The sequence below is a fragment of the Bos grunniens genome, chromosome 2 (genome assembly GCF_055505025.1).
Source record: "Bos grunniens cultivar Pamir isolate PY7600 chromosome 2, Bosgru_T2T1.0, whole genome shotgun sequence".
NCBI lineage: Eukaryota > Metazoa > Chordata > Mammalia > Artiodactyla > Bovidae > Bos > Bos grunniens.
This window is the reverse complement of record NC_141166.1, coordinates 11,125,513-11,241,723: the sequence shown is the minus strand read 5'-3', so window position 1 is coordinate 11,241,723 and position 116,211 is coordinate 11,125,513. Positions and strand designations below refer to the sequence as shown.

The window sequence follows — 116,211 nt, the reverse complement described above, 5'->3', positions numbered from 1 at the left end:
CCCTTTTATCCCCCAAGTCCTAGGTTTCCTCTCCCTGAGGAACCCCCATTATAAATCAGGTCTTGGGTCCCCCTGTGCTTCTCGACCCCCTCACTCCATCCTCAGCCCTGGGTCTCTGACTCTAGCCCCTTCATTTGTCCTGTGTCCCCCCAGCCTTTGGGCCCCCCAGTTATATTCCGGTTCAGGATACTTGTCTTTGAGATACTCAGTCCATCCTAAGGGCAAGCACCCTTGTGGTTCACCCGCTTTTCCCACAAGGACTGGAGTATCTGTTCATGTGTCTCCTGCTCACCCCAGGGCCTGGGTCTTCTTTGTCTCCAGCACCCCTCTTCCCCACTTTTTTGCCCCAACACACCTTCACCTGCCTATGCAAACTGCAGGGTTTGACTAGGCCAATGACCCCAATATTTCTGCCTTCCCCTGTCTTTCCACCCTGAACCCCAAATGCCAGGTTTGAATTTCCTCCCAGCTTCTGTAAACTTTGGAAAAAGAAAACTCCTAATCCTGAGCCTGTTTCTGGTGGACCTGGCAGGGCGAGCTGTGTCCCACTCCCTGACCTTGACGAGCTCTTGGCTGCCCTTGACCAAATAATGCCCACATTGGGCTGCCTGGTCCTGAGCAGGCAACTTTTCCCATAGCCCCAGTTTATGTCTGTGGCCCTCCCTGCTGAGGCTCAAGGTGACCCCCAAGGGACAGCTCCGTACTACCTGCCCCTGCTCCTCACCCAAGCAGCATGGCCCAGGCATTGGGAGAGTCAGAGGAACCCTCGATCTGAGAGAAGATAAACCCCCCAACTTTGGGCATCCCTATCTGAAAGAAGACGCCGGAGGGTTCAGACAGGGGCAAGTAACAGCCCCTAAAACCTCAGTCTCTGTGGTGGATGTGAAGGTTCATTTCTCCCACGAAGCCTCCCTCCTTTGCAGTCCCAAGACTCCCCCTCCTGCAGTGAGGGCCCAGGCATCAGGCTGCAGTGGGGTGGGACTGGCAGGGGTGGTGAGACCTGGCGAGGGTTTCCTGGAGGCCGAGACCAGGTGCGAGGCAGAAGAAGCCAGGGAGTTCCCAAAGGAGAGAGAGCCAGGGGATGGAAGCCACGTGTGGCTAGATCCAGGTGGAGTAGACACTTGTCTGTTTGGGGAGGAAAGAAGGCTTTCATGAAGTCACCCCAGGGCTGGGGGCCGGGGAGCGGGGGCAGGCTGGTTGGAAGGGGTGGGTGGCCTCAAAGCGACCAGACCAGCGGGGGAGGCCTTGAGATGTTTGTTTTCAGCCCCAAGAGTCTCCTGCAGGGAGAAAATGAGTACGTTCATCGGCTGCTGAGGAAGCAGAGGAGACCTAGGGAGGCTGTCCAGGTGGGGCAGGCTGGGTAGAGGGTGGGGCCCCGGTGACGGGGGCTGAGGGCCGGGGGTCGGTGGGGGTGCCATGGGGGAAGGGGGTAACAGAATTATTCTGTGGAAGGCATTGTTAGGGCTCAGGGAGAGAGGAAGAAGGACACAGAACCGTGGTGTGCCCAGGAATTGGGGTGGGGGTGGGGAGGGGTGACCCAGGAAGGAAATGGGAGTTGAGGGAGGTAATTATAGCCCAGCAAGGGGGCTCTGTAACTCGAAGAGGGCTCTGTAGGAAGGGTGAGGTTTCACTGAAAAGAGAGGGGCGCCCAGAGAGGGATGGAACCCAGAGAAGGCCTTGTGGTTTCCGGGATGGGCGGGAGGCTGGGTGAGGAGGACAGGGGCTCCTTGAAAGGTGAAAAGGAGGCTCCTGGAGCCCAGGAAGGGGAGGGGTCTCAGTCTAGGGTCTGTGGCTTAGTCCGGGCTGAGGAGGGCGGGGCCGGAGGTGTATTTGGAGAGCAGACTCAGGGGGAGCTGCCAGGGCCAAGGGCACAGCCCTTGGGATGGAAGGTTCTCTTGGCCCTCGGGCCCTCGGGCTTCTGAAGGAAGGGGAGCAGAGACCCTGCTCAGAAGTTTGGCCCTTCACAGCCAACGTCCCACACCTGATCCCACAGTACATTAAGGCAACTTGGCTCCTAGGTATTTGGATTTTGCCACTGTTTATTAAGCCCCTCCCTGAGGTTTTTTACTCCTCAGGACAATCTTTGAGGTAGAAAAAAATACTCAGCTCATTTACAGATGGGAAGACAAGTTCAGAGAAACAAAGTAACCTGTCCCAAGATCCCACAGGAGGTGGCAGAAGTAGGTTGACCCAGAGTCTGACTCTGAACCATTGCTTTTTCATAACAAAGGGAAAAGGTCTTGCTTATAAAATTAATCCCCAAATTCATCCATTCTATGATTAAAATTTTAAATGATAGAAGATCAAGAAATAATTACATAACATTATGTACTAGTTACTGTTCTAAACTAGATCTATAAACTCATTTTGTCCCCATGACAATCCCATGAGGCTTTATTGTAGATCATCCCCATTTTACAGACAGGAAACTCAGGTACAGAGAGGTCATTTACAAAGACATCTCAATGAGGACACCAGGGTTGAAACCCAAGCAATCTCCTTCAGGAGTCTGTTTCACTATACTGTTCAAAGTGAAAACCCACACTACCGCCATTCTTGGTAATAACCCTTACGTCAACATTTTCGAGTCCATTCATCTAGATCAGTGGTTCTCACCCCAGAGAGATTTTATCTGTTGGCCTGGGTGGGGCCTGGGCATGGGGATTTTTAAAAGCTCCCCAGGTGGTTCTAATGTGCAGCCAAAGTTGAGAACCTTGAATCTAGCTGTTGTGCTGAATGTTTGCACACAAGCAGCCACTTGTGTGCACACACCTGTATTTAACGTGTTGTCCTAGGTGTGCATAAAACGCTTTGTGTGTACACTAGGGTACCCGTCAGTGTTTTTCACTGAATGACTGGTTGTAAATTACCATGGGTTCTCTCAGTGACTGTTAGAGACACTATGTGAACACATTCATTCAACCAATATTTCTTAAGCATCTACAAGATTCCAGGCACTGTCCCAGGCACCCGGGGATACAACAGTGAACAAGACAGATGGGGTTCCTGTCTGTGTGTGTATGGTCTGATGGAATTGACAGATTTGTTCTTATGTCTTTCCCTGTGGGTGACAGGGGTTGGGAACCCCTCAGGGGTTGCTGAAGGGTGAATGGCAGCCTGGGGGAACTTAAGAAGGTGACACTTGCTGTATGCATGGTGGATCACCTGGCCCTGTGTATAGATGTGTAGAGAGAGAGAGACTGAGGGCATGTTTCCGGGTGTGAATGAGTGTGGCTGACTGTGTGACATGTGTATAAAGGTGTACATGATCTGGGCCAGTGAAAATGCAGACAACAGTGTGTGTGTATGAGGGGGGAGGTGTGTGTGTGCCTGTGCCTTTGTGTATCTGTGTTTCAGCATGTGGTTGTATCTGCCCTCTTTGTGCCTGTGCTCCTGTATGTTCCTTAAGAGATGTGTGTGTGTGTGTGTGTGTGTTTATGTCAGTTGTATGCCCATGGCCCTGGGAGGGCTGAGTGCCATTGTAGGCACTGGCCAAGAATAGCACACAGATGGTAGCACATGCACACTGGAGCACTTGCGTGCATGTGCACACGCACACATGTACGCACACACACACAGCCAGCTGCAGCGAGGAGGAGGCTGGGTTCCAGTCCTAGGGCACAAACTCCCAGGGCCAAGAGAATTCTGCTTTGGGTGTGTGGAGGAGGCACAGCTGGGGCTGGAAACTCTAGAGTGGGAGGAAGGGAGGGAGAGAGGGAGGGAGGCTGGGGAGCCACATCCTTGATCTCTGGTCTGTTTCAGCAGTTCCGGACTTGGTGCTCTGGGTCTCTGTGTGACTCTGGGTCTCTCTAATGTCTGAATCTTGGATCTCTGTTTCTCTCTTCTGGGTTTTGGGCTCTGAGGCTGATCACATGACTCTGGGTCACCACCTCTGCAGCCTGCTTGGCTCTCTGTGTCCTCTTCCAAGTCTCTCTGTCTCTGCCTCTATGTCTGCCTCTGTCTCCGTGTCCTTCCTTGTCCTTGCCAGGTGGGAGGAGGGGGTCCAGTGCTCAGGGAGCAGGTGTCGGCTCACTCAGGCAGCAGGGAGTGAAGTTGAGGAGGGCACAGAGCCAGGAGCTCCTGGACACAGCCACACTCCAGGACACAAACTCAGGGTGCTTACAGGAACACACGACAACATACATGGAGAAGTAGGTTCTGGAGGACATATACACAGGTACACAATTCAACACACAGCTGCGCCCCACCACACACAAGGATGCCAAACACCGAGGGTCACGTGCAAAGAAATCACACGTACACAATGACAAATACTCATCTAGGCATACCCGGATATACAGTCACAGGCATATGGCATTCTTCCACAGGAAAACCCAGGGCCATGGGCATACACACAGACACACACACACACACACCTTAAGGAACATACAGGCGCACAGGCACAAAGAGGGCAGACACAACCACACGCTGAAACACAGATACACAAAGGCACAGGCACACAGTTACGCTGGGGCAGTCACACTCAGAGCCACAATCAGGAGTAAGAAGGCAAATGAGCACAGACAGGCAAATACCCTCAAGGACAACCAGACACAGGCACAACAGGCGCGCTGAGGGACACACCCAGGCACAAGCAGATCATCCTCAGGTACACTACCCCCCCACCCCGGGCTCACTCTGGAGCACCTGGGGACACGCCCACGGACGGCGGGCGCGGGGACCCGGCGGCCCAGCGCACCCGGCGCCCATGGCTCGCCCCCGGGCGCCCCCAGGCGCCCCGCCTGTGCGTGCCCGCGCGAGCGTGCCCGGCCCGCGCGCGCCGCCACCTGTGGGAGGAGAGGTGCGCGCTGCGCCCGGGGCGGCCTGGCCGGCGCGGCGCGGGGGGAGCGGTTGCCATGGAGCACAGAGCGCGACCGCATACTAATGGGGCGGCCACGGGCGCTGCCCCCTGCCCGGCCCGCTCCCTCCGCCCATCCTTCCTCCCGCTCAGCCAGAGTAGCCTTGGCCCCGCGGCTGGGCCCGCGCACCCTACTCCGAGAGCCAACACACCCCGCCGGCCTGGGGCCTGGGGCGGTCTGGAGGCCCGGGGATGGGAGGGGGGGCGCTGCGGGACCCCCAGAGGAGGCCCAGGCCAGGTGAAAGGCGGCGCAGGGCGAGGGCCTGGGGCGCTGCGGGGGCTGCCTGGCCTGGGCACGGGCACCAAACGGGCATTGGCAGCTGGGACCGCAGGTGCTGTCTTGGAAACGGGGGTGGGGAGGGTAGCTAGGAGGGGGTGGCTATCCTGGGAGAGGGTGGAAATAAAGGGGGAATTTAACCCTTTCGTTGCCAGAGGGTCCTCCAGCCAGTCTTCCCCAGGCTTGACGGGGAGGGGGAAGAGACTTGACCAATCGCTAATGCGGTCTGCACCCCTCACTTTCCATCTGCTTCCAGCATCTCTCCAGTTCTGGCAGGGGGCATCAGTTACCTTCCCTCCAGTCCTGCCCTTGTCTGACGGGTGAGGAGGAGGGGAGAGTGGAAGAGTGGGCTGAGGACTGGGGGCCAGAGGACAGCGGCACCAGAAGGGTTACACCTCCCTACACCTTAATCCCAGTCCCAGAGCCCCCCTTTCACTCAGCCTTGACCCCCTACCCTCTCAACCCCGCTGTTTTAATTGGCATGGAGGGGGCGTGGCAGTATCCCGGGGTGGGGGGAGCCGGCAGAGGGTTTGCAGGTAGAGGCAGTGGGAGGTGGGGGCTTAATAGAGGGGGGAGCCAGGCGGTTGCCTAGCAACCCCACAGCTGTCTGTTGACCTAGAAGAAGCTGCGCTGTCTTGACACAGCTGGTGTTTACATGTAACCGAGGCTCTGGCTTACCGCTTGCTCGGAGGAAAGCTGAGGCAGTGCCCTGGTGGCAGCTTGGCCTCGGCTCCCGGCTGTGGTGGGCTCCATGCCTGGTTCCTGCCTGCCCTCTACTTCAGCTCCCACCTCAAGTCCAACGGGAGAGAGGGTGGGAGGGCAGATCTCAGAGCTGGAGGCACTGGGGCTGGGGACAACTGATAGACACACACACACACACACACACACACATATACATGGCACAAAACCCAAGGCCTTCAACACAGAAATGGTGGAAGACTGAAAAAGGACTGAGGGACAGGGGTGCTCAGTTTGTGCACAGATTTCAACCCCCACAGACAACTCCAGCATTTGCAGCAACACATGGCCACAACAGACCCACGAAATCAAGCTGACAACAGGCACACACACTGGCACAGAGGTGCCCATGGACAAAATGACATCCAGGCAGACACACACAGACACACGGAAACAGAGTCATCAGGTGGCGGACATCCCAACATACAGACACACTCGCGGACCTCTTGGTACAGAGGACAAACAGGCACTGACCATTTGATAGAGACACACACTCCAACACACCGCCACGCCGAATTCTCCATGTGGTAACACCGGCAGCTAACACACCACCACAGTTCATTCCAGCCTAGGGTGTGCGGGTCTGCATTATGAAAGAAACCCAGCCTCACATACAGAGGAACATTCACATGGGGGAACACCCAACTCCCCAAACTTTCATTGATTGCCCACAAGGTTTAAGGCAGGCAGTTGCTGACAGCACAGACATAAGCGAAGACACACCCAGGAGCCTAACATGTGATGGGACACAGGTCCCTGAAGAACCACGGGCCCTGACATGTCCCACCCACACCCACACAAAACATGCCGGCCTAGGGTGTGAGCTGAGCTGAGACTCCTCCCTGCCCACAAGCCCTGAGTAGCAGCAGATGTGCCTTGGGGTCAGAGGGCCCTAGTGGCTCCAGGACCAGCTCCAGATGAACCCACACAGCCTGGGCTGTACCCTTGACCCTCAGCGCTAGGGAGGAAACAGCACCAGTTTCTTCCCCAGGAGCCCCCTACCCAGGCTAAGGGGGAAAGATATAGCCCATCCCCAGAACGCCCGGTTGGCAGCTCTGCCCTCCCAAGTCCCTGCCTGGACTGACAGAGGAGACATGGTCCTGCCCACAGGAGCCCTGGTCAGATGGAGCCCGTATCTCCCTCCCAGGCAGCTCTGGACACTACAGATACAGACACACACACAGCCCAGCATGTGGCAGCTCCCGGGAGGTTCTGGAGGGCTTCCTGACAGAGGTAAGCCTGGGGCCTGGTTTGGGAGCCCAAGAGGGAAGGAGGAGGGGGTGTGCTGAGGAGGGCCTCCTTATCTCACCCCACACCCGCCCCTCACCCAGCGGTTCCTCCTCCCCCCAGGGCCCGAGGGGCCTGCTGGGGCCCCACAGCTCCATCAGCCCAAGCAGTGAGCAGGAGGAGGAGAGCGGATATTTTTAGCTTCTCTGCCACTGACATTTCGCAGCAGGCGACCTGGGGTGAAGCTGAGTGAGTGCTGAAGGCTGGGAGAAGCCGCCAGCGTCTTCCCGCCCCCGTGCACATGCACACACAACTGTGCACACACACAGACACATCCCCCAACACTCCCAATGCTCACCGAAGGGGCACAGCTTCAGGTACACAAGTTACGTGCAGATCTAGACACACACAGGCACACCTGTACACACTCGGTTCACAAGCCACTTTAGCCTAAAACTACACACGCCTGGACAACACCAAAATGTACCTGTTCACACACCCAGATACACGCACACACAGTTCAGACATACAACACACTTCCCGCACATAGCCCAGCACGCGCCCATTCGCTCATCATTTAGTGGAGAAATAGGATTCAATGCCTACTGTGTGTTAGGCACTATTCTAAACACAAAAGATACCATGAAGAAAACAAACCAAAATTCCAGCCTCACAGAGTTTACATTCTGGTGGGGGAATGTTTGACCATAAATAAAAAATAGACAAAGTACCGTTTCAAGAACCACACATTTAACCCAATCCCCCAAAATGTACAACCACATATGTGAACAGCTCCCTCACATTCATTGTCCCACAAATACACAACTGCACACGCCACTCTTAGTCAAGACACACACACCACTCCACCTTGTATCTCAAAACAATCACAGACATGTACACAGCTGCACTCATATCCAATTATACACTTCACATATAAATACGCAAACACGATCCACACACACAAATCCAGCCACGCACACACTGTGCATAGCCATATAATTTACTTAGTGTACACAGAATACAGCCTCCACAACAGCATGTAAATGCAAGGTCATACAGCCTCCTCCACATACCTGAATGCACGCACACACACAGGCACACAACCTCAGGGTAAATAAAATTCCTCTTCCTGCCTATAGCACACACACATGTACACATTCCCACAATCCTTCCCCTACCCAGGGAAGTCCAAGCCTGTGTTCACAGGTGTACATGCAGTGTCTTATCACACTTACAAGGTCACATACACACCTAACTCCCAAGCTCCAAAGATGCCACACACCCAAGTTCACACCCACCCCATTTTCTCTTAAGGTGTGTCTAGTCACTGCACACCACACGTGTGTGGTGCCCCCAAGATTCCAACCCTACGGACCCCAGGGTTTGGGGGGTTGAGTCCAGGCCTTAGAGAAACCCAGCAAGGGGCAAGACTCCCTTGGAGCTCAGAGTCTGCCCTTGGTGCCCAGGCTGGAGGTGGAGCCAGGAGAGTTTAAGCTTCTCAGATCTGCCACCAGGCCCCTCCCCGATTTGCTCTCCTCCCCGCCTCCCTCTCTTCCTCCTTTTTTTCAAAAAAATATTTATTTGGTTGCACCAGCTCTTAGGGCATGTGGGATCTAGTTCCCTAACCAGGGATGGAACCCAGGACCCCTGCATTGAAAGCACAGAGTGTTAGCCAGTGGACCAGCAGGGAAGTCCCTTCCATCTCTTCTTGAGTTCCTTTCCTTCTCTTTCTCCATCTCCCCATCCCAGTAGCCCTTGGCCCAGAACCAAACTCTCCTTTTCTCTTCCAGGTTCTGCTGCCCCAGAGGGTATTGGCGCCCTTGTGATAAACAGACGGACTAACAAGCAGACAGACACATCACTTGGGACAAAAAAACCAAAGCAAAAGCCAGAGGTCATTATCGTATCCTGAAGAACTAGGAGGGAGAAACAGCTCAGTGGGTCACGGGAAGGCTAGGATAGGATGGACTGGCCCCTGGGCCAGCGCGCACAGCAGACATACTAGGCAGAGCGGCAGCCCTGGGTTCCAGTTCTAACTCTGCTGTGTTACCCTGGAGCAGTTGCTGCCCCTCTCTGGGTCACTCTTCTGCTTCTAACAAAGAGAGAGCTGCAGTTGGTGATTTCTGAGGCAACCAAAATTCTCAGAGACTCTGCAGCAGTTGTATAATATAACAGGGAGGGGGCCCGGGAGCCTTGGGAGTCTGATTAGAGTAATAAGAGGCCCCTCCTCAGGGGCTGCCCCAGCCCTGCAGCCTCCTCCCGCTTCTAGGCTGGGCTCTCCCCTGGGTTGAAGCACCTGAAGCCAACAGCACCCCCTGCCCCGTGGTACCTATAAACACATGTGCTCCTCTAAGCCTGAGCCATGTGTTTCGCCCTCTCTGGACCTTAGGCTTTCCAGGCTTGTGTATTTAGGGGCTCACATTCGGGCTCTGTGCCGGTGAGCCAGTCTCTGTGTGCGCTGTCTGTCTGTCTGTCCAGCTGCCAGCAGCCTTAAGGCGCCAGGAGGAGAGGTGGGGGCGGGGAGGGAGGTAGCGTTGACAAGTTCCAATGTCTGGCTTTCCCTCCTGGAAACCCCGAGCTGGGGCTAGCCCCCCTTTCCCTTCCTGTCTCTCTCGCTCAAGCACGTCCCTTCTAAGAGCCCCTCACTGCAGACACCCCCAGTGGAACCAAGCCCAGATTTGCTGCCAAGAAGGCCGACATTTCTTCGACTTGCCACGTTAAAGGGGCCTGCACAGGCACGCACTCAAACCATCCCCGCCATGTCCTCCTCCTGTGCACATTCAGACGACCCGAAACACACAAAGACACGGTTGGACACAGCGGCCACCTGTGCACACAGGAGGTAGCACATGGAGTGCATCTGACCCCGGGCTCACAGACAAGTACAAACACAGCCATGTGCTCCCCCCTTCCTACACTCAGCTTCCCACAGACCCCGAAGCACGCCGTTTCCAGCACGCGGTGCTCACAAACACGCATAAACACAGTCACACACAGGGCCTTGCCGAGCAGAGAAACAAGTGCAAACCCGTAGCGTATTGTCTCCCTGCACCACACAGCCGCCACACCACCACGGCTGCTGCGGCCCCTGCGGATGCAACCCCAGGAACACAACACCCGGGCCGCCTCTTCTCTGCACACACAGCCCAGCAATCGACAGTCACACACGGTCATCCTCTGCGTGACCAGAGATAACCACGCTTACAAAGCCTGCCGGGCACAGAAAGACACTCCGTGCCCATGCCCTGGACATTTGGGCCAGCCTTCTCTGTTCCACAGTGTCTTCCTGGGACCTGCCTCAAATCCCAGCTGCAAGCATCCCTCTGGTGTACACACACAGACACTGTCCCCTGGGCAAACACAGAGGAGCTCAGACTCACAGTATCATCGTTATCCTCTTGGACACAATAACAAATTCACAGGGGGCCAACACACCCAGACACGAGGTGAGTACACAGACTCAGACACGCATGCTGAGCCTTTTATGCACACACCAATTCCTTTTCACTGACAGTTGTCGTCTTGTTGTCTTTCCTCGTGCTTACACAAACAACGCAGTGGTACCCCCCCACACCCCGTGTCTCACAAACCAGCACAAACTCACCCCACACAGCATCACCTGCACACACTGAGGCAAACAGACTCACACCAATCACCCCCACATGCCCCCCACCGCTTGCACACACAAGCATGCACGCAGCCACGGAGAGACCCAGCTAAAAGCTCACACACAGACACAGCAGCCCCAGGCCCGCAGCCCCAGTCGCCTGGCCTCCCTTTCTTGGCTGGTGAGGGTGGGGAAGGACTGGGAAGGTTGGAGGCTGGCTCAGCCCTTGTTCCCTCCCTCCGCCGGCTGGCTCGCTCCTTCCTGTCTGGCAGAGTAAGCCAGCCGAGCCCCAGCTCCGGCAGCCCTGGCTGTTCTGGGCAAACTCTCTCGGCGGGCTGGTCTCGGCTGATGCCGTAGCAGCAGCAACAGCAGCAGGGGCGAGAAGGCTGCGGGCGGCTGCCAACGTGGCAGACGGCGGGCAGGGCGGCAGGAAGGAAGCTGGGCCCGTTCTGCGCCCACTCACTGGGGGAGACAAAAGCCAAGGGGGCTGGATGAGTAGGCAAGGCAGCTGGGCAGGGGGACTTCGTGCCCAGCCCGGGCTCTGGGCCTACATTGGCCCCAGACTCACTGGGTGACCTTGGAGAACTTGCTCCCCCTCTCTGATCCCGTTTCCTCCTCCTTCAGTGAGTGAACAGTCTGCTCTGTATGCTTCTTCCAGCTCCCAAACCTTGTATCCAATGCAGGGCAGAGAACTCAGGGGAGGGAGAGGTGGCTTCACTCCTTGGCCTCGGGCTAGTCCCTTCCCCTTTCAGACACTTAGCTTTTCAGTCCAGCAGTTAAACATCCCTCCCCTCTGTACTGCTGTCACCGTTGACAGGACGTTTTCATTCTACAAAGGTAGCAGCATTTTCCAGATAAGAAAACTAAGGTTCAGGGAGGTCAAATGATGCACCCTGAATATGGCAGGGCTGGGACAGCAGCTCAAGGCTTCTGATTTAGTCTCTAAAATCGATGTTGCCTCCTTTATCTTCCAGACATCCCACACCCTCCCTGGTATCCTGGCTGCTCCTCTAAGGCCCTCCCACCCATCGTCTTACCCTCCCACCCATCGTCTTACCCTCCCAACGGAGCCCTGAGCACCCCCCACCCCCACCTCCCAAAGCCACCTGGTTCTGCCCTGGGGAGTCAGGGTGCAAAGGCCAGACAGGCCTCCCACCAGCATTCCAGCTGCCACTGGGAACACAGCTGTCAGCAGGGCCAAGAGAGCCAAAAGTCACCTCCCAAACAGGCCCACATAATTGGTACATTGTCAGCTCAGAAACAGAGCTTCTCTGGGCTCTTGGGCAAGCCCCAGTCCTCTCTGGGCCTTGGTTTCTTCATCTGGCTGCAGTGCATTGGACTAGATGATTTCCAAGGGCCCTCTCAGCTTGGAATGTTGCCTGGGGAGTGACGGAGGAGAAAAGTAGCTGGGGGCGGCAGCTGTGGCAAGGTCCAGGCAGCTGTGGGTGGGCCTCAGGTATCTGACCTGAGGAATCTGGCCTCTGCCTCACCTGCTTGCTGGGGTCACAGCTGGGCCCTCTCCCACATCTTTGCAGGATGGCTGGGTGGACAGACAGATGGACAAACAAAGGTATGAAGGAGAGCGGCGGGGGAGGAAGGGGGAAGGAGACTCTCAAGCAGTGCTCCAGGGGCTGAGCACCCCCTGTGGAGGGAGGAGGACAAAAGGTGGAGGGAGCCCCCCACCAACTCCCCCCCCCCGCCCGGCCGCCTTTATTTACTGGACAAACTCCTGCTGCTTACTCTGCCCAACAGCACAATCTGTGGGGAGGACAAAGGTGGGACACATGGTTACCTGAGTGGGGTGAATGCTGTGGTATTAGTCCTGGGGGCCAGGGAGGAGACACCCAGCTCAGCTGTGGGAGTGAAGAAAGGCCTCTAGGAGTTGGAGGGTTCACAGGTATCGTGCTCAGCCTTCCAGGTTACATCAGGGTAAGCCCGGAGACGTGTGCGCCTTTCAATGTGAGTCTGTGTGGGGTGCAATTACTATCCCATTTTACAGATGGGGAGGTCAGTGCTCAGAGGTGGCAAGACGGAGCCAGGCCTTACATCCTGGCCTGCCTGACTGCAAAGCCAGAGTTGTTTTTGTTTGTGTGTGTGTGTGTGTGTGTGTGTGTGCGCTATGCCACACAGCCTCCTGAAGGAGTGAATTGCTAATGGTGGCATTTCAGATTTCAGATGTAGTGACAGCAAACCAGAGAAGAGGTTCTGGACAGATGGCTCCCAATCGGGTCCCTGCCTCAGGCTAGCAGAGCAGAGGTTTGTCAGGGCAAGCGAAGCGCCCTGTCCGTTCCTCTCCTGTGTGGGATGTAGGCCGGTCCCCCCCACATACTCCCTTCACCATCCCCCTGCAGCCCTTTGGCCCTGCCTGGGTGACCTGCATGAGCTCAGCTTCCCAGCAGCTTGGCGGAGGAGGCAGCCAGGGCAGAAGGCTGCCTCTGCCCTCTCCCTGCTTGGCAGTGCCAAGGGAGGTGGGGCCGTGGAGGGGCGGGGGGCCTCCCAGCCACCAGACCTCCAGTCTTGTCCCCCAACTCGGGCGCCCCTGGGGTGTGCTGCGGCAGACCAGTCTGGGACAGGTGGTGCCGGGCTGGGGCACGCTGGTCAGGCCCGTCCCCGTTGCTGCAGCCTTGTTGAGCTGCCATTAACAAGTGGCCGGAGGTTGCCTTGTCTCCATGGAGACCAGACAGTCAGTGCGGCTCTGGGGTGAGGGCCGTGATTAGTGAGTGTCAGCTTTGCCAGCCCTGCTCTTCCCACCACCCGCCTGCCGCTGGGCTCAGAGACAACAGGCCTGGCCGGGGGTGGGGAAGGACGGGGAGGGTCTCCAGGGCCCCCACAGGCATGGGGGCTTCCAAGCCTGGGCCTGGGTACTGTCTTTGTCTCAGTTCGTCCCCCTCCCTCCCCAGTCCGTCTTCCACACTGCCCCCAGGGCAAGCTTCCTAAAACACAAGCTGAATCCTGACACTGCCTCCCTTAAGAACTTTCCACGGCTCCCCATTTCTTGGAGGCCAAGAGTCAAATTCCTTATCATGGCATTCAAGGCCTGCCTTCCTTCTTTCCTTCACTTATTCGTACCAAAAAAAAACATCTTGTTTTGAGCACCTACCGTGTTTCAGGAAGCCTGCCAGATGCAACGTGGTCCATGCAACAAGGTGACAGAGGAACTTCCCATCTATTGAGAAAAACGCACTACAAACAAAATACAAATCAGTAGATAGCCGATGACAGCTCTGCGGAGGGCTAGAAGGGCATGGAGCGGGTATGCTGGTAGAGAGTAATCTACAGGGGGGGCCACCCTCCCTAGAGGGGCTCACAGTGGCCTCTCTGAGGAGGCAACGTTTCGCCCAAGTCACAGACATTGATGGGGACCCAGCAGTGGGGAGGGCATTCCGGGGAGCAGCCAGCACTGGGGGCCCATCTTCCGCCCTGGCCTGCCCCTCCTCCCCTACTTCTAACCCCACCCATGTTTCCTCTCTTGGTGAAAGGCAGCAGGCTATCAGAGGGAGAAACCTCTGAGTTATCGCCAACTCTTTCTTTTTCACCCTGTGCTCACTTCTCATCAGTCGTGCGTCTTGTCAATGCTTCTCGCTCCTCACTGCACCGCAGGCCCCATCATTTTCACTTGACTCTCACACCTGCCCCCTAACGGGCTTGTCCCTTCACTCACAGATTCCGTCTTTCCTCTGCTCAGGGTTGAGCGCCCCCTATGTGCTGGGCCTGGTGGTCCCTGAGCAGGTGGTCGCTCAGCCAGAGTTTAGTCACGAGTCCCCAAGAGGAGAAGACCTAATCTAGGCCTGGCTGGGGTGTGCCCAGGAGGGCTTCCAGGAGGAAGCATGGCTAGACGGAGACCAGAGGGAGGACAAGGAATTAGCCCACGAAGGGAGGGGGAAAGACATTCCACGCAGAGGAAGGGGCCTGGGGGCAGTCAGGAAGGAAGAGGTCAGGGCCTGATCTGCAGGCTGCTGGGGGAGCCCCTGGGGGACTTTAACCTCCGGGGCACACGCTCAGATTCGCTCCCCGACATCCAGTCTCTCCCCTTCCGGTTCATGCTCCATCCACACTACAGTTAGAATCATCTTCCTAAAATAGGCACAATCATGTCCCTTCCCAGCTCTTAAAGGCCTGCTCTGTCCCCGGCCCTTTAAAGTCCAAACTCGGGCAGCAAGGCACTGGAGGCCCTTGAAACCGCCTTTCCAGCCTCATTTCCAATCACTCCTCCCAGCTGACTCTGCCCAGCCACACCCAAACAGGTCATATCCTCCTGGTCTCTGGGGCCTTATCCCTGGCGTGTCTTCCCCCACTTCTCCAGGTGAAGTCATCCTTCAGAGCCCAACTCAGATGTCCCCACCTCCAAGAAGCCTCTCCTGATTCCTGTTGCCCAACAAAAACAGATTTCTCCTCTCCACCCCCATTCCACTTAATTACAGACAGCTAATAGTCATCAGATGCTTTTTTCTATATGCTAAAGTGAAAGTCACTCACTGGTGTCCGACTCTTTGTGACCCCAGGGACTACACAATCCATGAATTTCTCCAGGTCAGAATACTGGAGTGGGGAGCCATTCCCTTCTCCAGGGGATCTTCCCAACCTCGGGATCGAACCCAGGTCTCCCACACGCAGGCAGATTCTTTACCAGCTGAGCCATCAGGGAAGTCCTTCTATACGCTAGACTTTATATATGTAAGCATTTCATGTTCATGATATTATTTCATCCTCATGGATATCTTAAAAGAAAATATCGTCATCTCTATTTTACACACATGAAACTGAGGCTTGGAAAAGTTAGGTGACTTGCCCCATTTCTAAAGGTAATAAGAGAGAGAGCTGAGGCTCAAACCCAGGAAGCTGGGGGCCACAGTTCAGTGCTTACTCCTTAGTCCACCTTGCCCTAGTAAGGTTTCTAGCCATGCCTCTGTCTTTCCTGGCAGACTAGCAGCACTTAGCCGGCAATCTCCAAGTCTGATTCATCCAGGGTCCCCAGGGCCGAGCATATGGCTCTATGTATGGAAGAGGTGTGCAAATGTCTGTAGACAGAATAAATAACTTTAGTACGACAGCTACTACTGGCTCTTTCCTGGTGGTCCAGTGGTTAAGAACCACCTTGCAATGCAGTGGACCTGGGTTTGATCCCTAGTCGGGGAACTGAGATACCACATGCTGCGGGATGTGCCACATCTAGAGATTGGCCACAACTATAGAGTATCCCGTGTGGCAACAAAAGATCCCACGTGCTGCAACTAAGACCCAACATGGCCAAGAAAAAAAGAATGCTACTAGAGGGTGGTGAGTGGGCTCACAGACAGGTTTCTGAGGGTAAATCAAACAGTTTTATCCTGAGTGGATCTGGTCATCATCCTGGGGCCACACCATGCCCATTCTAAATCTGGCCCCTGGTCCAGCCCCAGTTGGTCACCAAGGTGCTGGTGACCTTGGGATTCCTATCCTTTGGCTGGCAGCCCCTTTGGGATCAGACAGATCCAGCTTTGAATCTCAGCTGTGCCCCTAGATATAGTTCTGTGACCCCCAGGTGACTTTATCTCTCTCTAAGCCTCAGTTTCTTCATCTTCAAAATGGGCTCAATAGTGCCTGCTTTGCAGGGCTGTTGTGAAGATAATGGATAGCAGCGAGTCTTACTATTTCCCAAGGGACCACTATAGGCTTTGTCATTTCTTCTTAATTAGTTTGATCTTTAGGCCCAGGCAACCAGGGAAGTAGGAACCCCCACATTTCAGAGGGTCTACTTTCAGCCTCCTCTACTGGCTCCTTCCCTCACCGAATGAGGAGTCAGAGAGAGGTCAAGAGGCCATGCCCACCTGAAGCCCACCTCCACCCCCTCTAGACCACCTCTGGGTACCCAGATCCCCAAAGCCCTTGAACTAGGTCCCAGAGCCTGAATGGCCCTAGCCTAAACCAAACCCCACTGCAAGGGTAGATTCCTAAGCCTTTGAGCTGGCCACGGAGCAGCTGTTTGCTGCTGGGGACCGATGAACAGAGCTTGAACAGGCTGATGGTGAGGCAGGGAGGGGATGTGAGAGAGAGGCTTCCAGTATACTCTTCTTAGGGGTCGGCTCATCCTGACTAATATTCACATATGACCTGAAAGGCAGGCATTATTAACACCATTTTAGAGATAAAAAAACTGAGGCTTGGACCAGAGGAGCAACTCCAAAGTCTGTTCGTTTTGCTGCCTCGGAGGTGGCAGTGATTTATATCTAAATGCTTTATACCCACTGCCTCATTTAATCCTCACAACAACCCTATGCTTTAAGTAGTATGATCATTCCACTTTACAGATGAGGAAGCAGAGGCACGGAAGGGTTAAGGGATTTGCCTCAGGTCACACAGCCCACAAGCGGCAGAGCTGGGAGCTGAACCCTGGCAATCAAGCTCTTAACTCTAGGCTCTGCTGCCTATTACCATTTGCAGAGGCAGAACTCAGTGCCTTAACTTGGCTCCCAATCACTCTGCCTCAGTCATCTATCTGAGGAATGGGCTTCAGGGAAGATGCTCTGAGTGCCCCCTGGTTGTAAAGCCAGGAAGAGGCAGAAATGAGATCCAAGCTGAAGGGAGGGCCCTGTGGAAGGAGCTGGACTCTGCTTTTTATGCAGCTCTAGGATAGCTGGGCAGGGCCCTGGGGGATAGCTCCAAAAGACACCCCTCTAGCCTGAGCTCACAGCCATGCTCTCCTTTGCAGCCTGTGGCCTGAGAAGATGGCGCTTTCCCAGGGCCGAGGCAGAGGCAACAGCCCCCCGCCCCCGCCCCCCCCTTCCCCTTCAAGACTCAGCTGTGGGGTGGCTGCCCAAGCTCCCGCCTCTCCCACTCCCTGGCCAAGTTGCTGCTCTGTGGTCACCTGGACCCAATTTCCTCCTTCCTGCCTCCTCCCATCTCTGGGAAGCACCCTGGGCTGCCCTGCCAATTTCCAAAGGCTTCTCCCCCAAGAAGCCATCTCTGTCTTCCCTTACCGCCACTCCCAGGTCTCCTACCCCTACTGGGAACACTCCAACTCCTCCCCTCCAGCCCCACAAGTAGAGAGAATCATTTGGACCATCAGCCCATTTTCCATTTGGTTCCTGGCTGAACACTGGGTCCCCCGGCCAGATTGTGCGTTCCCTTTGCTAGGGTGGTTATCACATTGTGTGCTTTCCTCTCCCCCCATGGTGCCTGGCAAGGGAGGAGCCCGGAGCCAGTTTCCTGTGCTCCAGGAACTGAAACTTGGTGCTCAGAGGCCTGGAGCCAGCATCACCATTTGTCAAGCTTTGGAGGCCAACCGACTCTTCATTTTAAGTGAAGAAACCAAGGAGACCCAGGGACGGGAAGGAATTGCCGAGGGTCACCCAGAGGCCAGACCTAGCTCTTCTGACTCTTAGGCCCAGGCTCCTGATGCTCCATCTGGATCAAGTTTCTAATCCTTCCAGGCCCTCATTTTCAGGCATGAAACCAAAATCATCCCTGACGATATATTGTCAGAACCTGAGGGGTTAATTCTGCCTCAAATGCCATATCTGGAAAAGTCCCAAAGGGATTATTATCCAACCTCCTTCCATCCCCCCAACCCACCCATTTTATAAACAAGCAAACTGAGACCCAGAAAGCAGAAGGACCTCCTCAAGGTCACAATGAACTGGAGCTAGAGCTGAGATCAGGTTCCATGTCTAATTCTTCGCAGGAGAATTAAGCATCACCAACTAATTCATTCAAAAATTTTGAGAGCTTAATGATGCCAAGCTCTGTGCTGAGTACTAAGAATATAGGGGTGAAAAAAGACAGCCATAGCTGGATGAGACATGCGGGGACTCCTGGGTACAGAAAATGTTTAGTGTCATGATGGTCTGGGTACCGGTTACATGCTGTGTTCCTTTTGTGAAAATTTATCAAGCTGCATATTTCTATATGCGCAGTTTTCGGAATGTCTATTTCAATACAAAGATTTTAAAGAAGACCTTCACAGGCACTGAGTTCAGAGAGCTACAGCATGCAAGAGGAGATGAGATGTTAAACAACTAATTACACAAATAATTGCTTAATTACAATTGTGACAAGTGCTGCAATAAAATAGAGGGTGCTTTGGGCTATGGAGTGGGAGGAACTGATCTAGTCTTGGAGCAGTCAAGGAAGTCTTCTCAGAGGAGGTGAGGGATAAGCTCAACTGTCAGGAATAAGCAGGAGAAACTTCCCTGGTGTTCCAGAAGTTAAGAATTTGCCTTCCAATGCAGGGTATATGGGTTCAATCTCTGGTCAGGGAACTAAAATCCCGCATGCCATGAAGTAATCAAGCCCACTGCTGCTACTGCTAAGTCGATTCAGTCATGTCCGACTCTGTGTGACCCCATAGACGGCAGCCCACCAGGCTCCCCCGTCCCTGGGATTCTCCAGGCAAGAACACTGGAGTGGGTTGCCATTTCCTTCTCCAATGCATGAAAGTGAAAAGTGAAAGTGAAGTCGCTCAGTCGTGTCCGACTCTTAGCGACCCCATGGACTGCAGCGCACCAGGCTCCTCCGTCCATGGGATTTCCTAGGCAAGAGTACCAGAGTGGGGTGCCATTGCCTTCTCCGAATTAAGCCCACACCCCACAACAAGAAAAGCCCAGGCACTGCAGTGAGAAGCCCTTGTAGCACAACTAGAGAAAGCCAGCATGCCACAACGAAAGACCCCGCCTACCACAGTAAAGACCCAGGGCAGCCAAAAAATTAAAAATAATAAAAAAATGAAAAAATGAGTAGGAATTAGAGCAGGAATGAGTCTCAGCCCCTACCTGACAACACACCGCGATGAATCAGGGACCTATATGAGAAAGCTAACACTATAAACTCCTAGAAGAAAATAAATGGGCGTACCTTCAGGATCTTGGGATAGGCAAAGATTTCTTAGGCATCAAAAGTACTCAACATGAAACAGAATTATCAGGGCATGGGGAAAAGCATTCAAGACAGAGAAACAGTGTGTGTGAAGGCCCAGAGGAAGGAAGGGGGCAAGGTGTGTTGGAAAAAACTGAGAAAAGGCCAGAAGACATGGAGGCAGAAAAAGTGCAAGAGGAGGCAGAAGCCAGACTACCCAGGACTTTATGGGTTGGGTTTGGAGTTGGGACTTTATCCTGAGGGTGCTAGGCCCTGAAAGGAAGGTTCTGAATAGGGGGAGTGGCAGGAGAAGCAACTGAAGCAACAGTTGGGGGATAACTTGACCTTAACCTGGGTTTGCAGAGTGCTACCTCTTTTGATGTGTCTGGGATTGCAAGGGGTTGCCCACACAAAAAAGAGAATAAAAGGGAACACTCGCCTTCTTCCCTGCTCAGCAACTAGACAAGGCCAGGCTTGGATTCTGCTTCCTTGCAGATCAAGATGTAGTTTTACAACCTGAAAAGTCACTTCATGCAGGTGCCAGGATGAGGCGGGGCATGGCAGGTGGGGACTTGGGCTGTGAGGCTCTGTCCTGCCGGGCCCAGCCCTGGTCTTGGAGCAGCTGGAGTCTGCCAGCTCCCACTCACGCCCCAGCTCTGGCTATAGCCCCACCTCACCCCTGCTCAGCACCTGTGCCTCCTCCCCTCCTCCTCCCATCTCGTCCTCCCTCAGAGGACTGCAGAGGCCCGGCAGGAGGAAAGAGCACAGAGGTAAGGGGTTTCTTCTGCCTACTTCCACTCCCACCCGCATACCAACATACCTGCGCCAGAGCTGGAGTGGGACTCAGGCAGCCAGGTCCCAGCATCACTCAGGCCTCCTGCCTGCAAGGCGCTCAAGAAGGGCACCGAGGATCTTCCCTGGTGGCGCAGTGTGTAAGAATCCGCCTGCCAGTGTAGGGGACGCAGGTTCAAATCCTGGTCTGGGCAGATTCCATGCGCTGCAGAGCAACTAAACACAGGCTCTATGGTCCTAGAGGCGCAACTCCTGAGACCCCCGTGTGCCTAGAGCCTGTGCTCTGCAACAAGAGAGTAGTGGGTGTGAGGAGAAGCCTGCGTACCCCAAAGAAGAGTAGCACCCACTCTCTGCAAATAGAGAAAGCCCACACAAAAGCAACGAAGACCCAGCGCAACCAAAAAAAAAAAGAGAAAGGCGCTGAAAGTGGTGCCTCCATTCAATATTACCTACACTTTCTGAGCTGCACTCCAGGCAGGGGCTAGAGTTAAGAAGGTGTTGTTCCTGCTCTCCCGGAACTCCAGGGGTAATGGGGGAAAGGGTGCAACCATATTACAAGTGCTTTACAGAGGTGCAAAGTGCAAGTGAGCCTGGAAAGTCAGGCTGATTTCACTTGGGGAACAGAGTGTGAATATCAAGCAAGATCTCCTCCAAGAGGTGACATTTGAGCTGGGTCATAAAGAATAGTAAGACTGACTGTAGGAAATGCTCTTTATAGCAGAGGAAAGGGTAAGAATTAAGGGAACTACTGGGAGTGTTGGGTGCTGTGCTCAGCACCCTATTTATTCATTTAATCCTTATGATGAATCTATGAAGAAGTATTATAATTATGCCCATTTTCCCAGATGTGGTAACTGAGGCTTAGAGAAGGGAACTGATTTATTTACAAACTTCCACATCTGGTAAATGGCAAAATTCAGACTTGAACCTAGGTCTTCCATGCTCTTAACTTCTACGTAGAGTGGTTTGGGCAAAGGACATGTGGAGAAGGGTAGCCGGTGAGACTGGGGGGTGGGGAGACTGCTGGGGGAGGCAGAGGTTTGGGTGGTAGAAGCCTTGGTGAGAAGTGCAGCCTTTATCCAGAGAGCAGCGGGGAGCCATGCAAGGTTCATTAGTGAGGGAGGGAGTAAAGAGGGATGGGACACACAATTAGCTTTCTGTTTTTATTTATTACCACTTTTAAGTGACTTCCCTGGTGGCTCAGATGGTAAAGCGTCTGCCTACAATGCCAGAGACCCAGGTTCGATTCCTGGGTTGGGAAGATCCTCTGGAGAAGGAAATGGCAATTCATTCCAGTACTCTCGCCTGGAAAATCCCGTGGATGGAGGAGTGTGGTAGGCTATACAGTCCATGGGGTCGCAAAGAGTCCTAAATGACTGAGTTCATTTTCACCACTTTTAAACTTTATTTATTTATTTTTGGCTACACTGGGTCTTCACTGCGGTTCACGGGCTTCTCACTGAGGTGCCATCTCTTGTCGCAAAGCACAGGCTCCAGGGTGTGAGGGCTTCAGTAGCTGTGGCGCATGGGCTTGGTTACTGCATGGCATGTGAGATCTTCCTGGACCAAGGATGGAACCCGTGTCCCCTGTATTGGCAGGTAGATTCCTAACCACTGGACCACTAGGGAAGTCCCCAGCTCAAAGGAGGAGAAATTAGAGACAGAGAACCCTGTGTAAGAGTTGCTACAAAAATCCAAGGAAAAGATGGGGGTTGAAGGATGGAGAAGACGGGGTGCACTGGGAGATGGCAAGCAGAACCTGGGGGCTAAATGGCTCCGGCAGATGAAGTGGAAGGAGAAATCACAGATGATGTCCCAGGTTTGGGGCCTGTTATGTTCCAGAAAGAAGCTTAATAACAGGTCTTTAACAATATATTGGGTACCGCCTCCCTTAATCGGGGCTTTGCTCCACACATGTCACCTGCAAAACTCACCCCTGGATGGTGCTCTTGCTGGTGTTCAGTCGCTCAGTCTTGTCTGACTCTTTGCGACCCCATGGACTGCAGCATGCCAGGCTCCCCTGTCCTTAACCATCTCCGGGAGCTTGCTCAAACTTGACCATTGAGTCAGTGATACCAACCAACCATCTCATTCTCTGTCGTCCCCTTTTCCTCCTGCCTTCAATCTTTCCCAGCATCAGGGTCTTTTCTAACGAGTCAGCTCTTCACATCAGGTGGCCAATGTATTGGAGCTTCAGCTTCAGCATCAGTCCTTCCAATGAGTATTCAGGACTGATTTTCTTTTAGGATCAACTGGTTTGATCTTCTTGGAGTCCAAGGGATTCTCAAGAGTCTTCTCCAATACCACTTAGTCTTTTCCAAATACCTGAATGCATTCATCACTTACTTTTGTCCTTGCTCACCCGATACATACGGAGCACTTACTGTATGCCAGGTATTCTGGAGCTAGGATGGACAAGGGACAAACTGAACTAGCCTCATTAGTGGCTTAATGATTCCAACCTGGGGTCTGCATCTGAATCCTGGTTCTGCTACTTCTTGGACCGAGTCCTGGCTCAGCTTCCAGTTTGTTTGTGACTTCAGGTACATTACTCTATCTTTCCTTTTCTCAGTCTCCTCATCTGTAAAATGGGAAAACTAACCGTACCCAGCACGGGGATTAAATGGGTTAATACATGCAAAGTCGCTGGCACTGGGTAAGCATTTTGTGTCAGCTATTATTATTACAGAGTTCACCTTTTAATGGGGAGACAGATCCAATTACACAATTAATTATTTAATTACAACAGGGATAAATACCTTGAAGGAGCAGCACAGTCTGGAGGTGAGAGAGGGCTCCCCAAAGTGAGGGATGGTCCCCGCTGAGCACTGGGGCTGGCCAGTTTAAGGGTAAGGGAGAGGGGTCTCAGAGGTGGCCTACCCTTAGGCAGAAGGAGGTGCTGAGAGGTTTGTATTTCTGTTAACTTTCCCTCTTTGAAACCTCAAAATGGTGCTGAGAAATAGGTCAGGCAGATACTCTGCCCCCATTTCCTGAAAGGGCACTAAGACCTAGAGAGAAACAGGGACTTAGCTGGTCAGTGACAGAGCCTCCTGGTTGTTGCTCTGATCCAGGGGGCTGGAGGGGACAGGCTGAGAAGAGGCCTTTGTCCCTCTGTCTGCTGGGGCGGGAGCAGCAGGAACTGAGGCTGCAGCTGGCCACCATTCCTTCCCCTGCCAGCAGAGCAAGTCCAGGCTCATGGCAGGGGCTGGGAATGTTCCTTTCGTCTTTTTTTTTTTTTTTTTTTTAAGGCACTTTAATCAACATTAAGCTGTGACTTCAAACAGACACAGCTCCCAACTGTCCTCCCTAACCCTGGGTCTCTCCAACTCCCCAGGGTAAGCCCCCCCAGGCAGCCAAGTTTCCAGGAAAGGGAATGAGGCCTGGCCTTGGAATCTAAAGACTTTGTGGTGAGTCCTGGCTCAGCCTCCAACTTGCTGTGTGACCTCGGGCAGGTCACCAGCCCTCTCTGGGCTCCGAGTGTCCTCTGCAAAACAGGGAAGGGAGGGTTGAAGGACATCAGGTGGTGGGGGAGGGTGGTGGTGGTGGTAGTGGTGGTGGGGGGAGCCCAGTAACCGGGTTCAGCCAGCTGCAGCCGCTTTGCTGCCCTTCAAGCTGGAGGCACTGTGGCCCCGGGGGTCCGGAAGCCGGGGACAGGCAGCCTTTCATCTCTGCTGGCCCAGGGTCGCTGCAGGTTGGCAGGCCCCACATCCCGAGATCGCGTTTCAGGCTGGAAGGGGCCTTCCTGTGACCTCAGTGGGCCAGCCTGGCCCCTGCCCCCTCCTCCCCATTCTCACCAGAGGGAAGCAGGCAGCATCCCGCCCAAGGTCACTGGCCAGCAAGTGGCTGTCCTTCGGCCTGCCCTTCCCTCCCACCCGAGCCAGCCCCCACTGGCCTCCCACTGTAAAGCCTCAGGTCTCCTGGGCCATTAGGAATCTGCCAAGCGAGGCGTGGTCTTTTTCCTCTCTCTTGTTTCTTGGCTTGTTTTCCCAGTTCTCCAACAGCCGCCTCCTGCAAAAGCCTCCGGGTGCGTGTACAGGAACATTTTTCTTTAAAAAAAAAAAAAGAGAGAAATGCAGCCACAATTTGGGTAAAAAAGCAACCAACTCCTTAATCCTTCCCTGTAACCTCTGGCTCCTCAGCAGGGTTGGCTCCAGCCGCTGGGAAGGAAGGCCCTGCTGGGGTGAGAGGCCTGGGCTTGTTTCCCGCCCACCCCCTCCTCACCCGCCTCTGCTCTCCTTCAGGGTTTCGTCTGACTTCTGGAGCCAGGAGGAGACGAGCTGCAGGGCTCAGCAGAGCTCAGGAAGCATGGGGGGCTGATGGGGTTGGCCAGGGCCTCTGCCCTCTGCCCACTTGGCCACTTTCTAGGGAGGTTACACGGAGCAGGAGTTTTCACCCCTAACCCACTGCCTCTACTCCCGCTTTCATTCCTTTATTCTCCTCTCCTAGACATTGTAGTCTCTCCACTACAAGTCCCCTGCAAGTTCCCTGAGCGCCATCTCCCATCTCACTGCTTCGTCATCTAGCACCAGGGCTTGGCTTTCTTTTTGTGAAAGCCATACACTTCCACACTCCAAGCCTCTATCCACTCAGACTCCTCCGTAGCGGGGCACTCAATGTGCCCGCCAGGTCTTGCTCTGCCTGCGGAACCCTTAATTAATTATCTGTTGCAGCCCCAGGACCTGGGTCAGTGCTTGAAACATCCTGGGTACTTGGTGTCTCTTGCATGAATGATTTCAAACCATCAAAAGGTCTCTAGCAATATTCAGGGTGATCCTGCAAAAGGAACATTTGATCACCTCACATCCCAGTTAAAACCCTTCCGTGCCTCCCCAGCACCCTTAGAATCCAGTCCAATTCTCCATCCCCCACCTCTTTCCATTTGCCGGATCGCATCAAAGGATTTCCTTTTTCCCCCAACACGCCATCTTTCTCTTGCCTCTGGGCCTTTGTACTTACAAGAAATTCCCCCCTGCCTGCCACACCCTTCCCCAGCTCTTCACCTGGCTGACTCCCTCTGGCCAATTACCTTGTCCGATTACCCAACTAGCAGGGCAACGTGTATTCAGGACACCAACAAAGCAGGGACACTAAAAACATTTAAAAAAAATGATTTGATGTTTGATAATTTAAAAAACATTTAAATAGTATTCATGGCAAACATCTGAAGTTTATTGGAGTTCCTTACTCTTATAGTTACCTTCGTTTTTTATGTTGAATTTACATATGGGCTGGGTGGTGGTAGGTTGACATAATCTGGCTCTGATCTTTCCTTTTTTTATTTTTAAAAATATTTATTGGAAACTTACATTACCATATGTAAAATAGATAGCCAAGGGGGAATTTGCTGTATGGCTAAGAAACTCAAACTGGGGCTCTGTAACAACCTAGAGGGGGGATGGGGAGGGAGATGGGAGGGAAGTTCAAAAGGGAGGGGATATATGTATACCTATGGCTGATTCAGGTTGAACTTGAACAGAAAACAACAAAATTCTGTAAAGCGATTATCCTTCAATAAAAAAATAAATTTAAAAAGTTATTTATTTGGTTGTGTTGGGTCTTGGTTGTGGCACATAGGATCTTCTTCTATCTTCTTTGCGGCATGCGGAATTTTAGTTGTGGCATGTGAATTCTTAGTTGTGGCTTCTGGGATTAAATTCCCTGACCAGGGATCAAACCCGAGCTCCCTGCATTGGGAGTACCAAGTCTCAGCCACTGGATCGCCAAGGAAGTCCTTGGCCCTGACCTTTAAATCTCAGCCTAGATATCAACTGGCTTCCCAGGTAGTCGTAGTGACAGAAAACCCACGTGCCAGTGCAGGAGACATAAGAGACACAGGTTTGATCCCTGTTTGGGAAGATCCCCTGGAGGAGGGCATGGCAACCCACTCCAGTACTGCTTGGAGAATCCCATGGACAGATGAGCCTGATGGGCTACAGTCCACAGGGTCACAAAGAGTCGGACACCATTGACGTGACTTAGCACAGGCATCAACTACTCCTCCAGGAAGCCTTCACTGACCCCTTGACAGGTTTAGGTTTCTTTTTTGGTAGTCCCAAAGCCTCTCTGGATTCTTCTTTAATACTGCTGTTTTTGCTTTACTTATTGCTTTCTATTCCCTGATTCTAAGTCTGTAAACTCCCTGGGGGCATTTCTTTCCACCTCTGTATCTGCGGTGCCCAGAAGACCTAGCATAGAACTTACCCCAGCATGTTAGTATCTAGCCTTTATAGATTCAATCTCCTTTGCAGGGTTTGCACTATACATCATATTCTATGTCTCTCTATTTTTTTTTTTTATGTCTCTATATTATAACTTTGTTTGAGGAACTCCTATCCACCCTTCAAGACCCCACTCAAATGATTCCTCTTCTGGTAAGCCTGCCCCAATCCTCCAGTTAAGTTCTATGCTTCTGTGGGCTCCCAGCTCCTGCTGCAATTGGTGTTCCTCTCTTTTTTTCAAATAATGTATTTTTTTTAATACTTTACTTTTCTTTTTGCTGTTAGAGAGTTTTATTTATATTTTTAAAAATATTTATTTACATATTTATTCGGCTTCACCAGGTCTTAGTTGTGGCACTTGGCCTCTTTCAGATCTTTAGTTGTGGTCTGTGGGATCCAGTTCCCTGACCAGGGATAGAACCCAGGCCCTGTGTTGGGAGCTCAAAGTCTTAGCCACTGGACTACCAGGGAAGTCCTATGTATGTGTAGCTTTTATGTATGTGTTTTTCTCCCTCACTAGATTGGGAGTCACTCTAGGGCAGAGACTGGGTGGATGGATCCCTGGATTGCCAGGTCTGTCTGGCAAGAGCCATCAGCAGTAGAGGCTCATTAAATGAATAGACTAGAAGGCGTTACAAAGGAGAGAAACTTAAGGCAGGATTTTGAAGGTGGGAGGGAAAGAAAAGAATAACATGTACTTACCGAGGGCATAGAGTCGGTACAGATAACAGCAAATAAAACCACCACCACTGAGAGCACCGGAGTGCAAAGGGTAAGAACAGAGCTAAGCTCTGCCTCTCGTGGGCTGTGTGGCCTTGCGCAGATTATAGAACCTCTCTGTGCCTCAGTGTCCTCATCTGTAAAATGAGAGAGAGTAATGTTGCAGGAAGAGGGACTCCTTCCAGGGCCCAAAACTGGGCTCTCGTTTAACTCTCAGAAATGACTTGTCCAAGGAGACACATATGCTGACAAAGCGAGAGATTTTATTGGGAAAGGGCACCCGGGTGGAGAGCAGTAAGGTAAGGGAAGCCAGGACAACTGCTCTGCCATGTGGCTCTCAGTCTTGGGTTTTATGGTGATGGGATTAGTTTCCGGGTTGTCTTTAGGCAATCATTCTGAGTCAGAGTCCTTCCTGGTGGTACACGCCTTGTTCAGCCAAATGGATGCCAGACAGAAGGATTCTGGGAGGTGGTCAGACATGTGGTGTCTCCTTTTGACCTTTCCTGAACTCTTCCGGTTGGTTGGTGGTGGCTTATTAGGTCTGTGTTCCTTACCAGGACCTCCTGTCATAAAACAACTCATGCAAATGGTTACTATGGTGCCTGGCCAGGGTGGACGTTTCAGTCAGTGTGCTTCCCCTAACAGTAATGGGATCCACCTCACCAGGAATCAAATAGACTAATATTTGCCAGGTGCTGAGAGCTGTGCCAGGCACACGTGGGCACTGGGTGTGTTGCCATCACTGTTACCAACTCCATTGCTGAGCGCTTTGGTTGTGCTGGGCACTTTCATCTGGCTTCCCTGTTTAGTCCTCACAGCGGCCTGAGAAGGGATTGTTGTCTCCTTTTACCAAGAAATGAGGTGTAAACAGGCCAAACAGCTTGCGGAGGCCACTCCCTGGGTAAGCGGCAGGAATGGGACTTGAACTCAAGGCTTTCTGGCCTGCCTGCCCACCCATGTTCCTTGACTGTGTGGCACCTGCCTGCAGGAGGAGGGGGGAGGGAGAGAAGATGGCACAGTGGGAAGGCAGGGAGGCTTTGCCGAGCTGGGGCCTCGGGAGCAGAGCGGCAGGCATTTTTCTAGAGCTTTCATTTCCGTCTGCCTCTTCTGAGCAGGTGAAAAACCCCACAGAGGGCCCTTCACTTGAGTCCTCCCCCTCCTCCTCCCCCTCCCAGCGCTGTCTCATCCCCCATGCTGGGAGGGGGGGAGGTCAGGCTTGCCGTGTGGGGGTTGCAGGCAAGGGGAGTGAGGTGGTGGGGGAGCATCATTCCAGATCCTTCCCTTCCAGCACCGCCCCCCCTTCCCCTCCCCCCACCTTCCCCCATCAAAGTCGCTCCGGGGAGGAGAGAGCATTCCAGGTGGAAGGAATGGCAAATGCAAAGGCTGTGGATTCAGGATGTGGAGGCGGGGAAAGCCTGCAAGCTTGGCTGGAACCGAGGTTCGGGGGCCCCCTGGGATTGCTCAGTGGAGAAGAACTTGTTTGACGAGAGGGAGGGAGGGCGGGAGACAGACAGAGATGCAGTGGACCCAGCCTGAGCTAAGGATGCCACAGGCAGGGCAGTGGCTTGGAGACCATTCTGCCTCTGAGCACAGTCCTCTCCACCCTCTCGCCCTCAGGCAGGGGTTGTGTGGAGGGGTCAGGGTGATTCTCCGTGGTCCCTCTGCCCTGAATTCCTGTGCTCTGGCAGTTCTGTACCAGGCACGGGTTCATGGCGTTTGGTGCCTTCTTTCGCTGTGCTTGCCCTCCCTCCAGCCCTACAAGATCAGTACGATTCACTCCATTTTATAGATGAGAAAACTGAGGTTAAGACTGCCCCAAGGTCACACAGGCGTAAGAGGCAGATCTGGGACTCGAATCCAGGACTGTTTCCAGAGATGGCAATCTGCCTGCTATGCACTATACTGGCTGTGACTGCTTTTCTGGAGTGCTCACCATCCCCATAGCAACAAGGAGAGGAAGCCTTGTGCTGAAGAGTACTTTATAGTTCATACAGGACTTGTTTTTTCTGCTCCTCACAACAGCCCTGGAGGCGGAGCTATTATCATCCCTATTTCATAGACAAGGAAACTGAGGCTCAAAGACAGGGTGTGACTTGGCTAGGACAGAACCATTAAGTGGCACAGTTGGGACTCAAATCCAGTTCTGGTGACTCGATGTGTCTTCCTGCTTCCCCTTGCAGAGGGAGAAGTTAGGTTCCCTGATCTTATCAGCCTCCGAGGACAGGGAACAGGCACGGGTTATTTTTTAGAACTGGTGGGAAAGGAACAGGGTTTGGTCTTCAGAACCTGGGACTAACTCTTTCATCATTCCAGGTGAGAACTCCTCGGGTACTAGAGACAGGGCTTGCCTCTCAAAAGCACCAAGCCCTCTCAAATTCCAAGGTTGGGTTTAAATTGCAGTCATATTGTTTCTTTTTTAAAATTAATTTATTTAATTGGAGGCTAATTACAATATTGTAGTGGTTTTTGCCATATATTGACATGAATCAGTCGTGGGTGTACCTGTGTCCCCTATCCTGAACCCCGCTCCCACCTCCCTCCCCCAAAACACCAATACAGTCATACTGTTTCTTGACTGTTTGGCCTTGGGTAAGTCACTTGACCTCTCTGTGCTTCCTTTATCTCATTTGGAAAATGATAACAGGACCTAAATTACAGGCCTGCTGTAAGAATGTATGAGTAAAGCACTTACCCCATGGCTGACACATAGCAAATGCTCAATGTTAGTGCTTATTATTAGTAACAGTAATGTTTTTTTTTTTTTTGGCAGCACCATGTGGCTTGTGGATCTTAGGTCCCCAACCAGGGATCGAACCCATGCCCTTGGCAGTACCTTGACTGTCAGGTAAGTCCCAAGATTAGTATTAAGATGCATAGCACCTCCCCTTCTGAAAGTAACCTATCTCCATTGCCTGAAAGGAGAAACGAAGTCTCCTGTTGCCAGACAACCTTCAAGCAAAGCACCAGAATCTTACCTAGTACAGACAGTAACTCCTGACATCAATAATAATATTATTAAGGCGAACATTCAACAACTGCAGCTATGTGCCAATCACTATGCTAATTACTACACATTTTAAATATTTATTTACGGCTGCCTCAGGTCTTAGTTGCAGCATGCAGGATCTATTGTTGTGATGTGAAGGTGCCAGAGCATGTGGGCTCTGTAGTTGTGCCTCAGTTGCCCCACAGCATGTGGGATCTTGGTTCCCTGACCAGGGATTGAACCCATGTCCTCTGAAATGGCAGGTGAATTCTTAACCACTGGACCACCAGGGAAGTCCCCGCATTTGAGATAAATAAAGCTGTGATAATCTTCACATCTCTGAGAATCAGGAGCAATTATCATCCTCATTTTACAGACAAGGAAACCACCAAGGTTCAGAGAGGTGGAGTCACCTGCCCAAGGTCACACTGCCAGGAAATGGTACAGATGTGATTTGAACACAGGCTTGCCTGGCTCCAAAGTCTTTTATGACAATTAAGGTCAGATGACAACTTGCCTGGTGCCTAGGTGCTTGCATCAGCTCTCTCCCAATATCAGTATTAATCAGTTAATACTAATTGCTAATTAGTATTAGCATGATTTATCTACTGGATATGCTGCCTTAGGCTCACCTCCCTCCATGCTGTGAAGGCTAAACATCATTTGTGAAGTGCCTTCTATTGCCAGAGTGTTTTATACACATTTCTACACTGAATCCTCACTCCCTCACCTTAAGCCCTTCTACCACTATCCCCACTGACTGGAAGAGGAGCTGAGGTACAGAGAGGTGTGGTGACTGCTTAAGGTCACATGGTTCAAGGTGAGATGGCAGAGCCAAGATTCAAGCCCGGGAGGTTGATGTCAACACTCAGGCACTACCAGAAAAGAACAGAGACCCTTGGAGAATGGCCTCACTTTCAAAGCCAGTTGCCTTACCCTGTAACACCTTATTTGTTTAGGCCCACAGCAAGAGTTCTGTCCCCAATGCTGCAATTCACACGCATGGGCCTGGGCCTAGATACTTTCAGCACGCTTTCTCTTGGCCTCCAACACTTCTTCCAACCATCTGCGGCTTAGTTAATCCCCATTCATCGACTCACCTCTTCAGGAAGCTTCCTGAGACCCCATCTCAATTCCTGACATTCACTCTCATAAACACATTGTACTTTGCCTCCTTATTCCTTATCATAAGTTTTGATTTGTCTGATCATTTAACAACTTGCTTCCTCATCAAACTGTAAGCCCCATGAAGGTATGAGTCTGGTTTGCTTACCACTGTAGCTACACCGCTGGCAGGCTGCCCTACACATGGTTGATGTGTAATAATTTTTTTACTGAATGGATTAATCCATGAATGAATAAATAGCTATCAGGCACTTTACACACATGACTCATTAATTCCACAATTAACTTATTGAATCCTCACAACTGCTATGTTGTCCCCATTTTAGAGAAGACCTGGGTGAGGCTGAGAGTTAGTTACAAAGTAGTGGAGCTTGGATTCAATCTTAGGTTGCTCCTGCTGCTGAGTCACTTCAGTCGTGTTCGACTTGGTGCAACCCCATAGACGGCAGCCCACCAGGCTCTGCCGTCCCTGGGATTCTCCAGGCAAGAACACTGGAGTGGGTTGCCATCTCCTACTCCAATGCATGAAAGTGAAAAGTGAAAGTGAAGTCGCTCAGTCCTATCCAACTCTTAGCAACACCATGGCCTGCAGCCTACCAGGCTCCTCCGTCCTTGGGATTTTCCAGGCAAGAGTACTGGAGTGGGGTGCCATTGCCTTCTCCTAATCTTAGGTTAGTCTGCCCTAAAGTCATTGACCTCTGCATAGCACCTGCTGCCTCCCAGCACCCAGTGGCCACAGTCAGGATTTAAATAGTCATCGGTCGTCAGACCACATGGCCCAATTTGAGCCTGGAGGTCACTGACTCAGCGGGCACTGGGGCCTTATGGGCACCACCCACTTGGTGGTTTCTGTCCTTCTAATGTCTTAGGCTGCTCCCCCCTCACACTCCCTTTTTGGCTTCCTTCCTTTCCAGAGAGGGAAAAGGACTAGGAATTATAGCCAAGGCAGTCGTTCCGAGAAAAACAATCCTGCGGTGAAAAGAGCCCTGTTCGGAGAGCAGAGAGACCTGGACCTAAGTCCTGGAATGGAGACTGCCCCTCTTGGAGCTTCTGTGTCCTTACTCAGGATTCTACCTGGGTTTTTGACCCACCTGTCATCTTTTACCCACCTCCTGATTCCTAGGCCCCCAGAAACAGTTCGGGTACATCCCTTGGCTTATTTTTCCCAGGAACCTCGGAGCTTGGGAGTGGCTTATTTTTCCCAGGAACCTCGGAGCTGGGGAGTGGTCACCTAAGTCTATGGTGACCAGAGACATGAGGGATTGGCTGAGGGCACCCTCAAGAATCTCCCTGGAATGCTAACAAGTTGGGGGAGAGGTCTTTCTCAGGGGACACCAGACCTGGAAGGGAGAAATACAGAAATGGAAGCCAAAATATACAGGTTTGAGTCCCAGGGTCATTTCAAATTCCCTGGGCGACTCATGGCCAGGCGTTAAGTCATGGCGTTTTTAGTTTTATCTTTTGCAAAATAAGGACAGTATCTGCCTTTAAGAGTTGCTCTAGAGAACTAACTGAGGTACAATGTGAATCCGGCCTGCAACCTTTTATGATCAGCAAGACGCGCATATACCCACTCAAGCATGAATCCTTAACAAACACTACAGGACAAGAGGCAGACGTGACTGCTCCTACTTTGCAGGACAGACTGAGACCCAGGTAAGTTGAGAGAGTTGCCTGAGGTCGCAGAGTGCGGTGGCGGCTGAACCAGGGTCCAACTCACCTGACCCTGGCCTTTCACACCCAGCACCCAATCCCAGGACCCCGGGCCTCACCCCAGAAGGACCCTTAGCGGCAGGCGAGAGCCTGTGACTCACTCTCCCCACCCTACTTTCGGCCGGCCTAAGACCGGCCGGGAAGGAACAAAACTATCAGTAACTTTAGGGGTGTCCACAGAAACTTTATAGGTTTGGCCCATTCATTCTACCAAAGATCCTGGTTATTTGAACTCTAACAAGAAGAATTCGCCTCTCGATACACTTTGTACGAGTTTTTAGGTGGGATTTTCCTACTTTGAATATAAGAGTTGGTTTAGTTTCAAAGCCACCCCCACTTCACTTGGTTTGCCCCTTGCTGTTTACTCCGATTGCGGAAGTAGCTCGGGTGGAGCTCCCGGGACAGTACCCTTGAGTACGTCGTTTGCGTAGCTTTTAACTGACATTGCACTCAGGCCAATGGAAAGCCCGGAAGTCCCAGGCGGGTGGGGCAGAGAGCCAATCAGGGCTGTTGGCGGGGTGTGGCTGCGTCCCAGGGCGGGGAATCGCGTAATGGCGGACGCGGGCCGGGCGAGCGCGGCTGGGGGCGTATCGCGCTGAGGCGGGGGGGGGGGGGGGTCCGGCTGTGTGGCAACCCGAGAGGTGGCCGGAGAGAGCAGACCCTGTGCGGAGAAGGGCGGCTGGCCAGCCCTTCTGACGCTAAGGGAGACCGCGCGAGACCAGGTGAGCAACAAGTCCCCGCGGGCGGGCCCAGCCGTGAGGCGCCGGGCCCGGTCGGGTCGCCTCTCCCGAGCCGCTCAGGGTTCCGGACGAGTGGGTGCCGCGCCTCCAGCCACATACCGACTGAGAGCTGGTGAGCGGTCAGCGCGGGGTGATGTCTCACAGTACACTCCCCTCCCCAGAGAGGAGGTATCCCGGAGATCCCCTCGGAGGCTTGGAAGGGCCCGCGAGGCTGCGAAAGTACCCCAGCCTGATTTATCTGTGCTTTCAACTCGCTGTGTGACCTTGGGCAAGTCACTTCCCTTTCTGGGCCTCGTTTTACCCAGTTGTAAAACGAAGGCTTTGCGGGCAGACGTTGTCAGAGATCTTCTCTCGGCGGAGCCTCAGTTTCCATTTCTCGGCCATGAAGGCATTAAAGCGCTCTTTGAGACTTCTGGCCTCAGTTGCAGAGTGGCGGAGAGGAATGTGTGTGTACGTGAGTGTAGGTGTGTGTCCAGGATGGTCTGCAAAGTAATAAGGAAAGTTGGCTAAAGGGGCCCATCGAGGAAGACTCTGGATGGACCCCAGACTATAATGGGATGGGGTCTGGTTGTCTTGGTCTTCCAGGACCCTAGAGTCTCTGAGATGGGGAAGTTTTGTACAGTTCTTCATAGAATCGGAGAAGAGGAAGGGATCCTTGGAGCCTCTTGGGGCTGTGATTGAAATTTAGGCCCCAAAGAACTCGCTTTTCTTTTGGGTGGTTTAGAAGGAACATTTATGGTGCTCCTACTGTATGTCAAACAGGTTCTTGTTTAATTTTTACAGCCACACTTGAGAATTTATAGGTAAACTAAGTTTCAGAGGACTTAAGTAACTTGCCCAAGGTCACACAGTAAGGTTCAGAGCTTACCAACATTAGGGTGTTTCCTTTGAGAATCACTGGTCTAGGGGCAATTGACTGTCTACTTAAAGGAAGTTTGCTTTGTCATGGATGGGGGAGGGGTTGGGTCCCAGACACTTGAATTGACTTCTGACAAGGAGACAGGCTGGGTCTTAATCTCTGGTTGGTTAATCATAAGTGCATCCCCTTTGTTCAGTTTGTGAGTTGGAAAGGACCGTTACCGAATTGTAAAAGTCACTCGGAAGTGTGTCAGGATCTCAAGAGAACTCAGTTTGAATCCTGATTGCATGGCCAGTAGAAGTTCACTAACTATTGGTGCATAGACTCGACTCTTGGTTTGGAATGGTGCCAGCCTAGTAACTTTTTCTCTTCCCTAAGAAGGCCAAGCTTTCTTGGGATGGAAGGAATTTCCCATTTGTTAGTGCAAATTTCTTTGGATTCTTGGGGTGAAAGTTTCAATAGCCCGCTTCTTGATTAAGTGAAATACTCCTTTCTTTTTGCTTCCTGTTATTTGACTTCTAGATTAGTGAAGATTGTGGACCTAGAGTGGGTACTACAAATAAATTGCAACCCTTAATTTTTCCAAGTCTCAGAGCTTTTGGTTAATCAAAATGGTAGGTCGGCAGTGTGCATTGTTCTCATATGTCAACCGTAGGGAAGAAAATTGGAAGAGGAAGTTGCTGAGAAGGAGGGCGTTTCTTAGCATTGGAGCCAATATGTATTTCTTTGTTTGAAATTCTAAAACCAGAAAAGCTGCAACTGAAGGAGGAAGCAAGGAAAGAACTGTGAAACTCTTCTTCCCATTGAAATGTTTTTAAGGACTGTTCCTGTTGTTGTCCCCTGTCCAAGGCTCTGCTTTCACAGAAAAAGTCACTTGTAATATGTTCTACGTTCAGAGATTATGTTCTAGAATGAAAGAATTTTAAATCTTAAACCTTCTGAGATAATTTTTAAAAAGTCAGAACTGAATATGTTATTTGTCAGTGAATAATTGTTTTTCTCAACATAATTACCAATTGTCATCTTTGGGATTCTTTTTTTAAAACTGTCATTTAAATTAGTGGATTTCAGCCTGAGAGGACTTGATCTAGATATTGGATGATGCAAATGTCCCCATCAATTGAAAAACAAAAAATGGTGTGTTTTTTGACATTTGTTAAGTCTTTATAATGCTTTATTTTGCAGGATTATATAGGTGTGAATAGTTAAGACATTAAATTTATTATCTATTGCATGTAAAGATTTGCATTTACTCTTAATATCAGTTATATTTTCTGTAAAAGATTTAGTCTTAATTATATATAGTTTATCAGTCTGCAGTACTGTGGGCGGGGGGAGGTTCTTGGGACTAGTTGTGCTTCTGAATTTAGAATTTTGGAAAAGAAATGTACATATATTGTAAGTTATGTAACATCCCTGAGAGGTGTGGGGCAGCACCTTGTAATCGAACACAATTCTATTTCTGCAGTAAAATGTCAGAATGTTCACACCAACTGGGATAAATAAATGTTATGAATAGCCTCATGTCATTTCATTTATAGTCATTTCATGTCAGGATTTGCCACCAAATGAATAATGAAAACTTGTTTTTTATAGCCTTTTGGATTTTGGAAATAAGGAATTGTGGAATTTTATGGATATAATTTATATGATGAACAATTACAAGGACAAATATTGTCAACCAAGCAAATTTTAAAGTCATAGGTCCTAAAAACAGTATTACATAGAAGACACTTTTTTCTTTCATATGATATTCTTATTTTAATATACATCAATATGCATTTTTCCTCAAGTACAAAATTTTACCTTTTAATACCATTATTGGTCTCTATCTTAGATGTTTGAATGACATCCCTGCCCTCTATTTTTTTTCCCTGCCCTCTTTTTTTAAAAAGTAATTTATAGGTCTTGTGATCATCAATTTTTATGTAGCAATTAAGAGAATTGTATCTTTTCCCATATAATTCAGAGAAAGACTAATCAGGTGAGGATCTGTAGAATCATGTTTGCAGAATTTAAAGTTTCAAGGTGGTCTTTAGTATGAGGTTATTGCTGCTGGATGAGATTTAGATCAAAATTTTTATGTTTTTAACTTTTAAAGCTTCTTCAATTTGTACATCAAGGAGTTTACTAAAATATATTGGATTTAGATAGTTTTGATTTATATTTTTACTTTTTAAAAAATTTCAATTATTTACCATGTGAAAAACTGAAGTTTACCAGCCTTATGAATTTGGGTGATTCCTTTAAACGGCCAAGGACCTCTAGGAGCGCATTTACAAAAATTCAGTCTGCTCTTTACTATTCTTGAACAATTCAACTAGGAGTGAGGTAGACTGGTATTGTTAGAGGTTAAATAATTATTTTTCCTATTTAAAAGAAGGCCTTCGACAGCATGAATTTGAGAGATTCTGGGCTTCAGGACAAACTGCCACCTGATTTGAGGGCCTCAATTCATTCTCCTAATTGGAGTGTCTTCATAGTTTCTGAGAGTGGCACTTTGACTGTCTGGGAGATAGAAAGGGTGTGGAACAGTGTATCAGTGTAACTGTGTATTAGGTGTAGTTGGTGTTTGATTGGACTAGGGAATAGAAGTAGTTCTTATCCAGACTACCTCAGTTTCTTCTGTTTGGTAAGGATTGATAATATTGCAAAAGGGTTACAAATTAGTGAACAAACATACTATTACAATTTACTCTGTTATGACTGTGGTTAAGCTCTTCAAGACAAGCACTGTGTATTACACTTCTTGTATATTCTGTAAAGCCTAAAGGCCAAGGCATCACACTTTTGTTGCATCAGAATTTACCATCAAAAAGGAAATTATATCTGAGAATTCTGATGTCAGTAAACAACCAGGGTTGACAACCATTGAGGTAAGCACCTGGAAGGTGTTCAGTAAATACATGTTGATTAATTTGATATTGGACTTCCCTGGTGGCTCAGACAGTAAAGTGTCTGTCTACAATGTGGGAGACCTGGGTTCGATACCTGAGTCGGGAAGATCCCCTGGAGAAGGAAATGGCAGCCCACTCCAGTGCTATTGCCTGGAAAATCCCATGGACGGAAGAGCCTGGTAGGCTACAGTCCATGGAGTCACAAAGAGTCGGACACGACTGAGCAACTCCATGTTGGTTCTGGCATGAATTGGGTAGGGTGGAAGAGGATTTTTTCATAAAGTTAAATAGCTTTCCAAGATACCAGCACACATCCAACAGTTGGCAGATCTGGACGCATAGTCAGTTCATTGCAGGTTACTCTGCCAGCATCATCATCCTGATTTTGTGATCTAGGCAAGATTAGATACAGTCTTGTCGACAGGCAACTGGAAGTTCTACTAAATCTGTAGATAGTGGCCTTACTGACTACTGTGATAGGTTGGTGACAATTGCTAAATGAAAGAATTGTTGGGATTTGGGTTGTGGAGGTGGGCTGCTGGGTACCGGCAATGCCAAGGGAAAAAGTGGAAAGTTGTAATTTGTGTCTCCAAAACATAACAGAATGCGTGGAACATAATTGGTATTCCACAGTTTTTTTTGAATGGCTTTTTGTCTAGAAAGAGGCATTGTAAGCTGTGAAGTAAGATGCTTCCTACTCATCCTTCAGAACTGAGCTAAGATGTCTTCTAAGATGTGAATCATTCCTAGGAAAAGTTGAGTGACTCCCTTGTTTGTCTTCTCCTTCATTAAAGCATTTATCGGATATTGTCAAATCAGATAACAGACAAATTATAAAACTCTTTCCTTTACCTGGCGATGAGCTTCTTATGGGCTGGGCTCTGTTGTTCATTTCTGTATGACCGATTGTGAAACACACAATAAAGCCTTTTTTTTTTGCCATGCGACGTGTAATGTCCGATCTTGGTTCCCCCGCCAGGGATCTAATCCACATCACCTGTGGTGGAAGTGAAGCGTCTTAACCACTGGACCTCCAGAAAGTCTCAATAAAGGCTTGATAGATGCTGCTGCTGCTGCTGCTGCTAAGTCGCTTCAGTCGTGTCCGACTCTGTGCGACCCCATAGACGGCAGCCCACAAGGCTCCCCTGTCCCTGGGATTCTCCAGGCAAGAACACTGGAGTGGGTTACCATTTCCCTCTCCAACGCGTGAAAGTGAAAAGTGAAGTGAAGTCGCTCAGTTGCGTCGGACCCTCAGCGACCCCATCCATGGGATTTTCCAGGCAAGAGTACTGGAGTGGGGTGCCATTGCCTTCTCCGTGATAGATGCTAGTAATGTTTAATTTAGGCCTCTGTCTTCTGTTTCATTCTTGTAGGCTTCTCTTTTTCCAGTTTATGGTCTTTCCTTTTCAGTTCATTCCAACAAACATTTATTGAGAGATAGGTCTTTATTGAGCCTTGGGTTCAGGTTTCTCATCCTTAGTGCTATTGACATTTTGGGTTGAATAATATGCTGTATAGTGGTAGACTGTCGTGGGAATTGTAGTATCTTTAGCGGTATCCCTGGTCTTTACCCACTACCTATTAATGGTAACTACACCTCTGTCCCTTCTCAGCTGTGCCAACCAGAAGTGTTTCCAGATATTGTCAAATGTCTTTTGGGGGGAAAATTGCCCTCTGTTGAAAACTCTGTCAAGGATAGGGTCATACAGCGGAAATGAATGTAGGTGTCCTCACATATGCACTGTCCTTCCATTCCTCTTTTCTGGTTATATAGTCTCTTGTCTCTGACTTTTGGATAAGAAAGAAAAATGAGGGAAATCAGGAGGTGACAAACTTAAAATAGCACCATCATTTTTATTCTGCTCAAATTTTATTTTATTTGGTTTAAATTTATTAGAGCAGTACAGTTGAATTATTTATGCAGATTTTGTGAATTCAGTTTCTGCCACTGATTAGGTAAAGAACTACTAGAATATTACTACTTTGAATAAAAGACTCAGCTTTTCTCAGAAAAGCTGTTTTAACACTTAGAGAATAACCAGCATTGGTCTTATAGAGAACTTGCCAGGACTTGTCAGGATTCTTCTCAGCTAATTTTTGAGCTTCTTGGCTAAGATACCTCTTTTAATGTTTCTACATAGATACTTCATAACTCTAAAAAACATGTTTAGCTAATGAGCATGTTTTTCTGAGCTCAGTATTTTTTTGTGGTAGGTGGATTGGTCAAGGCAGTGATCCTCTTGGTTCCTTTGGACGCTCATAAAATGATGACAAGTTAGCAGTAGCACTGGGGACTTGAGTCCTTTGGCCAGCCCTCTACAGGATAGCATAACCATTCATGTCTTAGTCACCATTAAAGTGAAGTTGAATGAGGGTTTTTTTTCCCCTGTTCCATTTAAAGTTATGAATAGTACTCTAGAGAATTCAAATGTATAGTTATGAATGGTATCTCAGAATAGTTACCATTTATGCAAATGAAACACACTTCTTAACTTAGAAACCAAACAGAATTGAATTAGAAAAGAGAAGAATAGAAACAAGAATTGTTGAATGCTTACAGAAGAAATAACATTCAGATATAGAATTACCGCAGAAAAATTTGGTTGTCTTCATGATTTCTATACACTAATAAAGACAAACAGTTTGAGATTGATGGGAGAGGCTATTAGACTTTGCCTATGATATTATTTTTCAAGCTGCTTTTCTTTTTGGGTAAATATGGGAAAGCCTGAGACATACTCTCAGTTATAAGATGAATTCTGAATTCTAGTTGAACAGAATTAAGTTTCTTATTTTTAGAATGTAGAAGCCCTTTTTGGAAGAAGCAGTGGTTTAACTCTGTTCCAATTTGAGTAAATATGTGTATGTATGTGCACAGATACACATTTACACACACTTATGATATGACTTACGGAGACATTTAAACTTTGTAATTGACATAGTAAAGTAGTGAGCAACTCTTTTACTCTCACATATTTAGAATTGAGACCTTTTCCTCCTGTGATTATGCCATTGTTCTGGCAAGTACTCAGTCTAGCAAGCTTTCTCTCAAGTCGTATCTTGAGTAATTGTTTTTAACTGTGTAGAAGGAGGTCTTAGATCATGTCCATGATGTTCCTTTCCCTTCACAATGGAGAACTATAAGTAAATTTCCCTTTGTAGAATACTGATAGTCTTTAAAGAATAGTGTTCCTGATAACAAAGCCATTTGTGGTATTATGAGAAATATAAGATCCACTTTGCCCCCATTTTACCTTTAAAGTTCTTTGAACATTCATAGGGTGATAGTTTGCAAAGCACAGTCTCTGACTTTGATACATGTTACAGTCAGTTCCCAGCATTGAGATAAATTATGTTAGCTACATTTTATACCCATAAATGGGCTTCCCCATGGCTCAGTGGTAAAGAATCCGCCTGCCAATTCAGGAGACACAGGAGACGGGGGTTCAATTCCTGGGTCAGAAAGATCCCCTGGAGGAGGAAATGGCAATCCGTTCCAGTATTCTTGACAGGAAAATCCCATGGACAAACGAGCCTGGTGGGCTACAGCCCTTGGGGTAGCAGAGAGTCAGATGTGACTGAGCATACATACAGATAAGCAGCCTCAGAGAGGTTAAGTAACTTCCTTAAAGTCATTCAACTAATAAATAACAGATTTGAGATTGAACCCTGTCTTTTGAGATTGAACCCTGTCTTTTTTTTAAAAATGAGATTTCTTTAAAGGTAAAATTTACATATAGTGGAATACATAGAAATACAAGTATGTAATTATTGATAGATGAGTTTTGACACATGTAAATACGTGGATGGCTAACACCCAGTCAAGAGATAGAATGTCTCCATAACCCTCCTCAGTTCCCTGCTGTCTTATAGGCAACCACTGTTGTGATTTCTATCCTTGCATATTAATTTTTCCTGTTCTTGGCTCATGCAGTATGTACTCTTGTGTCTGAATTCTACTGTTCAAAATAGTTTTTGATGTCCGTGTTAGTGTGTATATCAGTGTGAATCTTTTTTTTTTTTTCATTTTTTCAGTGTGAATCTTAAGTCTTGTGGTGTATGTATAGAGTTCTTTCCAACAAACTGTAACTCCTTATTTGCTAATTCTTATATCCATTTTTTTGGCTTTGGTATTTGCATGTAATTTACTTCATTTTTCTAATATATTAGATTTATTTGTTTTTAAAATGTCTTTGGAATTACAAAAGTAATACATGCTCATTGCAACAAATTATAGAATTAGAAGTGAGTAAAGAGTGAAAGTTTCCTCAGATTTATTTTTATTTCTTCATTTTTCCAGTTATGAAAATAATATGAGCTCTTTTTTGTTTTTAAAGCCAAATTAAAAAAATATGAAACAGAGAATGAGTTACCCGTAATCCCATTGGGCTTCCCTGATAGCTCAGTTGGTAAAGAATCCTCCTGCAGTGCAGGAGATCCCAGTTTGATTCCTGGGTTATTCTTGGGCTTCCCTGTGGCTCATATGGTAAAGAATCTGCGTGCAATGTGGGAGACCTAGGTTCCATCCCTGGGTTGGGAAGATCCCATGGAGAAGGGAAAGGCTACCCGCTCATGGACTGTATAGTCCACAGGGTCAACAGGAGTTGGACACACTGAGCGACTTTCACTTTCACATAATCCCACTAGTTAGCATTTTGATATATTTTCCTCTTTTTCTGCAGTTTGTTTACCATATCTGAGACCACAGTTTAGGGATTTTTAGGCTTCCCTTCTTTTATTAGGTTTGTTACATCCTCATTAATCAGTTATTATTTCAGTGTTTGTGCTTGTGGTCACCCTAAATCTGAGTATCTAACTGGTGGTGACCTTGGCTGGGCTGGACTCATCAAGCAGCCTTTTTGAATACTTACTGTATACTCCTTAATCACTCATCTCATTCTTGCATACCCAGCATCCAACATTTCTTGCAGAGTAGGAGGCAGTTAGTTGTGGTTATGAGTATAGATTCCAGAGTCAGCCCATCTGGTTTCAAATGTAGGCTCCTCCATGTATTAGCTTTGTGTGTAGCCTTGGGCATTGACTCTCTTAGGTTCAGTTTTCTCATCTGTAAGAGAGGGACCTGTCTAGTTAAATTAAGACAATGAATGGCGTATTTGGTTGGATATATCATCTCGTCCAGAATTCTGCTGCTAATGGTAAAGGGGTGAAAGTGTCAGCCTCAAAGTTTAAGGCTCTGTTCTAAAGTTTGTAATTTTTCTTAGGAAGAAGGTTCTTATGGAAAAGCTGCCTATGAATTTTTCTAGACTATCTTTGATTGTTTTTTCCCTTACATTCTGTACTCATCATCTGAGTAATGAGTTTTATTACTTTATATATTGGATTGGGTAGTAAACTATTACTTTTTATTAGTCCTAATAAAAGTAGTAAATGTAGACTATATACTAGGTAGTGTGCATATCTCCATTCTCATGGCAGCCCTTCAAATTAGATATTTAAAGATGAGAAAATCGAGGCTCAAAGTTAAGTATCATGCCCACTGTCACACAGCTAAGCCTACTGGGATTAAAGCTCAATTCCTTCCTGCCTTCATTTTTTTCCCCTTCTTCCCTTTCCCCCTTCCCTTCCCTTTTTTGACATAAAACTTCTGTCTGTCTTATTCTAAAACCTGGGCTTAAAATTAAAAAAATATATACTTTATTTTTGTTTGTTTATTTACACTTCTAACTGGATTGTAACTTTTAAGATTTGATGTAGTCTACCATTTCACACCCTCTTCGTTTCATACTAATGTGTCCTTTATATATCTATATTAAAAATATATATATATACTTACATAAGCTCCTCTGTCCTTTGGCCTTTTTGGGTATCTTTTTAGGCCTTCTCTATTTTACCTTTTTGTGTTATGGTGACCACAACTGCACATTCTATTCTAATACAGATACACTTTGCTTGGTACAAGGGCAGGATGATGTGTTCCCTGTTTCCAAAGCTTTCGTAATAATGACCAGCATTTTGTTGCCTTTTTGTAGCTGTATTCAGCATAAATCCAGGCATGACCTTATTTTTGTCTACATGGATGCTATTTTCCACCTTTCTTAACACACGACTTTGTATCATCGTACTTCTAGCTACTACTTTAGAGTCGTATGCAAGCTGAGAAGATTCACTAGACAGTTTTTTTTCTAGATAATTTCTAAAAATGTTATTTCTGATAGGTTTCAGCATTAATCACTGGGGGATCCCCTTGTTTATAGGTCTGCCTTGAGAAGAAGGTAAATACTATATCAGAACGCTCTTTATTTCTGTTTCTAAATGACTTCTCCAGAGAAAAAAAATAAGTCTTAAATAGTATTTATTTACTGTTTTCACTAGCCTTTGGAGGAATTTAAAAAAATTTTCATTCTATTCATGTTACATCACGTATCCTTTCACTTCAGATATGCATATGTGTTACCTGAAGCTTTGCAAACAATAGGTTCTCTGTAGGACCTTAATGTATTAAATGTTCGACAATAATACCCAGTATTGGGTTACTAGTTTAACATTCAACAAAAAATTATTGAATATCTGTTATGTGCCAGGCATGAAGAACACAGCTCAGTGATTGTAAGAGGCAAGGTCGCTGCTCTCATGCAGTTTAAGGAGGCTCGGGTAGGCAATAAGTAAACACATAAATCAAGATTAAATTAATCACATAGACAAATAAATCAAGATAGCCTGGAGAAATATCAGCAACTTCAGATATGTAGATGATATCACTCTAATGGCAGAGAGTGAAGAGGAACTAAAGAGTGTTTTGTTGAGGGTGAAAGAGGAGAGTGAAAAAGCTGACTTGAAACTCAGCATTCAAAAAAGTAGATGATGGCTCAGGTCCCATCACTTCATGGCAAATAGATGGGGAAAAAGTGGAAATAGTGACAGATTTTATTTTCTTGGGCTCCAAAATCACTGAGGACAGTGACTGAAGCCATGAATTAAAAGACGCTTACTCCTTATAAGAAAAGTTATGACAAACATAGACAGCATATTAAAAAGCAGAGACATCACTTTGCCAACAAAGGTTGTCTAGTCAAAGCTCTGGTTTTCCCAGTGGTCGTGTACAGATGTCAGAGGTGGACCGTAAAGGCGACCGAGTGAGGAAGAATCAGTGCTTTGAACTGTGGTGTGGAGGAGACTTGAGAGTCCCTCGGATGGCAGGGAGATCCAACCAGGCAACCCTAAAGGAGATCAGCCCTGAACATTCACTGGAAGGACTGATGCTGAAGCTGAAACTCCAGTACAGTGGCCACCTGGTGCGAAGAACTGACTTACTGGAAAAGACCCTGATGCTGGGAAAGATTGAAGGCAGGAGAAGTGAGTGACAGTGGATGCGATGGTTGGATGATGCCATGGACTCAATGGACAGGAGTTTGAGCAAACTCTGGGAGATAGTGAAGGACAGGGAAGCCTGGTGTGCTATAGTCCGTGGGGTCGCAAAGAATTGGACACAACTTAGTGACTGAACAACAAAAACAAACTCATAAAATATTGAAAGATTGTGATATGTTAGTAAGAGAATAAAATAAGGTATTATAACAGAAATAATGGAGGAACTTAGAGATGGTTGGGCTTCCCTGGTGGCTCAGTTGGTAAAGAATCTGCCTGCAATGTGGGAGACCTGGGTTCGATCCCTGGGTTGTGAAGAATCCCTGGAGGAAAGCATGGCAACCCACTCCAGTATTCTTGTGTGGAGAATCCCCATGGACAGAGGAGCCCGGTAATCTATGGTCCCTGGGGTCACAAAGAGTCAGACATGACTGAGTGTCTAAGCACAGCACAGAGATGGTCAGAAAAGGCTTCTGTGAGACGGTGACAAACCAAAACTGAAGAGTGAAAATGAATGAACCAAATTAAGAGGTGAGGAAAAGACAGTTCCGAGGTAGAAGGAGAAGGAACGAAGGGCAAAGGTATTTCAAAGCTTAGTAGGCTTGCTAAGTTTTATTTTTAAGTAAAATGGGAAGTCTTGATGAGATTTTATTTTTTTAATTCAGATGCTTGAACAGTTTTTTAAAAAACTGTTGTTTTTCTTTCTTTTTGGCCCCACTGTGTGGCTTGCGAGCGAGATCTTAGTTCCCCAGCTAGGGATTGAACCTGTGCCTGGCAGTGAAAGTCCAGTGAAACCACTGGACTGCCAGGGTATTCCCTTTAAAAAGTTGTTAATGCAAAATTTCAAGCATATATAAAAGTAAAAAATGGTATAATGAACCCCTGTGTATCTGTTTCCTGACTAGAGTTACTAATTCATGGCTAATTTTTTCCTCTAATACTCTGTCTCTTCCCCTAATGTTATTTTTTTCAACAGTTAATGTAACTTTTATTTATTTTTATTTTTTAAGCTTTATCAAGATATTTTGACAAACAAAAATCTTATATTAAGGTATACAACATGAAAATTTGGTGTATGTGTATACATTGTGAAATGATTAACCACAATCAAGCCAATTAACACATACATCACGTCACATAGTAACTATTAATCATGTAACTTTTGTTTTAAATTACTATCTAGCCTATATAGACAGCAGCAGTTTAAATACTTGAATTAACAGACCTTTTTTTTTTTTCATTTTTATAACAGCTTTTTTGAGATGTTATTGGCATAAACCACATATTGAAATGTAAAATTTGGTAATTTTTGACATATGTATATACCATTAAAGACACTACCATAATTAAGATAATGAACATCTTCATCACCCATAAATCTTTCCTCCTGCCTCTTTGTAATCACTCCCTTCTGCTCTGTTGCTCACCTTCACACTCCCAGCCACAGGCAACAACTGATACATTATCACTATAAATTATTTTGAATCTTCTAACCAGTGTGCATGCTCAGTTGTGTCCGGCTCTTTGTATTCCTTTGGACAATAGTCTGCCAGGCTCCTCTGTCCGTGGGATTTTTCAGGCAAGAATAACTGGAGAGGTTTGCCATTTCCTCCTCCAGGGGATTTTCCCAACCCAGGGATCTAACTCTTGTCTCCTTGTCTCCTGAGTTGCAGGCAGATTCTTTACCTGCTGAGCCATCAGGAAATCTAAAATTTTATATAAATGGAATCATACAGTACATGCTGATTGACAGAGGTCTGGTGTCTTTCATTTGGGATGATTATTTTGAGATTCATCCATGTTGTTGCAAGTTTCACTGGTTGTCAAGTAATAATCCATTACATGAATATAGTAGTTTGTTTATCCATTCACCTGTTGATGGATATTTGGATGTTTCTAGTTTGGGGCTATTACAAATTAAGCTGCTATGAACATTTGTGTGCAAGTTTTTATGTGGACATTTCTTTTTGATTTTTAAAAGTGAGATGCAGGGCTTCCCTGGTGGCTAAGTGATGAAGAATCGCCTGTGAATACAGGAGTCACAGGTTCGATCCCTGATCCGGGAAGATTCCACATGCCTCAGAGCAGCTTAGCCTGTGCACCACAAGTGCTGAACCTGTGCTCTAGAGCCGATGGTCTGCAACAAGAGAGGCCACCTCAATGTGAAGCCTGTGCACCGCCAGTAGAGAGTAGCCCCCACTCGCTGAAACCAGAGAAAAGCCCGAGCAGTAATGAAGACCCAGCACAGCCATAAATAAATAAATAAATATGTATATAAAGTGAGATACAATTCACATACCAAACAATTTACCCATTTAAAACATGCAGTTCAGGGACCCCAGTGGTCTGGTGATTGAGAATCTGCCTTGTGATGCAGGGGACCAAGGTTCAATCCCCGGTCGGGGAACTAAGATCCCACATGCCATTGGACAACTAAGCCCGCGCTACCTGTAGCGGGTTACTCAACTAGAGAGATGTCTGCATGTTGCAAGGAAACTCTATGTGCTGCAACTAAGACCCCAACCCAGCCAAAAATAAATAAATATTAAAAACAAAAATAAAATATGCAATTCAGTGTTTTTTAGTCTATTCACAAGGTTATACAGACATCACCACTGTTTAATTCCAAAATGCAGAGTGTTTTTATTACACCAGAAAGAAACCCCATACCTATTAGAAGTCACTCCCCTATGGCAAAACCAAAATTGTAAAGTAAAAAAAATAAACAAAAAGAAGTCACTCCCCATTTTCCCCTCCCCACAGCCCTAGACAACCATTAATCTGCTTCTTGTGTCTGTGGATTTGCCCTTTCTGGACATTTCATATAAATTCAGTCATACAATACATGGTGTTTTGTGGTTGGCTTCTCTCACCTAGCATAATGCTTTCAAGTGTCCATCATGTGGTAGGCTTGTATCACTACTCCATTGTATGGATGTAACACTTTTATTTATTCATCAGTTAGTGGACATTTGGTTTGTTACCACTTTTTTGCTGTCATGAATAACATATAGGTGCTATAACATATAGAGATTTTTTGGAGTGGATGTATGTTTTCATTTCTCTTGAGTACATACCTATGAATGGGTTCACCGGGTCATATGGTAACACAGAAACTGCCAGTCTGTTTTCCACCAGCACTGTCTGATTCCAGTTTTTGCACACCCTCACCAATATTTCTCATCTGTTTTTTATAGCCATCCTAGTGAGTGTGAAATGATACCTCATAGCTTTCTTTTTGTTTTTGAAGTATAGTTGATTTGTAGTGTGGTGTCAGTGTTTGGCGTACAGCATAGTGGTTCAGTTATACATGTATATGTTCTTTTTCTAATTCTTTTCCACTGTAGTTTGTTACAAGATCCTGAGTGTAGTCCCTGTGCTATACAGTAGGACCTCTTGTTTATCTGCTTTTTATGTAGTAGTTTGTATCAGCTAATCCCAAATGCCTAGTTTGCCCACCTCCCACATAGCTAATGTTTTGCTTTCCATTTCCCTACTAACTAGCGTGATGTTGAGCAGCCTTCATGTATTTGTTGGCTGTTTCTGTATCTTCTTTGGAGAATGTCTGTTTAAATGTTTTATCCATTCTTAAGTTGGGTTGTTCATCCTTTTTATTATTGTATTGTATAGTTTTTTATATGTTCTGGATACAAGCCCCTTACCAGATATGATATGTAAATATTTTCTTTTCATTTCTGTGTGTTGTCTTTTTACTTCCTTGCTGTGACCTTTGAAACACAGAAGTTTCTTAATTTTGATGAAGTACGGTTTATCTACTTTTCCTTTGGTTGGTTGTTTTTCTGGGTGTCCTATCTAAGAAACCATTGCCTAGTCCAGGATTGTGAAGATTTACACCTATATTTTCTCCTTAGAGTTTTATACTTTTAGATCTTATAGTTAAGCCTTTGATCCATTTTGAGTTAATTTTTTGTTATGGTGTTAGGTAGAGGTTCAACTTTATTCTTTTCAGATGAGTATCCAATTGTCCCAGCACCATATATTGAAAAGACAATTTGTTCCCCATTGAATTTTTTTGCATCCTTGCTAAAAATAAATTGACCATAGAGGTTTGGGGGAGTTCTCAGTTCTTATCCACTGACCTGAATGTCTGTTCTTACACCAGTGTCACAGTCTTGATTACTGAAGCTCTTTTATTATAAATTTTGAAATATAAAAGTATGAGTCCTTCAGCTTTGTTCTGTTTTTCAATATTGTTTTGACTTTCTGAGTCCCTTGCACTTCCATATGAATTTGGGCTCAGCTTGTCAATTTCTGCCAAAAAAAAAAAATTCAGCTGGGATTTTAATAGGAATTTCATTGAATCTGTAGATTAATTTAGGATGTATTGCTGTCGGAACAATATTAAGTCTTTCACTCTTAATATAGGGTGTTTTTTCATTTATTTAGGCCTTTAAAATTTTTCTCTATATTTTGAAGTCTTTACAAGTTTTACACTTCTTTTATTAAATTTATTCCTAAGTATTCCTAAATTTATTTTGATGCATTTGTAAATGAAATTATTTTCTTAGTTTAATTTTTGGATTGTTTATTGCTAGTGTATAGGAATAAAATTGATTTTTTAAAAAGAAATTTATTTTGCTGCATTGTGGGTCTTACTTGCAGCATATCATTTCTTCATTGAGTCATGGGGAATCTTTTGTTGCAGTTCATGGACTCTAATTGTGGCTCACGGGCTTAGTTGCTCTGAGGCATGGGGGATCTTAGTTCCCTGACAGGGATTGAATCCTTGTCCCTTGCATCGCAAGGTGGATTCTTTTAACCACTGGACCACTAGGGGAGTCCCTAAAATTGATTTTTGTATATTGATCTTGTATCCTGCTGCCTTGGTTCTAACAGTGTTTTGATGGATTTCTTAGCATTTTCTATATTACACGATCATGTTATCTGCAAATAGAATTTACTTCTTTCTTTCCAGTCTCATGCCTTTTATTTCTTTTTCTTACCTGATTGCCCTGGCTGGAACCTCCAGCACAGTATTGAACAGAAGTGATAAGAATGGATATTGCAGCCTTGTTCCTAACTTTAGGGGGAAGTCTTTGGGTTTTTTTTTTTTTTTTAATTAATTTATTTATTTGGCTGCACTGGGCCTTAGTTGCAGCATATGGGATTTAGTTCCCTGACGAGGGATTGAACTCAGGTCCCCTGCATTGGGGGCATGGAGTCTTAGCCACTGGACCACCAGGGAAGTCCCTTTGTCTGGTTTTGATAGCACAGTAGTACTGGCCTCATAGAATAAGTTCAGACTTGTTTGCCCTTATTATTTTTGAAGCAGACTTCATTTGTAAATATTTCAGCATATATATAATATGTATATATATATATATATATATATAATGCAAGTATTTCCCCCACAGGAACATGATTATATTAGCATTGTCACACCCCAGTGTCTTTAAATATCCATTTAGTTAGTGTTTTAAAGAGGGAGTAGGTATGTGATATGATTTCCATTTTTTATAGATTAATCCAGGGACTTCCTTGGTGGTCCAGTGGCTAGACCACCCCAGCTCCCAATGCAGGGAGCCAGGTTCAGTCCCTGACCAGGGAACTAGATCCCACTTGCTGCTCCTGAGAGTTTGCATGCAGCGACTACAGATTCCGTGTGCCACAATGAAGACTGAAGATCCTGTATGCCACAACGAAGACCCAACGCAGCCAACTAAATAAATAATTTTTTTTTAAAGAAAAGATTAATCCAATTGCTGCAACAACAAAAAAATTATTTGAGGGGCAGGGATTGATTTAAGGTGAATAGCAGAAGTCCGGAGAAGGCAATGGCACCCCACTCCAGTACTCTTGCCTGGAAAATCCCATGGACAGAGGAGCCTGGTAGGCTGCAGTCCATGGGGTCTCGAAGAGTCGGACACGACTGAGTGACTTCCCTTTCACTTTTCACTTTCATGCATTGGAGAAGGAAATGGCAACCCACTCGAGTGTTCTTGCCTGGAGAATCCCGGGGACGGGGTCGCCTGGTGGGCTGCTGTCTATGGGGTCACACAGAGTCGGACACAACTGAAGTGACTTAGCATAGCATAGCATAGCATAGCAGAAGTCCAGGTGTGGTAGAGATGTCAGCTAGGTTGGTGGAAGAAGAAATGAGAGAAGTAGATGTATTTAGTAAGTATTTTGGAGGTAGAGCCGATAGGCTTGATGATGAATTAGATATGTGGGTCAAGGAAGAAAACAAGGATTGAGCATGCCTTCCTTCTAGAAACTCTTCTCTAAACTTTTTAACAGGGCATTGTTCTGATTCTCTGGCTTTCCTTGATCTTTCTTCTTTGTCGGTCTCCAGGTGGTCCTGTGTCCTTACCTTTCTCTTTATGCTTTTGTGTTAGGAGGTCATCTCTTCTCTCATGTCTTTGACTATCACCTCCTCTGTTTGGAAACTTCCAGATCTGTATTTCCACCTTTGAACCCCAGTCCCAGAATTCCTATTGAATTCTTCCACTTGGTCATCTCTTCTGCACCTTCAGCTTTTCATGGATTGTTTGCTTTTGGGAACCAGTGGTCATATTGGTACAACTTGTTTCCTTCTTGCTAGGGAGACATGGTAAAAGTTTTTCAGGATGGATTTTATACTTTTTATACAGGTTTTAACGATGGAACCTCTGCTTTTCTGACAATGTTGCTTAGCACACCTGGGCAGCATTTTCCTTCAGCACCTTGACTTCCTCCTAAGTTAAAACAGGAAGGCTGAGCTGTTCTTCTGCCCATCCCACCCCCCAACCCCCCTTATTTACTTATTCACTCAGTCAGTCGTTTATTCAGTACATTTCAGAGCTAGTATAGGTCTGCCAACATACCAAACATTGGCTCTACTGTTTCCCCAGTTCAGTGAGATGTAAGGCCTTAGTTGCTGGTTGACTTTCCTGACCTTCCCCTTTTCATGCCAAGATACTCTCAGGTCCCTCCCTCTTTTCCCTACTATACCAGTTCAGGTTCCTTGTTAGCTTTGCCTTGACTGTTGCTTCTACTTTCTGTATTGCGCCTGTCCCCACTCCCACCGCCCCCCAGGTCCATTCTGTTCTTCTCTACTCAAGTGAGATGTATGTGTGTGTGCTCAGTCAATCAGTCTTGTCCCACTCTTTGTGACCTCATGAACTGTAGCCTGCCAGGCTTCTCTGTCCATGGAATTTTCCAGGCAATAATACCAAGTGAGATGCCTAGCATCTTCCTAAATATTCTTTAATCTGTATCTCTTCTTGTGTGACTCCTATCTCTTAGCGACTAAAGTACAAACTCAACCTGATATTTAAGATTCTATCATCTGGCCATACTTGTCTTTCCAGCCGTGTTCCCTACTGCTTTTGCAATAATGTACTCATCTTCATTCCTCAGAAATGTCTCATTATTTTCTGCTTATGTACCTCTGCTCACACTGTCCACCTTAGACATAATACTCCTTGTCTTTACATGTCGAAATCCTGCCTATTTTAACACCTAGTTATATGACACACTTCTATCATGCCTTTTTGTGATTTACTTAACCAGGTAAACCATAACTTCATCACTTTTACTTTATTTTATATTTATGTTCTTTTCTTGTCTCTCCTGTATTATGAAACTCTTTAAACAGAAACTCTTATATCTGCATACATCTTCTACAGTGCTATGGCCTTTGCATTTAGTAATTACTTAATAAATATTTGTTGAGTGAAGTAATATTGCAAGTAACATTCCTGGAAGCAAAAAACTAGATTGAATGACTTCTTGAGATACCTGCCAACCCCATCTTTTATTTTCATAGATATTTGTAGATTCACAAGCTGGAAGTGTCCTTATAGTAAAATTTTTTCTCATAAAAAAAGTATGTTTAGAAAATTTCAAACATTACAGATGTAGAGAAGATGATGTAATGAACCTCTACATGTCCGTCACTGGACTTCCACAATCATCAGTCTCATGGTCAGTCTTGTTTCATCTGTACTGCTACTGTTGCATCCTCACAAGATTTTTTTGAAAGAAATTCCATGCACCATATCATTTAAATTGTAAATAATTTCATTATGTGGCTTTAAAAGGTAATTATTCTTGAAAAAAAAATAATCACAGTACACAGTAACATCATTGGACATCCAGTTAGTGTTCATATTTCCACAGTTGCTTTCTCTTTTCCCTCTCTCCCTTCACCAGTGCTCCTCCCTTCTCTCTAAACAGTTGGTTTATTCAAATCAGGTTCCAAAAAAATGTCCATACATTGATTTGGTTTATATGGCTCTTAAGTCTCTTTTAATCTTTGGGTTCTCTTGCCTCTTTTTTCCCTTATATTTTTGTTGTTGTTGATGAAACCAAGTTTTCTTATTCTAGATTTTGCTTATTGAATTTCTGTGATTTATTTGTTTCTCTGCCGCTTGTATTCCTTGTAAACTGGTTGTTAGATCTAGAGCACCGTTATCTAATAGAAATATTCAAGTCTGAAGTGAAATTTAAATTTTCTAGTAGGTGCATTTAAGAGGTAAGAAGAAACAGGTGAAATTCATTTTATTGTAAGTTACTATCGTTTCACCATGTAATAAATATAAAAATTATTGAGATATTTTACATACTAAACCTTTGTGGTTTGGGGTGTATTTTACACTCACAGCACGTGCAGTTCATGTGAGCCAGCCACATTTCACGTGCTCAGTAGCTTCATGTGTGTAGTGGCTGTTTACTGGTCAGCACAACGCTGATGGCCTGAACTAAATCAGCTCCCTGCTTTGACGATATAATGCTTTCTAAGTGTGGTTGTGTTCTGTCAGAAGGCCTGTAATGTCCAGATGTCTCTTTTTGTGTTGTAAGTGGTCATGGATGATTACCTAGATGTTTGCAAAATGGTGATATTCATTCCTGTTCTATCATTCTTTTTTTTTTCCCTATTATTCTTTCTTCATTTATGAGCTGGAATACTTAAAAAAAGAAAAACTTCCCTAATCAACTCTTTGGTTTCTCTGAAGTTTTTGATTTGTGCAGGAAAGGCAGGATAAATACTCTATTCTTTACCTTTATTCCCTTATTTGCAAGTTTGAAAATAAGTTGGTTCCCTGATACACTCCAAAGGGAATGAATGAGTTGTTTGGGTTTTTAAAAAAAGTATCATCATGAGTTTTAGCATACTTGATATGTTTTAGTCTATTGTAGTTATTTTTACTGATGTTCAGTTTGTTCCGTCTTGAACTAGTGGGAGCCTCCTCAGGTTGGCTCCTGATTCCTTTTGACATAACTGAAGTAGTCTTTGATACTGTTCCTTGCTTTCTAGTTATAAGATGTTCCAGACTCGTCTTGAACAATTCCTGCCCTTTAGTCAAAGAGCTCTGGATGCTTTCAGTGAGATATGGTATTTAAAGACCACATTTATTGCTTAGAAAACTGAGGGCTCTAGAAGTAGAGTGATTTAACCAAGGTCACACAGATTAGCAGCATAAGCTGACCTGGAACCTGAGGCTTCTGGCTCTTAACTCTGCCATTGCCATTTTGTCTTCTTTCTCTACTTAGCTTCTGCGGCAGCTGTTTTAACTGCATTTGAGCTTCTACTCTAGGCCGTCAGGGGAAGATAGGTTTTGTGGGTCATTGTTGGAGGTACAATCAAACCTCATTAATTTGGGCTAATTGGGGTAAATCCTAGTGAGAGTGTTGTGTTTTGTTTTTCTTTAGGTGCAGCTGTTACTTTGAGCCATAACTGAAACTAGGCTAATAATGTTACCAGGTTATTTTGTTAGGTAGAGGTCCCTGTACCTGGTTTAATGAATAGCTGAGAATGATGTGCAATTTAACTTTAATTGTATGTAAATTAGACTCCTGAAATGCTTAAAAACAGCTCATTAAACATTTCTCCCTGCAATCTTATTTACACCATTTTCTTAGCCAGGCTTTTCTTTATTAGAGTGCAGAGGTTAACTTTAGCTCAGATCTGAGTTTATCTCAAGTTTCAAATGGGTATGGAGTCTATGTTAATAAAGTGTTGCCATCAAGTTCAGAGAATTTTATTTTATTTTTTATTTTTATTTTTTATTTTTTTTTAAGTTCAGAGAATTTTAGAAAAAATATTTGAGAAAATACAGAGGAAGAGCATCTGAAAGTCAGACATCTGGCATTTTCAGCAGAGCAGAATGCAACTCCTTGCATTTGAAAGGAAGCTGAAAGTACTTTTGAAAGTCAAAGAGCTTTCCAAAAGTTTGTTCACCTACCTAAAAAGTCTATCATCCTAGGGCCTCACTCTGAGGTAGCTGTGTTTGTATTGAGGGGCAGAGGATCTAGGTGTGCGAAGGCTGTCGGTGTTGCCTGTTGGCTCTGTGGCCCAGAGTAAGTGTGTTGACCTCTCTGAGCCTTAATTTATTCATCTATAACAAGGTAATTAAAATTGGAAGTAGTAATACATGTTCTTTTTACCTCACAGACTTCTTGTGAAATTCAAATCAGCTAATTAATCAAATGACATAGTAGATATTTATTGAATTAATGAGAGATGACATGAAAGTGCCTTTTAAACTAAAAGCCTTGTTTGACTATAAGCATTATTAGAATAATATAGAGTGTGTGCACTGATACATACAAATGATCAAAAGCATGACAGCAGAGGGAGGAGATTCAAGATGTCTGTCCAGAACTTTATTGCCATTTCACTACAGAGGTATATAGCACTTCACGCCTCAAGAACCTTTGACAGCATCATGGTTTTATAGCACAGTACTCCTGCTTATGTGAAGACCCTGAGTTACTAAGGAAAAGATTGAATTATATTTTGTGTATTGTGTTTAAGAAATAATGGATATGCACAACATATTTTACAGAGAGTTTTCATTAAAATGACTTCAAGAAGTATAGTGTCTAGGGACTTCCTTGGTGGTCCAGTGATTAAGATTCCCTGCTCCCAGTGAAGAGGGTAGGAGTTCGTTCCCTGGTTGGGGAACTAAGATCACACATGCTGAACAGCATGCCTCCCCCCGCCAAAAAACACACACACACACAATAGAACTATAGTGTCTAAAGAGTTATTTTCATTATCCAACAATTATTGTACTTTGTATGGAGTCTGTGTGTTACCTCATGGACTGTGGCCCACTGCCCCGCTCCTCTGTCCATAGGATTCTCCAGGCAAGAATACTGGAGTGGGTTGCCATGCCCTCTTCCAGGGGATCTTCCCCACCCAGGGATCGAACTTCGGTCTCTTGCACTGCACTGCAGGCAGATTCTTTACCATCTGAGCCACCATGGAAGCCCTATATGGAGTCTGTCTCTCCCGAAAAGCAGCTAATACCTGTATTAAATGCCAAAAACTGTTCTAAATTCTGTATGTTTACTCCTTTATTTCTCCCAGTAATCCCATGAGGGAAAAATTAAGAAACCTGGCCACAATTCTGGATTAGAATCCTGGATTGAGGGAAAAAAATTCCCATAAAGAGCATTATTGGGACAATTGGTAAAATTTAGATATGGACTTTATGTTGCATAATAATACTGTATTGTTATTGTTAAATTTTCTAATGTGATAATTGGACTGTAGTATGTTCTTAGGAGTTGACTTTCTGAAGTATTTAGACATAGAGGCACCATGTCTATCTACAACCTGTTATCAAAATAGTTTAAAAATTAGTAAGAAATTGTGTGTGTGGTGAAGATAAAAAAGTAAATATGGCAAAATGTTCATAATTGGTGGACCTCGGTGACGGGCATAAAGGAGTCCTTTGTACTATTCTTGCAATTTTTCTCCAAGTTTGAAATTATTTCAAAATAAAAAAACAGCAAAATTTCTTGAGGTCACATAGCTAGAGTTTATGTAGCAGGGTTAAGATTTGAACTCTGGCTGTTTGCTTCTAGAGTCCATGTTCTTAGTTACTCTGCTGTTGCTCTTGTGGTCATGGTGCTAGATAAATGAGGGAAATATGTACTGAATTTTAAATAGTTGGGACTATGATTCGATCCTGAACATTGAGGCAGCTCTACCTCCTGGTTCTTAAAGGACAGGGTGATCATATAATTGATTGTGTAAACCGATTCACTTAAAACTTTTTTATGTAAAGTATAGTTGATTTACACGCTACGTCTCACACGCTAGTAAAGTAATGCTCAAAATTCTCCAAGCCAGGCTTCAGCAATATGTGAACCGTGAACTTCCAGATGTTCAAGCTGGTTTTAGAAAAGGCAGAGGAACCAGAGATCAAATTGCCAACATCCTCTGTATCACCGAAAAAGCAAGAGAGTTCCAGAAAAACATCTATTTCTGCTTTATTGACTATGCCAAAGCCTTTGACTGTGTGGATCACAGTAGACTGTGGAAAATTCTGAAAGAGATGGGAATACCAGACCACCTGACCTGCCTCTTGAGAAACCTGTATGCAGGTCAGGAAGCAACAGTTAGAACCGGACATGGAACAAGAGACTGGTTCCAAATAGGAAAAGGAGTACGTCAAGGCTGTATATTGTCACCCTGCTAATTTAACTTCTATGCAGAGTACGTCATGAGAAACGCTGGGCTGGAAGAAGCACAAGCTGGAATCAAGATTGCCGGGAGAAATATCAATAACCTCAGATATGCGGATGACACCACACTTTAAGCCTCTTGATGAAAGTGAAAGAGGAGAGGGCAAAAGTTGGCTTTAAGCCAACATTGAGAAAACTAAGATCATGGCATCTGGTCCCATCCCTTCATGGGAAATAGATGGGGAAACAGTGGAAACAGTGTCAGACTTTATTTTTTGGGGCTCCAAAATAACTGCAGATGGTGACTGCAGCCATGAAATGAAAAGACTCTTACTCCTTGGAAGGAAAGTTATGACCAACCTAGATATCATATTGAAAAGCAGAGACATTACTTTGCCAACAAAGGTCCGTCTAGTCAAGGCTGTGGTTTTTCCAGTGGTCGTGTATGGATGTGAGAGTTGGACTGTGAAGAAGGCTGAGCGCCGAAGAATTGATGCTTTTGAACTGTGGTGTTGGAGAAGACTCTTGAGAGTCCCTTGGACTGCAAGGAGATCCAACCAGTCCATTCTGAAGGAGATCAGCCCTGGGATTTCTTTGGAGGGAATGATGCTGAAGCTGAAACTCCAGTACTTTGGCCACCTCATGCGAAGAGTTGACTCATTGGAAAAGACTCTGATCCTGGGAGGGATTGGGGGCAGGAGGAAAAGGGGACGACAGAGGATGAGATGGCTGGATGGCATCACCAACTCGATGGATGTGAGTTTGAGTGAACCCTGGGAGTTGGTGATGGACAGGGAGGCCTGTCGTGCTGCGATTCATGGGGTCGCAAAGAGTCGGACACGACTTAGCAACTGAACTGAACTGACTGATAGTTGATTTACAATGTTATGTTAGTTTCAGGTGTACAACATGGTGATTTGGTATTTTTTAAACTAGTTCACTTTTAAGAGTAAGAGGGGGCACTATTAATAATTTCTCTGGGACAATTGATGGAAATCAAGTTGATGGACACCCTAAAACAGGATACCTGTTGGCAGAGTTTAGTTTTAACAAATGTGACAAGACATGATAATTGCTTCACTTTAATTAAATTTTGTTTACCATGGATTCTTGTTTACACAGTACCATACTTTTCTCCTGCCAACAAACCTCAGGCCTTCACCTGATGCGTTCTCATTTTTTCTCCTCTCGATTTTGCTAATTCTCTGCTTCCTTCCACACCACTTGGAAAATAATCTTTGTCAAATTCCATTTTCACCAAGCCTGAAAAATACCAACAAAAATTTTTGTAACACTTGTCTAGTTTTTAAAACTACGGACATTTAAAACCATAAATCCTCAAACATCTTTTTTTTGGGGGGGGGGGGCCTTGTGCTGAGCAGCTTGTGAGATCTTTGTTCCCCAACCAAGGTTGGAACCTGGGCCTTGGGCAGAGAGAGCGTGGGGTGCTAACCACTGGACAGCCAGGGAATTTCTCTAAACATCTCTGTTAATGTGATTTCTATAGGGAGAAGAGCTGGTAAAATACATGGGTATTATGAGATAGGTAGAGAAGTATTACCACTGTCAACTTCTCATAGATATTTGGGAAATCTTATTGTATAATACTGGAGGCTGTGATAATGCTTGTTAAAAAAGGATTATACCAGTTTAGAATCAGAGGTGCCTGTACTGTCTCACTGATTTGTTGCCCAGGTAGTGTCTTGGACTATGTCCAATTAAAAAGGTTGACCTTCACTAATAGAAGACTAGTATTATTCCATGAGTCGCTAAACAAGCTTTCAAAATTACTCTAATATAATCTGCTCTGGATTTTTAAAGCTCAAACCATCTCTTTGCTTCTCCTTTCTCATACAAAATGCATTTAACCAAGTGCACATCCGCTGGGGCAGGAGAGGGTGGGACAGGGTAGGGACCCTGAAATTTAAATCAGATAGTTTTCCTTCTAGTTAGTTACTGTGTTCTAAGGTTTGAGGAAGAAGTGAATAAAACAAATGACTACCATGCTTTTTTTTAAACCAGTAAACTGACTTTTCTTAAGTCATGAAGTGTGATTTTATAGTAACAATAGTCTTAATAATAACTGCATTTTTATTTTTTAAAGTAATGTGTATTTTTTCATTCAAAGCTGTATTTTATAGCTCAAATCAGTTCCTGCTGGGTTTTTTCCCCTTTAAATTCAATGAATTCCCGTATTTAAATGGATTTTTTTTTTTTAAGATCTAAGTTAATGAGTGAGAGTAACCTTTGAAACCAGTTTTTACTTGATTGAAAAAAAGGTTTTTATTTTAAAGACAACTACAAATATTACTTGGGTCAACCATATATTAATCAAAATCAACTCTTAAAATAAGAAAATACCTGTTGACTTGAACTATCAATTTTGTATTTTTTATTTGATGTGGGAAATCAGGAAATACTTTTTAGAACACATTATGTACAAAAGACTGGTAGACATGATCCCTGTCCAAAAGAAGTCTATGCTTTAGGAATGCAGAGACACATGAACACTTTGCAGTATTGTGAAATCTCAAATCTTTGTTTTGGATCCTTATCTCTGCCCTTATTCTGTCCAGTCTTCTAGATATTTTTTCTTTATAGTAATCATTTTTGCTAATCAAGTTAAAAAGAATACTATGTCATTTTATTTTAAAATTTAGATAAAATGGACAAACTTCAAAAGAAAGCTTATCAAGATGACTTAAGAAAAAATTGAAAACCTTTAACTATTTAATGAATTGAATTTATAATGAAAACAACTTCTCCTGCAGAAAATACCAGGCCCAAATAATTTCCAGATGAATTTAAAGATACAACCTGAGGTTTTAGATTCAGTTATAAATCTCTTTTTCGATGTTCTTGTCCCCCATTAAAAAGGTGACTGTACCGTTTACATGTTCACTTCCTGGCCTACCTGACACGGAGCTCCATTAAGGAGTCTGAATTGTCAAAGTTAATTCTTACTAGTTCCCAGTGCTTTTGTCCTACCTTGCCTTTTTTCTGATTTTTTTTTTTCCTTCATAATGAGCAAGAATAAGAAAGAACCTTTTTATTGTTGAAAGATTTTTTCTTTTCTTCTTTTTAAGAACTATATTCCTTTTGGCCGCACTGTGCAACTTTCGGGATTTTAGTTCCCTGACCAGGGAGATTGAATCTGGGCTCTAGACAGTGAAAGCGCACAGTCCTAACCACTGGACCACCAGGAAATTCCTTAGAGAATTTTTCTTAGCAGATTCTGTTTATCTTTCTGTCTGCTTACCCAGTGTTTTATGAGGAATTGATGGTGGTTGACAGAGTGCTACTCAGCCCCTGAGGATTTAAGAGATAGTACCTTCCCTTAGAAAGCTCCTAGTTGATCCCTGTTGCAACTGTAATATGGGATGGGTACTCTAACAGAAGAATTATAGAGTGCTATTGAAGCAGTGGAGAGCTTGATTATTTCTGGGGAACAGGGTGAGGATGGCTTCACGGAAGCAATTACATTTGAACTGGGCAGGGAAGGATTAATAAAATTTCAAGAAGTAGGGGGAGGAAAAAAAAAAAAAACTTAAAAAAGGTAGGTATTCCAGGAAGCAGGAAATGTCTTTTATGAAATCACAGGCAGGAGAAGTGTAGAGCATTGTAAAGGTGTGACCAGAAAGGAAGCTGAAGAAGTATGTTGATATCAGATAGTCAGAGGCCTTAAATATTGCAATATTTGCCCCTCTGATTTTTCTGTCTCATTATAGTCCTTCTTGGAGAAGGCAATGGCACCCCACTCCAGCACTCTTGCCTGGAAAATCCCATGGACTGAGGAGACTGGTGGGCCGCAGTCCATGGGGTCGCTAAGAGTCGGACAAGACTCAGCGACTTCACTTTCACTTTCATGCATTGGAGAAGGAAATGGCAACCCACTCCAGTGTTCTTGCCTGGAGAATCCCAGGGACGGGGGAGCCTGGTGGGCTGCCGTCTATGGGGTCGCACAGAGTCGGACACGACTGAAGCGACTTAGCAGCAGCAGCATAGTTCTTCTAAATCCTCTAACTCACCATCAGTTGTCAGATGAAAAATCTTAGATTTGCCTGTGTGTCAGATGTCAGTATGGCTGAGGTTTGGTCATACAGTTTTAGCTTAGTGCTAAGAAAGACCAATTTTCATCTTGTTAGTTATTGGGAGGCAGCTTTCTGAAGGACTTCCAGCCATTCAAGGCTTTCAGAGAAGGTTTCTGAAAATAAAAAGTAGCTCCTTTCTGCAAAAAGCATTGAGGATGCTCAGCCTTATGAGCAATCAGGAAAATGCATGTTAGAACTACAGTGATGTACTGTTTTGTGTTTATCAGATTGGCAAAAATTAAAGTTTGGCAAAAAATGTCAGCAAAGACATGAAGCAACCGGAACCCAGCAAATAGTGGTGTAAATGGGTACAACTGTTTTGCAAAACAATTTGGTATTATCTCATGATTGAAGATGTGCTTACCTGTACGCAGCAGTTTCTCTCCTGGGTATCTACCCTGAAGAACTGTTGCACGTGTGCAGTGGGAGATGTGTACAAAAATGTCCGTAGCAACACTGTTGGCATTAGCAAAATAAACAAAAAATCCAAACTGGGAAAAAATCCCAGTATCCATCAACTTCAGATTGTATAAATAAATCTCAGTGTGGTCATACAGTAGAGCACCGTGTAGCCATGGAAATGATTAAATTGCAACTGTAGCAACATGAATGAATCTCAACAAATTGTAGAGTGAAAAGTTGCAGACGAATATATATTATGATAAGATTCATGTGAAGAAACGTGAAACTAAAAATGTTTAGAGATACAGATGTGGTAAAGTTATCACTATTTGGGATAGTGTTACCTCATGGTGAAAAGAGAAGAAGGTGGGTTTGGGGAGAGACATGCAGGGGACTTTAAAACTAATGGTAATATTCTTCTTAAACTAGGCGGTAGGTACACTCTACACTGATACTTGCTATCTCACTATACATATATTAAAAAATTTATACTATAAATTTTAAAGCATTAAGAAAAGGTTGATGATAGGTGATAGTCTAGTGTTCCCCCTAGAACACACAAATGCATTTTTCAGAATGTAAAAACTGAGAGAGATTAGGTAATTTAATTGTTCAAAAGAGAAAGCTTATCAGTGACAACTTGGTCTCAAACTCAATATAGAGCAATTTCTGTCATCTTACGTTGCAACTTTCCCATTATGTAGATTCTATCGATCAATTAGAAGTGCTTCCACTTGGATTACTGCCTCAGTCTTTCTCCCCTTCATGTAATACATTCTCTCTGCTGCCAGAGAGAGCTTTCTAAATGCAAATCCGATCATGTCACTCCCTGGCCTCAATCTTAAGTAGTTCGAAGTAGCCATCAACACACTCCCAAGTGCTATAGTACGCACACAAGGCTCTCTGCACCTGGGCCTCTGTCTGTCTGATTAGCCTCATCACTCGTGACCTCCTGCACTTCAGCCACACCAAGCTGTTTGCTGTTCCTGGAACACTGTTCGCCTCTGCACACATTGCTTCCTTCCCCTGAAACTTCTCTTAACTAACCCTTTTCATCTTTTAAGACACTCTTTTTTTTTTTTTTTTTAAGACACTCTTTCTTATGACCCCTTCACCCACAGTGTGAGCTGGATGCCTCCATAACCCTTGAATTTTAACATTTGTGGTCACATTCATCACTTTATATTATTGTCCCCCTTTTTAATTTGTCTCCTTCAGGAGCGGTCAAGCTTCATGAGGACAGGGCAGTGTTGAATTATTTCCCCACTGTGTGCACACTGTCTGGTATATAAGGTCTGTTGAATGAGTGAAGGAAGGAGGAACAAACAAATGAGTAATTGGATGTCCTTTATACTGATGCCCCACATGCAGTTAGTTGTCACTTGTTTGCCACATTCTGATAATCTCTGTCAGTATTTGTGAAGGTAGGAAGGAAAAGAAAGACGGGGGGCAGGCTGCTGGGTGAGTAGATGATGGGGAAGAGGTATCGAGGGAAGGGAAGCCAGAAGCTGACTTGGGAGGGAAAGGAAAGATTCAGAGGCTTATTAACGTTTTAGGCTAAGTGCCCAGGGATTCTAATAACAGCCTGGATTTCTTTCAAGCTGTGGACATGTGCTGATTTTCATGACTTACCCTCTTCTGACCTTCCCTAGCCTTTTTGGAAATTTATCTTCTTTGGCTGATGACTCTTATCATTCATCTCTCTCTACTTTAGGAAGTAAGAACTTTGAAGTGAGTGAATAAAAAGGAGGTGGCAGATTGATCATATTGGTCAGGGTAGCCTTTTGTTTTTTAGTTAATTTTTGCCCTGGGTTTTAATTTTTAATGTCTCACTCTGTACCAGATTAGACCCTTGATATTTTCTAGGGCTTGGAAAGTGTATGGAGATTCTGTCTTGTGATCTGGTGTGCTACCAGGACTCTTAATCTAAAATAGAGGTTAAACTTGGACCGTTCAGATTGGGTTCTCTTCCCTCAGGAAGCAGTGCTGTAAGACTGGAGGTCCAGAGACACTCTCCCCACCTCACCTTTTTGAGGGCTAAAGCATAGTAGCCACTTACTGTAGCTTTATTCATTTGATAAATTTTTATTGAACATTCTGTGTCTCGCATGGTGGTAGGCATTAGAATTAGAGATGACTGATCACTAACCTCAATTTAGTCTAGTGGGAGAGCAGGTAAGAAAATCAGTCATTTTTAAGCAGTGGGATAGGATGGGCATGCACAGAGTATTATGGAATTTTGAAGAGGGTGTGAGGGAGGGGCATCAAGCTCTTTTGGGGTCAAGGCATGTCAAAAGATGTTTCACTTTAGCTCAGTGGGTGTGTTTGTTTGTTTGTTTGTTTTTAATTTAATTTATTTATTTGGCTACCCTGGGTCTTAGTTGTGACATGCAGGGTCTAGTTCTCTGATCGGGGATTGAACCCTGGCCCCCTGCAGGGATTGCAGGGTCTTAGCCACTGGACCACCAGCGAAATACCTGAGCTCAGTTTTGGAAAACCCTAGATGTTGGGGAGAAGACCCTAGAAGCAGGAGGAGAAGGGGCCGACAGAGGGTGAGATGGTTGGATGGCATCACTGGCTCAATGGACATGGGTTTGGGTGAACTCCGGGAGTTGGTGATGGACAGGGAGGCCTGGCGTGCTTGCTGCAATCCACTGGGTCGCAGAGTCGGACACAACTAAGCGACTGAACTGAACCAAGAAGTTGGGGGTTGTGGTAGGTGGTTAGACTTGAACAAAAGTATGGAAGCAAGAGAGAACGTGATGAGATGGGAAACCATGAGAAGGTCTGTGGGACTTCAGGGAAGGGTATGTAAATGTGAAGATATGACAGAAGATGAGACTGGAGCCAAAGAAAGGGGCCATATTGTGAATGACCTTTTCTACCTTCCTAAATTAATCAGTAGACATGTTTTCATGCATGTAATGTTAGATGTTTAGTGTTTCTCTTGGTATTGTCTCTTGAGCAGCTGAGTTTTACCTAATGTTTTATTTCTTCGGTTTGTTCGTTTTATGATACCCCTTGGAGGTATCATATGAATTTGGAGCCCCCTTTCCTTTTATGCTTTAGGTTCACTCCACATTGAGAACCATCTAGTCAAACCCCATACTCAGGCATTGTGGAGAGGATGATGCATTGCTTTTAAGGCAGCTTGGAAGGAGGAGGATTTAAATGACCTTCAAAGACTAATGTCAGACCCCCATGTCAATGTCACTACAATTCATGCATGCATGGAGAGTGGGAAAGGGAACTTAATTACGGAGGAGGGGAATCGTAACCCTGCTTGAATGGGTAGTTGAAAGTCCTGGACCCACCCCTTAGCCTCAAAAAAGGGCTTTCTTACATTGCTGCCAAAGAGGTCATAGGGAGAGCCCACATAAATACTACCCTCCCTCTGGGGTGTGTGAGCCAGTCTTATTCTTTTGCTTCCACAGGTGCAGAATAGGTTCACCAAATAGTATTCTGATCTCCATTGAACAAAATTTGGCATCTTATTGTCCTTTTCCAGAAAATCAATCCCTTTAAACATGGAACATGGCAATTTTAGGTCAGCAGGCATTTAAAGACACCTTTTAACTTTCAAGGGCTGGCCTAATAAGATATATTTTGTACAAAAATACCAGTGTTACTAAGATGAGACTTGAATCATTTAAATCTTGAAAGGGGCTCAGTTTTAGCTGCCAGTACACCTTTTACTTGTGAAATTACTTCTTGTCTTTTAATGGCACTGTCCTTCTGGAGTCCTGTGATCATCATCAGATACCAGACTCCATTCCTTCTGCTAACCTTTGGTAACTGTTCAGAATTCATTACAGTGTTTGAAATGAGGCACTCACAGTGACCCCTTGTCACTATCCTTTTGGACCATAAAATAGCCTTCCAGGTTAGCCAGGATGACAGCAGAAGCCAGCCTTATGTATTATGTGGTCAGGAACCGCTCCAGTATGGCTACAGTCTGAATGGCGAAAGGAGTTAGTCATAGTTAGGCTTATGTATTGGAGAAGGCAATGGCACCCCACTCCAGTACTCCTGCCTGGAAAATCCCATGGATGGAGGAGCCTGGTAGGCTGCAGTCCATGGGGTCGCACAGAGTCGGACACGACTGAAGCGACTTAGCAGCAGCAGCAGCAGGCTTACCTATTTCATTATTTGTTTTGAGAAGTCATAACAGTGAGACACAGATGCACCTTTGGCTCATTAATACTGGAGTCTGAGCCGTGAAATTTATTTCACTGAAATCCTGGAGAGTTGCTGAAAACGCATGATGCTTCTTTGCAGTTTCTTTTGTGTGTGTGGCCGCACTGAGTGACTCGTAGGATCTTAGTTCCTTGACCAGGAATTGAACCTGTGCCCCCTGCAGTGCAAGCGCAAAATCTTAACCAGTGGACTGCCAGAGAAGTTCCTCTTTGTACTTTAAATAGAACTTTTCTACTTTGGAGGGGAAGTGCTGTACAAACATGGCTGCAGTTGTTACTGCTACAACATATATATTCATTCAGTTCTTGATATTTCTAAAGTTTGGAAAAGTTCCGTGTTAATGTAAACACAATTTTAATTTTTCTAAACACATGCTCATATCTTAAAACAACACTCATTGATAGATTTTGGTGGGGGGTAGAAAAACAAAACTCAGTCTTCGTAATTTCTCATCTGTATAGGCCTTTACTCTCCATTTTAATAGAAGTTCTTCTGTGCACAGACCGTGGCAGAGCCCATTTTCAAAGCAGTTCATAGATTTAGCTATGCAATTTACTTACTCTCGGTCACCAAGAAAGAGTAAAAATCAAAGAGCCAAATGGCTGCTAAGGGAAAGTGTTGTAACAGCAAACTTGAGGGGCTAGACCAGAAGGGGCTAGCAAGAGAAGAATGCTCGGGGGTAGTCTCAGGGAACTGTAATTGATAGGAACAGAATAGAAATGAGGTAGTGGAAAATTTAGGCTACTATACCAGAGACATGCTCCTAATTTTGGCTTGAATTTGTCTTGCTAAGTAAAGCTGTTGTGATTATTGGAATGCCACAGAATTCATCTCTTGGCTTTTTGTCCCACAAAAGCATTAGAATTTAAAACAGACCCTTTAACATGAATTACAGCAGACTAGAAATACCAGTTCAGTTAGGGCAGGTGTTATTTAATTACCCTTCTTTATGGGGATGGGGCTGTTCCCACAAAAACTGTTTGTGGGTGAAAGCACAACAAAGATCCATAAGGTACAGCTTTATATGTATATATTTAAAGTAGACATCAGTCTCTTGAATTTTTCTGATATCAAAGGTTAATTTAAAATATTAATGCTGAAAAGATTAATTTAAGATATTAAATCTACTAGGCAAGAATACATGTACATATTGTAATTACTTCCTTTTTACAATTAAAGTAATTGGATTATATTTAATGAGCTATTTACATTTAATAATTAAAAAAGACTTCTCTTTTCAGCATTCCCCATATGCAGAAAGAGATGGGGGGGTGGGACTCACTTCTGATATATAATTATCTTTACTTGGGCTAAAAAGGAAAACCAATTGTGCTTTTTAGAAAAAGGCTCAGAAGAATATTATTTTAAAACATACATACAGTCATCACCCATTATCTGAAGTTTCAGTTTCCTCCGTTTCAGTTACCAAAATTGTTAAATAATAACTAATTTCAGTAGTCCAAAATTATTAAATGAAAAATTCCAGAAATAAGCAATTCATAAATTTTAAATGGCTCACCTTTCTGAGTAGCATAACAGAATCTCACGCCATCCTATGCTGTCTTGCCCTGAACGTGAATCGTCTCTGTCCAGCGTAGCCACACTGTGTATGTTACCTGCCTGTTAGTCACTTAGCCACTATCTCGGTTATTAGATCACTTGTCAGGTGTTGCAGTGCTTGTGTTCACATAATCCTTATTTTACCTATTAATGACCCTCAAATGCAAGAGTAGGCAAAGAGAGGCCAAAAAGTGAAAAGGTGAAAGTTCTCGACTTAACAAGGAAAGAAAAAAGTATTTTGTTTATATATAGGGTTTGGTACTTTCAGGCATCCTTGGGGGGCTTGGAATGTATGACTCTTGGAGAAAGGGGACTACTGTATACACTTTAGGAATTACCCATGGGAATGTGTTTTGGTTCATTGTAAAAGAAGACGACAGATTAGGCACTTTTAAAAAGTCCTTAATGACAAGATTTGATGATTTCAACAGTGCCCAGAGAATGAAACTTAAAGTGATTTTCAGAGACCCTGTAAATAAAAGTAACCCATCAGAAGTGACAGAACCCCAAATGCCTAGCTCTTTGAAAACAGGCGTTTGTTTGAAAAGCAGTAGCATCTGAACATGGTATCTGAGGCTGGCGCTTTAAATGAGCCAGTGTTTCTGTTATTTAAAGTGAAAGATGTGAAGCCCCTGAGCAGCTGGCTAAAACTGGGTGTAGAGAGGGAGAAAGCAGTGTGTTATTCTCATTAACACCATTGCAGTTCCAGGGTAAATATGTCAGGAAGGCTTTCTTATGTTAGCATATTATCTTTTTTTTTTTTTTTTTTTTTTGAGGGGGAAGAAACTAGTCTGGGGTTTGATGGCACTTGTGTATGAAAATGAGAAATGTGGGCACAGTCTTGGCCAGGGTGTTTTGTGAAGTCAGCATAGTGTCATGGATGCAGGTGGACCTGGGTTTAAAAGCTGTGTGACTGAGAAAGTTATAGAACTGCTCTTGGTGTTTTAGTTCTCTTAGCTGTAAAATCAGAATGCTCCCAGTTACTTTTCAGTAGTGTTTTGAGGATTAGATCTGTTAAAGAAAATGTGAATAAATACTTGACACATTTTGGGCAGACACTATAGGATGCAAAGAAGTTTTTAAAAATCCCACCCTTATTACAGCAGATTCCAATAGCTGCTGCTGTTACTATTGTTTCTGTTAAGTTTAAAGATATTTTGTTTTTCAGTTCCTGTATTCAAAGAATTGTACACTCCAAAAAGCTGTGCTACAATATAGAATGTAGTGACTGCCGTAAAAGGTGCAGCGTGCTTTTTTGGCACCTTTGGAGAGGGAGAAATGGCTTCAGACCAGAAGAGTTGAGGAGGGCTTCTTAGAAATGGTGACGTCTGCCTTGGACTTTTAGAAAGGGTGGCGTCTGCCTTGGGCCTTTAAGATGAAGGAATTTTTTTTTTTTAAGAAATGGCACAATCCAGATAGTAGTACCTTTGAGACTGCTTTCAAAATACATAAAGTGAAAATATTGAATTCACTCTTGACTATGATTGGAAAGACTGATAGACTGATACCCTTTGTCTTAATCCTTAAAATTGGTATAACGTAAGCAGAGGCCATCCATTTCTTTCTTTTTTTGACATTGGATACATTTTTATTGAACCTTTTAGTTTACAACATGAGGTAAAAGGCAAATCAGTTCTCTTCAAGTGATATTTTACACAGCTGTAGTAAAATATTTTAAAATTCAAAGGTTTATAATGGATTGCATTTCTTAAAAGTTGAGGGATCAAGTAAACAAGTTCTAACTTGAATTTTCCAGCTGACTCTTCACTTAACAGTAGTAACCAGCTCTAATTAGATACATAAGTTTGTTTACAGCCATGTTTTATTGTTGATGTCTTTATTATTTTAGTCAGTATCCACTAATTCCACTTCAAAAATAAGTTTTGCATTTGGTGGAATTTTGAGGCCATCCATTTCATTCTCAGCTCCTGTCTTCAGACTCCCAGAGAACCCGTTGCAGAAGTTAAGAGGCCTACCTACTGCTTGGTTTCTTCTGAGACCAAAGAAAAGAGAACCAATTAGGAGAACTCTGTGTGTAATGCCCAGTGCTGTTTAATTTGACCTGCGCTCTTTAAATTATTGTATTACCACTAGGAGGTAAGTCCAACAAACTCGGTGCTGCTTTGAATTAGCAATAATGAGAGCTGTCAGTTGTTGAGTACCTACTAGGTGCTAGATACCCCTCTAGAAGGCTTACGTATGTTACCTCCTTTTATCCTGAAAACCATCCTATGGGATAGGTTTTATTTTCCCTATTTTACAGATGAGGCTTGGAGAGATTAACCAGCCCAGAGTCATATATAACTAGTGGCTCAGGGGACCCTTGTCTCTTGGCTGAACTTGCCTCTGGATTCATCAAGCTGTACTGATTTTTTTTTTTAATGTGATAAATACCTATATGAGTACCAACTTTAAAAAAAGAAAAAGGGAAAATTTTCTGCCATTATTAATTATGATTATTCAGAAAAATGTTATTCAAATATGTTATAGGCATATAGTGGTGATATCCTACCTTTTTGCAGTGTTTTCTTATTTGATTTTGGGATACCTGTTCTTCCTTTTAAAAGTTTTCTATGGCATATACTTATTGAAGATAAATTGAAATTAATACCTCTTTATAATTGGGGACCTTGCAAAACCAGAGGGGAAATCAGTCCTGACTTACATAGGAAGCTTGTGGCTTTCATCTCTGGGAGAAGGGAAATAAGGACGTGAGCCCCGTGATTACCCTGATTTTCTGTCTAGATTCTAACCATGGAGCAAAGCAGGGCAGGGCGGTGGGGAATCCCAAGCAGAGCAGATTCGTCTTACTGAACTGAGACAAATTGCGTTAATAGTTCAAGGGAGTCTGAGGCAACTGGAAGCTGTGGGGTGCAGTTCTGGAAGAAAGGAAGAATACTGTTCTAGAAATCTTCTTTGCCTGGGGTCAGATTATAGGAGGTTGGAAAAGAGTGAGCAGAAACTTATGAGCTAACTGATTCCCAGTGCAGGGAGGTGTACTAATTCCTATCAGCCTGAGTAGAGAGCCCATGTTGCTCACTCTCCAGCAGAGATCCAGTAGAAAGTATACAGTAGAGATCACTGAAGGGCCACGTCTGTACGGGGGCTAAAGAGCCAAGAGAGTAAAAGCTGCTCAAGATCCACCCTAACAAAGCTTAAAAAGAAACCTCAGGTGTACCAAATTGAACCAGAAGTCACTTAACTGCCAACCAGAACAAAGCCTCACATTTTTGAAACCAAGACAACAATGTTAGGTACTCAACATCATAAAATCACAACGTCCAACGTCCGGTCAAAAGTTACCAGGAAAATGTGGCCCATAATTAGGGGAAAAATCAGTTCGTAGAAACACTCAAAAATGATAGAGGTGATAGAATTACCAGACAAAGATATTAAAACAGCTGTTATAATTATGTTCAAATATACAGAGGAAAGGGTAAACCCGCCCTGCCAGTGCAGGAGACTTGAGACGCCGGTTTGATACATAGGTGATCCCCTGGAGAAGGAAATGGCACCCCACTCTAGTATTCTTGCCTGGAGAATTCCATGGACAGAGGAGCCTGGCAGGCTACAGTCCATTGGGTTGCGAAGAGTTGGACACGACTGAAGCGACTTAGCACATATAAAAGAAAATACAAACATATTAATTAGGAGGTAAACATTTTAGCCTTGCAAACAAATAGTGGAATTTGGTTTCAGTCTCTCTTATTTTTTATTATCTTTCTTCTCATGCTGTTGATGATTTGGTAAAATTTGAGTATTATCTTGTAAGTCTAAGTTACCAAATCATATCATTTTCTTTTTTCTTTTTTTTATATCATTTTAGAATTGGAAAGAACTTTTTAAAGATCATCATGTTTACCCTCTCATATTATAGAAAAAGAAATATTATGTTTCATTAATTCTGAGATGCATATTTTCCCCATATTTTAACATCTCTGGAATAATCATGCATCTTAAATTTCATGAAATACCGTAAAAACCCATTAGAGTTGTGACTTTTCCATAAATACTTACGATAGAATTCAAGTCTTCTACTTATATTACCCTGACCTAGAAAACTTCCCTTCTTTATTCTTTAAATCCAAATCCTGCCCAGTTCCAGTCTTTATTCCAGGAATTCTGCTCAGTTGAAAGTGATCTTTTCATCCTTCCTTTTGTCATAATTGACTACATCATTCGTTTGATAACTTCTGTTTACTATGTTGTTACTTACCTGTGTTTTATCTGTCTCCTCAAATTATAAGCTCTTGGTCATGGGAAGAATTTTATATTTGTATCATCTAGTGTCTGTGGCACCCCACTCCAGTACTCTTGCCTGGAAAATCCCATGGACGGAGGAGCTGGTGGGCTGCCATCTATGGGGTCGCACAGAGTCGGACACGACTGAAGCAACTTAGCCGCAGCAGCAGCAGCAGTGTCTACTTGATAAATATTCATTGATTGATAAGCGTGCTATAATTAGTAGTTAGCAATTAATGCAACCCAAAACTTAAAGAGTTGTTTACTGGTTAAAAGAACCATATATTTAACTGTATGCCAGAACTAAGCGCTAGATAGATGTAGAATTAGTATTTCTGTTACTACTACTGCTGCAGGGACTACTATTAATACTACAGTCATTGCTACTATTATTGTAATTATGCTGTGCCAGGTACTATGTTAAATATTTTATACATGCATTATTTCATTTTTCTGCACAACAACCTTAAACTAAGGATCATTTTACTGATTTTAACAGGTTAGGAAACAGACAGGGCGAGTACTGCTTGCCAAGGTCCCAGAACTGAAGTTTGGCAGTAGTGGGGTGAAATCCATACCTCCTTCTCTAATGTCCGTACTCTTGCTGCTCTACATCACTGCTTATTAGGTCTTTTGAGGGCTTTGGTAACCTAGTAAACTGAGAATAGAAAGAAAAGAAATGGACACGTACTTTTCCTGCTGTTCAGGGACTTTTCCTTATAAATCCCATGTTTTGAATGGTGGATAGACCTTGTGAGAGGAAGATGTACAGCTGCCCTTTGCTGCTCTTAGTCAGTTGCTGGCAGCTTGGCCGTTAGTGACAGATGAGTGTGTGACACTTTTTCAGCAATGAATTCTTGTTACAGCTGGCAGAACAGAATAGTTGCTATGAAATTTCATGGCAGTTTGCTTCATAATTCCACTCCCTGGTGTACAGATGCAGTTGAGATTGCTAGGTCTCTCTCCTCACTTAAGTCGGTGTATTAGCAGTCACGTCCAGGACTACTGCTCTGGCTACTCCATGACCAGTGTGTGTGTATCACCTTGAGCTGTCAGCAAAACATTTTGCTGAATTTCCTTTTTTGTTGTTACTCTGTAACCTTTTTTCCCCCTGGCCTTTCTCATTTGTATAGAACTGGCTTCTTTTTTGGCCTTTTCATCCCAGAGAGGGAGTAGTTACTACAGAGGGATGCTTGAAATATGAAGAGAAGCATAATAGAGATTAAATGCATGGCTAGAGAGCCAGCAGGATGAAATGAGACCTACTCAGTGCCTAATGTACGGTTCCATCCTGATTATCTCCTTCCTCATTTTCAAACTTGCTTCAGTATCTCATCCACCAGTGGGTGCTCCAATGTCTCATCTGTAGGGAGCTTAACGAAGTGCAGTAGAGAACCAGGAAAGAAGGGTTACAGCCTAGCTCCATTTTCTCTATCCCTCGGTGAGATAGTAAACTGGGAACTAGACATTCTCCGATAAAAAACAACTTTGTGTTCCCATATGTAGCACATGTCCAGGTTAGGCTTCCTCCCAGGTTTTCAAGCCCAGGTACTTGGAGAGGAATGCCTTTTGTATCTATCCTCATCTCAGTTTTTTGGCCACCACCAACCAGAGATCACTCATTTCTGTCATTGTCTGTAAATAAAGAAAACTTTTTTAAAAAGAGAATACTTTATTAGGGCTTGTGTGAGTTATTGACACATTTCTAATAATCTTGTGCAGTGATTTGTTGAGGTTTTGGTTTTTTTTAATCTATTTTTTTGTTGAAGGATAATTGCTTTACAGAATTTTGTTGTTTTCTGTCAAACCTCAACATGAGTCAGCCATGAAAGAAAGTGAAAGTGAAGTTGCTCAGTCGTGTCCGAGTCTTTGTGACACCATGGACTGTAGCCTACCAGGCTCCTCCATCCATGGGATTTTCCAGGCAAGAATACTGGATCTCCAGGGGATCTTCCCAACCCAGGGGTCAAACCCGGATCTCCTGCATTGTAGGTAGATGCGTTACCATCTGAGCCACCAAGGAAGTCCATATCAGCCATAGGTATACATATATCCCCTCCCTTTTGAACCTCCCCCCATCTCCCTCCCCATTCCACCCCTCTAGGTTGATACAGAGTCCCTGTTTGAGATCCCTGAGCCATACAGCAAATTCCCACTGGCTGTCTATTTTACATATGGCAATGTAAGTTTCCATGTTACTCTTTCCATACACCTCACCCTCTCCTCCCCTCTCCCCATGTCCGTAAGTCTATTATCTGTTTCTTCATTGCTGCCATGTAAATAAGTTCTTCAGTACCATTCTTCTAGATTCCGTATATATGTGTTAGAATATGACATTTATCTTTCTCTTTCTGACTCTTTCTTACTGACTTCACTTTGTATAATAGGTTCTAGGTTCATCCACCTCATCAGAACTGACTCAGATACATTCCTTTTTATGGCTGAGTAACATTCCATTGTGTATATGTACCACAACTTCTTTATCCATTCATCTGTAGAGGGCATCTAGGTTGCTTCTATGTTCTAACTATTGTAAATAGTACTGCAGTGAACAATGGGATGCATGTGTCTCTTTCATTTTTGGTTTCCTCAGGGTATATGCTTAGGAGTGGGGTTGCTGGGTCATATGGTAGTTTTATTCCTAAAAAATATGGAGCGCTTCATGAATTTGCATGTCATCCTTGCACAGGGGCCATGCTAATCTTCTCTGTATCATTCCAATTTTAGTATATGTGCTGCTGGAGCGAGCACGAGGTTTTGTTTTGTGAGGGTTTTTTTGTCCCAGAGCAGTTGAGTTGTTTTTCATGTTAAACTCCTGTGTGAATTTAATGCTCATTTGATGACGATAGCTGAAAGAAATCTGGTACTTGAGTACCCACGAATGATAGGAATAAGGTTTCCTCACTTATTCATAGTGGTGCCAGTGGTAAAGAACCCGCCTGCCAATGCAGGATACAGAGATGTGGGTTCAATCCCTGGGTCGGAAAGATCCCCTGGAGAAGGGCATGGCAACCCACTCCAGTGTTCTTGCCTGGAGAATTCCGTGGACAGAGGAGCCTAGTGGGCTACAGTCCATGGGGTCACAGAGTCAAACATGACTGAAGCAACTTAGCATGCATGCAGTCAGAGTAAAAGTAAGCCCCCATTTATTGTTTCCAGTTTTATTGAGATATAATTGACATACAGCACTGTATATGTTTAAGGTATGCAGTGTAATGATTTTACTTACATCCATCATTTCATATAGATAACAGAACTAAAGAAATAGAAAAAAAATTTGTGTGTTTGTTAAAAACTCTTAGGATTTACACTTAACAGTTTTTGTATATAACATACATCAGTGTTAATTATATTTATCATGTTGTGCATTATATCCCTATCACTTATCTATCTTATAACGAAGGTTATACCTTTTGACCGCCTTCATCCAATTCCCCTCCCTTTGCCTCTGATAGCTATAAAATTGATCTCTTCTTCTATGAGTTTATTTTTGAAGTACAATTGACCTGCAACTCTGTGTTAGTTCCTATTATACAGTATATGATTTGGTGTTTTGAAACATTTCAAACTGATCACCAGGATAAGTCTGGTTAAGATATGTTACAATACAAATACATATCATAGTTACTGACTGTATTTCCCATACTATACATTTCATACCCCTGACTTGTTTATTTTGAAACTGGAAGTTTATACATCTTAATCTCCTTCACCTGTTTCTTTCTTTCCCCCTGTCCTCTGGCAACCACCTATTTTGTTCTCTGTATCATAATTCTGTTTCTGTTGTTTTTTTTTTTTTATGGCACTGCCATACAGTTTGCAGCTTAAGGGATCTCAGTTCCCCAACTAGCAGTTGAATCCCAGTCTTTCCAGGTGGCCCAGTGGTGAAGAATCCGCCTGCCAGTGCAGGAGACTCTAAAGACTCGAGTTCTACTGCTGGCTTGGGAAGATCCCCTGGAGTAGGAAATGGCAACCCCCTCCAGTGTTCTTGCCTGGAAAATTCCATGGACAGAGGAGTCTGGCGGACTCCAGTCAGTGGGATTGCAAACAGACGTGACTGAGTGAGCACACACGCACACACATGTGCGGCAGTTCTGAAAGCACCAGATCCTAACCGCTGGGCCACCAGGGAACCCATTTCTATTATGTTTGTTCATTTCTTTTTTAGATTCCATATATAAGTGAAATCATACAGTATTTGTCTTTCTCTGTCTGACATTGCACTTAGCATAATACCCTCTAGGTCCATCCATGTTGTTGCAAATGGCAAGATTTCATTCTTTTTGGTGGGGGTAGTAATTTTACAGTAGTTGATTTACAGTGTTGTTTTAGTTTCTGCTATACAGCACAGTGAATCAGTTACACATGTACATATCCACTCTATTTTTTTATTTTAATTTTTTAAAGTGTTTATTTGGCTGCATTGGGTCTTAGTTGAGGTACATGGTGTGTTTGATCTGTAGTTGCGACATGCGAGATCTTGTGGTTGCAATGTGCGAACTCTTAGTTGCACCATGTGGGATCTAGTTCCCTGACCAGGGATTGATCGGGTGCCTACTGCATTGGGAGCCTGAGTCTTAGCCACTGGACTACCAGGAAGGTCCCTGTCCACTCTTTTTTAAATTCTGTTCCCATATAGACTGTTACAAAGTATTGAGTAGAGTCCCCTGTGCTATACAGTAGGTTCTTATTAGTTTCCTATATGGTATATAGTAGTGTGTATGTATCAGTCCCAAAGGTTTTCATTCCTTTTTTATGGATGAGTAATATTCCAGTGTGTATCTATGGATTGGCACTTGGGTTGCTTCCATGTCTTGGCTATTGTAAATAATGCTGCAGTGAACATAGAGGTGCAGGTATCTTTTCAAGTTAGTGTTTTTGTTTTCTTTGGATAAATATCCAGGAGTGTAATTGCTGGATCAAAAGACCTTTTAGATGGATAGTTTGGAGTATTTCAGACCATTCCATTTTGATGAATTAAGTTTTGCTAGAAATTGGAATTAAGACTGGGAGAGTAAAATGAACTTTGTGTCTGTTATTAGAGTTATCAGTGATAACCATGCAGACCCTGTGTAATTTAAATGGATTCATAACTAGGAACTTAGGCAAAGATGCAGATACAGGAAATATTTTATGTGAATAAATCTCTTTGGAGCTAGGAATATTTTGTAAACAAAATCTCAGTTTCATATAGCACCTCTCAAGCATTTTTTTTAGTGCAGCTCACAGCTGAACTGGAAAGATGAATTGAAAGTTTTTCTCCAATTGCTAGTCATCATTAGACTAAGAACTAGAACCCGACTCACAGTTTTAAGTGGTTTCCAATGCACAATTTTAAGTGTATTTTCTTTTGGACAACCAGATGGATCTTACTTTAAAAAAGAGCTTAATTTTGGCCATTTGAAAAGTAGTTTTTTATTTCTCCTTTGCAAATAAGTTCATATTTACCATTTTTCTAGATTCTGCATATATGTGTTAATATATGATATTTGATTTTCTCTTTCTGACTTCACTCTGTATGTCAGTCTCTAGATCCATCCACATCTCTGCCAATGGCACAATTTCATTCCTTTTTATGGCTGAGTAATAATAGTCCATTGTATATATTTACAACATCTTCTTTCCCTATTCCTCTGTTGATGGACGTTTAGGTGGCTTCCATGTGCTAGCTATTGTAAATGGTGCTGCAGTGGACATTGGGGGTGCTTGTATCTTCTTGAATTATGGTTTTCTCCAGGTATTGCACAGATGCAGAGAACAAACATATGGCTACCAAGGGGGAAGTGGGATTGGGGATGGATTGGGATAGGCGTATATACACTACTATGTATAAAATAGATAAACTAATGCGAACCAGCTATCAGCACAGGGAATTCTACTCAGTGCTCTGTGGTGACCTAAGGAAAGCCAGGGAAGAGGGGATATATGTATCTGTGTAACTGATTTACTTTGCGGTACAGCAGAAGCTAACACAACATTGTAAAGCTATACAGTAATAATCAAAACAAAACAAACAAACCCCAAAACAAAAACCAACAAAAAAAGGCAGTTTTCTATGGAATAGTTGATACTAGAAAAAACCAGTTTTGCAGGTCGAAGTTAGCCCCCCCGATTTTAGCTTTAAGAACAAAGCTATGAATAGAGCCTGAAGAGTAATAGAAGAAAAAAGGTGGTATTGCCCCTAAAAGATAATAGAAAGTTATGAAATTGCCAGATGTGAGTGGTCCTTGCTAGATGTGCAGTATGTTGAAGGAGTAAGACACTGTAGTTTAGAAGTTCTGTTCCCCTGGACTCCTTTCCCAAAACCAAATTAGGACAAGAAGGAACTTTACATTTATTGAAGGTAGGTCCATAGCTGGTGTCATTCATTTATGAAATTGGTAATCTCGCCTGGTTTTAGATCACAAGTAAGCTTTTATTCTTGGTTCTCCCAGTCAGATACTTTCTTTGTCCACTCGTGGAGTTCCATTTATCTTGCTAGCTTTTTTGAACATTAGTGACCTAAACTGGTGTATCAGTAATTTCTTGTGTTTGGAGAGAGTCTGGTTATATGTGTAGCGTCAGCCCCGCCCTGTATTTCAACAGGAAGTGGGCAGGTGCCTAAGTCTATAAAGAGGCAATTCTCCTTGTAATTGTTGCATGATAGTGAGGAACTGCTATATGCAACAGTCAATTTATACTTCTTTAAATATTTTGATGGACCAACTTAGATTACAGTAAACCTGAGTGTTGTGTTTCATTTTGAAATCAAGCGATTGTTTGACCTTTCAGTTGAGATTCTTGAACCACTGTGGAATGCATATTCTTTATCATAAAGAAATTTATCTCCTGAAAGAGGAAACTAGTCTACAAAGGAAGGCGCTTCTCATATGCCCCTATCCAAAGTGCTGTTAACTATAGAACAGTGGGAAATGCTGAAGTGAAAAGCAGAAGTACTAATTGCCACACATACAATATCCCCACATGTTCTCATCCCATGCTACTGCTGATCAGCATTTTGAGGGTATGTTTCAAAGAGGAACTGCCTTGAGAAGCATTTCTGTTGTTATTGCTGTAGCTCAGATATACTTGCTTTGGGATGTGACCATAGAAATCTGCAGGTGTTATCAGTGACCATGGCTCTAAATGAAACATTGCTTATTTATTTATAATAAACAGCTAGTAATACATGTCATTGCCAGAATGAGCAGTCATCTGTTTTTTGTCCTGCTGTTAATAGGAATTCAAAGTGTAGGGTACAGATGAGTGCATCTTCCCCCTCACATGCAGTCTTCCTTTATTACCTTCTTCCAGCTTCCAATCCATCCCTCTCACCTACTTCACCCCACTCCTGCTGCAGGCTGTCGGGAGCAGAGTTGAGAGTTCAGAGTGTAGGGTACATGTCAGAGTCTCCTTTTGCCTTAAGACTGGCCAAATGTGATATATAAATATCCCATGATAACTTCAAATACACAAACTTGTAGAGTCTTACTGTTGTGAAGAGACCTCAAAGAACACATCCAGTTTCCAATTCAAAGCATGAATCCCATCATGGTACTGGAAGTCCAAACTGGTCAGTGTACTCCAAGCCATGGCTCGGAGGAGATGGTTGAAGTCTTTGATTTATTCTGACTCATTCTCAAGTCCCTTAAGCTGAAAATAGCTGGGGGTGAAGATGGGGGTTGCTGCTGAGTCTGACTGGATGTTTGTCACTGGTCCAGACATTTTTACATCTTTGGGTAGCCAACCCCCAAATTGGCTTGGGAGGCTCCCAGAGTGTAATTAACTTAACCCCAGAGCACTGTCTGGAATGTCCTTTTTACCATTCTAGATCTATAGAAGAGTTTGATTCATGGACATGATCCATCCATCTTTACAGTACCTAGACCTCTCCTGGCCTTATGTTCAAAATGCAAGTGACTGTTGGCCAAGCAGAGGTTATGGCAGTTCAGTCAGTCAGTTGTGTCCGACTCTTTGTGACCCCGTGGCCTGCAGCACGCCAGGCCTCCCTGTCCATCACCAACTTCCGGAGTTTACTCAAACTCATGTCTATTGAGTCAGTGATGCCATCCAACCATCTCATCCTCTGTTGTCCCCTTCTCCTCCAGCCCTCAATCTTTCCTAGTGTCAGGGTCTTTTCAAATGAGTCAGTTCTTCACATCAGGTGGCCAAAGTCCAGCAAATCCAAGAATTTTAGAAATTCTTAAAGATCTTGGCTTAGTCCTTTTATTTTGCAAATGAAGAAACTGAAGCCCAGAGTGAGAATTATATCATCTTTGATTTAGAGGGCATTGTATAAATCATCCAGTCTGACCTCTCCATATCATTTTCTTACAGTCTAAGAATCTCTCCCCCAGCATGCCTAATAGCTGATATCCAGGGGATGATACTGGGGAACTTATCACCTCTGAAGAGAACCCATTCTAATATAGGACAGCTCTAATTAAAAGGAACTAACTTAATTGAAATCTACGTTCCTATAACTTTTATCTTCTCAATGGTTCTAATTTAATTCCTCTCCTATGTAACATCCCTGAAGGTAAGACCTTCTCAAACCCCCAAATTAGCAAATATCACTATAGTGTATACTTTTTCTAATCAAAGTAAAGTATAACTGAAAAAGAACTTTTACTGATTCTGTAAAGACAGGACATTCCACTTTTCATGTGTCCAAAACTTCTTTTTCTAGCTAAGAATGACTACTTTCTTGGTTTTCTTCACTGTCCCTTCATTACTGGCACTAGCATTTAGTTCTTTCATAGTACTTTTATTCTTAAAAATTTTTTATAAATGGCAAGATCTCAGTTTCCTGATCAGGGATTGCAACCAGGCCACAGCAGTGACAGCACCAAATCCTAACCACTAGGCAACCAGGGAACTCTCTCATAATATGTTTAATAAAGAAACATACATTTTATCACTTTGTACAGAACAATCAGGGGAGAGCTACAGATAGGATAGCTGAAGGATTGGACTCACCCTCACAGCCTGTCTGTGGTTTCTCAGTTCTTAATTGCTAGCTGTGGTGGGCCTCTCCATTCTATTGTCTCCTTCTCATCCTGGGAAGAGTTTCCCAACTGGTCTTCTTACCTTCAGTTTTCTGTCCCAATACAGCTTCCTACTTCTGTTAGAATGATTTGTCTAAAAATGCAGATTTGACCATGTCACTTCCTTAATTTAGTGGTTCCTCAACACCCAGTGCTCCACTCATTTTCCACTAAATGACGACTGATGATCGAGGAGTTTTTCTCAACTCGATTCCCATGAGAACATTAAGCCCTAATGCCAGTAGGCATCCGTTGTACATAATGCCTTAGCTTCTCTCCAGTGCATCTGGAATGGTGCTGGTTGTTTACACTCTTGATGAGAATGGAGAAGACAGTCACTCTAATCCTTTTCTCTGTTCTGTGGTTCAGATGAGGAACCCATTGTAAAAGTAGAGGAGAGAGAATTTATGTTCTTTAAGAGGTCCAGCAGCATGGCTGGGAGCAGTCCCCAGAAAAAGAACTCACAAATTTCATTGACGTCTAGGGTTTCATCTTTAAATTTATGTGAACACTGCGTTCTACTGCATAATATGTCCATTGTTAAAAGTGTTTCAAAATATTTGTCAATGAATAAAATTGACTTTACAGGAGGATTTGCCTCAGGTCCAGTGAACTAAAAATAGCTACCTTTTTTTCTTAGCCCTGTAGTGGACATTTTATATATGTTACATTATTTAATGTCTCTAGGAAAATTGCCCAAGATCACACAGCTAGTAAGGTGTCAAGACTCAGGGCACTAACCCAAGTATGTCTCAACTCCACAACTTAAAGCTGAGTTGAGTCAAGAGCCTTGGAAGTCTTTGCCTCATTTCCAAGTTTATCTTCACTGGAATGTAGGATTTCTTTCTTGGTCAAGTTAGTATTTTGGTTCAGATTGTGCATAATTCCACACTTCTTTTTAAGAAAAGTGAGCAGTGATGTGGGTAATTCCATTTAATAAGGACTCTTGTCTTTCTTTGGTGACTCTGAAACATGTAAAACGACTTTTTTTAGTAGCAGATTCACTTTTTAAATTCTTTTGTCTTGATGGATATTGAATACTGTAATTTTTTGATTACTCTAGCTTGATGTGGGAGCTGGGTTTTTTTGGCAAGACGCAGCTAGCTATCTTGGTATTGAAAACTTGCCCCCCCCCAGATGACACAGGGTTGCCTCCATTTGTGTCTTCTTACCCAAGGAACTTGGGAAAACATAAATGCTAAAGTACCAAGGTGTTAAGAGTGGCTTCCCCAGCTTCATCCCCGTCTGACATTTACCTAGCTATTTGGAATCCAGTTTCCATTAGGTGTCCAAAGAGAATGTCTGGAATGCCCTGTCAGTAGCCATTCGACACAGAATTTCAAGGGGATCTGGCTCCTGTAGCTCCTCTAAGATGCTGGAGCAAGTTCTGAAATGATTGCTAAGGGAGGGAGCCATAGTGGCTATTTTCAGTCATCTTTGGCTGTACCCTGAATTTCTGGTTCTTCTGGTAAGCTTGAAATTTTGGGAATCTGAGGGCATCCAGAGGATGCAGAGCCCTGTGAGCTTCTTTTATTTGTAACCCCTTGTCTCCTTTTCTGTTCTAAACTCTCTTTCAGTTTGAGTTAGTTACTGAAGCTTGCATGTTAGTACCCAGTACCCTTTACATTATGTAAAAGAGGAGAATCGTTAGACTGGAAGGGAAAGTCCAGAGTTTGGATTAGAAAATCTGTTGAATCAAAGGGGAACTTAGCTGAGGAACAGAATGAAAATTATTTCCTTAGACAGTAGACAAATATTCAGGAAACACCTCTGCACCCCAAAGATAGGCACAGCTGCCACACAGTGACTATCAAAGGGAGGTTCAGAGTTATGAGCAAACAGCTGATTCTCTTGGTTCTTGGGCTGTTGCTGTTGGTGACAGGAAATCTTGTTCCCCAAGCTGCTGGCTTCCTGTTTTATTTTTACTCTTAGCAGATCAGAATGTCCATAACAAGGAGCAGTCTGTTCCAAAGGGTTCTACTCCCTCTTTGAGCTGAAGGGCTTTTTTTTCTTTTGGTCAGACAATATGTTGGTTCACTTTTAAGTTCTATGATGTATAGCTTGGTTTAAGCATTTGGTGTTCACAGTCAACTTTTTTGGTGATGAGCTGGTGTTTTAAGATTCAATGTAAGTAAACCTCTGTGGATGTGTGTGGATGTGTGTGTGTGTGTGTGTGTGTGTGTGTGTGTTAAGAGGGGTTTGCAGTCTTGGGGAATTGAGTATATTACCTTTATGCTTTACCATTTAACTTGCCATTTTCCCTAGCACAAAAGCCTTTAGGCTGCTTCAGATTTCTTTAGTTTCACAAGTTAGGTGAACAGTTCCAGCCCCGTGTACCTTGGTTACCTTTATGCTTTACCATTTAACTTGCCATTTTCCCTAGCACAAAAGCCTTTAGGCTGCTTCAGATTTCTTTAGTTTCACAAGTTAGGTGAACAGTTCCAGCCCCGTGTACTTTGGCTATAGTCATATAGTCATTTTGTTGGATAAAAAAAACCTCCTCCTGTCCTTGTAAAGTTAGGAATTTGGTAATCTAACTCTGAAACAATAGCTCAGCGTGAACCTAAAGTGCTGGGGGATTTCCTAGGGAAAGGGGCTTAGCCGACAGGATAAGAAACAGTAACTGGAAGGTTTCCGGATCTGCTCCAGACACTTCCTGCTGTCTCAAGAGCCTTTTGGCCCAGGTGTGTTGAACCGGATGGGAGAGAGAAAGGGAGCTGTGAGTAGAAGAGAAAGGACTGGAGAATCTTACAGCACAGTGTGCTTGGCATCATGTTTGATATATTGAACATGTAAAATTTTCCTTGGTATTCTTTCATTCTGTCCATTTACAGACTGAACTTTAGTAGTCTTAATAGATACAGTATTTAGTTGTACATTAAGAGTCCTCCCTCAGGGAAGAACTGGAGAAGTTATGTTTTGATGTAGAACAGTGGAATCACTTGGCAACGTAATTTCATTGTGGAGCCTGTCAGATGACAGAAGCTCTTTTTTGATTCTCATAATTGATCATTTGGAATCTGATCTGTTCTGATTGTGGACACCCCTTGGTTAGGATCTGTACCATCCAGGACCTGCTGAATGGGCTGTTTTCTGACCATGCGTCCCTGCCTCTAGAGACTTCTGTTAGCTGGAGCATACTTGTTATTTTAGGGTTTTTAGGTTTTTATGCTGCCTGTGTACTCTCAGCCAGCAGTCACCAGTTCAGAATTTCTAAACTCATCCAACAGGGCTCTAATAGCAAACCTGTGAAAGAAGGGTGTGATGGGGAGGGCTTAAAGCAGGAAAAAAAAAAGAGAGATAGAGGGAAAGATTTTTTAAAGCTGTTTAGATCAGAGCAAGACAAAAGGAAAAACGACTCACACAGCCTTGGTGTGCCTGGAATTTGTGGTTGAGTAATACTTTCCTGTTATTTCTTTTTTAGGTTGTTTTTCATCATTCAGAACATTGCCTGAAGCAGGTCCACCATGCCGTTAGTAACGAGGAACATCGAGCCAAGGCACCTGTGCCGTCAGACGTTGCCTAGCGTTAGAAGCGAGCTGGAATGCATGACCAACATCACCCTGGCAAATGTCATCCGACAGCTGGGCAGCCTGAGTGAGTGCCGCAGAGAGCCTGTGCTTTGCCCTCAGGGGTCGTTGGTGCTCTTTATTTCCTCCCCTTCTCCTCCGTGTTCCTATTTCTCCCCCATCTGCCTTCCCTAGGTAGTGCGAAAATTTATCCCACCCTCACCCCTCCCCAGAGAGAGGCTTCTTTTTATACAGATTCTTCCCTTCAACCCTTTCTTCTACCACCACCCTCTAGGTTCCCTCCACCTCCCCCTCCACCTGCTTCAAAAGAAATCTGTGGGAAGGGTGGCAGGAAGGGCTGCAGCAGAAACTGCAGATGGAATGACAGAGCAGAATTCTCTGTGTAAAGTGGGAGGTTCACAGAGCAGTATCTTGGGTTGGGGAATGTGCCTGTAATTGCACAAGCTATTCGATGTAGCCTGACTTTGTTGAAGCCTCAAATGTACCAATAGTCTTTATCTACCCAACCCCCCCACCCCCCCCACCACCACCTTTCTTCACAAAGAGGAGTAAAGCAAACACACATTCAGAGAGATTCTGGCTGACTTGTCTACCTTGGTACACATTTAATTGTGCTGCAAGCCCCCAGGTCCAAGTTCAGGGTACAAATTACTTCTGTAGTCTCTGGGGTATTGGGAGTTTTGCAAGCTGTGTGAACACAGTGACACAGATTGTAGCTGGAGCCATTCCTCTCTAGGAGGAAGATGGGGGTTAACCTAGTCTATTTTGAAGCTGAAGGAAAGCCAGCTCAACTGTAATTTCTTTTTTATTTAATTGCTAAGAATGAATGAGACCGCCTTGAGTGGGGTACATGCTTGGGTTTGGATTTCATTCTGAATTGAGCGGATTTTGTTTGCTTGGAGCCGAGATATGGGAAAGGCAGATGCTTGGATAGGCTCTGCATTTGTCTAGTGCCATTCTAGCTCCCATAAGAACCTCTGTCAAAATGCCATTTTAGTGATCTTCCTTAGCAGAAGCATCTTAGTGTGAATTATTTCAGACATTTAACCCTCCTGTCGCATCACTGCCTTTCGTGAAAGCAGTGGAATATCAAGAAAGTCTGCATTCCCCTCCTCCCCCGCCACCCCAGATAGTAATAGCCCCTGCCTTGGCAACAGGGGCCTGAGGAGATAGAGGCCTGTGACCAGATGATGTATGGGGTCTGAGATTCCTAAGCCGTCACCCAGCTCAGAGGCCGTCTCAGTTGATCCAGGGCTTAGGGAAACCTGGATGGAGCGTCAGGAAAGAAATGAAACCCTGCCAGTGTCTGTCTTACACAAAGGAATGTCGACAGCAGTGCCACAGCAGTACGGCTGACGGGGAGGCACATGAAGACTGCAGAGAGCCTCACTGTGCCTTGAAAGCACCATTGCTGCTTCTGTCACCCTGAGAAGGCCAAATGGGTGGAAGTCAGTCACACGCGGACTCCTTCTCTGTAGGACAGAGGCCATCTAGCTAATGATGCGTCGTCTTCTCTCTCAGCAGGCGTTATGGTCTCTCTCAGGTGTTTTTCCAGGGTAGTGTTGCTGGATGCCATTGCTCACTCTCCCACTTGTGATCAGGCCACTCCTATCTTGAGGAAGTTCATCTGAGGGCCAGGGTTGGCCTGTGCTTATGGAAACAAGATTTTCTCACGTCGTAGAGCTGGCTGACCCTTTATTCATCCAGTAAACATGTATTGAACATATTTTATGTGCCAGGTGCTGAGAGGATACAGCAATAATAAGAAGTGGTCTCTGCCTTCTGGGAGCCCATAATCTACCAGAGGAGAAAGAAAGAAATAAGGGGAGAATGAGAGAGGGTGAGAAGAGATCTCATATTTGTTGATTGCCTACTTTATGCCAGGTTTTAATAGGATCTTGACATATAGACTATCTCATTTAATCTTCTTAATAATCCTTTGAGGTTAGATGTTGGCATTCCCGTTTTTCAGGTGAAGAAATGAAGGCTTAGAAAAGTAAGGTAACTTGCATGCAGACACAGTAGCCACTGAGAGGCAAAGTCAGACTTCCTAAGGATTTCTAAGCTTGTCCCCTGGCTCCCTGTCTTTCCCACCACTGCCCTGTATTAGACCTTTGCTGTGCCGTACTAAGTCTCTTCAGTCATGTCTGACTCTCTGCGACCCTGTAGACTGTAGCCTGCCAGGCTCCTCTGTCCCAAGGATTCTCCAGGCAGGAATACTGGAGTGGGTTGCTGTGCCCTCCAAGGGATCTTCCCGACCCAGGGATCAAAACCATGTCTCCTGCAGTTCCTGCATTGTAGGCGGATTCTTTACCGCTGAACCACCAGGGCAGCCCAACTGAACACTCACCAAACGATTCTTAGCCCACCTCTGGCCTCCCTTTCTCTGATCAACCTCTTTAAATCTATAAACCTAAAAATTGTGTAAAATCTTTTAAATCTTAAACTTATCTTGCCAGAGTGGTCTGCACAAAACTAAATCTGACTTTTTACTTTCATAATTCTGAATTGTTTGAATTTTATTTTATTTTTATTTATTTTTGTTTGAATTTTAAAAAGTTAAGTCTGTGTTAACTTTTGCAATTTAAAAAATGTTTTTAAAATAAGAGCATAAATGTTAGCTATGTATTTCATCTCCCGTCTTCCTCATTATGGAGTTACTTAATTTTAAATTCCTTCACATGGCATTCAAGACTTTAAGACATACCTTTCTTTTCAGCCTCATCTTCTGCAATCCATCTTCTCCCATTTTACAATCTTTTAAAGAGATTCTTTTAAAAAGGGAAAAAAAGAAGTGGGGGAGGAAGAAGGAAGAAAAGATGAATTGCCAGCTACGCATAGCTTCTGAGACGGGCCATGTACTCTTCATACTTCTGCACTGTGCCTTTGTTGTTCCCACTGCTAGAGAGCCCTTGCCATCTTTGCAGTGGATCTTTAAGACCCAGCTCAGGGATCTCCTCCAGGTTGGACTGAGTACTCCTCTGAGATCCTATTACTTGCTGTATTATTACCTGCCACATTATATTAAAAATTATCTGTATCTCCTATACTAAACTAAAAGGTTTTTGAAGGCAGAAATCGTGTGTTGTTTCCTTGAACCCCAGTGTCTATCTTGTGTAGTACCCGGCACCCAATAGGAGCTCAGTAAATATTTGTTAAGTGATTCGTGCTTCTATTCTTTCTGTCCTTCCATGCTGTCGGTGCACAGAGAATACAGGGAAAGAAGGAATATTTCCTACGGGGAGTGGGAACATAGCAGGAATAGGGAGAGTCAAGAAAAGCTTCATAAAAGAGGTTACATAATGAACCGAACCTTGAAAGATGACTAGGATTACGTCCAACAGAGAGGGGTGCAGGAATGGGCTCCTGTGTACTTCAGGCTTATGACCTTGACCTCATGCATTATATATTCTAGCCGGAAGTGCTTGGTCTAGTAGGGAAAGTCTGATTATGGAATGCATGAAGCACAAAACTAAAAATTTCACAGCCATGGGTTGCTCCCTGATAGCATATCCAGAGTTCTTATTTTCCCTCAGGGCAGTGAGATTGGCGTTTCACGTATTAGGTTGCCATGTCTTAGAAAACGTGCAGCCAACCAGCACTGAATCAGTATTCTGACCACCTAGGAGAATGGAACCTCCTCTTGGGTCATTAAGAAGATTTGTTTTCGTTTGAAAAATTCTACTGCTAAGGTATCTCTTGCAGAATGAGGTAGATGTCTATTATGAATGCCCTGATTTGATAGTGGATCTGTCTTGGTAATCTGAATGAGTGAAATTTAACTCTGAACAAGATATGTAAGTATCACACTCCTGTTTTCAGAGGTTGTAGTACTTTTTAGTACTTATAGAGCAGGGCATCAGACACGACTGAGTGACTGATCTGATTTGATCTGATCACATTACCAACTGGAATTATATTTTAAATTGGAAGATGCACTGGAGAAGGGAATGGCTACCTGCTCTAGTATTCTGGCCTGGAGAATTCCATGGACTGTGTGGTCCATGGGGTTGCAAAGAGTTGGACACAACTGAGCGAATTTCACTTTCATTTTCAAGCATAAGTCTTAAGATACTGAGATATCGATACTCTTAAAAGTCATCAGTATAATGAAGAATCTCATTATATAACTGTTTACGTTTTGGGCTTATTTAGTCCTATGACAACTTGGTGAGATAGATACAGTTGTCCCCGTTTCACAGATGATGAAACTGAGGCTGAGAGTTTGACTTGGTGAAGAGTCAGTAAGACAAGGATAGAGAGAAAGAACTGAGACTTAAATTCAGACTTTCTGGTTTGAAGACTACTGCTTCTTCCACGCATTATCTTGGGTTCTAAGTATGCTTAAGTCCTGATGTAACCTGACAGTGGGGAAGCCTCTACGCCGCCTCACTGCCCCTTCAGGTAGCATTCTCAGCGTCACCATTTCTGTGTGGTGGAGCTCTTTGTATGACTTTTATCCTAAGTCACTGTGCCTCACTGAGCTCTGCTCCTGCTGTCACTGCTCCTTTCACTGAGGAGCACGCAAAGTCCTGAGTGCTGTCTTTCGGTGATCTAAGGGTGAGTTGATTTGGGGTTTTCTTTTCCTCCACAATAGTTGGTTGGTTACCAGATATCTTTGAGCCTTTGTTATTTTCCATACTAATGTGTGTTTCTCAGTCGGTCTTTCATTACCTAGGCAAGCATGATACAGTATGGTTTTTGTTTTTTGTTTTTTTGAATGTAGTTGATTTACAATATGTGTCAGGTGTGCAGCATAGTAGTTCACGATTTTCAAAGGTTATATTCCACTTATAGTTATTATAAAATATTGGCTATATTCCCTGTGCTCTACAATGTATTCTTATAGCTTATTTTATACCTAGTAGTTTGTACCTCTTAATCCCCTAGCCCATCTTGTCCCTTTCCTCTTCCCTCTCCCTCTTAGTTTGTTCTCTGTATCTGTGAGTCAATACAGTATGGTTCCTATAGGAACTTAGCCTTTTTATGGACAGGGATCAGATAGGAATCTTCAACCTGCACAGTGGAAATGCAGTTTGTTAGCCAGTTTGAGTCCTTTGAGCTCAGGAGCTTCCCATGGTTGTTTAGATTACAGAACCATTCAGTATGCAAAGACTTGCTTCTTCCTTGATTAGAAACTCCTTATTGACTAAATCTACTAGCAATCCAGAATATTCTGTTGATTGGTCTTATGCTTACTCTTCAGGTTACACCGGGAAGGTGAGTGAGCTGCAGTTCACCCTCAAGGTGAAGTTTTGGCCTTTTGAACTAATTTTTTCCCCCTCAGGTGTGGACTAAGCATAAATGTAGTTTAGAAGCTAAAAATCAGATCTACTTTAAATAATTCTCAAAGAAATGATCTGTCGGTTGGGCGCAGTCACTTATGCCTGCCTTCACCTTGCAAGTAACACAGTCAGATGGTATATTTATTCGTATGCACCACTTTTCATTCCTAGCAAGAATGTGCTTTGTGGCTTGGAATGACAGTATGGAGGTAGTGTCAGATTGCTGTTATGTTTCTTTGGCTGCAGATTCTCCTTGCATTCCAGGGTTGAAAGTACGGAGCTCTTTTTCTAAAAAACAAGACATTGTGGAATGAGACCACTGGTATGTTGTTTTTCAGGGAGAGCTTGAATGTTTCAGCTTTCCACTTGTTCCCTAAGATGTAGATTTGAAGGATTATAACCTAAAGCAAAGACTTTCAAAATTGTAGCTTATGAATCATAAAATCACCTTTTCACCCTTTAGAAGAAGCTGTTAGTCTCTACTAGAAGGCAATGGCACCCCACTCCAGTGCTCTTGCCTGGAAAATCCCATGGATGGAGGAGCCTTGAAGGCTGCAGTCCATGGGGTCGCTGAGGGTCAGACATGACTGAGCGACTTCACTTTCACTTTTCACTGTCATGCATTGGAGAAGGAAATGGCAACCCACTCCAGTGTTCTTGCCTGGAGGATCCCAGGGACGGGGGAGCCTGGTGGGCTGCCGTCTATGGGGTCGCACAGAGTCGGACACGACTGAAGCGACCTAGCAGCAGCAGCAGCAGCAGGAGTTGTTAGTGACAGTTGAAGGCCTCTTACAGATACCACATCTCATCATGGTGGTTCAGTGTATTTTGGGGGCTCCATTGAGGTTGTAACTTCTTATTTTTTATGTTAATTGTAAACACTTAACTAACTCACAATTTGTTTTCCAGAACTACTTTCAGAGGGTACTTTTACAGAACAGCAAACAGCTAAGGGCTATAGGCAAATGTGTAGACATACTATCCACTCTTCTAGGATGTTTCTTTGTATTACACATTTTGATTTTATTCAGCTTGCTTTGAGTTTCATGACAGCTCAGTTTGCCAAGAAGACTCTTAGTTACAGAGCACATTGTAGGCTGCCCAGGCTCTGGAGGGTATATCTCTGTCTCCAAGAACAAGCTCTTCCTGTAGCCTGAACCATCTTAGAGAGGCGGGGTCCGTGTGTATTTGGGAGGTGGGGAGAACAGTCTTTAGTAGCCAGTTTTTCTGACCATTTTTGTCACTTTTATGCACTAGTGACTTGGTTCTTTGCTGTCTCAGGTAAATATGCCGAGGACATTTTTGGAGAGCTCTTTACTCAGGCAAATACTTTTGCCTCTCGGGTAAGCTCCCTTGCTGAGAGGGTCGACCGCCTACAAGTTAAAGTCACTCAGCTGGATCCCAAGGAAGAAGAAGGTAAGGAAGCTGAGCTCAGCATTTGCAGGCTCTGCTGAGCAGTTGCTTAGAATTTTTTCCCCTGATTTATAAAAAAGTGAGGGGGGAAATCAGAGAGACCTATGGAGTTCTTCTTTGAAATGACACAAACCTGGGTGATATTAAGAAACCTTTTCATCTCTACCACACCTCCACATACTCCCTTTCTCCCATTTCCCCAATTCCCTCTTTCTCAAATTCCCCTTCCCCCCAGTCGTGTTTGCTACCATAAAAGTACTTGGAAGATTCAATCCTCCTAAGGAGGGGCCTGCTAGATCTGGCCACATAGTAAACCTTTGTGTTGCCTCATTTTGTTCAGTCATGAAATGGCTGGGCCGCTGACAGCCTTGTGGGGCTTCCCCAGAGGGGGAGAAGAAAAAAAAAAAAAACCTGGCTGCAGACAGCCGCAGCCAAGAAATGCAGCAGCTGAGGCCTCTCTGGCTGGTGTGACTCAGTGTTTGCTCAGATAGCCTGTCGTCCATTTTCTAATGCCTTCCATCTTCTTTCAGTATCACTGCAAGGAATCAACACCCGAAAGGCCTTCAGAAGCTCTACTGTTCAAGACCAGAAGCTCTTTGACAGAAACTCTCTCCCCATACCTGTTTTGGAAACATACAACACCTGTGATACTCCTCCACCTCTCAACAACCTTACCCCTTACAGGTAGCCTGGCTAGCTTCTCCCCTCTTCAACCTGTGGCTAACAACACTAGATTTTCTTTTTAAAGATGTTGTGTACATCAGAGGATTGTATCAAAAAGCGTACTACCTACCCCGGAGTTGCTTATGGTGGAAGAAGCTAACATTTACCATATAAACAGGTGTCACTTATTATTGTTTGGTTTCTGAAACTCATATATAATATGAGTGAATATAATATATAATATTGAAAGTTTGTTACAGCATTTATGCTGCAGAGTTTAATTTGGTATAAGCCAGGTCCATCTTGGACTCCATCCAAGGAATTTAGTTATTATAGAACCAAAAGGACTTTGTTACAAGGCAGTCCTATAGCTTGCATCCCAGGGGCAACATTTTAGCAAGGCTCCCACTTACTCTGAAACCGCTAGATTACCAGATGTTTGGGCGTGTTAGTGGGGCCAGCCTTTTGGACTGGCTTCTCTGGGCCCTGAGGGTCCTTCCAGAGCCTAAGGAGTAATTGGCATTCTTCCAGTGAGTGTCGTTCACTTTGTTTTGAACATCCTTTCAACATTCCCCTGTGAAAGGACCTACGGTGCTATGGCTGGACTTGAAAAAGGCAGCCTTATAGACAGCTTAAAGCCCCTCCCCTCTAGTGGTCTGGTCTGGTAGTGTTACCGTGTAAAAAACTTCCAAGCAGGGACAGAAAGCGAATATTTATCTTGCTCACATCCATAAATATCTTTGGAACAGGTAAAAGTAATTACAGATAGCTGGAGGCAGATGTCTTCTGTGAGACATGGGTGTACTGCAAAGTAGAGTGTGTGTGTGTGTGAAATTCAAGGACACCCACCTGATCCAGAGAGCCAGAATAGGAACATGGCCACTTCTCACACAGATGCAGAGAAAGTGCGTGGTACCTATCCTTTGTTATTACCGTGTGAAATTACGTCTGCCCCTTGGCTCTCAAAGGGGCCAACTAACATAGCAGGGCAGAGATCTGACTCTGCAGCCTCCATCATTGAGTCTGGTTGGACCTGGGCAGAGGGTTTGTAGGAGAGCAAGGGATTACACACTTAATAATATCGAATGGAGTATGGTAAGACGAGTATATTTTTCAGCTAATGTAGGGTGTTTTCCTTTTTAACATTCTCTTCTCAGTTTTCTGGATTTAGCCTAACAGAAACGAATGATGTGGCTAACTCAGAATAAGATTTAATATAAAAATCATTAGTGCTTGATTGGAACTGGTTTCTGTGTATTGTGATAGGATTGGAGGTCAGAAAAGAATTACCTTTCCAATTTGTTTTAGTTCAGAATAGTGTAATGCATGCTTTCTGAAAAAGGGGAGAGACTTAGCCATGCCAAAGTTCAGGTTTCCAGCCAGGGTCATTGAATCTGGTGGATGACCCTTACACTGACACTCATCAGCTCACCCTGTTCTTCTGTCACAGCCACTAAGAGATGGTAATTAAATCTTGTGGTCATAGAACAGCTGGCTGTCTTTTCTCACTGGGGCCCCCTTGTGGTTGGGGGATGGGGGCGGATGCTGAGCTCTTCTCATAGGTTAAGTGCTGTGTTGCCTATATTTACAGAGGAATGACAGCTACACACATAATACACATTCATGTGTGTATATGCATACGTCTGTACACATGTGAAGCTGTGCATGTGTACACGGGTTTTGGGTGGGTGGAAGGCCATTAATGCTTGCTGGAGAGTCCTGGGCAATTGATGGTGGTAGGGGAGCCAGTGGCAGAAATCCCGTCTGATGTGCCAAGATATCAGAATGTCCTCAGGGAGATGTCTGCGGCCCTGGAGATCATTAGACATAAGCAGGATCCCTGCTGCTATAAACCATTCTTGCCCTAACCATGCAGATTCCTCCACCAGGAATTGAATGTAAGACTAAGGTTCTTAAAAAGCTAGATAAGTAAAGAGGTGCCATGCCATTCAGGGGCTTTGGAACTCTGGTATAGAGGAGGAAAATACGCAGTCGATTTGAATGACTTCTTGATTCCTCAGTGTAAAAACTGCTAACTGGTAGGTGTTTGGAATATTGGATTTGGTTGGGAGCTCATTTGTCTACTGACAGCTACTTGTCTTCATTTCTATCCCAGGGACGATGGGAAAGAGGCACTCAAATTCTACACAGACCCTTCGTACTTCTTTGATCTTTGGAAGGAGAAGATGCTGCAGGACACCAAGGATATCATGAAAGAGAAGAGGAAGCATAGGGTGAGGGGAAAGGGGCTTCTGTTCTACACATCAGTAGGCACGATTGTGGAGGGGGGATAAAAAGGAAGCCAGTCTTGTGTGAAGTAATCATTCTGAGTGGCTGCTTGCTTGGATGCCAGGTGAGACTCTTAAAAAAATGTGTCCACTCCAAGCACAACCAAGATGAAAGTATAAATCACACCAAAAATGTGTTTGTTCCCCCCAGTGCTATTAACAATTGAGTATATTCAGGCTGAGTTTTAGAAATTGACTTTTCTATTCACCATTTATTTCTTTTGCAATTTGCACCTGACTCTGCTGGACACTTGAGCTAGGCTAGTCCCTTCCGCGCCAGCTTTGCAGCTCATTTCTCAGAGATCAGCACAAGGCTCTACAGTGTTCGATTTGCAACGGGAGCGGTTTAACACTTGACTACTGGTTGGGCGGGGCAGGGGTGGGGGCATAGGCCTAGTTTTGGTAGAGGTGCTCCCCTCCCCTTAGACTCCCAGTGATGTGTGTAAGCATATGACCTAGCAGTTGCAACCTCACAATCCCATTAGCATGGCTGCTGGGAGGCCTAGGAGAGCACCAGGGGCTAGTGCAGCTGCACAAGCTGAAGAATCCATCAGTTGTTTGGGTTTGTTTTTTAACTATTTCCTTATATCTGTCCCAGATATCTATGGCTGTCATTATTTCTCTTCTCTCTTCACTGACCTTTGTGGCATAACGAATAATAAATAGCTATTTATTAACTTCCTAACAGTTAGAGTTGCTCAAAAACATGAATGAATTACCCAGAAAGATGGTAGATTTCCATTGCTACAGGTATTTGAGTGTGGGGTTGAAGAAATGTGTTTGAGCCCAGGAGGTGGTTTGGATTAAATGACCTCTAGGTCACTCTAAACCCAGCAATTTTGTAAGTTCTGTGGTTACTGTATGTTGTCTAGGCAGATTATCTCTAGGGTGTATATCCATGAAGGTGGGTGGAATTTTAATGAAGAACTTTGGGAAATGTTTATTAAGCTTTTCTGTTTCTTTTCATTATAGAAAGAAAAGAAAGATAATCCAAATCGAGGAAATGTAAACCCACGTAAAATCAAGACACGTAAGGAAGAGTGGGAGAAAATGAAGATGGGTCAAGAATTTGTGGAATCCAAAGAAAAGCCTTCTCGGTAGGTGCTGCTCTTGGTAGCATTGCTTCCTCTTGGCAGCATTCTTTGAAGGGTCTGGGCACCTGGGGGCAGCAGCCTGACAGCTCTGGTGTGACACCTTTCATACCCCTGACGTCTGGCTGTGTGGCTTAAATCAATACCACTGCTAATCAGCTACTTTAAAGTACCTCCATTTGGTGATGAAAATTTGCTAAAAAACAGGAAAAAATCTAGAGGCTCAGCAGTTTAAATAAGGTGACCAGAGTGGTCTGGAAAATAAAGCGCATGGCTTCTAGGGCCCTTACGATGTCTGAGGGCCTCAAATGAAAGACTAGAAAGGGAAGAAAAGTGGTCTTAGGAGTTCTTTGCCTTCAGAGCATTGATTCGAAGGTCGTGACTAAGAACTGGACATTTCATGGGAGTAGGGAAGGCCAGGCAGAGAATTTGTGCACATCACCAAAGCAACTTTTCAGTCAGCCTTTGTCAGTCTCGGGAGAGAGGCTGGCCAAGGGACTGAAAGCGGACCTCAGAGACAGTGTGGGAAAGGCCGTGCAGCCAGTACTGAGGCTATATATCTCTGTGGAGAAATAGTAGATGTCAGTCTGACCCCATTTCCCAATACCAAATCACACTAGAGGTTTAAAAGGGGGGAAAATGGTTTTAAAGCTTGGTTTGATGCTTATCCTGGTATCCGACCTGTGTGACATTCAAAGCCAAGTCGCTGAGATTGCCTGGCATAAATGTCGCCCTGGTTTTCCCCTAAATACCTTGCATCCTGGCTGTCGGAGAACCATGCCAGCCCATACCGGGTGTCTAGGAATGATGAAAGGAAAGAGTTGAGTTGTTCTTGCTTTTAGGAATAATTCTACCATGAAATTCTTGACTTTTAGAAATCTTGACACTTCTGACACTTGTTCTTCCTAGATTAAGAGATTTGTTTTAAAGAGTGATGAAGATGGTGAGAGGAAAAAAATGAACCTTTCTACAGGGGAATCAGCCCTGAGGGTACCTCCATTACCTTCACCTCCCAATAAAAAGGGGCCATTTGTTCCATGATCTCATCCTGTTCAGACAGGCCCTTGTCATAGGAAGGCTCAGTGACTCTTAAGACCAGCAGCTTGTGTGTTCAGAATGCCAACCATTACGTGTGTGTGTGTATGGTGATTCTGTTGTCCGAGAGGTTTGGGATCAGGCTACAAGGCTGTTCTACATGGTAAACCTGTAAAGAGATATGCCAGGTCTACAGGGCTGAAGGCCTTGGGGATTTTTTACGTCAGAGCATCATTTGATTTAGTTAGTTTCCTCCAACTCTGTTCTCCTTGGGGTCTACTTTAGATGAGTTCCTTATAACCCAGCAGTGGTGGAAAGAAGGGCGAGGTGGAGCGGGCCAGGCCACACTTTTATTAGTTGCTGCCTGGTGTGTTCCTGTTTGTGTGGAAGTTTGTTGCTGTTCACCCAGAGTGAATTCACCCACGGCCCAGTGCTATGAGGGACAGGTGTTCATGAGGCCAGCCCTAGGACCCCACTTGAATCAGCAGCTTGGTTTGTGAGATAAGAGACCACATCCAACTACCACATAGCAACTTGCATTTATCCTCAGCTTGGTTTTATCCTCAGTTTGGTTTTGCAGTCAGATGCCTCCTTGGCCTTTGAGCGCTCCAGAGGCTTGCCGACCTCAAAACCAGGCTGTGTGCCAGTCACGTGTTTGCAGCTCACTAGCCTTGGGGCCTGGCTTTGCCCTTTGCCGCAAGACAGACTTTGGGATTTGGGTCTGGGCTGCTCCTAACATTTGGGAGAGAATTTCAAAGAACTGGGTGTGACAAGGCCAGCACTAGGAAAGGAACAGCATGATTTTGATAAGCTGGGTTGAGTCCCATTTTTACAGACAATCCAACAGAAATATCTGGGAGAGGGGAGGGGAAGATTGGGAGATTGAGATTGACATATACACACTACTATGTATAAAATAGATAACCGGTAAGGACCTACTGTATAACAGGGGAAACTCTACTCAGTACTCCATAATAACCTATATGGGAAAAGAATCTAAAAAAGAGTCGGTGTGTGTGTGTGTGTGTGTGTGTGTGTGTGTGTGTGTGTGTGTGTGTGTGTGTGTGTGTGTGTGTAACTGATTCACTTTACTGTACACCTGAAACTAACACAATATTGTAAATCAACTATACTCCATTAAATTTTTTTAAAAAAATAAAATAATTACAACTACAGCAACTTGGGGGAGTAGAAATATCTGGGAGATATTTAGCAATCAAATGCATTTTTTGTGGGCTTTTTTAGGAAAGCAAGAGAGTATCACTCAGGCTTTAAATAACAATTCTGACATTGGGTTCATTATCAGGTATCCACCCACCTTGGTGTACCAGAATGGCAGCATTGGCTCTGTTGAGAATGTGGATGCAGGCAACTATCCACCACCACCACAGTCAGACTCCATTTCTCCACCTTCTCCTTCCTTCTCTGAGGACAACTTGCCTCCCCCACCAGCAGAATTCAGGTAAACAGTGGCATCTCTTCTATTTACTCTGGTTGGTTAAACACTCAAGAACAAAGTAAAAGTTCCAAATCCAGGCCAGGACCACTAAAGTAACTCCAGACAAGTGAGTCAGGATAATAGAAATAATTGATATTTATTGTCTGTAAGGTACCAGGCATTATAGCAAACTTTATATATGTTACTTAACCTCCACAAGAGTCCTCTTGAGATAGGTACCCATCTTACAGACGAGTAGACAGGGACGCACAGAGGCCCGTGAACTCACCTAGGATCACACTGTCAGTAGGAAGCAGACTCATGATTGGAAAGCAGGCCAGTTTGACTCCAGAGCCTGAATTCTTAACTACTGGCTACACCTGAACAGAGAAGTCACCAGCTTCTCTCTCTGTTTTTTAGCTTAGCTCTGTCTGACTCAGCATGAAATAAAGTGGTGTAATCTGCTGCTGTCCATAAAATACTGAATAGCCTTTCTCCCTAGTTGTCTAGGAACCTAGTAAGTAGTTGCCTTTTTCTCCTGTTGCCTCTGCTCCATTTCACTGTGGCCAGAATCTCCAGAAAGAATGAAACAAAGGAGAAGGAGATGAGACTTAGGATCTGACCATTTTGATATTTGTCAGTGTCCCTGGCAGAGGTGTATACAGGAAGAGTTAGCATGTCATGGCTGGAAAGGGGAGGGGTCTGAGGAGTGTTAGATTTCAGTGTTTCCTGAGGAAAAATAGTTACTTTTCTTTCTGATGCCTAACAAGTGAGAGCTTTGAAAGGTACATTTGTCTCCTTGGACACTGTTTAATCAGAGACTGGATGTTGAGGACCCTCCCAATGGAGACCTGTAGCCGCACTGTCACCCCACCCCCCGCCCTGTTCCTGGAGTCTGAAACCATTAATCCCAAACCTCCTTCTGCCTCCCAATCACTTCCTGCTGGTTGCCGCGTCAGATACAGTGAGGCTCCAAGGTCTGTGGAAAATTCCAAGATGGATGCTTTCCTAAGGAGTAGCTATTAGTGTAGGACAGACACAAAGGTGGAAAAAGAGGCCCTTCAGCTTCACACATGGCCTCAGACCTCGCCGCTGCAGGCAAGCAGGCCTGACCCAGGAGAGGTGAGCCTTAATGCTCCCTCAACTTGGGTCAAGTCTGGCGGCACATTCATTTCCCGTCTCTGCTGACCCTCAGGCCCTCATTCGCGCTCAGGCTTTTCCACAGGAGCACTGAAGGTGTGCTCACCTGAATCTGCACCCTGGTCAGGTTTGCCTAGCTTGGCTTGGGTTCCCTGCCCTCACAAGATCCCGTGCATGTTAATAGCCTGTGGAATGGAGCCTGGTGGGTGGTGGTGTTTGAATTTTTATTTCGGTTCGTTCTTGCGTGGCTTATTAGTCCTGGCTCCAAGATTGAGCTGACCCTTCCTCTTAGAGGAGGACTCAGGAGGGCGCCTTCCCTTGCAGAGCTGAAAGGTTTGAGGGGACCTAAGAGATGGTCTTGGCCAGCCTTACCTGTTAGAGAACTCCTAAGTCCACTTTTTTTCAGGCAGTATTTCTCAATTTCTGCTTCTACTCCTGCTGATGGGAAGCTCATTATCTTACAAAGCTGCCCATTTCAAGGCTGGGAATTTCTGACCATCCCCAGGTTGTTCTTTCTGTTTGAGCTAAAATGAAATTATACCGTCAACCAGAATGAACCTAGGGTAATCGATAAGCTTAACATAAGGGTGGGTGTTTGCATCCTGAGAGTGATAGTGGGTCTTTTTCATTTGTCCTTTCAGCTACCCGGCAGACAATAACCAAAGAGCTGGACTCAAAAGGTCCAGTGTGGTCAGCCCAAGCCACCCACCGCCAGCTCCTCCTCTGGGCTCTGCGCCAGGCCCCAAACCCGGGTTTGCTCCACCACCTGCCCCTCCGCCTCCACCTCCGATGATAAACACTCCACCCCCACCACCACCTGGAGGATTTGGGTCTCCAGCGACCCCTCCACCACCTTCACCCCCATCTTTCCCGCCTCACCCCGATTTTGCTGCCCCTCCACCTCCTCCCCCACCGCCGGCAGTTGACTACTCGACTCTGCCACCACCTCCCTTGTCCCAGTCAGCAGGAGGCGCACCTCCGCCTCCGCCCCCGCCCCCTCCTCCAGGGCCCCCTCCGCCCCCTTTCAGTGGTGCAGATGGCCAGCTGGCTGCACCTCCTCCGCCACTTTCTGACACCACCAAGCCCAAGTCCTCCTTGCCTCCTGTGAGCGATGCCCGCAGCGACTTGCTTTCAGCCATCCGTCAAGGTAAACCCCCAGTGGTGGGTCCAGGATCATGGCGCCTTGTCTGGGCAGCTGGGTTGACTGACTGGAGGGTGGACGGGGGGGGCCCTGTGCCCTCCCAGGGGAATGGCTTTCGCTGGGTGGAGAGAGAGTAGGACTTCAGACCTCAGATCAGTCTGAAGAAAGGCTTCACCCCAAAATGCAGAGGTTTGTATTTCTTTCCACCTTGGTTTAAAGTAAAGGCTTCTTAACCTAGGATGTTCAAACTGCTTGGAAAGTTATGCTTTGTGTGTTCTTGCGTTCATTCTGTGCCCCAGAGAAAACCAAGAATCACTGTCTTGGAAGGTACTTCCTCATCTGGACTCAGACACTCCCTGTCCTTCACTTTTTTACCTTTCCTATTCTTCTCCGCTCCTCTCCCCCACCTTCCCACCTCCTTCCTTCCTCCTTTTCCCTCCTGTCTCCATGTCTCCTTCCTCTCACCCTGCCTTCCTCCTCTCCCTCATCATCGTCTTCCCATTGTGGAGCATTTATTCTCTGTCAGAGGCTGGTTCTGCTCCCAGGAGGCGAAAGTGGTTTCTTCTGTTTGATCCTCAGTGAATTGAAGGGTTGTCTAGAGGAGACAACCTCAGGCAGCTCAACTCCATGAAAATCAATGACTTCGGCAGACTGAGTGCCTGCTAGATGGGGTATGGCAGCCACTCCTCACTCAAAGCCTCGTGAGAAGTACCGTCCTCACCAGCCTGAGAGCGTGGGAGCCTGAAAGAATGGCAGGCTCCCTTTAGACGCTCTTGTCGCACTGGGACCACAGTGTCATAAAGCCTGTCTGACTTCTCATCGGCTTTCCCCTTTCCCTCTTTGCTCTCCTCCAGCGTCCTTCTATTTAGCTGTCCTTTCCAGTACCCACCTCCACCAGGGGCCACTCCCTCTTCCTCAGTCCTGGATGGATTCAGAGACTGACGCTCCTTCTTAACCCTCCTCTCTCTCCCCCTCCAGGCTTTCAGCTGCGCAGGGTTGAGGAGCAGCGGGAACAAGAGAAGCGGGATGTTGTGGGCAACGACGTGGCCACCATCCTGTCGCGTCGCATTGCTGTGGAGTACAGCGATTCGGAAGACGACTCCTCTGAGTTTGATGAAGACGAATGGTCGGATTAACTCTTCTGCCTGCCGCCTACTTCCTTTTTCTTTCTTTCCTACCTGCCTTCTTTGATGCCTACCCCAACAGTCCCAAGGGGAAGAAAAGGGAGGAAAAAAAGAATTTCAAGGGGCCAGAGCCTTCCCTGAAGCAACCAAAGATATATCCCAAGTCCTTCCTCCAAATCACCATGTATTTCCCGTCTCCCTGAGGTCAGGCCCCATGGGGCTGCTGAGGTTCAGTACCTGGGATATTCCCTGTTCCCTTCAAGTGACTGTTGCCGACTGAAGAGAAGGGAAGACCCCAAAGCATACTCCTTTGATTGGGTTTAAATTGGAATGGTGCCTTCCCCCAGGAGCCATTTTCTGTAGTCTTCCAGAATCCTTGTCCTCAGCTGCTTTGCATAGTGCCAGCCATCTTCTGGTCCTGAAGCCTGCTGGCCCTTTTCCCGTGCATCGAGAGGGCGGAGCAGCCGCAGGCCCGGTGCCTCACCCCTCTGTCCTCATCCACAGGGTGAGGCTGCCTTTTTCTAAGCCATCTCTGTGTCTAGATGCCCTTTATTCCAGGAGCCATCAGGCCCCTAAAGAAATGTCTTACCCTCTCTGCTCAGAAACAGTGCCTTTATGAAGGCAGGGGTGGTTGCCTCCCTCCCAGGCTTCCTTCCCTGACTGTGCTGTTCCTGTGTCCCTCAAATACCCCTCCCTTGCCACCAGGTGCCTCCAAGCACCACAGCCCGGTTCTAACCTCTAGACCCCATGACCAAACTAGCCCTGACACCCAGGGGTCTGAGCCTCTGCTGCGGTTAGGAGCCGAGCAGAGACTTGGAGCTGCAGGACTGGAAGAAGACGGAAGTCTTTGGGTTAAATGACGCTGAAGCCTGGAAATGGGAAGTGACTTGCTCACGGTCACACCATTGGATGGGGACAGAGCTCGAGCCCAGAGTTCCTGATTCCGAGTCCCCTGTGCTTTATGGGACCAAATTGTGGGCACCTGCTAGATTCTGGGCTCTGCGCTGCTCCAGACCTCCGCGCAGAGGGGAGTCCCAGCAACAGGGCTCAGGGCCTGCGCCAGGCCTGTCCGTACTGCTCAGACCCTCGTGGCTGCTCTTGTCGTTTGCCCCCGCTTTCCTGTCACCAGCCCGGCACCTGGCCTTGAGAGCTGCTCTTTTTGGGGGACCAGAGTAGTGAGAGGAGGAAGAGGGTAGGCAGTGTGACAGGTGCTGCTTTCAATTCCTCTGCATCTCCTCCCCCGTTTGTTTCCCCAGTTTAAGCATAGGTCCTGCCAACTGTAGAAACTTCAGTCCCTCAGGCTGGCAGCGGCCGCAGGTAGTGCCTGGGGAGGTGGGGTGGGGAGGCCTGGCAGCTGTGAGGAGGGCTGAGACGCAGGACGTCTCTGGGTCCTGTTTCCAGCTCCCCTCCTCACTGTACCATGATGTTCCCTCCCTCCCTCCCCCCTTTTTCCCCAAGCTAATACACAGGTGCTATTCTTGAGGAAAAAAAGCTGGTCAGCTTTGGCCAGCAGTGAGGTTTCTTCTGTTGTGTAGCCTCTTAGGCTGAAACCGGCTTTTCCTGGCTTCTCCAGCTCTCCGAGCCCTGAAACAAAGACAAACAGGATCTGTCTCCCCCCAGCACAGCACATGGTTCTAGTAATTGCCAAAGCCCTCATCAGCCCCTCCAGCTCGAGGAGAGCGTGCAGTCGTGAGGACGGAGCCGTTAAGAGGCCAGTGTGCCCGCCTGTCTCCCCAGATAGGGCGTCTTGGGCGCAGGGCAGGCACCGGGCTCCAGCGCTGAGAACCAGAACGTGTGCACCCCTGCCGTGCCTCCCACAGTGTGCTCCAGAAGCTGAAGGTGCTTTCTTCAGAACTCTAAAATGGCTGTTGAAGGTGCCCCCAGCTGTCGCCCAGCAGTGACCAGGGCAGCAGGCAGAGGGCAGCGGTTCTCCCAAATAGGAGTCTTGGGGCCTGGCCAGGCCAGGCCAGGGTTTGGGCCTAATGGCTTTGACTGAATCACCCCCATCCCCCTCCTTTCTGGAAAAGGGGGAGCCAGCACTGTGCTCGTATCATCCTGCTCTGACCTTGAAGGGGGCGGTGTTGGCCTGGCTTCTGGAATGGACAGAGCCTGCCGTGGAAGAGGGCTGGGGGCAGGAGGAGGTGGGGAGGGGCACTGCCTGCGGAAGGTAGGATTAGATCATTAGCTCAGTGACCTCCTAGGGTTTCGATGTGCTGTGTTCTCATCCTACAGCTGGTTTGGTAATGATCTGCAAGTCCCGGAGAGCAACAGCACAGCTCTGCCTGACGCTCTCATTAAAATCTATGCAGCCAAGCTCGGCGCTTTGTAGCAGCCGGCCTTGCGAAGCTTCCTCAGCTCGGGGGGCTGGGGACCCAGTCAGCCGAGAGGCCCTCTGGGCTCTACTTATGCATATGTGCACCAAAAAAAAAAAAAGCTTCTTTAAACCCAGAGCCCTTTAAGATGATAAAGGACCTTGTGCAGGTAATTGTGTGTCTTTGGAATCCTGTAATTGTAGAAAGCCAAGTTTAGTGATTATTTAAACTGGGCTGAGGCTGGTGAGGGTGTGGAGCAATGGCCCCTAAGGACTCTGAGGGCTGAAGGCAAGGAGCCGCCTCCCTTCCCTGTTCTGCCCAGCCCAGGGGACCTGCCCCCATTCCTGTGGCCCAGGGGCCCAGCTTCCAGTTCGGCAGTGTCAGAAGTGACTTGTGGCTCTGCCTTGGTTGTGAGATGAGTACATTCCAAAGGAGCAGCCACGGGGAGGGGGCAGGCTCAGCGATCCCTTGGAGGCTCAGAGCAGCTGGCCTGAGCTCCAGCTCGCGTCCAGCGGAAGCTCGCGCCCCTCAGAAACGACCCTGGCCAATGTCACCGCAGAGCCGAGGCGGTGTTGTCAGGGCTAATGTGAAATCTCTTCCCGTGGCGCCGATCCTCCGGCTCTGCAGCGCCAGCTCGGACAGATTGAGGTCTCTGTGGCTTTGGTGACCCTGCTTAAGCATTCCCACCGTGTCCCAGCTCTGCTCTCTGCCTGCCTCCCACTGCAGCCCCCCCTTACCTGGCTTGGGGAGGGGGGCAGTGCCCCAAGGCTAGGGGCTTTTGCTCAGGAGAGATGTCAGGCTTTCTGGGGTCGTCAGGCTTTGAGCTCTACCGGGGTCCAGCTGACCTGGGATACCAGGTGTGCCCAGAGATGCACCTCATCCCGTGCCTCAGGAAGGGCTAGGGAGCAATTTTGTTATTGTATTAACTTTCCTCAGTTAACTCACTTGAGAAACTAACCAATTTTTACTTTCTGTCTAGAATGATGTATGTGTAGGAGAGTGAGCTGTAATGCTCCCAAAGTGCCTTGTTTTCTCTGATATAAATATATTTATAAGGACCTGGTCTGGTGGATTATTCTTGGGTGTGTTTGCCACATGAAGATGTTAGGGACTGGGCTTGTATGTCGTGGGGTACAGTCTGAAGATGGGGCCCCTTCCCCTGAAGATGGGACAGGAGCTGCAACTGAGATCTGAGCAGTGGGGCTGAGCCAGACCCCTGAAGTGACCCTTTCCTCTTTCCCCTGCTCCTCTCAGGTCCTTAGAAAAGGACATCCAGTTTTTCAAAGCCCTGTGCCTCCAGGCCTGGTCTCACTTGAGTCCCTGCCAGGTTTCATGTGTGTAGCACGTTAGCACACCAAGTGACCTGAAGATTCTATGTAACTTTTAATGTATACTTCCGAATACATAAATGCCAACATTTTAAATAATTTGATGAAAGTCTTTGTAACCACGCAGCCACCTCTGGGGTGTGTGTGTGTGTGTGTGTGTGTGTGTGCACACTTGTATCTGTGTAATGGGAGAAGCAGTTCCAAGGGGGCGACATTGATAGCCACAGGTGGTGGTGGCCAGAGCTCCACAGGGAGGTCGGTGTGGGTGGGCTCAGAGGGCGGGGGCCTCTGCCTCTGGCTGGTGCGCCCTGTGCGGGAGGTGGGGGTGTTGATTTAGGAGGAGACCTGTTGGGGGATGTGGAGGCCGCCTCAGTTGGCTGAGAGGGGTGTGCTGGGGCCGGGGAGGGCGGCGGGGGGGCGGTGGGGAGCCTCACATCAGGCAGGAGAATGCTGATGCTGCCTGCCAGCATCTGGCCGGCATCTTGTCTGCCTCTCAGACCCGAGCAACTTACCTTAAATAGAACGACTTACAATGGAATCCGATAAAAGGGTTAGGCTGCCGCAGGCCCCCTCTCTCTCCTGCCTGGGAAGGTGACAGGTCTGGGTTTCTCTTCTGACCCTAAAAAAATGACCTACCCAGGAAGCAACGGTTGTACCGAGCACAGCTGCTGCGAGTAGCTGTCCCCGGGGGTAATTGATGAGCGGACTCCCTGTTCCAAGCCCAGCAGACGGTGTGGGGCGGCCCCGGGAGAGGGGTGGGAGCCGGGTTGGTGACTTGGCTGGTCACGCCTGCTGTTGCGAGAGAGTCACCCACTGGCATCCCAGGAGAGGGGGCAGAAGTTTTGAATCGTCAGCAAGTGCTGCGCCAGCCACTCTGAGCTCATCGCTGGGGGTGGGGGTGCCGGGGAGGGGGCGCGGGAGCCGGCTGGCCCCGGCGGAGCCCCTCGCCCCACCCTCGTGCTCAGGCCTGTGTTTAGTCAGCACTTGGCTTCCCGAGGTCGGTGACTGACAGGCAGCCAGACGCCCGCCCTGGGAGAAGACAAAATGGTGGTGTCGGGAGCCGCCCTTGCTGGAGAATTGGAGGGAAGGAATGTGGTTCTGGGCAGCTGGGAGTCTGACTTAAATTCCAGCTCCTCCGCTTGGGAGCTTCAGCTCTTTGGGCTAGTCGTGAGAAGAATGAGCATTCAACTACTACCTGCCTGAGACTGCCTATGCTTTATTTCACCAACCAAGGGTCTCCCACTTGACAGTTGAGAAAAAGATTCAGAGAGGTTGAGTTGCCTAAGACCGCATAGCCGACCAAGAGCAAAGCCATAGTTCGCACGTGGGTCTCCTGTTCTGCCCACCACACAACGTAAACCATTCTCAGAATCTCTCCATCGAGGATCATGGTGTTTGGTGTCAGAGGCGGGTGTGTTAAAGGTTTTCTGTTACAGGCTGACCTACCTACCCACTGGTGCCTAGTTTTATAAATGATGGTTAATTTTGCTCTTGCTTTGAAATAAGTGAGCTGTACTGGGGGCCCTGCTATCCTAGACCTTTAGAGTTAGAAGTACCCTGTGCCCTCAACTGCCTGGAACAAAGTGGTCTCCCTGTGTATGGGCGGGGGCTCCCAACAGACACAGCTTCAGTATATGCACACACCTGTTAAGATGTGGGCATTTGTGCACACTCAGACATGGAGACACGTGCACACAGAATGCTGTCTTTGTGCACACAAGAGCACAGAGCGGCACACAGTTACAGGAGCACAAGCACAAGCAAACCACACAAAGTCCTCAGGAGCCACCCCTCCTGTGCTGCCTTGGCCAGCTCCGCACTGCCCCCTCCTGGCCGCCTGGCGGCCAGGGCAACCTGGCAGCACTTCTGTAAGCGCTGCTCTGGGTGGTTGTCAGCTAGTTCCCTCCTAGATCAGGAAGCTAGGAGCTGTCTCAGGTGCTCCCCAAAGCCAGCCTTAGCCCCGGGAGAAGTGTCTTGTGAGGGGTCTGAAGCTAGAGGACAAGAAAATAAGCCTTTCACACCCAAAAGAATCTCTCCCTGGTAGAATGCTCGGTACCATGGTGGCAGGCATACTGCAGAGACACCCTCCCACTGCAGCAGGCAGGCATCCCCGCCCTTACCTGGGGGATTGTGCACGCACCTGCTCATGCCCTGCATACGTATTTAAAGAGAAGAAGATTTCCTGGCTGAGAAGTCGGAGGCCAGGTTTTGTAGCTCTCACCTTGCGGCTCCCTCTGGGACTCAGCTCCCTCCTGTTCAGTGAGGAGTTGAACAGGATTATGTATTCTGCCCAACACCAACCCCCCACCACAGCTCCAGTGTCTTGCTGTCTTGGGAACTAACCTCTCCCAGACATATGCCCGGGTAAAGCACATCCATAAAGATGAACCCATGGACTCCTCAGGCAATCCTGGAAGGATGGCCAATACCAAGCTTTTTATTCCTAGTTTACAGTTGGAAAGGCAGACACAGAGAGGTACAGCAACTTGCCCAAAGTTCACACAGCAAGTTGGCAGCAAGCATGAAAGTAGAAACCCTCTGCTTTCCAATGCCCCTGGCTGTCTGCAAGAAAGCAGAACTCACTGTGGGCTCAGGCCCAGAGCCAAGGAGACAGGAACTAGAGAAGCAAAGCCAGAACCTCCGTCCTGTCTGGGAGCCCCGAGGCTGAGGAGAACCCAGAGGGAGTAGTGGGCTTAGGTATTAGGCAAGTTCCACCACTCCCCGCCCCCAACACACACCCCTCTCCCTAGACTGCAGGAACTTCAAACTCCCTGTTCCTCCACAAAGCCGGTGGCTGGTTGTGGGAGTTCTTATTCTGTGGCTATTTGGGGGTCCATCATGGTAGGCACACAAATGGTGTGCACACACATGCCTGGACTCTGGGTGTGCATGTACAGGTGTGGATGGATGTTCTTACATGCCTACAGGTATACCTAGGTGTACATTCATAGGCATGTATAGCATGTAAACTCGTGTTTGCAAGCATGTATACATGTGACACATTTGGGCATTTAGGTGAAGTGTGTTTGGATGTACATATATCAGTGGTCTCTGTATCTGACAGGTGAATTTATCAACATGTAAGATTTTGATTAATGGGGTTTTTCCTGAGTGTGGGTGTGTGCAAATGTTCACATGCATTTGTGTGAAGTGGGCTGGAGCATGTCCACCCACATGACTAGTGTGTTTGAAAGTGCGTGCAATCAAGGCTCAGGTGACTGGGTGCATGTGAATCCTAAGTGCCCTCCCACGAGGGTACGAAGCCAGTGCCCCCCCCCAATCCTGGTATAGGGGCACCCTGCCTGGCTCCAGCTCAGCACTGAGCTCATAGCACCCCCGCCGTGCCTCGCATTCTATTCCCCAGACCCAACCTGCTTGGCCAATTTGCAGCCTCTCGCTCCCAGCTCCTGAGAAGGCCTGCAGCAAAGTCAAGGGGCTGGTGGCCAATTAGTGAGGGGGTTAATCAGGGATCTGGGGACCCCCGGGGGGTGGGAAGCCAAGGGCAGACATTGGGGTTGGCAGGAGCCTGATCTGCCTGTCATGAGGCTGGGGGGAGGGGAGGCTGAGCCAGCCGGATGGTGCTAGAAACCAAGGGTCTGCCTGTGAGTTCATGATTGCTGAACACTGACAGTGAGGAACCTGTGTGACTGTGTGTACACTGTGTGCAAAAGACATGCATGTACATATATGTGTACATGTACAAGTCCTTGAATGTAATCCTGTATGCACATGTGTGTACATGACTGATGCCATCTGTATGCACACGGGCAGTTTTGTGTCTGTATATATGTGGGTGTGCCGTGGTGTGCAGATGGGTCTGGGTATGCAAGCATGCCTGGACCTGTGTGCACACATGTATATACAAGGCTGTGTGTCTGTGTGCATACGTATTTGTGCAGGGGCATGTGCATACATTTAGGTTTGTGCTTCTGCATGAGAACATGTGTACCTGAGGTTGACATGGTCTGTGTACATGTGATATATCTGTGTGCACAGGTGTGCATACTGGTGTGCAGACACACTGATCATACGTGCGTGTCTGGATGTGTATGCATGTGTGGGTCTTCTCTCAACAGCCAGGAACCTGGACCTCCATTTATGTGCCTGTGTGCACACATGTCTCTGCATGTAGGGAGTTTCGGGGTGCAGGGTTGGCAGGTTTCAGGCTCCAGGAGAAAATCTGACAGACGAGACTTGCCGCAGCCCCTGGCCCCAGGAGCCTGTTTTCCAGCCTGCAGAAGCTGTGAGCCCGTGAACTCATCTTATATTAATAGCTGCTGTCTCCTCACTTATTGCAGGGAGAAGCGGTCATGGCCCTGGTGGGGGCTGCCCCCTCCACAGGACCTGGGAAGAAGGGGAGAAGAGAAGGGCCCCAGCCCCACCCTAAGGCCTACCCCTGCAGGAAAGCAGGGTTCTGGGCCCCAGCCTTTGCCTCCTCCAAGCCAGGGACCCCCCACCGCACTGCCCAGCTCACCCTCCTGGGCCTCAGTCACTGGGGGGATCAGGTATGGAGTTGGACAACTGGCTAAGGCAGAGAGGCTGGAAGGCTTGGCTACACCCCACCCCGAAAAACAGACACACAGGCATACACACACACATGCATGCACACGTGATGAGCAGCCCCAGGCTGAGAAGTCTGAGCCTGAAAGAGACACAGACGGCTTCAGTTTGAGGGCCAGACATGTCCCTTTTCTCAGGGCCCTTCGGTTGGAGCTGGGACACAACCTTCAGTGGCCCCCACTCTGATGAGGAAGGTAAAACTTCTCTGTAAATATTTACTAAGGAGAAGTGTAGCGAGGTGTGTAAACTTCATCTTCACAGCCACAGGAGGGCTGAGCCAGGGAGGCTTCCTGGAGGGAACACAGACTTAGGGTACAGGGAGGACCTGAGATGTAGCTGCAGAATCCCAGGGGAAGGAGAAGCCAGCGGGCCCCACCTTGCACACAGACCCCAACCCGGGGACAGGCTCAGACACCCTCGTGTGGGCCCAGGACTCAAGGCCGAGACTGAAGATGCAGGCTTCCAGAAATGCCTGAGCGCCACCTCACAGCTGCACGGAGACAGAAGAGGACTCACAGCGTGAGGGTCCACCAGAAGTGAGGCTGGCCCTGCTGGGCCCCGGAGCCGGAAGCGGGGAGGGGGCCAAGAGCCAAGTCCGCCAAGGGTGGGATGGGCCCTGGCCCTGCTCTTGCGGGACCTTGGTGGGTGCTCCTTGGGAGTGTGACGGAGGCAAACAGGAGGCCTGTTCCTACACTGCCCCTCCCAAAGGCCTAGGGGTACCCTGGAGACCCCCAAAACTTCCCATAGCCCAGGACAGGGCTCCCTGCCCTGGTTTCCTTGCTTGCTATTTCTGAGCTGCTCCTGAAACAAATTCCCTCACCCAGAAAAGAAACAGATTGGGAGTCACAAGGACCTGGTTCAACCCTCAGGTCAGCTCAGCTCTTAACTGTGTGACTTTAGGCAAATCAAATGTCACCTTCAGTGAGGATTTTGAGGGCATCCGTATCTTTTTTTTACTTTTGGGCCACTCCATATCACTTGCAGTATCTTAGTTCTCCGACCAGGGATCCAACACGGGTCCCCAGAAGCAGTGGATAAGCTGAACCCTAACCACTGGACTGCCAGGGAAGTCCCAAGGGGCACTCTCATTTAAAGATTACATGTGCTCCCTGTGCCTCGATTCTGAGGATATATCACTCTGACATTATCATATTTTAGTTACTCTCTTTATTACTGTGTCCTCCAGCTAGAATTTACGCTGCCCACAGGGACAGCAATGAATAAACGAAAATTCATTACTCTCAGAGCCTCAACTTTCTCTTCTGTAAAATGGGGGAAGCAGTAGTACCCCCCCCCTCCCCCAAAGGGACCATGGTGATGTTGTGTGAGATGTTTGGCATGGGACAGGTGCTTCCTGACTGAGGACCTTTTCCCTAGGGACCTTCCAGGAAGGTGGGGAGAGGAGGTAAGCCTCAACCTGACCTGGTGGAGCCTCCCCACTTTGGGCCTGGATTGGCACTGTGTGTAGCTCAGCCCAGGCCCTCCCTCCGCCAGCTGTGACCCAACCCTGTTGGTATGCCCACTCCCCTTGGATTCCTGTGGCTACTATTGGGGAGGAGACTTGAACATCAGGCGAAAGCTCTCTGGCCAGGGAAACAGTCTCCCCATCTGTGCAATAGGGGTGCTCTGAGGGCCCCACCTCCAGGCTTTGCCCATCTGGGTAGATGTGGGTTTGGGGTAGTCAGAGCTTCCTCTTCAGCCACACCCCAAACCTACTCCTGCCTGTACCTGGTGAACAAGTTCTTTTTGGTTCCAAAACAGTGAAATTCAGAGTCCTGCCCAATTTTGTCCTCAAATGCACGCAAGGGTACACACACACTCTTACTATCACTCACCTTTGCACAGAAAAAAAGCCCTTCCAGCTCCTGAGTGAACAGACCCCATCCAACCACCTCCCAAAATGGGGCCACTGGCTCTGAAAATTAACCCCAACACAAGGCAGGATCCAGAATGTCCTAAGCCTTTGGCTTGGGAAGGCAGGAGATGAGGGGGCATCGGCCAGGGGACAGTGCACAGGGCCTGGAAACAAATGTTCCTCTTTGGAATCCTGGCTCTGCCATTTCCTAGCTGTATGACCTTGAGCTGACCACTGACTCTCCCTTGGCCTGCTTCCTGGTCTGTAACATGAGAAGTTCTTACCCGTGCCAGGGGGTGCTTGTTAGGCAAACGTGAGCTGACGGATGCAAAACGCTTAGTGCAGTGCCCAGCACACAGAAGACACCTGTGAGTGGAAGAGGCTGCTGTTGTTTGGAACACCTACATGCCTTGAGCACATTCTTCATGCCCAAACCCCAAACTAAAGCTAATGTAGGCAAGATGTGAGCAACTGAAACCCAAGGGGCTCTAGCACCAGGAGTTCTAGTCTCGGTGGAGGTGGGGTTCTTGTTTGGGGATGCCTGAGTCTGAACAGAGGAACCCATCAGATTGGCATCCTGGGGTGGGAGGTGTCACCTGCCAGCCATACTCCACCTGGGTCTCCAGTTTCTTGGATCCTCCCATAGGTCCCCAGGCCTGGCCTAATCCTCCCATTCCAGGCTGTCACCCATTACACCCCATACCACTCCTTCCACGCACAGACAAATCTTATTTATCACAAAATCATTTTTTTATTGAGGGTTGGGTTAGGAACAGGAATAGGGGACTGGGGACCCTACCCCAGATGGCAGAGGGCTCAGGTGTTGGCTCGCACCCTGCCTCCTGTAGGGCACTGCAGGGTGAGACCTGACCCCAGGCTCTGGCTATGGTGCTGGACACCAGGCTGGAGTGGAGCTGGGGTTACTTGGCCTGGTTCCGACGGCCGACCCGGCTGCAGTTCCCAAAAAACGGCCACCAGAGGGCAGTCGGCCCCCAGAGCAGAGGAATTCTCGGTTTCTCAGGTGATGGCTTCTTAAAAAAATAAAAAACCAGAGGCTGGTGTGTTCCCCCTGCAAACCCGAGGGGGGCGGGCCTGGGGAGAAGGCTCTGGTTTCTATGATCTCTTCGATAAAAAGTAAGCAAAAATAATAACAAAATACGTGGTTTCTCTCTCTCCCTTTTCCCCCTCTAGGAACTGAGGTCAGAAATGAGGGTGTTGGGGACTGGGAGTACCCTGGTATGGCCTGGATTTCAAGGTGTGGGTCTCTTTTTTTCCCCTTAACACCCATAAATAAATTCATAAATAAATAATAAATAGATATTCTCTTTGTATGTGCACATATATACAGATAAATCTTTCTCTTATCTAGGCAACGGAGTAACTAACCTCTCTGACTCTTTAGCTCAGAAACCCAAAAGTAAAGTGACATGGTCAAGGTCAAGGCAGGGGGAAGGTCAGGGACTTGGAATGGCACTGTGAAATACCCAGCAGCCTACTGGAACTCCAAGCCCATCTGGGCTGTGGGACATTTCTGAGTTGGAACCCTGACCACAGGAACATTCTAGAACCATGGAGCCAGCTGGGCCCTGCAGGGATCTGAACAGAATCCTGTGAAACACCCAAAGTCCTAGAACTCCAGAACCAGCTGGGTCTTGGGGTGTGGAGCTGGGGGTTGGAACAAAGCCCTGGAGGACCTAACACTCTGGAATTCTGTAGTGATCAGGGCTGGAGGGTCACCAGGATGAGACTAGACATCACTGGGGGAGCGGGATCGGAAGAGCGTCTTGGAAGAGGAACAGCAGCAGCAGACAGCCCACAGCACCTTCTGCACGTCCTGGTTGCGGAAGGCGTAGATGATGGGGTTGATCATGGAGTTGTAGGTGGCAGGGAGCAGGGTGAGATAGGTGTAGAGGGGTGGGGAGTGGGCATCGCCCAACAGGCAGTAGACGGTGAAGGGCAGCCAGCAGGCGGCAAAGGCGCCAAGCACCACGGCCAGGGTGGCTATGCCCTTTCGGGTGGCCACGTAGTGGGAGGCAGGCAGCAGGTGCCGCTGGAGGGCAATCTGCTGGGCGTGGCGGCAGACAATGCGACAGATCTGGGCATACAGCTGCAGCATGATGCCAAACACCATGAAGAAGGCAACGGCCAGGACCACCAGATGGTTCTTGGAGAGCGGATAGACCACGCCGCATGTGGCCCAGGCATCCAGGCAGTTCCAGGCCAGCACAGGCAGCAGCCCCAGGCCCAGCGCGCCCCCCCACACTAGGGCCAGCATCACATAGGTCCGCGTCACTGTTGTCTCTGAGTAGTAGGTGAGCGCATTGTACAGAGAAAGGTAGCGATCAACGGTGATGGCCAGTAGGCTGCCGATGCTGGCAGTAAAGGCCATGGCCAGCACGCCAACCAGCACCAGGCTCATCACTGCTGAGCCAATGCAGAAGACAGCAGCAAAGTGCATGACCAGGCCCAGGCCTGCCAGCAGGTCTGCCACAGCCAGGCTGCCCACTAGCAGGAACATGGGGGCACGGAAGGCGGGAGTGCCCACGATGATGGCCACCACCAGCGCGTTCTCACAGGACACCAGTGTGCCTGAGATGCACAGTACTACGTCCCAGGCCGTGGGGGAGGGCAGTGGTGTGGCAGGGCCTGTGGGCCCCTCTGTGGACCCCATGCTGCTCATGTTCACGTTTCCGGGGCCAGCAGAGAGCCAGGCCAGGGGGCTGCCTGCACCCCACATCATGGTACCTGTAGGAGAAAGGCCCTGTGAGAAGCTGGCAGGGCTGGGTGCTGGGTGGAGGGGTCTGGAAGCAGTGGGGGTCTCTCCTCAGGATACCTGGCTGGGTCCCAGGTTGCCCACCCCCTCCCATGCCCTGAAGCTCCTTCCAGGATACCCTTGTCTTCGCCTATGCCCCTAGGCCAGCAGGGGTCTGGTGATCCCTGTGGTGGGTCGCTCCCCTCTCCCTTCTAACTCACTGAGTCCTGCAGGTCTCTTTCTCCCACTTGTGTGACTGAGGAGGACAAGATCAAGGACTACCATAAGTGGATAGAGGCCCATAGGATCCCGGAGAAGCTGGGAAAGGCCCAGGACCGGGGGAGGGGACATCTCAAGACTGACAGCAGCTCTGCTCCCTCCCCACCAGGGAGGATGACGCTCAGTTTCTGAGGCTCACCAGACCCCTCACGATTCTCAGTATGGCCAGCCCCAGACTCCGCCCCCAGAGAATGCTCGTGAAGCTCCCGCCAGCCCCCACCCTGCACTCCTGGGGTAACAACATCTGGGACCTCAGCCCCCCAACACACACTCGGCCAGACTTCTGCCCCCCAGCTGGACCCCTCTTTCTGCCTGAACCTCTGGGTCTTTGGGACAGACACCCCCTGCTGGAAGCCAGGATCCTGTAGTCAGATCCCTCCCTCTGCTTGGACACCTGGATCTTGGGCCTGACTCCGCCTCCTGTCCGGACGTCTGGATTTCTAAGTCGGACACCTCCTCCTGCTCGGACGCCTGGGTCCTGGCCCAGACGCCTCCTGCCGGCCCAAACTCAGATGACCATCAGTCCCTTCAGGGCCTCGGGTCCTTGCAGGAGTGCTCACCCCACGCCGGGCTACCCAGCTGACAGCTCTTATCACCCAGACCCTGGGTCCCTTCCTGTGAGCCCAGACTCAGGGTTCCTGGTCTCAACCTCCGACCCCAATCAACCGCTGGGAGCTTGACCGCTTGCCCAGCGCCCCAGCATCCTGCGTGCCCTCTCGGATGCCTGGTACCCAGGCCGGGGCCCGCTACTCACCTCTCGGAACCGGGCGCGGCCGGGCCGCGGGAAGGCTGAACTCGGGTCCGGGCTGCGCAGGGTGTGTGAGGACCCCGAGAAGCCCCCGCGGCCGCGGGAGAAGCGGCGTGAGTCACCCCGCCCCGCCCCGCCCCCGACCACCGCTTTGGTGACGTCAGTGGCCCGGCTGGCCAATGGATGCGTCGCGCTGGGGCGCAGCGCGCGCCGCTCGGCATAGTAATGAGGCCTCGTGCCGCCCGCTCCCCCATTCATAAAAAGCGACCGTGGCTGCGGCTCCGCCCCCTTCTGAGTCGGCCCGCGCTGTCCTTGACGCTGCGCCCTCTACGGGCCGGGGGTTTCGGGGTCGCTGGTGCGAGAGCCCTTGAAGTCTCAGGAAGGTGGCGGGGGGCATGTGTTAGAGGGAGAGGAGGAAAGGGGCCCCGGAGAGTTTATGGAGGTGATGGGACCCTCGGGTGGCAGAGAGAGGCTGACGGAATTCAGGTGACGGAGACCGAGTGATGGGGGCTGAATGAGCGTCCCAGTCCCCAGTGAGGATGACAGGGGTTGCCAAGACGATGGGGCCCTGAGGTGATGGTGACAGGAGCACGAGGGAGCAGGGAGGTGGGTGGAAGTGACGGTATGAGCGTGGTGACAGGATCTTGGGGGGATGGTGGCAGTACGACGCTGAGGTAGAGAAGAAGCCCCTAGGGCAACCATAGCAGTGTCAGGGTGACTCTGGGCCATGATGGGGTTCAGGGATGAGGTGGTGGCGAAAGAAAGGGAAGGTGGAGGGGCTGGGTGATAGTTCTTCAGGTCACCGTGACCCTGTGACAAGTGCTGAAGTGACCAGGCTGTGATGAGGGTCACAGGGTCCTGGAATGAAGACACCAGGTGACTGTGGGCCCCCAGGTGAGTGGGACAGGGTAAAGGGTCTGGACTGACAGTGACCGGGCCAGCCCTCGTGATGCTGGGGCTGGCAGAAGGAACCGGGCGACGTCAATCATGTCAGCCCAATAGCGCCCTCACTGCACAGGGAGGGGTGGGCCTGGCAAGATTTCAAAACTTGAATTATTTATTCAAGGATCTGGAAAGCCAGCGGGGTGGTGGTGGGGGTGGGGGTCACTTCCCCGAAGCAGCAGGAGTGGGGGAGCCGGGAAGAACTTGGAAGCAGAAAGCCATCAGCTCAGTCCCCAGGGCGGGCCCCTCTCAGCCTCCCATCTTAGGCACCCTGGCAGGTCAGGGCACAGAGAAGGAACTCCCCCTTCCCCACCTCTTCCTGTTCCCAGGGAACCTCTCCCAGCTGACTTCTCCAGATGCCACAGATATGGCCAGTTCTGGGGAAGGGAAAATAGCTGCCTCCTCCACCCTCCAACTCGAGCTCTTATCCTCATTGG

At 46.4% G+C, this 116,211-nt stretch overlaps 2 protein-coding genes, 3 long non-coding RNA genes and 1 other non-coding gene across 18 annotated transcripts; 1 reads left to right on the top strand and 5 right to left on the bottom strand.

Annotated features, from left to right (window-relative positions):
- The first annotated feature begins 11,847 nt into the window (after positions 1 to 11,847).
- Positions 11,848 to 104,368, top strand: WASF2 (WASP family member 2). 12 transcript variants are annotated; one of them, XM_086330795.1, is made up of 11 exons: positions 11,848 to 12,277; positions 30,037 to 30,111; positions 69,508 to 69,679; positions 84,275 to 84,447; positions 90,947 to 91,081; positions 91,609 to 91,762; positions 93,858 to 93,975; positions 95,002 to 95,126; positions 97,462 to 97,617; positions 99,375 to 99,880; positions 100,853 to 104,368. In XM_086330795.1, the coding sequence occupies exons 4-11, from the start codon at positions 84,318 to 84,320 to the stop codon at positions 101,008 to 101,010; spliced, it is 1,482 nt and encodes a 493-aa protein (XP_086186921.1). In that variant the 5' UTR covers positions 11,848 to 12,277; positions 30,037 to 30,111; positions 69,508 to 69,679; positions 84,275 to 84,317; the 3' UTR covers positions 101,011 to 104,368. The 12 variants fall into 12 exon arrangements, with proteins under 12 accessions (XP_086186921.1, XP_086186912.1, XP_086186913.1 ...); XM_086330805.1 differs by lacking the exons at positions 11,848 to 12,277; positions 69,508 to 69,679 and adding exons at positions 22,149 to 23,735; positions 32,292 to 33,033; XM_086330786.1 differs by lacking the exon at positions 69,508 to 69,679.
- Positions 13,770 to 14,353, bottom strand: LOC147377490 (uncharacterized). Its single transcript, XR_015138622.1, has 2 exons — positions 14,255 to 14,353; positions 13,770 to 13,890 (listed from the first exon to the last, which is right to left on the bottom strand). It is a non-coding gene; the product is annotated as an uncharacterized LOC147377490 (long non-coding RNA).
- LOC147377489 (uncharacterized) lies at positions 22,988 to 25,310 on the bottom strand. Of its 2 annotated transcripts, XR_015138612.1 has the most exons (3): positions 25,198 to 25,310; positions 25,008 to 25,101; positions 22,988 to 24,374 (listed from the first exon to the last, which is right to left on the bottom strand). It is a non-coding gene; the product is annotated as an uncharacterized LOC147377489 (long non-coding RNA). The 2 variants fall into 2 exon arrangements; XR_015138614.1 differs by lacking the exons at positions 25,008 to 25,101; positions 25,198 to 25,310 and adding an exon at positions 24,550 to 24,691 and having other exon boundaries at positions 23,554 to 24,374.
- Positions 70,959 to 80,923, bottom strand: LOC147377487 (uncharacterized). The gene is made up of 2 exons (XR_015138616.1): positions 80,783 to 80,923; positions 70,959 to 71,194 (listed from the first exon to the last, which is right to left on the bottom strand). It is a non-coding gene; the product is annotated as an uncharacterized LOC147377487 (long non-coding RNA).
- LOC147377488 (U6 spliceosomal RNA) lies at positions 74,469 to 74,575 on the bottom strand. The gene has a single exon (XR_015154029.1). It is a non-coding gene; the product is annotated as a U6 spliceosomal RNA (small nuclear RNA).
- Positions 104,369 to 111,784: 7,416 nt separating the features above from the next.
- GPR3 (G protein-coupled receptor 3) lies at positions 111,785 to 114,977 on the bottom strand. Its single transcript, XM_086330809.1, has 2 exons — positions 114,839 to 114,977; positions 111,785 to 113,798 (listed from the first exon to the last, which is right to left on the bottom strand). The coding sequence occupies exon 2, from the start codon at positions 113,791 to 113,793 to the stop codon at positions 112,801 to 112,803; it is 993 nt and encodes a 330-aa protein (XP_086186935.1). The 5' UTR covers positions 113,794 to 113,798; positions 114,839 to 114,977; the 3' UTR covers positions 111,785 to 112,800.
- Positions 114,978 to 116,211: the final 1,234 nt, after the last annotated feature.

Excerpts from the sequence above, each read along its gene's own strand:
- WASF2 (XM_086330786.1), top strand. The coding sequence starts at position 84,318 with ATGCCGTTAGTAACGAGGAACATCGAGCCAAGGCACCTGTGCCGTCAG. Across the intron at positions 91,763-93,857 it reads AACAACCTTACCCCTTACAG|GGACGATGGGAAAGAGGCAC; the intron begins GTAGCCTGGCTA and ends TTTCTATCCCAG. Across the intron at positions 99,881-100,852 it reads GCTTTCAGCCATCCGTCAAG|GCTTTCAGCTGCGCAGGGTT; the intron begins GTAAACCCCCAG and ends CTCCCCCTCCAG.
- GPR3 (XM_086330809.1), bottom strand. The coding sequence starts at position 113,793 with ATGATGTGGGGTGCAGGCAGCCCCCTGGCCTGGCTCTCTGCTGGCCCC.